This window comes from Arvicanthis niloticus, chromosome 25, assembly GCF_011762505.2.
Source record: "Arvicanthis niloticus isolate mArvNil1 chromosome 25, mArvNil1.pat.X, whole genome shotgun sequence".
Classification (NCBI taxonomy): Eukaryota; Metazoa; Chordata; class Mammalia; order Rodentia; family Muridae; genus Arvicanthis; species Arvicanthis niloticus.
The window spans coordinates 22660099-22804277 of NC_133433.1; the positions used below are offsets into that span (position 1 = coordinate 22660099).

The 144179-nt window shown below is 40.8% G+C and overlaps 1 protein-coding gene, 1 long non-coding RNA gene and 1 pseudogene across 4 annotated transcripts; 1 reads left to right on the top strand and 2 right to left on the bottom strand.

The window, feature by feature from the left end:
- Positions 1–3204: 3204 nt before the first annotated feature.
- Positions 3205–65396, bottom strand: Rab2a (RAB2A, member RAS oncogene family). 2 transcript variants are annotated; one of them, XM_076924232.1, is made up of 8 exons: positions 65011–65396; positions 45370–45441; positions 33688–33755; positions 30048–30130; positions 29524–29616; positions 26183–26294; positions 6524–6592; positions 3205–4502 (listed from the first exon to the last, which is right to left on the bottom strand). In XM_076924232.1, exons 1-8 carry the CDS (start codon positions 65054–65056, stop codon positions 4407–4409), a joined length of 639 nt encoding a protein of 212 aa, XP_076780347.1. In that variant the 5' UTR covers positions 65057–65396; the 3' UTR covers positions 3205–4406. The 2 variants fall into 2 exon arrangements, with proteins under 2 accessions (XP_076780347.1, XP_076780348.1); XM_076924233.1 differs by lacking the exon at positions 65011–65396 and adding an exon at positions 53558–53661.
- A 25745-nt stretch (positions 65397–91141) lies between these two features.
- Positions 91142–91688, top strand: LOC143438343 (large ribosomal subunit protein eL21 pseudogene; annotated as a pseudogene).
- Positions 91689–101893: 10205 nt separating this feature from the next.
- Positions 101894–112259, bottom strand: LOC143438558 (uncharacterized). 2 transcript variants are annotated; one of them, XR_013107313.1, is made up of 5 exons: positions 112165–112259; positions 108370–108500; positions 108127–108185; positions 107594–107767; positions 101894–102750 (listed from the first exon to the last, which is right to left on the bottom strand). It is a non-coding gene; the product is annotated as an uncharacterized LOC143438558 (long non-coding RNA). The 2 variants fall into 2 exon arrangements; XR_013107312.1 differs by having other exon boundaries at positions 108127–108261.
- Between the last annotated feature and the right edge of the window lie 31920 nt (positions 112260–144179).

Here is a 144179-nt window from a genome sequence, read left to right on the forward strand (position 1 = left end):
AAAAGGCAGCTCTAGAATTGCCAGCTCATAACCCCTTTGTAAAGAGTTGCTGCTGTTCTCCATAACCTTGCATGTTGGGTTTACGTCCCTAGCCTTTCAGTATGCTATTTAATGTTCTCTTGGAAAGTAGCTAGGTTCAAATGTTTTTCACTTTGCATTTCTGGTGTTAAAAGTTGGTTTTAGATACGTTTAGGGTATAAGAAACATGACCACACTTGGAGTCTCACTATAGAAAAATGTGAACTGAGATCAGTGCTATTTCCTCTCATCTCCTCTGCCCAGAACCCAACTCTGACTCTGCACTCCACAATCCATTCTGTAGGGAGCCAGCCTCCACTTTATCGAGCTTTTTGGCACAGAGGAGTGGGTACACTTGTATTTCCTTGGATTGCCTCACAGTTAAGGATGGCTTCTCACTTAACACTACATGCCCGAAGTCACACTGGCTCCTAGAGACCAAGAGCTCCAGCTGTGTGGGGCTCTACTGTGAGAGTGCACCTTGCTCATTACATTATAGGTAATTTCCATTACTTGCTGCTATTCCCAGTGCCGTGTGCATGTGAGCTTCTGTATTGCTAGCACCAACGAGGTGGGTCTCAGAAGAGATCTGGATTGCTAAGACAACAGCAATAGAAGGTAGCTTTATTACACTGCTGTGATTCTCTCCAGAATGTCAAAATTTGTTCAGTTCCATGGGACAAACTGGCAACTTGACTTCCCTTGAAATTTTTAGGTTAAAAAAAAAAAAGGCTGAAAGTATATTATTTGTGTGTGCATACACAAATGTGAGGGGACAAGTTGTGGGAATGAATTCTCTTCTTCTACCATGTGCCCCCCGGGGACTGAACTTAAAGTGGCAGGCATTGGTGGTTGGTGCCTTTACAAGAGGAACCACTTTACTGGTTCTCTACCTGAATTTTAAAATAAAAACTCAATCATGTGTACACAAGGTATCTGATGTTAGTAGGGTAAAAATGTTGGGGAAGAAAATCACCATATCCACCAACTCATTTTATGCTTTAAAAACATTTTCTCTTTTGGGTCCCAGGGATGAAACTCAGGCCTCACATTTGGTAGCCATGTCTGTACAGTGGAGCTACATTTCTAGGCTCCATCTTCGGATTTAATTTTTTAAAAGAAGATTTATATGTATGAGTGTATTGTTGACATGTATTTGTTTTAAAAGATTTATTCGTATACAGTGTCTGCCTGCATGTATGCCTGCAGGCTAGAGGAGGGCATCAGATCTCATTACAGATGGTTGTGAGCCACCATGTGGTTGCTGGGAATTGAACTCAGGACCTCTGGAAGAGCAGCCAGTGCTCTTAACCTGAGTCATCTCCCCAGCCCTGTTGGCATGTATTTTTTTGTGCACCAACACGTGCTGACAGAGGTCAAAAGAGAGTATCAGATTCCCTGGAAATGAAGTTACAGTGGTAACTAGGGACCATATGGGTGCTGGAAATTGAACCCAGGTCCTTTGCAGAGCAGTAAATGCTCTTAACTGGTAAGCCATCTCTCCCATCCTCTATGGTTCTTTTAAAAAATAAACTTAATTTCCTTTCTGAGTTATCTTTTCATTGCTCTTATTTTTCTATCAAATTTTTGGTCTTCTGCCCTTTAAGAGCAGTCCTGACTACAAAGCTAATGAATACTAAAATGTATGCCAGCATTTCAAATAGCGTCCTACCGTAACTTCAACGAGTAGGCAATGTTATCTACTACACTGCAGCAGCAGAACCATGCTGGGCTGGCTCTATTAATAATCACATCTAAAATGTAGTCTGTGTGTCCATCCCACACGGTACCATTTACCCAACTCCCAGTTTTATTTTTTTTACAACTTTTGTGTGAGAGATGATGATGAGTACATGCAACCCACAGTCCGTGTGTAGAGAGCAGACAACTTTCGGGGGAGGAGGGTTCTTTCTCTCCACCTCGCTGAGGCAGTACCACTGTGTATCACATGCTAGATGGCCCATAAACTCGCAGGCAATTCTCTGGAACTGAACGCATGGCAAGTGATTGTATCCAGAGTCATCTTGCCGACTCTGCTTTTATGTCAACTGGTTATTTTAGAATATCCTTAGAGATAAACTGAAAACTCCAGTTGAGTGTGGTTGCACACAGCTGTGATTCTAGCTAGCCAGGAGGCAGATTACGAATTCACAGCCAGTCTGAGATACACAGTGTGAGGTTTCAAACGACACAGTGGAAGCACAACACATCCAGTTCCGTTCCCATGCACCGCTTGGCTGTCTAAAGAGCACAGCTACTGCATGCTACTCCTTCATCCATTTGTCTTCAAGTTGGAAGACAAATGGCAGCAAGGTCTCCACTGAAGGCTGCAATTTTAGAGAGCTACATGTTGACCACTGGAGTTGTATTTGTATCCATGACCGATTGTTATTAAAATACGACCACATATGCTACAAAACTTGATCCAAGATCAATAAAAGTCAGCATTACAGTATGATTGAACCGGGTACCGATACTGTATTATCTGTAACAGGACAAAAATGAGCAATGATTGGGAAACACGGAGAGCTCGTCTGTTGAGCTACACAGTGCTCCTGCCATCTATTCCTTAGCTCTGAGTTCTGCAGAAAAAAAAATGGCAGTGAATGGCTCTGCTGCCGTGGCACAGCTGTCCTTAGGCTGTCTGTGGTGGAGATTAGAATACATGCCATAATGGTTCTCGTTTTGGCCATCACTTCTCTTGCACTTGATTCGGGAAAGAAGAGAATGGATGCAAAAAAGTATTCCAAGTTGTGACAGTTACTAAAGTTGTTACATACTCAAGGTCCCACCATCTCTGGGAATAGAGCAGAGCTCAGGCTGTCTGGACTTCTGCTATGCAGCAGCAATGGAAAGCAGCACTGTCCGTGACAGTGAGTGGGGAAGAGCAAGTAAGAGATGCTCAGACCGCTAGGGCAGTGACAGGGCTGTGGCAGGGTCATGGATCTCCAGGAGAAGGCAGCAGGCAGTGGGAGTGCAGGGTCTCACTCAGCTCACACGCTCTTGGCACACACGCTCCTCTGTGCAAGGTGAACAGCAAGGAGGAGTCCACTAGTGAGTCCTTCCACACTTTCACAAGGGCGCATGTTGAGTATTCTGACTCTTTGGGACAGCATGCTGGGACACATGTAAGAGGTGTTAATGTACTTGCAAAATATATTTAAAATGTGCTCATCATGAAAAGGACACTTTTATATATAGGATTTTATTTTGCACTGCTGTAACAATTTCATTCTAGACCAAGGGAGAAAAAGAGAGGATAAAACCACCACAGTGAGTAAACAACTAAAACTTTTCTACTTTGAACAGGATTTTCCATCTGGTAGATTTATTTTCATATCCCCCCCCCAAAACAGACAGTAAGCTTACCATACTTAAAGATTATAGATAGGTCGCCACTGAAAGAAAAAATTTTACACACTGTACATCAAGGTTGACAAACTGCCCTGCATGAAAATAGACTTAGAAACTGTGAATAAAAGGGAACATTATTGTGTCTAAGGGAAGATTAAGTGGCATGGCGTGCCCCCTCCATGTGGTCCTCGCTCTTGGGAGTTGCTTAGTGTTGGAATTTCTGTTTCTGCCCTTCCACTCATTACATTGTGTTTTACCCAACAGCACTCATTAAGGCAAACAAATCCTTTTGTAAAGCGGTCTCAAGAAATTGTGGACAAATAGCAAACTTTTGGCATTAAAACAGGTTAACACATACACAGCCTTTAGTAATACACAGGAAGCGTATTTTTCTTGGACTAGTGACAAGAAAAGATGAACATGCTCGTTAACGATGTCAAAAAGTTTAAAAGTCAGTGTCCAAGCAATTCCTAACAATGCTTCTGTAGCTTCAAGCTCCGAACAGTGGTAGAATTTATGCAAATGCATTATAGTTCAAGCTTGGCAAATCACACCCAAGCAGGTTATTAAACTATATATACAGAAAGCAAATGATAAATACAGAATTTAAAGAGTTCTGTTTTTCCTTATATCCTTGAAAGTTGACAAACCTTTTGAGGACAGTCCTATAATATTAAACATTTAGGTAACCACAGGTGTTGGTAAACCTAACTACACAAACTGATTTAAAATGCTCACCATGACTTTGTAGTGTTTAATACAATTCAGCTCGTAGTTAAGGGCACAAGACAACATTTAACAAAAATAATCACATCAATTGACCTAGAAATCAAATGCAAATAGATATGAATACAATCTCCAAAATCTGTCTTTTTAAGTGAACATTAACCATTTATTCAAAGTTATACAAGAATCTGAAGGATTAAAGTCTCCTGTGACATAAAGCCATTTCAATAGTTTCATGTCTCAGCCGAGCATGAGGAAAGAGGGTGACAGAGTGCGTGGCTCCACTGGGCAGCTAGCCGGTAACAGACTCAACAGCAGCCCCCCCCTGCCTGCTGTCCGCCTTGGCTGCCTCCATGAGATGCATTGGTAGCAGCGTGTTGAGGGCCAATTTTAATGCCGTTTGCCTGAAGCAGAAGAGAACAGGACTGTAAGTAAAAGCAGACCCACCCAGGCAGCAGACTAGTAAATTATTATTATTTTTTTTAAATGCACGTAATTCTTAGTGATTTAATTTTGCCAAACAACTCTAAAAGATATTTTAAGTAGATTTTTGAAACGAGGTAGTTTCTTCTTTTAAAAACAACACAGAGAAAATGTTTTGGGAAAACAGTTTGTCATGGAACTGGTCAGCAGAAATCAGATAATGCTGCTTGTCAGAGCTTCATAGTGAAGACAGTACTTGTAACAATTAGTCCATGGAATGATTATTGAAGAGTGAAACTATCCAAAGCCTTCACTGCCCTGACAGGATGGAAAATGCTTCTGTTAGACAGCATTTCTGTTCCATGTTGAATCAGCTGTGCTGGCTGAGGGCATGAGTGTTCTGTGTCATCAATAATTTCTGTGATCCCCAAAGACGTGGCAGGTTGCCAAGAACCCACACACAGAGTGGTTCTTTCATTCGTCAAATTCACACTTGTGTCTTAACCCTCACTCCCTCAAGTGGATTTTACCTAAAAATACAACACTTTGAGAAAAGTAATACAGTAGCTCCAGAAATTAAGCTCTTAAGGAAACTTTGCGTCACAGTAAATCTCAGATTTATGGTGCTTGGCAGTTACTCTGCAACAGTAGTAGCCTTGGGGCTTCTGGCACTGGCTCACTATTGACAGTGGCTGATGTGGCTTCTTTTCGCTCTTTTGACTCGTCTTTAATAAAAAGCATGCCCTATGGCTCATTGGTTCTGCCCCCTCTGGGCTGGTAGCAACTTCTTGAGGAATCAAGGAGTCAGCCTTGGCATCAGGCCAAATAAATAGCATGGCCTGTTGGCTTCTGACAGCACATTACAATCAAAGCTGCAGAAGGCACAGTAAAGCAGTTAGCTACTATATGAAACCAGACAGAAACAGCACACGCACCCTTTAAACAGAGGGCCAATTACCGTTCAATTTATAGGGTATTAGTCTCTGAATGGTGTCACCTTTAAATTAACTCAAGAAGTATTGCCATGTAAGTCTAAAGGTAAGATTTAAAGCCATGCTATTCCAAATTTAAAAAAAAAAAAAAAAAAAAGTACTTTTTGGAAACCGATTGCAAACTGCTGAGAGCCTCATGCAAGTACTGGCCAAGAGCATCTCTTAGGTGTCGTCTTCAATACAGAGTAACAGAGATGCTTATGGGAAAGTAAAGAACATATTCCATGTACTTAAACATTTTGAAATAAGGAGAAACACAGAGAGGGGGATTTAGGTCAAAATGACAGCTAGTGGACATTCACAATCATCTAAAATGCCACACTTTGTCCCAATCATGTTGACTAAACTGGGCTTAAAATAACACTAGAGAAAGCTATGCCAACTGTTAATCTTGTATGTTTATATGTATGTATGTATGTATGTATGTATGTATGTATGTTTGTATGTATGTATGTATGTATGTATGTATGTATGTATGTGGTCTGCTGAAAAATTTGTTTTGTTCTAATGACACTCATTTCCAAATTCGGAATTGCCTTCCTTCTCTCATACCAAAAGAGACCATGCTGCAAGAGTCCACAGGTCATGCACTTATTTTGGGGATATTATTCCCCAAAGAATAAGTACATGTGGATAAATGCAGGTCTTCTTTGCAACTGAGAGAATTTACATTATTTTTCATTGTTTGCAATGAATAGACAGGGCCTTTTATTTTAACCCAATTCATAACGTGATCCTCTACTAGAACAGGAGCACTTAACTGAAGTACTCCACACAGGCAACAGAAGCACCAACCTACTATACTCCACATGTCAGATAACATTAAGAACCTACCTATTGTACTACATGTACCAGGCTTTCAGATAGATGATTGTTAACTAATGTGGCAATGGGTGATCAATTGAACCATTTTAGGAATAAAAAATAAATAAAAAAAATTATGACTCCAAATTCTAAGTAGATATCAATTCAAAATTAGTGGTTAGTGAACAATATTTGCATATACACACCTCATTATTAATGTCAAAGACCCCTTCTTGGATTTTTTCATAAATTTCTTTTGCTGTGTTAATAAATGCCTGAAATATAAAGTAGAAAAATTGGCTTATATTATTTCAAGATCACAACAGTAAAGGAACATACACAAGCTCTACAGGACCGAAGAGATGGCTCAACAGTTAAAGAGAGGTTACTGCTCCTCCAAAGGACTTGAGTTTGATTTCCAACACTCATACTGGGTGGTTCACAATGACCTGTAACTCCAGCTCTAGGGAATCTAACGGCTTCCTCTGGCCTCTGTGGGCACTACCCTCTAACCATGATCCTGATGAAGAACTCCTGAGAGTTAGATAAGACGGCTCAGACTGAGGGTAAAAGTACTTGCTATAAAAGCCTGATGATCTGAGATTGATCCCCAAAGGGAGAACTGACTCCAGAAAGTACCCTCCATACATGTGCCAAGGCATGAATGTGCCTGCGCACGTGCGCACACACACAAACACACAAATGCATAAAAATGTTCTTGACAATATCGTTAACACTTGGTACGTGAAACTTAATTTTTTGTATATCTTAATGGCAAAACCTTGATTATCTCGATAGATGCATAAAGAACACTGATGAAATTCAATGACTTTTCATCATGAAAACATCCAATCAAGTAGGACTGGAATGGAAAGCTTGAGTGGTAAGTATCTAAAGCAGCAGTGCTCAGCCTTTCTGATGCTTCAGCGACCCTTTAATACAGCTCCTCAGGTTGTGATGTTACTCACTGCTACTTCATAACTGGAATGTCGCTACTGTTATGAACTGTAAATATCTTATATGCATCTCTGTTGTACAACCCACAAAGGGGTTGAGACCCAAAGGTTGAGAACTGCTGATCTAGGACAAGGCACACCTGATGGCATCCTCACTGGTGAGGACCAAAAGGTTTTCCTCTAAGCTGAGAAAGCAAAGATGCATGACAAACTTCATTTGAACCACAAACACTGTTTTTTCATAATGGCCGAAATACAAAACAATGTGAAGTTTTGCCCACTAGTGAGTGAAAACTGGAAGGTGGGCTACTGATGGAACATTCAGCCATTTAAAGGATGAAGGTTTGGGCTTCATCCTTTATACTGTGGTTGACCCCTGAAAAACACGCATAAAATATGACACATAAAATTCAACCCCACTTTTATCACCAAGGAGGGGGAAAAAATGTCGTAATGAAATGTGTGCAGGAGAACCCATGTCATCTAGGCACTTTTCACATGCCAACATGTTTGTACTAGCTGATATTAGAGAACAATGTTCCACATGGGACTGCTTTTGTCATAGTTAATATGTAGTCTGAAAGACAGAGTACCAGTCAGGTTAGGAGATGGCTCAGCAGGTCAAAGTGTTTATCATGAAATCCTAAAGACTCAAATTCAATCCTGGGAACACATTCCAAAAACCAGATATAGTGGCCCAGGTCTAGCAATGGCAGCATTCCTACAGTGGGGCAGAAGGGAGAGGCATCAACTGGGACTGATGTGAGCAGCACAAGTGGCAGAAAGTGCAATGCATGTACACATAACCTGGGTGTTCTCTCTCTCACATAATTCTCTCAATCTTTAAAACAAAGAATGAGAACCAGGGTTCGGACGACACAGGGATAGCACACACGTTCTGCCCTCTGCTACACAGTGCACTAGTCCTCTGCAGAGAATCGGGATGAGTGTGAGAAAGTACTCTCAAACTAAGCCTTGTAAATTATTCACAAGTATCCTAAGTTTATGTGAACTACTGAAGGTATTTTATGTGACTATTATTAGTGCTACAGACAGTACACAAACTCTGATAGTGTCTAAACTTTCAGATTTGAGAGAAATAGAGTATTAACCAGTATGATGAGGAAAGACATCTTCAAGTAGTATCTTATGAAAGTTCACAGATCTAATGTGTTCACCAGCACAGAGCTAATGGAAATTTTAAGAAGTAAAGGCTCACAGAGAGGTAGGAACCCTACCTCTCCTCTTTTAGACACTGGAAACATTTGACTGCTGAAGTTGCTATCATAGCTTTTGCTTCCAATTAACAGGACTGTTACATTTTCACCTTTCAAGGCCTTACGGCTCCCCAGAGTAATCAATTTAGGCAGCTCAATTACTACACCAAGCACACCCAGTCAGCAAAGGAGATCCGAACGACTGTGGCAGGGACACAGAGGTGTGAATATGTATAAATTTTAAGTGGCCGATCGAATCATCACAAAGGGTCATAAGAATCTGCCGCAAAATAATGAGAAGAATGAATCACTGATGGTTCACAAGGCACTTAGGACGCAAGCATGGTTTTCATGTGTGTGTTGGCATTAAAGTGAAGGGGACTTAGCCAACTAAGAACTAATTCACATTCTTCAAAACTGAGGTTATCCCTTTTTTTTGTTGTTGTTTTGAGACAGGGTTTCTCTGTGTAGCCCTGGCTGTCCTGGAACTCACTCTGTAGACCAGGCTGGCCTCGAACTCAGAAATCCGCCTGCCTCTGCCTCCCAAGTGCTGGGATTAAGGCATGCACCACTACCGCCTAGCGAGGTTATCCTTATAAATAAGTAAAAATTTAACTTTATTACTAACAACAAGTCAATTATAATAATGGCTTCAGAAACCTGGCTAACTGAATTAAAAGACATAGACTTCGTGAGGCTGCAACTCTTCCTGTAGGACCAGCACATGTGTTCATGCTAACACAATCCAGAAAGACTTCAAGGTCCTGTATTTGGAGAGTGCCTTGTGTAAGAGTGCTAACATTGCTGGACTTCACAGAACCAAACAGCTCTAACCCTAATCTAGTACAGAAAGACTCATTCAGTTAAACTGTTGTTCTGCTAACTGGTTGAGATAAAACCTGGCACCAAAAGGCTATGCTATGTAAAAATTTCCAAGTTACTATACTAATTTTATTCCCTAAACAGTATTTACTACTTTATTACACACTTTTAAAAGCACAGTTGTAACACATTTGAGATGTATTTTATATCTTGGAGGCATGAAATTAATTTTCTTTGAATTGAAATATATAAATGGTTATAAATTTTTTCATTATAATTTTGTCTCTCAATGGAGTAGTTGACTAATGCCACCTCTAATTCTGTAATTCTCTGATTAAACACTGAAGACAATAAATTGCTTCTACCTGAGAGCAATATAGAAAATACTATATCTTTTAGATACTTCAAAATTAACGTTTACTCTATTAGGTGACTAATGACTGATTTTAATGATTCCTTAGAATGTAAAATTCAGCATGTCAAATGCAGACACCAGCATACCTATTTTAAACTGTAGAACTATTGGCTAGAATGGCAGATTCTCTAAATACAATGAATACTGAACCAACATTATTAAGGCTCACTGGTGGTCAAACCTCTAAGTTAGTACTGGGATCACACACAAATTCTTTCAAGATTTAAAAATTTCATTAATGAGAAATATCTAAGGATATAATAATAAACTGTCTGGGATTAAAAATAATAATTTACTGGACATGGTTCAAAGGTTAAGAGCACTTGGTACCTGCAAGGCAGTGGTGGCACACGCCTTTAATCCCAGCACTTGGGAGGCAGAGGCAGGCGGATTTCTGAGTTCAAGACCAGCCTGGTCTAAAGAGTGAGTTCCAGGACAGCCAGGACTACACAGAGAAACCCTGTCTCGAAAAACCAAAAACCAAAACAAAACAAAAAACCCACTTGGTACCCTTGCAGGGAACCCAAGTTTAATTCCCAGTACCCAAATGGCAGCTCATAACTGTCTTTAATTCCTGATTCCAGGGGATCCAATCTCTTCTTCTGACCTCCACAGGTATCAGAAGCACACATGGTGAGTATCCATACATAAATGTAGAACACTTATATACATAAAATAAGAATAAATAGATCTTTAAGGAATGCTAATTTCACTCTTCATTTCTTATCAATCTTCATAGATATCTTCCAAGTGCAGGTTTATATTGTCAATTTGACAAAATTTAGGATTACTTAGGAGATGAGCCTCTGAGCGTACCAGTTAGGGATTGTCTAGATTAGGTTGACTGAGATGGGAAGGCCCATCATCAGCCGGGCAGCACTATTTTATGGACCACTGTTCTGAACAGAATAGGAGAAAAGGGCATTACATATAGCCCAGGTCTGGTGAGTATCAACATTTATCTTTCTGCCTCCTCACTGTGAGCACAATGTGCCAGGTGCCTCAAGCTTCTGTCATCTAACATCCTTACTATAATGCATTCTTAAACTGTGAACCCAGATAAACCCTTCCTCTCTTAAGTTACTTTTGTTAGGTATTTGTTTCCTAGCAGCATGTAAAGTAGCTAATGCAGTTTTTGGTTTTGTTTTGTGAAATAGGGTCTCACTATGCAACCCCAGCTGGCTTCATACCCTTGCCTCAGCTCCCTGGGATTACAAGCATATGCCATAGTACCTGGCTGAAATGTTGGTTTTAGTTTATGTAGATCTCCTTGAGAGAATATTCTCTTATGACTTTACTAAGAGGAAGGGGGGCAAGAAACAAGGCAAACTTGATATTACCACAGGGGAAAATATTTTTGAGAAACTGATGTCAAATTAGTTCATCCTAAGTACTGTAAAACAATGTCCAGGCAGACACGTTTCCGAGGCATAGATAACTCCCTTTTGGCCAGCGCGTGGTAATGCTCTGCTCTGTGCACTGCTGTCTTAGCACTGAAATCCTGCATCAGTCTGCACTTCGGCACCACTCTTCCCCCTTTACCATCCTTTGATTTGCTGCAACCAGTCCTTTACATTCATTTTCTTCATTAGTTATTAATTTTCTTGCCTTCTACTTCAAGCACTAATTTTTCAACCCTAGGCAGCAGTTATCTGAATGGTACTGGTACATGTCAAAATCTCAAGGACCTGTATAGCCAGCCCAAGTTAACTATATATAACCACAAAACATTACAGAAGCAGGCTGTGGGTGTAGCACAGTTAGGAGAGAGCATACCCAGCATATACATGGCCCTGGCTTTGGTCCTCAGCACCATATAAAGCAGATATGCCTGCAATCCCAGCATATGGGTGGTGGAGGCGAGGGGATCAAAATTGAAGGCCATCTTTGGCCTTATAGTTGGCTTGAGGCCACCCTGGACTATATGAGACCCTGTCTACAAACAGACAAAACCAACCAACTAATTTACCACCACCACCAGACAAATGGGGTATAATTCAAGAACATGCTCAGGTACTTTATATCTGGATGCTATGGCATGGATCACAGACAAGCGCACCTAGTAAGTGCTGAGTTGAACAAGAGAGGGCACAGTTTTCACAGTTGCTGAACTAAAACCAGTTTGATGGGAGAATCTAAGCACAAGAGTACACATTTTAGGCCAGGACAGAGAACAAGGCTTTCTGCATTAACTGATAGAAGGTGAGAGCTGAGCGGCACTGGGTCCTAACATACAACATGACACACTGAGTGTGCACTGGAGAGATGCGGAGCGGGGATGATGGAGCACACTTTTTTTATTATGGCTTTACAGCTGTTAAGCCAAAACACGGACAGCTTCAGCAGACTAGCGTTATTTCCTTACGTAGCATACTGCCACCTGGTGGCAAGATAGACATGACATCTGTTAAGTCTGACTTCAAAGCAACTCTCCAAGTATCTTGAACAATTTTACTTAAAGATATTAAACACATGCTAGAGAACAAGATGTTGTGCAATACAAATGACTTTGTAGTGTGCTAGAAAACATGACGTAGCCAAAAATCTTTAATTTTCTTCTCAAATGCTGAAAACTACATGTATCAATTTGTGCCAAAATAACCAATAATTTATGAAGTGCTTATTATTGGCACTTAACTACACTAAGTATTTTATATAGCTTACATTATTTCTTGAAAGAAATTCAAATTATATTTAGAGAAATGGAAAATTTAAATTCCTTTCAAGAAAGCTTATAGGTATGGGATGATGTTACACCTCGGAAACTCTCACACCTGTTGCAGGGGAACAAGATTCTTCTGGTTCCAATGCTAACACCATCTCTTTACCAGTGTGTGACCGGAGATGCAGGAGAAAGGGTGCAGGTGTGTAAGTCAGCAAACCCTGCAGATACTGCAGAGTAATAAACATGGCCAATGCTCATCAGACAATTAAAATATCTTGATTAAAAAAACATTAAAAAGAGAAGTAACTACAAGTCATGCACAGTGTGAGCACTAAAGAGTAATATATACTGAGACAAAACAAGTATACATTGATGGGAAGCTCTATGGAAACACTAAACAAATTTTAGTATTAGGGACCTTAAGTAAAGACCTTGTTCAAATTCTGTAACTTTATTTGGACCTTATGGACTTTAGTGCAAGAGGCCTCAGATCACAGTGGCTTTTCAAACCCAATCTCAAGACAGTGTTGCTGGTGGGGCTACTCTTTGGGATGAGGTAAAGGAAGGCCAGTCGATCTGCCTTAGCTTCTTCAGCTTCCTGCTTAACTAGGAGAGGCCTTGCTGCCTCTGCTAGCTCTATCAACGGAGGGGCAGGATGAAATGTAAATTAAATGAAAGAAGTCAGGTTGTGTGCGGAATGAAAGATATCATGTGAAATTCTAAAGTTGTATAAAAGTCTGGGTAGTTGGTGTTTATATATATATGCATGCTTGTAAATAAATAAATGTCTACTTCAGGTGAATGTGATACACATGAATGCTACCTTGGTTAGCAAAGTGTATACAACATTGAAGAGTCAAAAGTAGGACCATCAGCCAGGCAGTGGTGGCACACGCCTTTAATGCCAGCACTTGGGAGGCAGAGGCAGGCGGATTTCTGAGTTCGAGGCCAACCTGGTCTACAGAGTGAGTTCCAGGACAGCCAGGACTACACAGAGAAACCCTGTGTCTAAAAAACAAAAACAAAAACAAAAAAAAAAAAAAAAAAAAAGATCATGAACCATCTGGGCTGGAGAGATGGCTTAGCAGTTAAGAGCACTGACTACTCTTTCAGAGGTCCTGAGTTCAATTCCCAGCAACCACATGGTTGCTCACAACCATCTGTAATGGGAACTGATGCCCTCTTCTGGTGTGTCTGAGGACAGCTACAGTGCACCCATATACATAAAATAAATAATTCTTTAAGAAACAAAAAAGGTAGGACCATCTTTGAAGTTTCCAAGACTGGTGGCCAAACCAGAGGTAGTGAAGCTGAGTCCGCATTGCCCTAATATGGTGGGAGAGTGGTAGACAGTAAGCTTTCCCTCCAGGGATAGATGATCCAAGTCTGGCAAGATGCTCCGATTTTGCTTGTGAAATCCTCTTCTAGGACTTTAACCCAGACCGAATGTAGAGGACAAGAAAGCCTCTAGCTTACAATCACATTCCAGCTGTCTAAAGTACTTTTTAGTACCTACAGCCATCATGAGGGAGCACAGCCTCTCTCATAGTGTAAGCAAGGGGCTTGAAGTAGTCCTCTTCCTAGTTAGTGCCATCTTCTCAAATCATGCTGTTCTCAACATTCGGCCTTGGCTGTCAAATTACGGAATCTGATGCTCAGACTGTGGGGACCACAACATAGTTTTAAAGAAACTGAAGAACAACAATCATTTTTCACATTTTGGAAGCTCTCAGACAACAGTGGAAGACTGAAAAATGAAGACAGGAAGTCTTATTAGGAAGCAATTAGGGTCAACAAAGCAACAGGAAGGCCACACAGATGAATGAGATGAGTGACTGAAGGGGTAAACAGACACATGGAAGAAAAGTGGAGGCCAGACTAGTGCAACAAAGGACTCCGGTTCAGTGAAGAGAGGTTATGCCTATGGGTCTGAAGAACATTCACAAAGAGCTCTCTAGGGGAGTGGAACTTGGATTTAAGGGGCACCTCCACTCAAGTCTTGAGAGGTTTGAAGAGGCATAAAGAGGTGGTAACATCAAGCTAAGGAAGCTATTTGTAAGAGTAGTCAAAGGTATTCAAGAGGCTGTTTATAGTAGGAATGGGAACCCATTTCTTAGCCATGGCAATCATAAAGATAGGATGAACTTACCAATGGGGAAAGCATTCAGATGAGAAACTCATTAAGAAAAAGGTCTAGGGAAACTTTCATTGGAGACTGGAAAAGAACACATCCAGTACTGGAGAGCAAGGTTCAGACAGCTGAACCTTGATTATATAATTACATGCTCTAGCCAGGAGCGAATAAAAAAAGGAAGAGATGAAGATCACGAGAGGGTTTGAAACCATGTGCTTTAGAAGGGTGGGGAGTGCCCTGTCAGCCTTTCCTGTGTGGTAATTGAAGTGCAACCTGAATTGCAGCAGGAGTCTGGAGCAGTGTACACGGTATCACTGGAGAAGCACTCATCTAAGACAACCCATTTTTTAAAAAGCATGTGAAATATACAGATCAGGAGAAATACTATTTGTGCTTCCTGCCACATGTCAAGTCAGAGAGGAAAAAACCTTGAGATACTGGGCTGTGCTAATGGATGAGTAATTTCCCCCCAAATACGGGGGATGGATCCTTAGAAAATTAGAAGTTAAATAAAACAGCAATTTTCTCCGAGACAAGGTTTTTACTCTGTGCCTAGGCTAGCCCCAACATAAAGCAAGCCTCCTGCCCTCAGCCTTCTGAGTGCTAATATCACAGGCATGAGCCACCATACCAGCTTTTTCAGGAGATTTCTCTACAGTGGCTTCTCAAATATCAATACACTACTGTAATTTCTGGTTCTTAAAGAGGAAGCACATCTAATTTCTCCTATATTTGTTTGCCCTTGGAATCCCAAGCAAAGAGATCATCATAGGCATTCCCGACTGTGCAGCAGTATAAAAGGAAGGACAAGAACCTGCAACACCTTGCTCTGAGTCCTCTGTGAACAGTGAAGGTTACACACACTCTGAATCTACCTGCAGTATTAGTGTAAGCATGTACAGTACTTGGACCTTATATTTAAAAAGACTAGTGACATTTACCAAAATCATCAACAGTGACTTATTAGGGGAAACAGAACAAGAATATTCTTGTTGAAACTGGTTGTCTTATGTTTCTTCTGTTGTGATAAATGCCATGACCAAAAGCAACTTGGGAAAGACAAGGATTTATTTCTTCTTACACTTTCAGATATCAAGTAGTCCATCACTGTGAGGAAGTCAGGCAGGAACTTGGAAGGAGGATCTGAAGCAGACTACAGAGGAGTGCTGCTTACTGACTTTCTCCCCATGGATTGCTCAGCTTGCTATCTTCTACAACTCAAGCACACAAGCCCAGGGGTAGCATAGTCCCCTGTGGGCCACTTGCATCAATCATTAATCAAGAAAATCGACAAGAAAATTTACCTACATGCAATCTGAGAGATATTCTCAACTGAGGTTCATCTTTTCAGATAACTTTAACTTGTGTCAAGTTGACAGAAAACCAACCAGGACACTGGTCCATATATTACACTGCCATTTAGGGAAATGAAGTGTGATAGAGGGGTGCTTCTACCACACTTATGGGTGTGTTTCTTCAGTTCAGTCACCAATACAACCTGGATAGAATCTATTTAATAAAGGCAATGCACTTTCATGATCATCTGCTATGTAAAAATTAAAATGTATCATTTGGAAATAAATACACAAAATTAATAGACTGCTAACAAAGACATGTTTATAATGGAAAAGGCTTTCCATGTTTGTGTAATTAATGTATATATGTACAAATTTTGTGTTAATCTTAATATGTGATTCCTTTACTTTTTTTGTTCATATCCTAGATATTTCTGAGAAAGTCTTACCTTCATAAGTAATACCTAATTTAGGCACTGGGGTCTCACTTTGTTTTCATTTTCTTTATAAAGTAACTTCAAGTATTTGTATTGATTTTTTTTTGGTACTGTTTTAAATTTAAGATCCTTGTTCAAGAAAGATGGCCTCAATTTTGGTAAGAGCAAAACAGTTGGCTCATCAGAGGTTATTACTAAAGAAAACACATAAGAGTAGAGAGGTGCTGAAGAATGATGCTGGTGGTTCCTGCACCAGAAAGGATGAGTGTAGTAGGGCCGGGAAAGTCAAGCTGGAGTCATGATCACCATCAAGCTAGAATACTGAGGTTCCTCACTGTAGCAGTCTTGTCAGAAGCAGCCCACTGACCAGAAGGGATATTGTCTTTACTTCTTCTTTCAGGCAGTAAGTGAAATAAAGCATTTTTAATATAAAAATTACAGTACTGACCCATACCTGCTATTCACTCAGAAGAGTTGCTGCTAATTCAGCTCTTGGAGTTTGTGTTCTATATTATTCTAACTCAGTAGTTGTCAACCAGGACTAATGACAGACACTATGAACCAGACAATGGTCCTCTGCCATTTTTCCCTAATCCTATTTTGTCCCTAAATACATCTTTTATGAATGAAATCATTAAGCTGACTAACAGTAAATAGTAAATGTATAGACTATATAAGCTTATTTCCAGCTAATGCTGAAACAACAGTGATGTTATGTTTTAAATATTCTAATCCCTTCAAGGGAAATATAACTCACATCTCTTGGTTTCTACTTGTATTACAAAAACTACATCTTTGTTAAAATATATAAAAGGAAACAACAGGCCCATTTCTAAAGACCAACAACATTCCACTGTGACTTAGCCAATGCAGAATCATGTAGCTTTAATTTTCTAAGAGGAACTCATAATCAGATGGTCCATTAATCAGAAAATAGGCACATTTATGAATCACGTATCTTTTATCATAATTATCTTTAAATACACCATACATGTTAAGAGATGATTCATATGTGAGATATTTACTCATTTGGCTGTTTATACAGCTGGGACTTTGAGCACAGGCTTTCAAACAGATAGGACAATGTTCTCACTATGAGATATACCCTGACCTTGAATGGTTTTACTCTTCTAGCAACACACAAGACTGCTTAGAAACTGCAGTATGGATCTACCAAAATGAGCTAATGCATAAATGTGTTTGGCTTTAAAATGGCTTTTACTTAATGATACAATTAATTGTGCTTAAAAATCTTACACATATGGTATTGGGGCTGGACAGATGGCTCAGCAGTTAAGACCACTTATTTTTGTAGAGGACCTGGATTTGGTTCTAAGCACTCACAGGGCAGCTCAAACCATCTCCAGCACCAGGCACACATGTGGAGAACATACATATATGCAGGCAAAATATCACACATAAAATTGTAAAAATCTAAAAAAAAAAAAAAAACCTGCCATGTAGACAATGAATAAACAGTTGATTGTTTTTTTTTTGTTGTCTTTTTTTTTTTTTTTTATGAATTTTGGTCTAACATCTTCGATTACTTTGGAGACAGTCTCTATCTGTCTGTCTGTCTGTCTGTCTGTCTGTCTGTCTGTCTATCTATCTATCTATGCAATTATATGAAGTAATACAGCCACCCAATATGGCTTTTCCTTAGTTTTCCCAAGGGTGATTTCCTAGAAAACTACAGTACACTGTTACAAACAAAATACCAAAAATAAAGTAAAACAAAATAAAGATTATTAATTATTGTAGCATGCTGTGCTGGTTGGAATGGCCCAATAGGCTCATATATTTGAATGCTTAGTCACGGGAGTGGAAATCTTTGGTAGGATTAGGAGATGTGGCCTTCCTGGAAGAAGTGTGTCACTGGGGGTTTGAGGTTTCAAAAGCCCATACCAGGCTTAGAGTTGCTCTCTTCCTGCAGCCTGTGGATCAGACCTCTCAGGAAGTAGACCTCTCAGGTACTTCTCCAGCACCATGTCTGCCTACATGCCTGCCACGCTCCCCGCCATGATGATAATGGTCCAAGTCTCTGAAACTGTAAGCAAACTTCCAATCAAATGCTTTCTTTTATGAGTTTCCTTGGTCATAGTATCTCTTCAGAGCAACAGAACAGTGACTAAGATAGACTCTTAAGTGTCTTTTTATAGTCTTAACACTTCCTCCCATGTAACACCCTCCTGGGTCCTGGCAGTGATTCATCTGTTCTGTGGACTCTAAGTTTATCACCTCAAGAAAAGGAGGCAGAAGGAATCACACAGTGAACAAGGCTTGGTGTCTGACTTCAGTGAGCTCAGATACCTGAAACTTCATTCAGTATTTCCATGTAACAACAGTTTTTCCCATTTTATTATTTAGTAAGGAAGTTTCCTTAGACCTAAAAGGTGCTAGGTTATTTCTAGCTTGGGACTATTATGAATAAAGCTGTTATGAATATCAGTCTATAGTTTGCAGTACAGAAATTCCTTTGTCTTAAGCCCATGGGTATAATTGCTATGTTGTCTGGTAGCTCCATTTTAGTGTAGATTGCTGAGGTGTTTTCTAGAGAGGCTGTTACTCAGGCCTACCATCCATGTGTGTGAGAGATCATGGGCGCACTCCCCACCAGCATGTGGTGTAGCTGTTCCCTTTTATCTGGGCTACTTTGATAGATAGGTATGTAGTGTTATCTCCTTGAGGTCTTATTTGAGACAAGGTCTCACTAGGGAGCACTGGCAGGCCTGGAAGTGCGATGTAGACCAGTCTCAAGTAGGGGTCTGACTGCCTCTGCCTTCCTTCTGAGTGCTAGGATTAAGGCAAGCACCAGTACCACATGGCTGAGTTTTTGGTTTTAAAGTCTAAATTTTAGTCTTTTATTAGATCTGGGCTTAAAGAGTGTTTTCTCTTGGTTTGGCATGTAGAGCTCTAGCGCTCTCTCTCTCTCTCTCTCTCTCTCTCTCTCTCTCTCTCTCTCTCACTCACTCACTCACAAGAATGCTTCACAGAGCACAAGTTCTAAAAGGTCAATTTATTAATTTTTCCTTTTAAGAGTTATTCCTTTGGAGGCAAGTATGCCTATGCCCCAAGTGTCCTGCTTTTTTACCTGCTAAGAGAAAAAAACAGTTGAACATTTTCTACTTGCTTTCACAAACCATTAGAGTTTATCTTCTTGTATAACATTGAGACTCCTGGGGTTTGTCTTCTACTGCAGTACACTCTATTATTAGGTGGTCTCTTCACTGGCGTGCCCTGTGCCTTGTTAGGTCAGCTGCATCTCTGAAAAGGTTCCTAAGTTACTTATTACTCTGCTGTCTCCATAGCTAGCCTTCATGAGCTTCGGTCTTAGTGGTCACAGCTATGTGAAACCTGAAACCAAGTAGTGAGACTCACCCTGTTCTTCCTTCCAGGTTGTTTTAGTTACTGTAGTCCGTTTGCATCTCTGTGTGTATTTTATATTATTACTTTCTACATTTACTAAAACTGGAATTTGTTTTGATAGAAATATTGTTAAACCTTTATGTCAATCTGTAAAGTAAGTGAACTGTTTTAGTCAGTGTTCTATTGCTGCGAAGAGAAACCAAGACCATTGCAAATCTCTCTCGTTTTTTTGTTTTGTTTTTTTTTTTTTTTGAGGCAAGATTTCTCTATGTATCCTTGGTTGTCCTGGAACTTGCTCTGTAGACCAGGCTGGCCTCCAACTCAAGAGAGCTCCACTGGGCCTTTTGTAGGCTTCTGAAATCTCAAAGCCCATGCCTCAGTGACAAGCCCACACCTACTCCAACAAGACAGCACCTCCTAATAATACATTCCCTATGAACCTATGGGGGCCATTTTCATTCAAAATACCACAGTCACCATTAAGAAGCTGAACATTCCAAACAAGGAACACCCTATGTGTCTCCATCTACTTCAACCTTTCCTTCTTTCATTAGTTTTAGTAGTTTTCACCATATGTTTTACATGCACATATACAAACAATCACACATACTTAGTTTTGTGTGTTTGGTAATATACAGTATCGCTACACTTGAGTGTGGAAACCAGAGGTCAACACTGGTTGTCATCCTTAGTTGCTTTTCCACCTCAGTTTTAAAGTTTTTCGGAGACCTATGTAGTAGACCTGGTTGTCCTTACCCTTGTTATGTAGACCAGTCTGGCTTGAAACTGAGATCCTCCTGCCTCTGCCTCCTAAATAGTGGGTAAAGGTGTCTGTCACCATGCCTAGCTCTACCATATTCTTTTGAGACAGCATCTCTCAGTGAACTTGGTACTTACTGATTTGACTAGACTGGGATCTGACAGGTTTTTTTTTTTTTTTTTGCATTTCTCAAGCCCCAACATTGGTATACAGGCATGTGTGATGTGTCTGACTTTTTCTGTGGGTGTAGTACTTCCAACTCAGGTTCTTTTGTTTGCAAGTCAAGCACTTTACCCACTGAGCCATATCTCTAGCCCACTATAAAGGTTTTTAGATTTACATCTAAGCATTTTATTTTTGTGGTTATAGATAATACTGAAATGTGTTCATGTTTCTACTGTTACAATTTAACAGAAATATAATTGATTTTTGTGTTTATCACGTGTCTACCAACCTTGCTGAATTACCCTTAATGATTCTAGACTTTTACCTTGTAAATTCCTGGAGATTTTCCTACCAATATAACTATGTTACTCACAAAAACAGTTTTAATTTTTCTGTACTAAGCTGTACACTTTCCTTCCTTCCTTCCTAGTGATACGGATGTGCATGCTAGCTAGACCATCCATCAACATATTCGATAATAATTATGACCAGACACAGACATCTTTTCCTTGCTCCTGAAGAAACGGACAAGGCATTCAGCTTATCATCAATTTTAGTTGTGGTTTGTGTGAGTGTGCATCAATTTCGATGACCAGGTTATAGTGATTCAATTTTGGATACTGAGCAAGCACTGGTTACTTTGGAGAAATTCATTTGGTCATGATGTGTGTGTGTGTGTGTGTGTGTGTGTGTGTATTTATTTATTTATTATATTATATTTACACAAATATATGTATGCATACTGAAAATTTTCATGCTAGGACTTTGTTACCCAGATTGATTGTGATCCTCCTGCTTCACTCAGTTCCCCAAGTAGCTGGGATTACAGGAATGAATCAGCATGCCCAGTATTACTGCTTTCTTGTAATTTAAATATTTTTAGACTTATGATTTATATAGTGTTTCTTGTGCATCTCTGTAACATCTTTCAAGTGCAGCACAGGTATTGTATTATACATACATAAGTAACCACCATCTACTAGTGCACTTGTTTTTATCAAACTGAGTGAAGTCTGGAGACTTTCCTTCCCATGATGTTCCTTTGTTGTCTTTGGTCCCTTTGCCTACACTGGTAACTACATTGTGCAAGGTCACTTCAACCATCAGACATACTTTGTAACACTCAACAGTGTACTATATTCATGTTTACTTTTATTACGTTTTTCTTTCATTTTTTAAATCATTTCATTTCCTATAGACATTCTTCTATGGTAGAGTTGCAGTTGACAAATTTATTTATCTGACAATGCCTTGATTCTTCCTTCATTCCTGAGAGACTTTGTTGTAGGTACAAGAGTCTAGGTTAATAATTGTTTGCTTTCAGCTCTTGAAAAATGTGTCATTTTCTTCTGGTTTCCATGGTTTCTTGTGAAAATTTCTTATGTGTTTTCCCTGTATGTATGTATGTGCACCACATGTGTACAATACTCATGGAGGCCAGATAAGGGCATGGGGGAACCCCTGGAACTGGAGCTACAGATACTTGTGAGCTGCCACATAAATGCTGGAAACTGAACTTCAGTCCTCTGCAAGAGCAGCAAGTGCCCTTGACCACAGAGCCATCTCCAGCCTGTCTTATGATTTTTGATGAGAAAGCTGTCACCTGAATTGCTGTGTCCACACTCCAATCCAACTAGGGTATTACTTTAAGTTTTCTTTTTCTTTCATTTGCAGAAATTTGACCACACAGAGTTGCTTTTTTTTTTTTTTTTTTTTTTTTTTTCTCTCTCTTTTTTTTTTTGCTACGGATTTATCTGGTATTATTCTGTTTGAGTTGGCTTGGCTTGAATCTGTACATACCTTCCCCCTGATCCTCATAATCGGTCATTTTTTGTTTGCTTGCTTTAAATATTTAATAAACATATTCTTTCCCTTCATCTTCTAGGACTAATAATACGTAACTACCTTTGTTATAATCCCACAAGTCTATTTGGTACTATTCATTCTTCCTCCCAGGCCGTTTTTTCCCTGCAGTTCAGAATCTGCTTTAGAATTTACTTTTTTGGGATGCTAGGGATCAAACTCAGGGTTTAATGTATACTGTGAGAATGCTATACCACTAAGCCACATCCCTAGTCTATCACTGTAGTTTAAACTGCATAGTTTCTATTGGTGGTTTTTTTTTTTTTTTTTTTTTTTGGTTTTCGAGGCAGGGTTTCTCTGTGTAGCCCTGGCTGTCCTCGAACTCAGAAATGCGCCTGCCTCTGCCTCCCAAGTGCTGGGATTAAAGGCATGCGCCACCACTACCTGGCTTGTTTTAAAAGTTAAGAAAAAGATTTTATGTTATGTATAGATGCTTTGCCTACTTATATGCATGTACATGTACATACACTGTCTACAAAGGCCAGAAGAAGGCAGCACATTCCCCAGTACTGTTAACCATCTGCCATGTAGGTGCTGGGAACTGAATTCAGGTCTTCTGGAGGAGCAGCCAGTACTTGTAAACCCTAAGCCATCTCTCCAGCTCCAGCTTCTATTGTATTATCATTCCATTAGCTATTTCTTTTCTCAGTCACATATCAGATTTACCAATTTCAATTATTATAGTTTTAAGTTCTAAAAATTATTTTTATAATTTTTGGTAGTCATGTTTCAGGTTTATTTATATAATCAGCACAGGATTACAGGTATAGGCCAACACGCCCAGCCTCTCTTACTCATTCAGTGTGGCTCTTCCTGGTGTAGGTATGCCTGGAATCTTCCACCTGATGCTAGGAATTTTGAGGACAAAGTTGGAAGACTCTGGATTGCATTTAGGCCTCTGTTCTGTGGCTTCCTCTGTCAATGGTGCTACCATTTCTCTACTGGTAATACTGGGAAATAGTCTAGTAGTGTATATGGTCCTTCTTTTTTCTGTAATGTCTGGGTACAGTGAATTTTTGCCCCACCCCACCCCCAAGATCTACTTATTTATGTATTTTATGTATATGGGTGTTTTGTCTGCATGTACATCTGTACACCAGAAGAGGCATCAGATCCCATGGGACTATAGTTATAGATGGTTGTGGGCTGCCTTGTGGGTGCTAGAAACTGAACTCAAAACCTCTGAAAGAGCAGCCAGTGTTTTGAACCATTGAGCCATCTCTCTAGCCCCTGCTTGTCTGTTTGTTTTTTGAAGTAGAGACTCACTGTGTAGCCAGACTAGGCAGAATCTCACTAAGAGCTTCTGTCCCTCCCTCTCCCTCTCTTTCTTGGTGGTACTGGGGATCTAGCCCGGGTCTCGTGTAAGTCAGATAAGTACTTTATCACACCCCAGCCTAGAAGAGCACCCTGAGAGTTCTCCAGGGGCTGCTGTATCTAGAGAACCCTTCCCAATACTTTGGGCTTTTTCTTAGTTGTATGTGGCAGCAGGAAAAGTTAATCTAGCCTATCTTCTCAGTAGCAGAAGTTAGCTACCAAGTCAGAGTCAAACTTACGGCAATTCTACTTGAATCCACTTGAGTCAGCCTCCTGAGCGCTGGGATTTTGGTTATTAATCTCTATGTCCCTCTTGATTCCACCCGTTTTTACGTTACAGTAATAGTCGTCCATCTTAAAATACTTCATCATAATATATTTAGTTTTTGAGAGGCAAATTAGTTTTTATCATTACATAAAGTGCTATTTTTTTATCAGGCAAATTCCAGCTCAGATGAAATGTAAACACTCAGTCTCTCTATATAGATGTATAGTATAGGAATATAGCATTTCCTTCAAATAATCAAAAGGACAACAGCGACTTACTGCTTACAAATAAACACTGTATTTGTTAAGAAAAAAAGCACGCAAAGGCATTGGAGGCAGACTTAGAAGTCTAAAGTTTTTTTCCCTGAATTGACTTTATTAATCAGCTACGCCTTAGATGTCTTGAACCCCTCCCTCACCAAAGACTGGCCTTATGATTTTAAGTACAACACCTCCAACATAGGAGAAGCTCTCTGAAACAGATAGTTTCCCCTGTGTGTGTGTGTGTGTGTGTGTGTGTGTTATGTGTACATTTCTCCTTGAAGACAGACAAAAGTGTGGAAGAGATTTCTCACTTGGTGTTCTATGTGAAGAGAAATGTATGTTCAAGCTGTTATTACTTCTCGTAACAAGCACTAGGTAGTGCCTGTATAAAATTCGTTTAGAATCTTCACAGGGTTCCTCATCAAGCATCGTCTATCTTACCAAGGAAGACTTCTTCATTGAATAAACCAGTGTCACAGAATTACTACAGTTCATTTTTGCATTCAAGGGTTGTGATGGTTTGTATATGCTTAGCCCAGGGATTGGCACTGTTAGGAGTTGTGGCCTTGCTGGAGTGGTGTGGCCTGATAGGAGTAGGAATGGGCTTTAAGACCCTAGTCCTACATTCATCCTAAAGCCAGGTTCAGAACTAAATGTTTTAGTTAGGATAGATGACAGAGGTGCTGGTTAGTCAACAAAAGGATGGACGGGGTATTAGGACTATCTTGCACCTCACTGGTACAAATTGGCATAATTATGCTCTAATTGTATTTTGAGAGAAAAGTTTAATTTTAACAGGAAGGGTGGTGTGTAGGATGAGCTAAGGTAGAAGGAGTACTGAGAGGAAGAAAAGGAGTAAGAAGAGGAGAAGAAGAAGGAGAGGAGAAGCTAGGTGATGAAAGAGAGAAAGAGGGGGGAGACAGGGAGGCAGATATTCATGTATCTCCACCAGTCAAAGATAGTTGTTATATCTAGGTTGGTCAGTGGGTTACACCTCTGATTGAACAATTCCAAACTTATAACGCTTATGATTAACATTATTTTTTAAAAATGTATAAATGCAAAAAGGAAAAGGGGGCATGGGATAGGGGTTTTCTAAGGGGGGGGGAATGGGGAAAGGGGATGCCATCTGAAGTGTAAATAAAATATCTAATAAAAAAAAAAAAAAAGACCCTAGTCCTAGTCTTTTCCTGTTTGCCTTGGGAATGAGATGCAGAACTCTTAGCTCCTCCCCCATGCTTCTGCCTTGATGATAATGAACCTAACCTCTGAACCTGTAATCCAGCCCCAATTAAATGTTGTTCTTTATAAGAGTTGCCTTGGTCATGGTGTCTCTTTATAGCAGTAGAACTTTAACTAAACAAGAGTTAATTAGAAAACTTGTATTTAATAATGAAATACTATGTCTAATGTGCTATGCTAACTGATGTACAGGGCCCTTTCCTCAGCTATACTTAAAACAATAAGCCCTTCTAGCCACTGTTTTCTAGGGCCTCTTTCAGTCATTTTTATAAGCTGTTCTTATCCATGAGGAAGAAATTCAGCATTACTTAAAGTAAACTGCTTTCTTGGCCTCATTTCCTCTTTTGATAAAATACAAAATATAGGAATTCTAATCTTCTAGTGTAGTGTAAATAATATAGCATAAAAATATACCCAGAAAACTAATAGTTCAGGATGATTAGACCAACAAAAATGAGATAATATCATTTTCACCCACTAAAGACAGCAGGATTCTCATATATACTGACACATGCAGGCCACAGGGCTTCAGAAGACAATGCAAAAAGTCAGATAGCAACTGTTTTACTTTAATATTCAACAACTACTAGAAACTTAAGCTTACAAAAAAAGACCAGTAAATACAAAGTTAAGGTCTATGGAATATACCTATACGCCAATGCATGAGGCCCTCATTAACTTACCTCCTCTACATTAGAAGCAGTCTTGGCAGAAGTTTCCATGAAGATAAGTCCGTGCTCTCGTGCAAAAGCTTCACCTTCTTCCTTTTTCACTTCTCTCCTAGATTCTAAGTCACTGAGCACAGAAGAGAAAGAGTTGTGTTAGTAAATAACACAGTACAAATAGAGGAATCAGTCAGTAGAAAATGCACCATGGAACTCAACATTACACAGACCATTTTTCAACAGCTTCATACACAATAATTAGCTGCATTATTCAGGGTGTTACAAAGGTCAACATATGTGAAATACATCGCCTACTTTCAAGTGACTAGAATTCCAGCAGAAACATATTATTCCAACTCTGAGTTCCAGAATGGTAAGATGCTTATAGCAGTAGCGGGAAGGCAACTTGTTATGTATGGTACCCCATCTTCAAACAGAGTAGGTTACCAAAGCAGAAAGTTACTTGGCTAAAGATAACAGCTGAAAAGGAGAACCCATCACCTCATCCACTGTCCACAGTGCCTGAGTTTCTAAAAATGAGATAAAAACATCTGCCATCCAACTCCCCAAAGTTACAGGAAACTTTGTAAAATCCAAAGTGTTAAAAAAAAGTAAATTAGATTATTTATCTTGGTTTAATCCTCAGTTTCTTCTTAAAGCAAAACCAGTAGTAGATGGGCAGGGACAAACAGAAGTCTGAGCCTGGGTGGTCTCCTTGCAGTTTTTCTCATATAGAATTGGATTAGTGCAGGAAAGAGTTTCTTTAAGCATGCTCTAGTATAAAAGCGCAAAACCTTTACTATTAGTGTTTATGAAAATGTATTGACATAAGTTGGCTAGTTGGTCTGTTTGTCTTTCACTCACTGTAATTATTCTGAATATATATCAATAGTTCGTTCATTCCTTTTTATTGTTGAATAACATTCCTATTTTTGCTTCCTGGCCATCTCAAAGTGACTAGTTCTTTTGTCAAGAGCTTTTGACACAGTGCCCTGCATTGTCATACATCCAAAGTGACAGTAGCTAGCAATCTAATGAAACCTTTTCTCACTTGATTTTCAGATAGGTATTTTTCTCATAACACAAAACTGACCAAAGTACCACTGTGGTTATAGAAGCCTTATAAACCTTGCTGGGAATAGTGGCATATACATATAGTTTCAGCATGGGGGAATAGGCAGAGGCTTGCTGCAGGTTCAAGAACAGCATGTGGTCTACAGAGGAAGTTCTAGGCCAACTGTAGAGACTGTGCAAACACAAAACAAAAACAACCAACCAGAACCTGTCCTCCCCATTCAGAAACACACAACGAATATTTCAAAATCTGTATTAGTAAAAGCAGTAGATCTTCCAATTTTGTTCCTCTAAGTTGCTATGATTAGACTAAGACTACAGTTTTCACATAAAAAATACATTTTAAAATCAATTACGACTAACCCCCTAAAAGACACAGTGAAAAACTAACTATCTTAAAAGCACTTAGTTTTCATAAGCTAGATGTGGTGGCTCATGCTTATATTCCCAGCATTTGGGGGTAAGGGAGAAGGACAGGAGGCACCCTTGGCTACAGAGTGAATCTGAAGTCAGCCCGAGATACATGACACACAGTCTTAAGACTCATGAATGTGGCATAATTGCTATTCAGTTTATTCACAACGTTCTCTTCTTTTAGTACCAGAGGGATCTGTAGTAATAGCACATGTTCTGATTCTGATAATGTGATCACAATCTATTTTACTAATTTTCTCAAAGAATACTTTCTATTTCTACAGTCAGGCATGGTGGTTCACACCTGTAATCTCAGCACTGAGAAGGTTAAGACAGGAGGACTGTCAGCTTCAGGCCTCAGGCACACACAGACACACTGTTCTCAGTCTCCCAAAACAAACCCAGTAGCTTCTGATGTGACTGTTTTCCTTTCTCTTTGCTTATACTGGTGCTTGCTTTTAAAACAGGGTCTCACTGTGTAGCCTGAAGAGGTATGGGCCTGTAATCCTACCTGCTTCAGCCTTGTGTGGGCTGGGCCTCCATACTTACCCATCTTTTTAGTTCGATAAAAAGATGTAATTCCCCCTAATATAGTCATTCAATGTTATAATTTCCCACTACTGTTACCACATTTCATAATTTTTCAAAGATTGTAGAGACAGAAGTTTATTTGTAAAAATTGATAATAACATAATAGTTTCTACTAATAGCAATGCAGGAGGTGTGCACTACAATTATCAGCCCATGAATACCCTTTAGTATTCATCTGTCTGTAAATTCATTTGGCATTCCTTATATGAATGTGTGGTATTCTGTGTTTGGACTGGCCAGATATGTAACTGATTTCTTCACTAATTAATGAGATAAAAACTTGAACATGCTTGTTATTAAATTAATTACCATTTTACTTTTCTAAATATATTATCTGCCCACAGTATATATTTTATAACCCTGAAGTACAAATGAATTCTACTTCTACCACTTAAAAATACTATTTGGTGGCCACTCCAGCCAGGAAAGCAGGTAGGCTAAATACAGATTTTCCTCTTTCCTCGTTCCCTCCAAATCCAGTCATCCAGTCTCATCCCCAGCTCTGCAGCAGAGCACATGCTGAGGTACCCCCATCACACAGATCTTCTACTCTTGATTTCTCCAGCCCCCAGCTCCTGCAGGCACTTCCTGGGAACTCACAGGCCAGTCAGCAGGGAAGCAGAAAAGCTAAGTGCTCGCATCTTGAGCTCTCCCCTCAGCTCCTCTAATCTAATTCCTGAGTCACATCCAGTCCTCTGTAGCAGACCACCTGCTTCAGCCTCTCCACTGCTTTATGCCAGCCTCTGACTCCAGGAGACACTCCCTAGGAATCCCAAGTCCATCCCAGCATGAGAAGCAGATAGGCTAACCTCTCCCCCATCCCTCAAAATCCAATCGCCAGCTCCTTAACAGTCCACCTGAAGTGGCATGTCCTCACTCTGCTCCCATTCCCAAGGAACTAAGCAAATCCTGGCAGAAGGCTGTTTTCCTCCCTCCTGTAGACTCCCTCAGCCCTCTACTAGCCCATCCCCATTCCTAAGTGTCACTTCCCAATACCTAGAAACACATTCTACCCGGAATCTACAGTGGTCACGCTTAGAAAGATCTTAAAATTTCCTACCAAGCAACATACAGCCACCACTCTCCTAAGAATCAGAAGGCAACAAAAACCAAGGAACAAAACACCCAATAACAGTAAGATCTAAAGAAATACTCAGAATTTAAATAAAACTTTAAACTTAAGAAGCCAGTAACTTTCATGCAGACAGAAAAAGTAGTCACAAACAGTAACCACATCACTCACTATTAATGCAAGTCAAGCTCTAAGTTACTTCTTTTACCTTTTATTTCCAATAAGCATGATGACCATATTGGAATTGGAATGCTGACGGGCATCTTCTAACCAGGTTGTCAAGTGGTTGAACGTGTCTCTCCTAAACACAAATGGTATGTGATTTATGTGATTGCAGTTTTCAATATTTCTCCTCATAGTACACAATAAATAAGCCATCTACATTCTGCAAACATTAACCACGTTAACCATAGCCACTCATACTATGAGAACCGCATTTAAAGCACAGTATTTGGGTTTAGTGCTCACTGATTATATTTCAGTTAGAATAAATACAACTGTTAGCACAGTTTAGAAATTTTCAATGACTATATAATAGCATCAAATTGGTCAATCTGGGGTGCTTATTTAAATAAGAAAGAATTAAGCTGCAGATTTTGAGAAAACACTTAAATTTGATTCAAGACACAGTTTTAAAAGTGAGTAGCTAAAGCATAAAGGCTTTATTGCTAGTAACCACACTTATTTAGAAATAGTCTCCTTGAACTGAGATGAAAACTAACATAGACTTACCTTGTAATATCATACACTAGTAAAGCCCCCGCTGCACCTCTGTAATATGACCTTGTAATAGAACGAAAGGACTCCTGCCCTGCCTGAGAAGAAACAAAAGGTTGCAAAGTTTCCTTTAAAGTGGTATCCTTTTTACATTTCCATGTTACATGTTAATATATTACATATTAAACACAAAGGAAAGGCAGTCATAAATAGAGGAGAAAACTTCACTAGTCTTAGGAAAAAATCATATAACAGCACTATTGCTCCAATCACAGGACGCACAGGCGGCAATTCCCACTCCCCTCCCACTCCCAAACAAGACCCCTAACCCTTCTTGGCAATCCCTGACAACCCAATTTACTGAATGGCTTCACAATACATGAATCATTATTAGAACACAGAATGGACTCCTAGCAACTAAGCCCTGAAGACAAATTTGAAAGGAAGCAAATAACCCAGAGCCTCACATTTGAATTCAATAACCCACTCCCTGGGGCAGCTGTTGACACTAGAATAAATAAAGCCCATTGTAAATAAATGATGAATGACATCTTTACGCCCACCATCTGCTGGTGGAAAGGTTGTCAGTAGGCCAAGGATGCAGATTTTATCAGTTATACCATAAACTGCAGTGGGCTTTCAACAGCCAACACATGGAATTCTTTGAGCAATCATTTTATTATGAAAAACGGAAAAAGGTTCTGAATTGAATTTATATAATTTTTCTTCACACAATCAATTTCCTCTGCATCTGATATATAATGCTTGTCAAAAGGCAACCGGATGTAAATGTCATCTTTACATCCTGTGAAACAGGCACCAGAGATTAAGTCCAGTTCAATAATTTTTCTATTTCAAAGTATTAACATTCTGCTAAGCAAGGCTGAGGAAGGCTATAACTATAGAAGTAATTTTTGTACTTAAAATACATGAACTTGAAAGATATTTAGGTTTTTATGTTCTGAGTCTTGAATTTCTGGTGCAAATCTAAAGTCTATCTTGTTCTGGTTTGTTCCAATATCTTCTCTTGTTGACCCTTCAAGAATATTTCCTGCCTTGAATGTCACTCTCAGTGCCTAGAACTGGGACTGGTACTCAGATGGCACTCAAGAGAAAGCATGCTGAAGCAAACTGTATAATCAAGTGTCTTAGCCACATGCATAAAATGGTCAGTATCCCACTGCATACAAGGAGGTAAAGTGGGGAATCCCTAAAACTCACTGGTCAGCCTAGTACAAGAGCTCCAAACTCTGACACAAACAAGAGAAAACCAAGGTGGACCATGATCAAGGAAAATACCTGACACTGACTTCTGGCATCCCCAAATACCAACATGCACACCAATGCATGCAGGTATCACAGGCAGTGTTAAGACATTTTAGGCTCACAGGAGAAACACTTATAAGATAGATACATACTGAGTGTGGTGGGGCACCCCTTTAATCCCAGCACTTAGGAGGCACAGGCAGGAAGATCTCTGAGTTCAAGGCCAGTCTGGTCTACAGAGCTAGTTCCAGGACAGCCAGGGCCACACAGAGAAACCCTGTCTCAAAACAAATCACAACTAGCCAACCAAACAAACTAACAACCAAACAAATGAAAAGCCACAAACAGCCGGGCAGTGGTGTTGCACGCCTTTAATCCCAAAGCACTTGGGAGGCAGAGGTAGGCGCATTTCTGAGTTCAAGGCCAGCCTGGTCTACAGAGTGAGATCCAGGACAGCCAGGGCTATACAGAGAAACCCTGTCTGAAAAAAACAAAAACAAATAAAAAAACCCCACAAACAAACAAAACAGGTAACCCAGCTTTCCACTGAAAAGTGGTCAGAAGGCATAAGAATGCAGTTCAATGGAGAACTCCAAGACAGAGCAGCAGATTCAGTGTTTACCATCTGAAATACAACTGTGGCCAACATGGGAAGAACAGAAAATCTATATCCTGGAAACATCCTCAGCAACTGGCTTGGTCTCAGCAATGCAGTCTGAGAGTGGGTACTTCCTTTGAATTTCTCAATAGCTTCTGCACTGTCAAGTGAGAAGGTAAAACTGACTGACTGGAGGAAAGGAGAACAGGGCTATATGGTTGATTACATTCCCTGTATGACAAGGCTCATGTCAACCTGTGATCCTCAACTATCTACTTGCAGGAAATTGAACTGACATTGTATACTTTAACCAAACACATATGGGCTTGATGTAAAGGGAGACTAGGGACTCCAGTATCTTGTGTTAAGCAGACACTAGAGATTTTCAAAACCATAACACTCTGCCAATCTTTTTCCTATGAAAATATAGCTGATTATTTTTGCTTTGGAAAAGTAGAGTTAATTTTCATAAATACCATATTGTTTATTTTCATTTAAAACATCTTTTTGTTTTGTTTTTGTTTTTTCGAGACAGGGTTTCTCTGTGTAGCCCTGGCTGTTCTGAAACTCACTCTGTAGATCAGGCTGGCCTTGAACTCAGAAATCCACCTGCCTCTGCCTCCCAAGTGCTGGGATTTAAAGGCATGTACCACCACTGCCCGGCCCATTTAAAACATCTTAGCAATATTATTTTAAAATGAATTAGGAGTCTGAAGATATAGCTTAGTGCTTAACACTTATCACTTGCCAAATATACATAAAGCCTTGTGTTAGATTCATACCCCAGTACCAGAAATGAACACAAGAAACCCAAGTATCTAATGTCCCAATTTTAAATTTTAATATAGTACTATTTATACTAATAACTCATAAAAGCTAAAGCTTTTCATGGGTCCTTTTTAGGCGGTTTGAAAACTGCTGCTTTATGGTATTCACTGTAACTTCTATGCATCTAAAAAAATTCATTCAAACAATTTTTAAAAATGAAAAATATGTTACTGAGTATATTGTAAGAAGGTTCACAAAGGTAGGCAGTAATTAGAATAATGTTTACAAATTCAAATCATTTTCTTATTCTGGGTTTGTATTAGAAAACAACATTTAAAACCATATAGATTACATGTAGCATTGGTTCATCAAATGGGAAGTGATGGAAATAGGATATTAAGTTAAGAGGCTCCCAGTGATCAGGACTGAATCAAACTTAAACTAGTAAGGATCAATAAATAATAATAATTAATAATAATAATAAAATATATAATACATAAATAATAGTAGTATTTTTATTTTTACATTACACTCTTTTAAAAAATATAGACTTGGTGATTATTTTTCTTAAAAATACAATATTGAGGGGCTGGACACATGGTTCCACGGTTGAGAGCACTTGCTGTTCTTATAGATGACCCTGGGTTTAGTTCCCAGCACCCACATGACGGTTCACAAAACCATCTGTAACTCTAGTTCTAGGCATCCAATGGGCCCCTGCACATGTGTAGCATACATATATACTCATGCAAACACATACATACATAAAAATAAGCAAACATTTAAAAACTATACATATATACAGTTCCTCGAGTGTTTCAATTTAGATCACAAGGCCTAAGGATTCACACAGATTTGTCTACCAGTACTCAGTTCCTGCAGGCACATTTACCTGCTGAAATCACTAAACATCAAGAAAAATCTTTTCTAGCTCATTTCATATCAGGGCTGTAGAAATTTGGTGTCTAACATATTTAACCTTAACCAAGTATGCAAAGGCACTCTTATGAATGCTACACTTACTGTATCCCAGATCTGGAGTTTTATCTGTTTCCCATCAATCGTTATCATTCGAGCACCAAACTCTACACCTGAATAAAACAGAAAACAATCTGTTAAAAGAACCAAGTGAAATATTTCACACTTGACTATTAAAACACAGAATGCTTGTTTTGGAGATATGTGATAAACACAGTTGCTAACCTTGGAAAATATATGAGCTAAGTCATAGGTACTCTGGAAGTTATCACTGAAACCAAATCATTATCATCTAGATTCTAAATATTCAAGATTCTAGAGAATGTTTTTCTACTCAAATGTTTTACATCCAGCTCTGTAATCCTGGCACTTGCGAAGCTAAAGCAAGAGGGATTCCTGTGAGTTTTAGGTTATCTAGACCACACAGCAAAACCACATGTTAAAAAACAATGACAGGGCTGGGCATGTTGGTGCATGCCTTTAATCATCCATGGGAGGCTCTGCAGGTAGATTTTTCTGACCAAAGTTAGCTTGGCCTACAAAGTGAGTTCTAGAATAGCTAAGGCTATACATAAAGACCCTGTCTCAAAAATAGAAAAGAAAACAAAAATCACAATTACAGTTAGTCATGGTAATGTTTGTAAAGCCAATATTGAGAGGTTGGAGAATCAGGAGTTCAAGGCCATCCTCAGTTACATAGTGAGAATGGAACCAGCCTGCATTAGATGAGATCCTCTTCCAAAAAGCAAAGCAAACAAGAAAATATTAGCACCTTACAGTCCTTTTAGTTGTGATCAGGAGATGAGCTAGAAAGATAACTTGTATCCTAAAATATATAGCTTGCTATGGTTTTCACTTGATGTTTTAATACTTTAATTCTATTCTTGGGATGCATATAGTCAATACCTAGAAACTAATAGTTATGCTCATGATTTTCAGGCTCAGAAATATTGGAACTCCAGAGAAGAGAGACATGGGAGTCGTGAGGTACTAGAATGAAAAATGTAAAACTAAAAATTATGCTTTCACATCTGCTCATCTACACACACGTGTTATTCATAGCATACATACTTTTAAAAAATATCTCTTCTGGCTAGAGACACATATAAAACCACCACCCAACAGCATAAAAACTCTTTAAAGAAGTCAATAGATGCCAACATTTTTTATTTATTTATCTATGTATGCATATGTGTTTGTGTGTGTATGTGTGGATCTCACACAGTGCATGGAGAGGACCAGAGAAAACTTCAAGAAGACACCTCTTTCACTACGAGTCCTTGGGATTAAACTTGGGTTGCTAGGCTTGACAGCAAGAGCCCTCCCTCAATCACAGAAACATTTTATAGGCCTACAAAATATTCATAATAATCATTTAAAAATTTAAAAATTGACAAGATAACCACTTTTTGTTATTTTGACTGAAAAAATTGGAAAACGGCAAGTTGAATAAAAGCCAGGTTGAAAAGAAAAGGGTTCTTTAAAACCTATGATTCTTTCACTTGGAAAGTGGAGACAAGAAGATCAAGAGTTCAAGGCCATCCTCAGCTACACACTGAATTTAAGACCACACTGAGCTATACAAGAACTTGTCTCAGAAAAACCAACACCACTTACAAATAAGGGAAATGGGAGAGACAGGGATGGGGAGGGGGAGACAGACAGAGACACCAAGGATAGAAAATGTGGATAATTTTTTGTGAGAAATTTGTTAAAATGAAAGCAAGAAAAATGGTCATAAAAAATTATCACTGAAACAGAAAAGTTAATGATGCCTGGAGAGAAAAAGAACCGCTAAGGTGGGCAGGCATCTGTGGGCATGATGTTAGGATCTGCAGAGTCCCTCCACAACAGCAGGGAGTTAGCAGTTCTGAGCACAGGCTTCTTAAGGTGGAGCTGCTGGGAACTTGTGAAAAACTTTTTTGACTTGCCCCCCCCCGCCTTTTTTTTTAAGACTCCATTGTTTATTCCCTGTTATCAACAGTTCATCAAAATATCATAGAAGTTCCTCCGGCTGCATGTAGTTGGTGTATTCTAAAAGAATCTGAAAGATTCCTTGTTAGAAGCTAGAATAGACTCTGTATAGTATGAAGTTCAATTGTGAGTCTTTTCAAGTCAAATGAATGCTACACTGAAAATAGAGACTCTCTACTGGTGTGACCAACAGTTGAATATATTGTATGCATGGTATGCACTGTTTAATGCTTTAATGAAGAGTAAGACTTTTTGGTTAAATTCTCATACTTCAGACTCCATTTGGACAGTCTGCTCAGACATGGAAAAGGGATCATTTATTTTTTGTGTAAAAGTTCAGAGTGGCTAACTCAAGGGTGGTGAGGTGTTCTTTGAGAGAATTCAATTGCACTCTTCCTTAAGTTCCAAAAAGCAAACAGGAGGAGGGGAGTGGGTTTTTAGGGAGGGGAAATGGGGAAAGAGGATAGCATCTGAAATGTAAATAAATAAAATATCTAATTAAAAAAAAAAGAAAAAAAGAGAAAGGAGCTAGCTTGAAAGAGTGGGGACTTGATTTGCTTAAGTAAGCATGCTAATCGCTATTCTATTTTTGTTTGTTCTGTTACGTGTTATTTCTTTAATGTAGAAAACACAGGTGTCTAGGCTCTACCCTGGACCACAACTTCATTATGCATGAATATGACAACTTCATATGAATGAATATGAATATATATTTTAGGGCCTTTCACAAATGGACACTTCCTTATGGAACTCAGGAGGAACTGGTCAATTTCTATACTTCTAAAATATCTTGAATTCTTATTTAACTCTAACAATAAATATTTAAACAACAACAACCAAAAGTTAGAACAAGGCTTGTAAGCACACTGTGCTCAGAGTAAGGCTACTACTGCAACTAAGATAAATGTAACAAACTCTGGCTGTCATCTCTTTAGATGTATTAAGGCACTAATTCAGAGGGTTCCACACAGTTTTAAGTAGACTTGTGACAACTGTACTATGACTACACATGTGCCTTACATGGATGGCAGATCCCAAGAAAAATCTTCTGCTGTAAAACTGTCTTCAGATCTGAAGAGATGTGTGCCTGAACACACATGCACAAGGACTCATGTTTGCAATTCCAGAGATCATGTATATCAGACAGAAATAGAATTTCTTTTTTTCAATAACAGCTAAAATACTAATATACTCAAAATCAGTCATGGAGCAAAGAATAAAATACTGAAGGGTTCTTACTCCTAAATGGTCTCTTAATGTCACTAAATGCTGCAAACAGCTCAGTGACCATCATGAAACTTATTACAGATAGTCTATAAGGGGAGACACTGTAGATGCTTACATTGAACTTGGATTGTTACATTTATGAACTCAAAGTGGTAGTGAGAGCCACAAACAAGACCTACTCAAGCAGAAACGACACAGTTGAGCTTATAAATACTGTTCTTCCTCGGGTTTATACTACTTTTTATGTTTTTTTTTTTTTTTTTTTTTCTGCTTTCTTTCATCCTTAGTATCAACCATGGCCTGCTTAACCACTCTTTATCCCTATCAAAATATTCCCTTTCTCTCATATAATCATTTTCTAATGTCATAGATGACTTGCCCATTTTTTTTTTTTTTTTTTTCTGAATGAAATACAAACCAAGGTAATCAATGAGAGTGAAAATAGAGAAAATATTGCATGGTTAAATATAAGAAAATATGGTACAATTTTACAAACAAATGAAAATAAGGTACAACTATCAGGCAATACAGAAAGTTCCCTTGAGTTGGAATCTAAGAAATAAAAAATGAGACTTGTTTGCATGTTTTTCTCCAGCCATGTCTAATGGGACACGTGTAAAAAAGAATACAGAAACAGAGGGGATAGGGAGGGAAGGAGGAGGGAAGAGAAAGAAGTGCATGCAGAAATGGTAATGATTATACTGAGCCTGGTAAACAGGAAGTGAGCAGATGAGTGTCACGATGGTGTGACCAATGGGTTACAGTTGGCACTGGAATCTAGAGGAACGGACTTAGAAAATGAGAGAAATGTATGAAACTGAAATTATTGAGTGGTTCTAAGTATGAGCAAGGTTCTGGCTGTGATTTGGATACTGGGCCACTGACATACAATATCCAGGTCACATGCAGCAGAGAAAAAGAAGGACGGAGAGCAGCAGACCTGACAAAGTCTGTAATCAGTATCTAACTCATGTTTAAATTTCTATATCACATCCATGACGATGGTCCAGGCTGGCCTCTAGATTTTTTAATGCAATTCAATCCACGAAACTATTTATAAACAGCTGTTTTGGTTTATCTTAACAACTCCTAGAAACAAAGGACAAACAACATATGAGACTATTCCTTAACTGTGAAGGCCATTTTGGTTGTCAATTTAACAACTTCTGGAATCAACTAAAATCCCCAAATGGCTGGTCACACCTTGCTGACCTTGGAAGGAAGGAAGGAAACCTTGCTCTTTCCTTCTTGCTCTTGCCCTCACTAACAAGTCCATTTCTTCACTGGCAGTAGAGCCTACTTCTTTTAGATTCCAGCACAGTCTTAAGACCAGCTAAGACATCTAGCCTTGTGAACTGAAAAACTATTGGACTCTTGGACCTGCCATCCAAAGCGACCCATTTGTTGGGTTAGCTGAACCACAGCCTGTAAGTCATTACTATATATATATATATATATATATATATATGTATGTATATATATGGATAAGTTGTTACTCTAGAGAACACTAACCTAATCTTTAATATTTAACGAAAGATTTATTTGTGTGTGAATGTGCCTGAGAGTGTATTTAGAATATGTGCAGGTATGCATGCCTGTGTGGGCCATGGAAGTCCAAAGAGGGTGTCTGTGGGTACCGAGATAGAACTCTGGTCCTTATGATTGTGCAGCATGCACTCTTAACTATGGAAACACCTCTCAAGCCCTCTGCTATTTAACACTCTCTTGGTCACTCTCTCTGTTAGTGTTTTATTGCTGTGAAGAGACAGCCTGACCAAGGCATCTCTTGTAAGAGAAAACATTTAACTGGGGGCTTGCTTAATTTAGAAGGTTAGTCCATTATCATCATGGTGGGAAGCAGACAGGCATGGCACTGGACAGTAACTGAGAACATTACATCCTGATCCACAGGCAATCAGCAGGGAGAGAAAGACTGGGCCTGCCATGAGCTTTTGAAACCTCCAAGTTCATCCCCAGACCCACTCTAACAAGGGCACACCCCCTAGTCCTTACAATCATTCTCAAACAGTTGTATTCCCCAGTGACTAAGCATTCAAATATGTGAGCCTATGGGAGACATTCTCATTCAAACCACTATAGTCATGGCCCAAACTTAAATAAGTCACTATCCATGGGGCAAACCCTTCTATGCAACAGCATGAAGACACTTGGCAAATATTCCAACCCACTGAATGCAGTTTCCCTGAACAAAGCACGTAAAAGCTGATATGACCATATCTATCCTCCATAAGGTTTATGTTAGCTTTTTAGGAAAAACAATCATGACCATAAAGTTTATTTATTTATTTATTGGATATTTTATTTATATTTCAGATGCCATCCCCTTTCCCCATTTCCCCTCCCTAGAAAACCCCTATCCCATTCCCCCTTCTCCCTTTTGCTTTTATACATGTTTTATACATTTTTTAAATGTTAATCAAAGGCTTTATAAGTTTGGTAATGCTCAATAGCAAAATGCCCATACTATCAGAAGTGCAACCCAATACCCAACCTAGATATATCAACTATCTTTGATTGGCGGAGACCTGTGAACATCCACCTCCATTACCCCCATCTCTCCCTCTCCCTGTCTCTCTTGTCACCTAGCTTGTCCTCTCCTCCTCCTCCTCCTTGTCACCTAGCTCCCCCTCTCCTCCTCCTCCTACCTTACCTCCTCCTACATATCACCCGTCCTGTTAAAATTTCCCCATCTGGATCTCCTTAGTGCTACCTACCCTGTCTCTGACTGGAGCTGTCTTTCCTATTATCTTGGTTGTATCAGAACTGTGTGGGGTGGGTGTTACTACTGGGGTTAGAGCTGGGGACCAAGGTCTGCTCAGTGCTCAGGCCCAGACCAGGAGGAACCAGTGCTCCAGGCCAGGAGTGACTTCCTGGGTCCTAATGGGTCCCAGTTACCCTCTTGTTTGGGGCCGGTGTTGTTTTCTCCTTACCTAAGATACTTCTCTGGTTAGAGCTCCTTGGAGGCCCACTTCCTCTGGGTTCTGTGTGACCATAAAGTTTTAAAGCATGACTTATTCATTCACTACCTAAATTGGTTCTGGATATCACACAAAAACTCACTTATTTTGGCTGTTTTCCAGCATTTCTGTGTCTTTTTGAATAAAAATACTTACAATAATAGATACACAATTTCATTTACTATAACTGGGAGCTACAGTCTGGGATACGAACAGTTTAGAAATAAGCAGCAGTGGCAAGACAATTCCATACTGAGAAGAGAAGCTCTGAGGAATAAAAAGTACTGGGCATTCAGTGGAGAGCAAACAGCTAAGCCTCAACAGGGCACACTGTCTCCATGGGTTAGAGAAAAGGAAGAGAAAAAGTTGAGAAAGCAAACTAACAGAAACCATAAGCTCAGGAGAAGGAGTTTATAAAGAGTATAGAACTGACTGTAATAGAACTAAGTAAAAAAAATATGATAGCTAGTGTGGTGGTTTGAATGCTCATAATTTGAATGTCTGGTTTTAAGATGATGGAACTATTTTGAGAAGGATTGGGTGTGGCTTTGTTGGAGGAGGTGTCACTAGGGATGAACTTTGAGGGTTTAAAAGCTACTCCAGGTCTAGTCTCTCTCTCCCCACAACTTGAATACCAGGATGTAAATGCTTAGCTACTTATCCAATGCCATGTCTTCCTGTCTGCCACCATGCTCCCCATAATGATGGTCACTGATTCATCCTCTGACACTCTAAGCAAGTCCTCAATTAAATGCTTTCTTTTGTTGTTTTGTTTGTTTTTAGGGGTTTCACTACATAGTTCTGGTCTACTTGCCACCTGCTGGGATTAAAGGTGTTTGCCACTAAACCCAGCTAAATATTTTATAAGTTGCTTTGGTCAAGGTGTCTCTTCACAGCAATAAAAAAGTAATTAAGATAACCAGCTAACATTTAAGGGTTAGGGAATTATGATGGTAATTATGTAACTAAGCATCTAAATTCTACTGCCAGGACAGTTGGTATGAGCAAGCTGACCCTGGGCCTATAATCTGAGCTGACCACATCTGTAGCTCCCAGTTAATAAGAATGTCTGTACAATACTTTTCCAAAGAACTTGGATTTATATTTACAAAAACCTTTAGTGTGTAGTAACTATTTCTTGTCATAAAGATAGGAACAAAACAAAACAAAACAAAAAACCCAAAACCAAAAATAACAGCAACAAAAAAACACCACCACCACCACCACCACCACCAAAAAAAAAAAAAAAAAATTCAAACAAACAAACCAAACTCCACTGGGAACAGGCAAGGAAAAATAAGCAGGCATACGGGGAATGTCCCATCTCCTTACAAGCTTATGCTCCTCTTCTGGCCAGACTCAGGCTCTCCTTTCCTCAGTTTTTATGGGACACAAAGAAATAGTTAAAACAAAGTCTTGATCTGCTTAATCTGTTAGGTAGATTTTGTTACTTAAGAGGCAATATAAAAATATCCAGTGCCAACAACTCTACTTCCCTAAAGTTGTTGATAAGAGAGGTGCCAGAGCCTTAAAACAGTACAAGCTATTGCCACTGTTCTAGGGACTAGATACTTTGGTCATAGGACATGAATCAAGTCATGCTGGAACTGACCTGGAAATTTCCTTCCCAGTGGTTAGCTTTCACAGTACCAAAAGGTGCTACAGAGGCTATAGGGCAGACAAGTTATCAAAATCTTACCCAGCTGTGATTACTGTGAACTATAAACATTGACTGGCTTGCCAAGATATGTCCATTGGTGCAATAGTGCCATGAATATCATGTAGATAAGTAATTGCTTTTTGAAGAAACTCAAGGCAGGTTCTGTAAACCTAGCTAAGAACACATGACAAAGGAGGTCTTAGGCTGCAAAGGAGAATCTACTATTATTTAACTACATGGACATAATATCAAACTATCTTCTAAATACTTACATTTATACCTATAGAATAGTGTATCTTTCAGCTATTCCTTAACAGAGAAGCTTCTTTGTGCTGTGCACAGGGTTAATACAGAGAATCATGACTGGTCAAAGTACAGAGAATAAATGACTATAGAGTCTCTGACCTTAAGTGAGACATCTATATCACACCTACCTCCAAGCCTTAGGGAACACAGTGTAAGGGGTCTGGAAAAGACTGCACTACAGCACAGTGTTGGAAAGAGAATCTTCTGGACATAAGACAGCTGAGAGACTCATGAACTTACTGCAGCTGTGCTCACTTATACATCTCATCAAATTTCATCATGAAAGAAGGAAGGGATCAGGAGGCCCTGCTCCTCCCTGAAGGACAGTTAATGGTGGCTGGAGGCACTTTCTTCAGTTTTATCACTAGTAAGTTGCCAACGCTCCAGCAAATAACTCCTCACTCATGATTATGCAGGCAACCTTATTTTAACGTTAAAAAAAAAAAAAAGGTTTTAAAGTAAGAGAGGGGCTTGCTGAGAAAGGTTTCAGGGAGAAGAGGAATTAACAGGGTTATGGGCAACAGGGGCTAAAATTAATCATATACACATATATACATACATGCACATACATACCTATATGCAAACATGTATATATACAGTTATATAAAATTGCCAAGGAAAAAGAAACACATTCTAAAAAAAATGAAAAAAAAATTGTGACAATCAGATGTGAAGAAAGAAGGTATACCAACCACGGTCTTAGTCAGAAAGGCAGAAACCACACTTAAATACTTAAATGCCTAGTATACAGAATTTGTTATAACACAGAAAGAGGCAAGAGACTCAAAGAAGAGATGGGGACTCAGGTCAGAGATGAGCCACAGCAGGAAACTGCTGTTGTTTCCTGCCCAGAGGACACAGGGAGAGACTGGGGTGAGAGCTCAGGAGCCATACTAGCAGTGGCTGGTCAGAAAAGGGCAGGGGCTGAAGTAATGGAGACCATAAGTCAATCCAGGCAAAGAGTGAAGTAGAAAAAGATCTCTGACGTCTCTTTTTTTAGCCTCCGATTTTCCAGTGTCTGCCATCAACCAACAACCTAGAGTGAAGCCAGCTGTCAGCTGTGTGAATTTCAAACAACCTTCTTTAGTCTCACTTCACAAGTACAGTGTATGCCATTTTCTGATGGGTTCAGGTCTATTTACTCTACTGGGTACACTGCAGCAATTTAGATATTTAGGCATATGAGTCAGTGAAAAGGAAGAATGAGTTTTAGAAATACTCTATATTGAAAATAACTGTTTGGCTAGTCATTTTAGGACATACTCTCTCCTACAACTAACTACCAAGATTTCAAATCCATTGAGGAAAGAAACAGTTTTTTAAAAAACAAGCCATGGCAGTCAAGGTACACATGGCTTGAACCTGAAAATGGACTCCCAGACAGAATTATTAAATTAACAGGGTGGCAAGCCAAGGATGGGTAAGATTCTGCACAGAAACTTAACAACTTAAGACAGAAGTGCATTGCTTTTGATAATGCATATTCCATGATGGGTAAGGAAGGCATTCTTGTCAGAACAACCTAAGACAGGCTCTGTCTTGTTAATGAAATGAAAAGGGGGAGAGGTGGAGAGCCTTTGGGGCTGCTTGGCAAGAATCTGACATGGGCCAAGGACAAGGAAATGGGCTTCAGGCAGGAATCTGACATCAGGCTAGAACAAAGAAGTAATTTCAGGCAGGAATCTAAATATTAGGCTAGAACAAAGATGTAATTTCAGACAGGAATCTAAATTTTAGGCTAGAACAAGGAAGTAGGCTTCAGACATGAAAATGACTTTGGGCTAGGACAGGAAGTTAGCTCAGATATTTTGCTCATTCTGATAAGCCCTTAAAAATAGTCATCATTGGAGTGTTCACAGAATTTTGTTTATTGCCTTGCTTGTTCTTTGACTATTTGTGTTTACTGTCATGCTTGTTCCTTGACTATTTGCATCTATTGTATTGTTAATCCCTCGTTAATACTTGCATGTAATTAAAATGGTATAAAAGCAAAAAGGAGGGGGGATGGGATGAAGGTTCTAGGGAGGGGAAATGGGAAAAGGGGATGACATCTGAAATGTAAATAAATAAAATATCCAATTTAAAAAAAAAAACCTATGGAACTAGATTTAAACAGTATTACCAATTCCACCCATCATCATTTTAATAGACTAGAAATTATACAAATAAGTGGATTATAGATATTCCTGTTGATACAGTCTTTTTGTTGTGATGGTTTGAATGAGAATAGCCTTCATAGGCTCACATCTGAATAATTGGTCCCTAGTCGGTGTAACTGTTTAGGAAGGATTAGGAAGTATGTATGGCTTTAAGGTTTCAAAAGGCTTGTGTCACTCCTAGTGTACTCACTGCCTCTTGCTTGGGATTCAAGAAATAAGCTTTCTGCTGTTCTTGCTATCATGCCTTTACTCCACTATCCAACCAAATACTTTCTTTTATAAGTTTCCTTGGTCATGATATTTTATCACAACAATAGAAAAAGCAACTAATTCATCTTTTTAAAAAGTATCTTTTATTCTTTGACAATTTCCTATATGTAAACTGCTAGCATTTCCTTGAGGCTCTGCCCAACAATTAGATAGCAACAGCCGGGTATGTGCCTTTTATCAATATAAAAGGACTGTTTGGCCTCCCTACCCTCCCCCAACCTTTCCTCTCTCCATCTGTTCTCTTTCTTCCCTTGTATCCCCTGCTGGCCTTTTCTCCTCTTTCTCTCTTCTTCTCTCTTTCTATCCTTCTCTGTCCCTTTCTTTTCTCTGCCTCTACTCCTCCAGACCCCCTTTCCTGGTCCCAAATAAACTTCCTTTTATACTAGGCCTGTTGTATGGCTGTTACTTCAGGGGGATGACTCAGCATGGGCCCACTAAGGCCCCCATTCCCGTGGCCTCATATCATGCTTTAGAAAAATAACATAAACAATGTATATTGATCATACACACCCCCAATTCTTTGTCCCACTGCCAAATGCATCCCCTTTCCAGATGCATGTCCTCTCCATTCTTTAACCTCTGAGACCAATTAGTTTAGTGCTGCCTATTGGAATACTGACATCTTGTTTGCTAGATCCTGTGTAAGTCACCAGAGCTGCAGTGAGTTCATGAGTAAAAGGGTTATGTTGCGTCCAGGAGATACTGCTTCCAGCAGTCTTCTCCATCTTCTAATTCTTTTTTCCATACTACCTCTTTTATGTAAACAAGGGGCTTGGGGATGAATGTTTGATATGGAGTGGTATTGTTATCTTCACTGTACACATAGAAAGGTGAATGGGAAGTGGTGAAACAGTTTGCCCACTTACTCATAGACTTGTTTTAATTTCCAGTAAGCACCCACTGTGGTGCAGTTTTGTCTCTTAAAAATATAATTCATAATTAAATAGAATTGAAATCTTATTGTCTTTCATATTCTAATCCTGTATGAAAAATTAGTTAACATTTATTTTTACTGTATACTTATTTCTAAAAGCAATAGAGACTAAATTCTGCACAACAAATAATCTAGTTTCAATGCTTGTTCAATGGACTGCCTAGTATACTATACATAAGCTATTCAAACATTTAATGTTTTTTGTTTCAGAAAACTTACCAATTGTGAGGTCATGCACTGGCTGAAACCTCTTGTCTGTAAACTGTAGCAATAAGCACGATTTACCAACACCTGGAAATTAAAGCATGAATAAACAATCAGGAAAAAAAATCCACAGAAATTAGGACTGACCTTAGAAAAGTAGCTGCAAGAGCTTTTGCTGCTGTGAACAACCATCATTATTTGCACTTCTCAATTTCTTAAAATAACAGTTTGCCCTTCCTTACTCATTAGCTTTCCATGCAGAGGAGGCATGGCAGCTGAAGTTCTAGGACAGCAACTAGGTCTTAGCAGTCCTCACCACAGCATCCCCCAGGAAAGCTGGATAAGACATGCGCTGTCCTCTGTGTCATTTATAAAATGCATTTAAGAATGCGTGTTTATCAGAGTTTGGCAAATTAAAGCAGTTAACACATAACCCACTTAGAACACAGAGTAACTTTAGAACTCATTTATTATCTAATTTAACTAAAAAGTCTAAATCCAACAGATTTTTACCAAATGTTTCACATCTTTATGCCAAGCCTACTCTGCATTTGTGCTGCCTGAGTCCCTTCAATCCTAGAGCGCTGTCCCGTTTCTTCCCAGGTAGGGCCTAGCCTTTCCTGTAGGTCCTGAGAGCTAGCCAATCCCTTCTATCTCCACGGTTATGCTTCTCTGTATTGAACCCTTTTCTTTAGTGGACAAATCTCCAAGAATCTCACAGTCAAAACATACCCACATCTCTCAAGGGAGGTTAACTGAGTCTTGTTCAGCAAACTCACAGTTGCCACACAGAGTAGTTAGTAAGCTAAACCTGAACATTAGTTTTAAGATGGCTTCAGAAAAAGGAGAAAGCCCAAAGCAGCGGTATTTTGAGGCTGTGGAAACAACAGATGTGTTTACAAGGCAAAGACTCTGCTTTCTTCAGCAAACAGTTAACTACCACTACCTCCTACCTCTCCCTGAGCTCTGTGAGGCTGACACCTCCATTCATGAAGGCCTTTCTTCCATTAGCTGGATGTGATCTTTAATGGACTTTTGGGGAAAAGACCTGAAATTTAGTCATCTTTTCTTCTTCCAAAACATCTGATATAGACAATACTATTCGTGCTGCCTATGTGTATGTATGTCAAAGTGTGTGCCATGATGGTGGTCAAAGGACAACTTGTAGCAATTGGTTTTCTGCTTCCACCACAAGGGCTCAGAGCTCAGAGCTCAAAGTCAGGTTAGCAGGCTTCCTGGCAGGTATTTCCCCACTGCTCCATCTTGGCAAGCTGATACTACTACTCTTTAAGGCCTTGAGTTAGGTATCGTGACTTCTCTGTTTAGCACAAATGATGCATGCGATAGTGCGGCAACCATCAAGTCGGCTTCTCTTTTTTTCCTGTCCCAGTTTATGTAGCATAGGCTGTCCTTAAACTCAAAGTGAAGCAATCCTCCTACCTGAGCCTTTTATTTTTTTATTTAACTTGGGGTTCAAGTCATTGATCGTTCCCTTTGTAGGACATAGTATTGTGAGAAGCGAGTACCTAAAGACCATGTCTGTAGCAAACACAAACATCGAGGCACATAAAAATTCGGATTTCCAAAGCCCCACCCTAGAGAATCTGTAGGTCAGTCTTAAGGCTTGAAGTTTTATCTACTTAGTCCTCAAGAGATTTTGGGCAAGGAGTCCTTTGCAAGAAACACGGATTCCTAAGAATCCAATGAATCATTTTAGGACTTCTAGTAATTTCAAGAGTCTTAAAAATTGGTGATGATCCTATTTTTCACAAGCCAAAAACAACTTACATTCAAAATATGAAGGGGGAAAAAAAGTCAAGGGTATGGAATGTGCCAGCACCTCTGCTAGCACAGAACAGCGTTATACAATGGTCCTACAGGAGAAGAGGAAGAAAGGAAGGGGTGGGGGTGGGAAACAAAACTCCAGTAAAAAGACAACCTAGCCTAGGCTTAAGCTTGTTTAATTTTGGTTTTCTAAGAGAGTGTCTTGCTATGTAGCCTAGGCTGTCCTTGAATTTATACCAATCTTTCAGCCTCAGTCTCCTGAGAATCTGGGATTTGAACTCTAAATGTTAAATTAATACAATTTACACAGATCCTATAGTAGAAATGCAAATCTAACTTAAACATTAGTTTATTGCTTTTTAGAAACACTCTTACTATATATAACTTCATTATAATTAATATTCATTAGTCTTTTAACTTAACTTTAATTAAAATCTTTTTTAGTTTTAACTCATAAATCTTGAACAAGAAAAGTTATAAAAATTCAGCTCAATTTTCCTGTCAATGAGAAAAAAAGATCCTATCAGGGCTGTGATTTGTGTGGCATTCCCTAACATGCACAAAGCCCTGGATAATACTAACATACATGTACATGCATGAACACACACACTTATGTAAAAGTAAAAAGAAAACTAAACAGATGAAGAGAAAACAGTGTTCCTCCTTCAAAATATCACAGGTTCAAATAACAAAATTTAAAAGTATACAGAAAATTCAAAAACTTAATACAAGCATTAAAGATTCTTCAAAATGAATATAGAAATATAGAAAATAGAAAAATTTCTACCCAAATTTATCTGGCCCAGTCAAAAGTTTTAAAGGTATATTTTTAAAATCTTTTTAAAAAAATGTTTATGTTGTGTCTCTAAAATCCAGCTTTTCATACCATTCAGCTTCTGGCTAAGGAAAGTGACTTCAGAACTGTTTGCATGCTGTTGGCAGGCTCCAATATTGTTCCCTTCCAGAAAAACAATCTTCGTTTTATTTTATTTTTTATTTATTCACTTTAGATCCAGTTTACTGCACCCTTCCTAGTCACCTCATCCCACAATCCTTCCTGCAACCCCCACCCCCTGGCACTTCAAGTCTCTATCTGGCTAGGCTCTTCCTCTCCCACTGAGGTCAGACAAAGCAGCATAGCTAGAACAACATATTCTATATACAGACAACAGCTTTTGACTACATGAAGGTCAAGCTGCACATCTGCTACATATGTGTGGGGAGTCCTAGGTTCAGCCTGTGTATGTTCTTTGGTTGGTGATTCAGACTCTGAGGTTTTCTGTGTCTTTCCATTGTCCCAACTGCACACTACTTTGGTGGCTGACGACACCAAGCTGAGCAGATATGGTCCCTGAAGACACATGACAAAGTTTCAACCCATAATCTCACTTGGAAAGAGGGCATTGCAGATGTGTCTAAGAATTTCAAGATAAACTAATCTGGAACTGAGATGTGGACTAAATCTAAAGGCAGGTTGTACCCTTCCCCCCACCATGAGCAGGCCTGAGAGACCTTGTTTACCACAACAAGGTCAAGTGATAGGATCTAGGTGGAGTTACCCACCTTGGCTGCCCAGAACACAGAAGCAGAACTGCCCCTGGGCTTGCCTTGAGACATCTCCGGCCATGACCTGGAACGGACTATGGATTATCCCACCCATCTGAAACCAGGAGGGGTTGTGGGTTGGGTCTTCCCTTTAAATTGAGAGCTGAACATTAAAGCTTTGAGCCTTGATCAGAGAACTTTGTCTTGGCTTCATCTCTTCTCACCCTCCGTCCCCTTTCATTCCCAGACCCCCTTTCAGGTGAACCCAGTTGACTTGTGGCCACGGCGGCTACAGCAGGTGGCCTCATAATGGAAAATGTGGGATGCAGATACATAGTAGAGTATTAGTAAAGATTAAGGTTAGGGAGATGATGGAACTGGAAAGGATCATGTTAGACAAAATAAAGCAGACTCGGAAAGACAAGCTTTACTTTTTTTCTGGTATGCCCTACCTATGGGGGAAAGAAAGAAAGGAAGGAAGGAATTATGAGAGAAGAGGGAGAAAGAGGAGAAAAACAAGGTAATTGAGGGTAAATATGATCAATGTATGTTCTATACATGCATGAAAATGCAACAAAATCTAATGTTTTGCACATTTCTCTGTGTTAATAAAAAGGACAAGACATGGTGAAACACATCAGTAATACCAGCACTAGAGGTAAGAGGCAAAAGGATCATAATTTTAAGGATCATAATTTTAAGTTCATTCTTGGCTACAGAGTTTGAAGCCAGCCTAGGCTATAAGAGGCCTTGTCTTAACAAACAAATCTTCAAACTGTACAATACACCACAAAGAACAAACAAGAATGACACAAGGTTAAAGAAACAAAGACACAGGAAAGAAAGCCAGGAAGACAGCCATGCTGCTATAAACAAAACAAAAAAAACAACAAATAACCAATAACCTAAACACCCTGAAAATGCAATAACCTCCCAAAAAGAAAGATGAAAACTATTTACTTAATGTTCACCTGCTATGTTCTAAGTACTACTACTTGGTCACAGAAATAAAGAAATTAATACCATGTTACCAAAAAAAAAAAAAACAAAACAAAAAAAACACAGTTTGAAAAATGTAAGACACTCCCTTGCAAAATAGAAAGTATTAAAACCAAGTACACTGAGAAAGTTGAAAGACTGCTAAAGAATCAATTAAAAAAAAAACTATGCTGATGATGCCTGTAATCCCAGCACATGGGAGGCTGAAGCAGGGGAATTGTGAGTTTTAGGTCAGCCTGGGTTACATAGTATTAGGCAAATTTGGGCTTCAGAGCCAAGAACCTATACCTCAAAAAAAAAAAAAAAGGAAAAAGAAAAATTGTTTTTTGGATGGTGGGGATATAAGATGCCATAAAGAACTCCCCCCTGCCATGCATATCATCTATCTTCTGTTAGGGTGACAGAACATGGGATTACTTCTAAGATGCAATCAAGGAAATGAGCAAAGCAGGTAGCTTCAAATGCATGTCTATGTGCCCCTCTGCCAGTAACCTTTATGTAGTTTGCCTTTGTACATTAAAATTGTTTTTACTTTTGAAATAGGATTCAACCAATAAATAAACCAACCAATAAATTAAATCAACCAATAAATGTGAGAGATGACTAATATTTACTGGACTAATTTGAATCCTGAACAGCACTGACAAGAAAGACTGCTTTAGGTTTTCAAGCCCCGTTTGCTCATATTACAGTGATCACACTACTGACATAATGACATCTACTGAAGCGCATGAAGAGGACACAAAGTGGCAGCATGCTGGTACTTTTCCCTTTCCTAGAACCTAAAAACAAGCCTGACAGTTTACCCATTCAGTCCAACTTTATCAACCAGTTAGAAAACCGTACTTTCGCTATCTGAATGAAATCTAGCTTTCTTCCTCAGGTGCAGTAAACACTGACTCTTTGGTCATTTGAAAATTACTCCACAGGTCAACAGGCTCAGAAAGCAGATGCTCAGTGAGCGCTGAGTTACTGTGTTTGCATAAGAGAACGCAGAGACTACTCATTTCTCTATGACAAATCTAGTCTATACTTCCAAGAAAAATAACTACTTTTTCAACTTTTTTTAAAAAAATGTGTATGAGTACATTGTAGCTGACTTCAGACATACCAGGAGAGCCCATCAGATTCCATTACAGATGGTTGTGAGCCACCATGTGGTTGCTGGGAATTGAACTCAGGACCTCTAGAAGAGCAGTCTGCTGAGCCATCTCTCCAGCCTCTCAACTTTTTCTTAAAAATGGGACATTTTTCAAACAGGAAAGTAATCTAGGGAATAAACTGTTGACTGTGCTACATTAGAATCCCATGTCTGCCATGATCTATCCTGAATTTACATGTGATTTTCCTTTGAAAAGGTAAACCTGCAGGAGTACACTAGGATGGTAGTCAACTGATTCCCTGCTAGTGAGATCAGAGGCTGCAGCAGGGCACGGCCCAGCTCTGGACAGCAACAGCACTTGTGCCTCTCTATGGCCAACTGCCCCAGCACTGCCTCAGCTGCCTCTGGAGTTCCTGCAGGACCCAACCCATCTAAGCTCCTCAGTAAACTGCTACGGGCTGACCTGAGCCTCACCCCCTCCAATGACACCTAGGTGTCAGATCTTCCTTTATGCTCTGCCTAGCTGTAAAGGTAGAGGCTCTTTTCCCCCAGTTTTATTTCTTTCTATATTTTTATTAAGGCTGAGTCCAATGTAGCCCAGGCTGGTCTCAAATTTGGTATGTGGATGAGAATGACTTTAAACATTTGATCTCCTGCCTCTATCTCCTACATGCTGAGATAACAGATGTTCAGACATGTTAGTCAGTCTTTACATGGTGCTGGGGATTAAACCCAAGGCTTTGTGCACACTAGGCAGATTTACTGGAGCCACACCCTCAGTTCTTTTATTGTGTTCCTTAATTGTTTTCTCTACTCCTTAGCCAGTCTTCCCCCATCTTGACTCTAATTTCATTACAATTAAGGATTGCTTATTTTGCTCCTGCTTTGTTCAAATTTTGGGTGATTCCTGACAGCCAGGTAAACTCTGACTGATATACCTGGCATAATTAAAAACATCCTCCATAAGCCAAATTTAATTGGTGAATTTGGAAGATCTAGAATATAGGTTAAGTATAGAAAAGCTTAGTTTAAGTGTAATACAATTACACATACAAAGCTAGATATAATTTAATTCAAAAATCAGAAAATAGGACTAAAAAGGATGGCTCAGTTGTCAAGAGCATTTATTGCTCTTGCAGAGGACCCAGGTTTAGTTCCCAGCACACACACAGCAGCTCATAGCTGTAACTCAAATTCCAGAGGCTCCAATACCTCTTCTGACCTTCACAGTCCTCTAGCAATGAATGTGGTACAGACAATATACTTAAGCACACACATCTACATCTATATAAAAACAAATGAATTAAAAATGGGAAACAAAAGCATTTAGTACTTTTCTTAGGGAGTAACTTATGCATTAATCTAATAGCAAGTAATGCAAATAAACATTTTCAAAATAATACTATGCCTGTTCCTTTCTTCCTCCCAACTCATTCTACTTTCCCCACTGGTTTGCTTCAATCAAAGTACACCCTAGTTCGCAACATATAATGTCTGCTGCTGGAACCAGAGAGTCATCCACGATAACTGTGGTGGTTTAAATAGGAATAGCCCCCAGAGACTCATGTGTTTGAATATGTTTGGTCCACAGGGAATGGCACTATTAGGAGGTGTGGCCTTGTTGGAGGAAGTGTCACAGTAGGAGCAGGCTTTGAGGTCTCATGTGCTCAAGCTACACCTAATGTGGCACAGTCTCCTCCTGTTGCCTACAGATCAAGATATAGAACTCTCAGCTCCATTTCTAGCACCATGGCTGCCAGAATACTCTTCATGCTTCTTGCTCTGATGATAATGGACTAAACTTTGAAACTATAAGCAAGCCCCAATTAAATTTTAATTAAGCAAGCCCCAATTAAATTTCTTTATAAGAGTTGCTATGGTCATAGTGTCTCTTCACAGAAATAAAACCCTAAGATAATACCTTAAAGATTTTTTTTTTATTATTTTAAATTATGTGTTTGCTGTGTATCTGTGTGCATGTGCTTAAAGATGCCAGAGGTATCAGATACTCCTGGGGCTGGAGTTACAGGAAGCTGTGAGCCACCTGACGTGGGTGCTGGGAATTACACTTGGGTCATCTGGAAGAGCAGCATGTGCTCTAACTAGTGAACTATCTCTCCATCCCCAGGTCTTAAATTCTAAGTATAACTAGCTAGGTCATGAGCTCAACCTAGTAAGTCATAGCCAACACAAAATGAACTAGAACAAAACACAGAATGTTAAACCTGACTGTACAAGGTTAGGGTGAGTACTACTTATACACATTTCTGAGCCTTAGGTTATTATGTAAAATGTAGCATTAGCATACTCTATGCTTTGTCTAAAAGACACCTTGGAGGGACTGGGGGATGGCTCGATGGGTAAAGTACTTGTAATGCAAGCAGGAAAATCTGAGTTCAATCCCCAACACACATGTAAAAAGGCCAAATATGGTGGTATGTTCTTGTAGACACAGCATTGGAGAGGCAGACAGGAGGATCTCTGGAGCTGGCTCACTGGCCTGGCAGTCTAGTCTAATCAATGAGTCCCAGGTTAGTGAGAGATCCTTTTTGAAAGGATTCAAAACAAGAGAAGCTCCTGAGGAAGGACACCCAAAATTATCCTCTGACCTCTATACACACACACCATCACAAACCACAATGGAAATAATTGTGTAGTATCTAATCCAACTGACTTGTATTGAAAGATCTCATCCATACTACTTTTGCCATGGTTCATGATAAAATGAATCTATCATGAGAAATCTAAAAAACTTTTTTTTTTGTTGTTTACCTGAAACATAGCTGGGCAGCAAAGTGGCACATACTTGTGAGCCCAGTACCTTGGAGGACAAGGTGGCAAAATTGCCAGTTTGAAGTCTGCCAGGTTACACAGTAAAACCCTGTCTCAAAAAATAAAATGGAAAAAAAGTGAGGCCAACTGTACTCTACTATAGACCTATTAAATAAAAGCTTCCAGAGCTGGGAAATAAAGCAAAAGAAACAACACAAAAATAGACCCAGTGCTGCATTCTTGTAACTTTAGAGTACAAGGGACTTGGGTAGAAGGATCACTGAGGGCCTATGGTCAGCCTGGACTACACAGCAAGACACTGTCTCAAAATTAAGTAGCTTAGAAAAAAACCATTCTTTCATAATGCTATGGAAAGAAGGTAGATTATTATTACTATGGAATAAAGTCCACTATACATGACCTATAAGAAGTATGTTAGGATATAAATGTTTTGTCACAAAATTAAAAGCTGTAAGCAAACTATTTCATGTCATTTACAGATTAAGCTAAGAACAAAGGAGCAACAGTAACAAAAACAAATTACTAAATTAGGAAAATATAGACTAGTTAACTAATCCATATAATTAATGATAGCTTGTTAAATTTAAGACCATGAAATATACAGGAAGTTCAGATTAAACACCCTCAGACTTATGAAGGTCTTCTGGAAACAACTATAAAAATTCAAATGCAGGCGGGCGGTGGTGGCGCACGCCTTTAACCCCAGCTCTTGGGAGGCAGAGGCAGGCGGATGTCTGAGTTCGAGGCTGGCCTGGTCTACAGAGTGAGTTCCAGGACAGCCTGGGCTATACAGAGAAACCCTGTCTCGAAAAACCAAAAAAAAAAAAAAAAAAAAAAAAAAAAAAATTCAAATGCAGATAACAGCTGATCCAGAAATCCAGCTTTTGACACAAATGCACAAATTACCTATAACAACACTGAAGACAAAAGGTAAAGTGGCTAGGTGTGCTGACACACATCTGTAATCTCAGTGCTCTGGAGGCTGAGCATCTCTGATCTCCTTGGAAGCTAAGATGGAAAACTGACAGAGACTGAGCCAATCAGATACTGCGGCTCAGAACTTGGAATCTTGAGAGGGTGCTACAATACCAAGGGTCATTGGGAGAACAGTCCACAGTTGCCACAACAGAGCCCAGCAGAGTCACTGGTGTGAGCCTACTATCTTCTTAAGCAGGCTGTATGGTACCATCTGGCTGTGTCCTATTTTCCTTGATCATGCCCATTTTGAAACTTGATTCTACCATCTTCCTCCAAATTCTGTGAACTAGCCAAGGTTTTTGCTAAAATCTTGTTTAAGTAGAGCTGGTTTCTATTAGACAACACAGAAGTAGACTCAGAATCAGAAACAAATTTAATTATGATTTAACTATGCAGAAAAATTTTTAAAACTAAGATTTATACATGTATTACAAAGGACATCCCAACAAAGTACAATAGTAATTACTGCACAATTCCATTGATGAAATTAGGATACAAGGGTCAGACATACAATTATTTGTTTTAACTTATAACTGGTAAGTCATTCTGTTATTTTATTCTAGCAACTGAAGTAAAATTTTAAGCAGAAGTGATTAGGGCCATGCACACTTTTACTTCCCCCTTTGAGACTGAGGGAGTTTTATTTTATCCAAATAGATGTGATAGCTCTACCAACAGGTTCATTTTTACAAAACAGGTATGTATAACTACAAACTTCCTTCTTTCAAAAAGGGGTTCAAAAATGAGAAACCCTTCTTCATGTGGTGTCTTACGGTTTCTATTGCTCTAATAACGCCATACACAGACGTAACTAGAGGAGGAAAAGGTTTATTTCATGTTCTCAGCTGCAGTCACCCAATCTACTTACGGTGTTCTCATCTTGTCCAGGGAAGTAAGGGCTGGAACACAAGGTAGGAACCTGGAGACAGGAACCTATGTAGAGGCCATGGGGGAGTGCTGCTTGCTAAAAAAAAGCTTTGCTCCCTCATGGCTTGCTCTGTTTGCTTTCTTATAGTACCCAGTATCACCAGCCAAAAGTGGCACCACATAAAATGGGCTGGGCTCTCCCACATCAAACATTAAGAAAACGCACTCTAAACTTCCTGATAAACCAATCTTATGGAGACTTTTTTTTTTTTTTCAGCTGAAAATCCTGCTCCCCAAATGATTTTAGCTTGTGTTAACTTGATATAAAACTAGCCAGCACATCATAAAAGCAAGCACAGAGGAAGTCCAGGTAGAGGGTGACTACTGCCCTACCATTTGTTTCCAAAGACTGGTAAAAACTGGAATGTCTTTCTCTGATAGATTTTCCAATCTTGGTAGTTCAGGAAGATATCTGAGACAGAAAAGAACCTTTTCAAGTTTATTAAATATAAAGGACATCAAGATCAAAATAGCTACTATTTTGTGATCATCATATTGAAATCAGCAAACTAGTTTTTTTAAATAAATAGGCAAAACCTACCCTACTAATTTAAATTTAGGAAGCTCAATGAAGGGAACAATTAACTTTAATACTATTATTAGTAAGCCACTTTGTGGTTTATAAAGCCCCTGTACATAGTTTTATATCAAGCTCAAAAAACAAAAACAAAAGCCCAGTGAAGTATGTAAGTCTGGCATTACATACGATGCAGAGATCTGAGCTTAACCAAGGTCATACAGTGGAGACACCACACCAATCAAAATCTTCTAATTATAAATACTGACTCTTGAAAAGTGTCCAAGAGTGTGGTGTAGGCCAAAATAACCAGAGGGACTTGTGATACCATTTGACTTCTAGGTGCATAGCAGTTATTGCTAAAAATGGACAAATGCTTGTCTTCAACAAAGTTTATTTAATAAATAGTAGTTAATTCATTTTGAGATAAGGCCTTGATATAGTCAGGCTTGCCTGGAACTTACTATACACCCTAAACTGGCTTCTAACTCAGAACCTTCCTAACTTCAGAGTCAGCGTCTTAGATGCTGGAATCATAGGCATATGTCAGCATACCAAGCATGAACATACTACTTACACTAGCATACCAGCAGTAAATAAGAAAGAGAGACACTTTACTGACACTTGAATTCAAACACTGCTATGAAGTTAGAAGAAATGGGGCTTGAACAGACACTTAGCAGACATTGTATCAATTTTACAAACAGAAAACTCAGAAATTTATATTTTAATCCCACAGAGCAATTGCCTTTATAATGGTCTATAATGTACAGGTGACATAACATATCTTGGGAAATGTGATATTCATATTATTGCTTCCTGTGTGAGTACTATAAAAGCTGTATGTTTATTATTATCTATGTCCTGATCCTTGTCTATCTAACAATGGTACCTAATAACAGAAATAAATTCAAATTCAATGATTATATACAAAACATTTCATTTTTTAAACTATAGACTCAAAAATAAATTTTAAAATATTGTAATGGATTACATAAAAAAAATTATAGGAATCCATATCCATAACTTATCAAAATGTAGAGAACAACTGACCATGAAGTACTCAGTCCCAACTGACATATCTACAACATAATCCCTACACCTAATGCTCAGGGAACATCAAGGAAGGGAGTAGAAAGACTGGCAAGAACCAGAGGACCAAGAACTTAATTTCCTGGTATGGTGATAATATGTGCAAGGTGGGGGTGGGGGGCAGATAGATAGCAGAGACAGAGATCCCTGGAACTTTCTGGCTAACCAGTCTAGCCAATCTGATGAGCTCCAGCTTCATCAAGACACTGTGTCAAAAAGACAAAAACACTCTCTCCCAAGAAAAACCTACATGGAGAGAAATGAAGACACCCAATGTTAACTTCTGACTTAGACATGCATATGCCCACGAATCTACACACATGTACCCATACAAATAAATGAGCACATACATTGAAAAAATCACTAATGGAGTTGGAGATGGATGGATGGACTGATGGAGAGATTGGATGAATGAACAAAAAGATTGTTAATCATCTTAATATAAGGAAACTTATATTACAAAAACCATTTAGATACAAAAAAAGGAAAAAAATGCTAAGTACAAGAAAACACAAGAGAGGCTAGAACACTAAAGACAAGCCATAGCAAACTACTTAAAAAGTACCACATGGTCACAGAGAAGGTAAGCAGAAATGTCCTGGGGGCTGGAGAAAGAAGTCAATAAATTATATCAGGACACATAGAGGGCAAAAAAATAAACTTGTTTGGTTTTTTAATCTGTATTATTTGGACACTAGGCAGCATGGTCAAATCTGGGTTGGTTTTTAAAACAAATGTGAGATAATTACAGAAACATTCAAGGAAGACAGAAATTCATAGTCATACATTGTGGTGGTCTGAATGAGAATGGCACCCATAAGCTTGTCCCTTTGAATACTTGGCATCTAGCTGGTGAACTGTTTGGGAAGATTTAGGAGGTATGGCCTTGTTCTTGTAGGAAGAAGTGCATCACAGGGGTAGGCTCTGAGGTTACAAAAGAAAGACATTCTCAGTGCTCTTTCTATGTCCGCTCATGATTGTGCTTCTGTGGCCTTTGCTCTGTCATCATGAACTCTTTAACACTAACTCTCTTAGAACGTAAGGCCAATTATACATTTTTTTTTGTTCTTTAAAAATTGGTTTTTTAAGACAAGATTTCTCTGTGTAGCCCTAGAAGTCTGTAGACCAGGCTGGCCTTGACCTCACAGAGATTTACCTGCCTTGGCCTCCTGAGTGCTAGAATTAGGGGCATGCGCTATCACTCCTGGTTTGTATGAGTGCATGTACTATTTCTTTACATAAAGGGACTAAAGCTCTATGCAGCACCAAATGGCAACTCAACAAACCAAGAGATTAACAAGTCCACAAAAGACAATTTGATAAGGAGCTTAGGGGAAGCAAAAGAATCTTTACAAGACAGGGGAAACTGTTGATTCTGGAGTCAGAAAGGCCAGAGTCTAAAATCCAACTTAGTTATGAGCAGTGTTGTATTGACAGCTTCTTAACCCCCAACTAAAAACAAAGTCTCTGAATGGATACCAATGTTCAGATACAGTGAGTTACACGAGCAGAGAGACTGCCCTATACAATGTTTTAGCAGCTAGATGTGATAAATGACTGTAAGTTTAGCACTTGAGAGACTGAAGGATACAGAACTGCTGCGAGCTCAAGACCAGCAGTGACTACATAATGAGACCTAGAAAGTAACAACCAACCAACAAAGGCAAAAACAAAACTCAAGACTCGAGAAGGAAAGGTTAGTTTGGTTATCTAGGTGGATCCAATGTAATTGCATGCATCTTTAAAAGTGGAAATGCCTAGACTAACCAGAGATGGGAGACACAAGATTTAGAAAGGCAGGACATGGCCCGGGCATGGTGATGCATAGCTTTAATCCCTGATCAGGAGATAGAGGCAGGTAGATCTCTGTGAGTTTGAGGCCAGCCTGGTCTATAAAGCCAAGTTCCAGGATAGCCAGAGCTGTTACATAGAGAAACTCTGTCTTAAAAAACAAATCAACAAACAAAAACCAAAAAAACAGCGTTCCCCAAACCAAACCAACAAACAACAAAGAAAGACAGGACACAAGAAAAAAAATGTGGACAACTGTCTGTTACTACCTTTGAAGATAGAGTAAAACAACCAGTGCATGCACTCTCTATCAGATGTTTATGGATATGGAAAGTTGGGAAAAGCCCTCAAATGATAGCCATCAAAGAAACAGGGATAGGAGCCCTGTAGCTACAGATATTGGACAACCTGTATGAGAAAGGATTTTTACAGAAATCCTTGCTAAAGGCTTGACTTTTGCCAAGACAGTTCAGACATCATCCATCTGAACTGTTGAATGCTAAGATAAATGTGTTTTGTTTGAGCTGCTAATTTTCTTGTAGCTTGTTACAGTAACAGAAATTTAATATATCCTATATTTCCCATTTACACAAAACTCACCTATCTCTGTGCCCTTTACAATTTCTAGAAATGAAGAATAATTTGGTAAATGCCACACTGTGTGCCCAGCAAAACCTATATATCAAACACTTATCACTAGTGACAGCACTGCCTGTACCAGGCACCATCCTGCCTTCAAGGAGCTGGCTGCAATAACACAGCCGTCAATATTAATCTTCCCTTTCTCTCCCAATGTGGTCACAAAGTCAGTATTAGCTATACCTGAGGATGAGAGTATTTAAGATAATTGTGAGAAACCTAACTTTATCATAGCTATAAAAAGCAAAATTGAGAGGGCCTAGCATGGTGATGCACCCCTTTAATTCCAACACTTGGGAAGCAGAGGTAGGTAATCTCTATGAGTTTGAGGGTAGCTTTGAAATATAACAGCAAGTCCCAGATTATCCAGAATGTATAGTGAGGTAAAGGTAAAACTGAGGTAGGTGGGGATAGATGCCAAATGGGAGTGAAGCAGGCCACCAGCAAAGAACAACCCAAGGTCTTTGTTTCACAATTACTAAAAATCTTTCTAAGCAACATAGTTTACCTTTCTTCATCTGTAAAATAGAAACCAAATTAATATGTTGAAAGATTAAAAGATAACAGACCCAATGGTACAAGCCAGTAATTCCAGCATTCAGGAGACAGAGGCAGGAAGATCTGAAGTTGAAGCCAACCTATGTTACAAACAGGAGACCTTAACTAACTAACTAACTAACTAACTAACTAAATAAATAAATAAATGGGCTAAACAAACTGATACATGACTTATAATTCCAGTACTTGAAAGTCTAAGCAAGAAGATCATTTCAGTGCTATCCTTCTCCACACCAAGAAACTGAGGCCTGCCCATGCTATATAAAAATCTGTCTATAAAAACAAACAACAAAACCAAAAGAGGGCAACACCCCCCAAAACAAACAAACAAACAAACAAAAATAAGGACTAGATAAGTCTGTAATCCTAGCACTGAAGAACCTGGAGCAGAAGAATCATTTCAGAAATGAGATCCCATCTCAATAAATAAATAAATAAATAAATAAATAAATAAAAGTGAATAAAAGAATCCCCCAAACCATGGGGTAGACAACAGGGCATTGATATTATGTAGAAACTATAAAAAGCCTTAAGAATTCTTTATGGGAATCTACCACCCAGACAGTGCTGAAAGCTGATGTAATAGAAAAGTCCATACAAACCAAGTCTTAGTATTCTTTAGGGAATACTTAAAAAAAGAAAAGTCTGCAAAGCAGAAAAGTACATCAGTAAGAAAAGTGTCAATTTAGAAACACTAGCATGAAGGACCACCACTGACCAAGAGAGGCATGCTACAGTACTACTACTGCAAACAAAAGTTTTTAAGAATAAAAAAAAATATCATCTCAAGAGATGAAAAGACTCAAGTGCTCTGAATAAAAAAAAAAAAGCAAGAGGTAGAAGAAGGTGACTGACTCCCTGGGTGTGGCAGCCCAGGGTATCCAGCATCTTTTACTTATAAGCAAAGAACAGCTAAAATGTGGAGTATTTTAAAGCTCGTAAATAAGGAAAGTGGATGAAATCAAGTGGGAAGATTTATTAGAAGACTGCTAAGTTAGAGATGAGATGAAGCAGGATCTATGTGGCTCTGTCTTCTGCAGTACAGGAAACACACAGCCTCTAAGCCTGAGGATGAGCAGTGAAGTGAAATGGCACAAGCTTTGCGGGTGGCAGTAGGTAGCAGCCCATGAGATTTACTCAAGGAGTGACTACTGTTCATTGAAACCTTCCCCACACTCCCAAACATGAAATACTGCTGACAGCAACTACAGAAACCTGGCTGGGCCATGCACACAAGAAACAACATGGACACTAGTATTACCATATTAAAACTTAAGAAAGAAAAGGCACGTATAACTTACATTTCTGTAACTTGCTTTTTATACCCATTTGCCTCCTAATCCAACACTCAAACCATACCATTCCACTAACAGTTCAATTTCTAGTGAATTTAACACAGAGACAACTCTGTGGAATCATGACACTTTACTGCTAGGTGGCTCTTCCTCTTTGCAGGAAGACCTCAGTTTCCTTTCCTGTTCACTAAAGAAAAGTCTCCACCTACTTCATCCCAGAAGGGCAACTCTGTCAAATCCCCCAAGGTTTACATGTGAACCAGTGCACCAAAATAATTTTCACCAAATAAATAAGATCTTGCATTGGGGTGCATGACCTGTAATTTTGCTCTGCATTTGTCTGACCTATGGGATAGCTGTCAAATCTTGATATCAAAGCAGGAGTGTGAAGACAAATAAGGAACTCTTGGAAGGAGTTTCTCAGAGTGAGAGCTTATTTATAAATGTATTAGTATTTTGAAACTCTTTTTCTTCCCTGTAAGGTTTCTTAATTTGGGACTTTGAGAGATTGCCCAATGGTTAAGGGCACTTGCTGCCCTTTCAGAGATCATGGGTTCAGTTCCCAACAGCCATACATCTCAGCTCACAACTCCAGTTCCAGGTTATCTGATATGACACCCTCTTCTGGCTTCTACAGACATCAGGCATGTACACAGCATAAACACACACACAGACACAGACACACAGACACACAGACACACACACACACACACACACACACACACACACACCAACATACAGGCACACATGCTATATGCAGACACTTAACACATACACATAAAATTTTAAAAATTTAAAACTTCACAATTTCAACAGTTCAAATAATGAAATCTTGGACAAAGAGGGCTGCATTTGTGATTAGTTCTCAAATATCTAACCTAGGTCATCTAATCTGTGCTTATTATTTAATTTCAGCTCAAATGTCACCTCCTCAGTAAGAACCTCCCCTCAAGGCACACAAACTTTTTCACACAATAGTGAGAAGAAAAGCCTTCCTAATAAAAAAGATCATTTAAAATGCTGGTGGAGTGGGGGAGAAGAGTGGAGGAACAAAGAATGGGGCGGGGAGGACAAGACCACTGCAATCCAACAGGGAAGGAAGAGAGCTGGTCAGGAAAGGCAGTTTTACCACAATCTAGGCAAAAGGAAAAGGGGCATTTTAACTGCGAGTAAACACAACTGGCTTGTGCATTTGTGTAACTAATGAGGGACAGGAGAACTGATGATAAGGTTAAAAACTCACAGAAATGTTAGGTTCCTGAAATATGCTTTTTCTGTTAATAATTATGTGCTTATATTACTAGGCTAGGCTTGCTCAAAGCAAAAACACTTTCCAGTTTATAAATCACACTATACCTGCTAGTATACGCTCTATGATATAAAATGGTAGAAATTTTCAAGCAAAAGCACTAAGGAAAAAGGTAGCACAACTGGGGTTAAAAATTGAAATTATTAATGTATATAGTAGTAGAAATACAGTCCATTTGGCTCCTGATTAATTAATTAACTATATGAGATCTACTTTTGACTAGGTTCATCCTAAAGCACAGATCCAAACAGAACACCTTTTCTTTTCTCAAGAAGTACAAAAGCAAATGCAGATGCCTACACAAATACCTATAAAATAAGTCTGGAATAAACATCAGGAAAATGATATAAATTGAGAACTATAATCCAGAAAATAAGCAGTCACTTCTAACCAAGGTACCAGCAGAATACTGGCATATATGAGGTCAAGATATGTTGACTCTGCAGGCATCATGGAAGACCTGGGCAAGGCTTTAATTAAAAGACTAACAACATTTCTTAGGGAAAGATAATTGCAGAAGGCAGGCCAAACAGAGGGAGGAAGAGGAGGGACCAAGGAAAGCCTCAGAAACCAGACACTGGGCCTCATAGGCAACAGCAAGGTGATAAAGTAGGAAAGAATGCTAGAAGAACAGGAGGTTTGAGGACCAAATTAAAAAGGCTAAGGCACATGTAAGTAAGAGGCTGCCTCTTGACAAAATAGTTCAGAATAAACTCATGTTAGACTATACTAGTTAAACTGGAGTGCTACTCTACAGACCTGTGTCAAGCAGTTAAATGCCAGAACTAGGTCAGATCAGAATGCCAAGAAAGGAGTGCCTTCCCTTCAATCGCACTGGGACTGTTTTTGGATGGGGACAATTTCCTGAGACCAGAGGAAGAATATTTGTCCTCCCATTATTCCCTGCACATTAGTTAATCCACAAGTAGATCCCCAATAAAAACAAGATACCCTGCAAATTATCAACCTAAATTTTGCTGCTGCTGAGACAACTAAGTGGTCAGTTATTCCTGTTTCACAAACCCAGGCATACTGTACTTAATCTGACATCTCCAATTTTACTTTTTTTGTAACTCGGTGCTTTTATTTTAGATACCACTTTTCCAGTTTACAAAAATATGGCTTTACCCAGCTGCACAGAAAACCATCCAGTTTCCTTACATCCTTTCCTTACATACACACACCTTGCTGAAAAACTGTATTTACAGCAGAAGTTTTTATTGGGCAGCAATCATCATACTTGCAGAGTTACTTATAGACCCTGCTACATCATGGAGCAACCTCAAGGTGCTTCTACATTTACAAAGTTGTGTAAGGGGTCCAGGTTGTGCAACAGTCACCACTGAAATCAGACTCTGGTGTATTAATAGTTTTAACACCTAAACAAGCTTTACGTTTATTATTAGATTAGAAATGAGGCCCACATCTCAGGTATTCAAAGTATTTCATGAACAGCTTGCTTACTTGCATGAGAAACTTATTAGGATGCTATTTTTTAAGTGGGAACTGTTTTTTTTTTTTTCTTTTTGCTACAAATGTACACGAGGTCACCTGAAAATTAGCAGTTGTGATCCTGGACTTGACACAACTGAAAAAAAGAAAAAAGAAAAAAAATCAGTAGTCAGTGAGCATCCCCACAGTATGCTCACACCCAGAGAGCACTGACCTGCCTTGCATTACTATCAAATCAAATAACCCCAGCATACACGTGGCAAAAGTCGCCAGAGCTCTACTGTGCTTTAATGACCCCCGAAAAGAATTGCCCTGCCATCGAGTCATGTGATCTGACTTATTCGGACTTGGAGGTTGAGGCTGTTTCAGAACAAGATTTTTTTTTTTTTTCCTTAAAAAAAATTTTTTTTTTTTTTTCCCTCAACAGGCTGTCCCACTTCAGAGTGCTCCTTGCCAGGGCCTAGACGGAAGCGTGCAGGTCGGGGAGGTGGGACCAGGGAGAAAAATCCGGACTGGGGCCTGTCACGCTCTAATTCGCTCGGCTTCCCTCTCCCTCCCCGGGCGGCGGAGACAGTCGAGGCGGGGGACCCCGGGGACGGCCGTCCTGCTGTCATACTCTCCGGGAGTGGCAAACGGCTGCCGCGGGCCCGGCTGCAGCGGGCCCCGGCGGAGCAGGGAAGGCCCAGCCAGGCCGCGGCCGCTCGCAGCGCCCACGTCACCAGTGCCAGCACTGCGGAAATGGAGCGGCGGCCAGGGGACCGAGGGAGGATGGGAGGAAGGGAGGCGCCGCGCCGCCCGACCCGCGCCTACCGGCGCCGCCGCCGTTTGCCCCGCCTGCCCGCCCAGGTCCCCCACAGTGTGCCGCCGGCCTAACCTGTGTCGCCGATGATGATGTACTTGAAGAGATAGGCGTACGCCATGGCCGCGGCCGCTCCGTGCCAGGCTCACGGCTCCTCCTCCCGCTGTGCGCCTCCTCCGCGCCCTCACCGGCGCCGCTCGGCCGCGAACCCGGGCCCCGCCCGCCGTCGGCCGCCGTCAGAGCCAGCAGCAAAGGGCCGAGGGGCAGCGGGACGAACTGACAGCGCCGAGCGCGGATCTCAGCGGCCCAGCCCTTCGGAACAATAACAGCCGCGGCGCCTCCGCCCCGCCTCCGCGCCGACCCGGAAGTGCTGCCGCCGTCGGCGCCGCCGGAGGAGAGGGGAGGAGCCGCGGCCGCGCCCTCCGGTCGGAGTCCCGCCTACTCCGGAGCCCCGCCCACCAGGCCGGGTGTCGGGGAGTCGCGAGGAGAGAGAGAGAGCCAGCTAGGTTCAGTCACCTTCCTTTGTGTGTGTGACTCGCTGTGTGTGTCTGTGTCTGTGTGTCTCAGGCTCTAGTAATCGTGGTATGTCCCTATAATGGAATACTATGCTGTTATGCTGCTCCTAAAATATGTAAAACAAAAAAATCTGTATAAATATTGAAATAAATATATATTTGCATGCCGTTTATCAGACCAGGATTCTAAGTGCTATGTTGTGTTCATGTGTAATGTGTAATGTGTACAATATATGGCTTAATCATGTTCTGTGTCTGTATTTGTACAAAAAACTGAAATAAATGAAGAAGCAACATGAAAGGAAATACTGGTATTAAGTTACATGATGGAATTGGTAAAACATGTATGTGTGTGTGTGGGCAATTTGAAGGTACTTTTGTCTTTGAATATATTCTGTATATATTGCCAGTGGTACCAGCTAGAGGCAGACCCAGTTCTTTAAAAACCCAGGTCTTGAAGAAGGTGGAGGACAGAGTTTAACTATCTGAACAGTTTTCTAGAGAGATTATGTCTGAACCAGTTATGAGAAAGTGTGTATCAAAAGGACAAAGGTTACTACATATCAGCCATGCATTTATAATCTCACCACTTGGGAGATAGGTAGAGGCAGGAGGATCAGAGTTCTAGATCATTCTTTAAACACTGAGGGGTCAAGCGTGAGACCCTGTCTCAAAAAAGTGTGTCCCAAAAATGAGCAGATAAAAGCACTTGCCACGAAAGCCTGTCTTGAGTTCATTCTCTGGAAACCACAATGGAAGGAGAAAACCACACACACACACACACACACACACACACAGAGAGAGAGAGAGAGAGAGAGAGAGAGAGAGAGAGAGAGAGAGACAGAGAGAGAAAGAGAGAGAGAGAGAGAGAGAGAGAGAGAGAGAGAGAGAGAGAGAGGAGATAAAGCAGAATGATGTTCATGGATCTGTTCAGGGGATTTAAGAGTTGTGTAAAGGAAGCTAATTTAATGCTTCAAACCCTCTTCTGTTGGCAATGGAAAGAAACGTTGGAGGAGGAATGAGTGGGCTTTCGTGGCCAGCCTCCTGCTGACTGTCATTCCTTTCCTTTGGGAGTCTGCCATTCTGTGATTATAGTTGATGGCATCACGCTAGGATGACTGAAGTTGGTTGCTACTTCATTTGCATAACTGACAAGCAGGAGCTCACTAGGTTTTTCTTCCTTATTTGGGAGGAGGTTTGCTAAAGGCTCAGGAATTTGATGTAAAAAGTAACTGTAAAGCTCAGGTCCACCTATCTTTAGGGCCTTCCCCAGGTGCTTCAGGTTTGAGGCTGTTTTGCCCTTCCTACCTAGGTGGCTCCATCCAAGTCATCTTTTCTGGGTGTCTGCTCAGAAACTCAGGTCCTTATTCTCAGAGTGTGGTCTTTATCATCTCAGCCCCCGAAGGACAACTCTCTAGAATGTCTGGAGGAGCCTAGCCTCCTTTGGAATCAAAAACATTCCCTAGAGCAGACAGCTAGCCAGAGAAGTTGACTGTGTCAGGCCATGCAGGGCCTTGTGTGCCAAGAAACACACATATAGAACTTTATACAGGAGACACAAAGGAAGTTACAAAGGGGGGACAATTAGGTATGTAGAAAAAAAAACTCCACAGAAATGGATACACAGTGCTAAAGGCAATGTGGTATAAAGATCTTAGTAAACCTGGCTTCTGGTCTTGGCTCTGTCCTGATTGGATGATTGTGACAAATTATTTTTGCCCCCCAGTGCATGGATCTGTACAAGGCTGAAGTTGGTCATTTAGGAAGGCTACTTTACATTGGAATTTGCTTGGCTGAATGTCTGTCCAATCTCCAGATGTAAACGTACCAGTTAAGGTAGTAATCTTTTCCTCCATGCAGAAACTAGGGCCACAGGTGTCCCAGGTACAATGTTCATGCACAGGGCTGTTCTTTTTTAGTGCACAGAGATTGTAGAGGCCAGCTGCAGCATAGCAGTGAGAGTGGCGACTGCATTTTCTTTGTTTCTGAGATTTTTTGCTAGATTATTGTGTACATCCAAGAGCGTGGGCATGTATGTGCTATGGCACTCTACTTGCTCAGCATACAACTTCTGGGAATTGGATTCTCCTGAAACCACGTGGGTCACAGGCAGATCTTGCAGAACAAGGAGTGCAGCTGAATTAGTAAGTTACAGATTCACGGAGAAATCCTTCCTCAAACAAAAACAAAAACAAGGTACAGAGCTAGTGAGGAAGATAGCCACTGTTGATCTCTGGCTCCTGACTCAGGTGCGCATGCGCTGGAACACACATGCACATGCGTACACACAAAACGCAAACTGAAAGGTAAGAAAAGATGTATAGAAGAAAAAAATTTAAATATTGTTAACATTATAAAAAATAAAGCTTAATGTTATTGCTCAGTATTGCAGTACTTGCCGGGTATGATTAAAGCCCTGACGTTCCATCCCAAGCACAGTAAGAATTTTAGATTTATGTTATGTTTATTTATAGGTATGTATGTGTCTATGTGAATATATATCATGTGTTTGAGGGAGAGTAAGGAGCTGAAGTTTCAGACGGTTGTGAGCTTCCTGATGCGGGACATGAAAACCAAACTTGAGTCCTCTGGAAAACCAGTAAGATTTCCTAACTGCTGAGCCTCAAGTGTTTTAAAATAAAGATATAAAACTTTTAAGTGCTACATACTTTCTAAAAATCTAATGACTGCATGAGTTCATGTTTAAAGTCAATTCTGGAGCTGCTCATTGTATACCCATCTGTAATTCCAGCAAACAGAAGACTGAGGAGGAAACGTGGATTAGAGACCAGTCTGGGCTACACAGCAAGACCCCAGTCTCAAAAAGGGAGAGGCATTCTTTCTTCAATTTTTTTTTTTCTGCCACTTATAATATTTTGTTTTATTTTTTCTAATCATATACATTGTTTTAAATTTTCTTGTAATGGGGATATAAATAAATGTCATCTATGACATTTTATTTAGCCTATAAAACTCAATTGTATTTTTCAATAAAAATTCCATAGACTAAATATGAGCAGACTTTCTGGGATTTTCCATTGAATTTGATTTTCAGGACTTTTATTCTCTTAGGAATGAGTTCCAGCCGCCCCATCTCTCAGTCTTACATCATGTCTGGTGGCTTGAAGGTGAAAATAGGAATTTAAATATTATTATGGTTATGTATGGGTTTTTTTTTTTTTTTTTTTTTTTTTGGTTTTTTTCGAGACAGGGTTTCTCTGTGTAGCCCTGGCTGTCCTGGAACTCACTTTGTAGACCAGGCTGGCCTCGAACTCAGAAATCCACCTGCCTCTGCCTCCCAAGTGCTGGGATTAAAGGCGTGAGCCACCACCGCCCGGCGGTTATGTATGTTTTTAAATAACTCCTTGTTCAAGTTCTCTTTAATATTTAAAAGTATAATACTGCATTAGAATTTTGTATTTAGTGTCCCAACCCAAAATTTCTGCTTCAATTTTCTCTGATTTTGAATACCCTCAGGATTCTGAGAAAGGAGGAAGGAATGCAGACTAGGAAAAAATATGAAAGACTATATTTTTTTCTTCTTAACCAGTCTCCTGAAATGCTATAAAAATAATAAACATATTTTTATTTCTACAATTTTATGGGAGGATTCTTTCTGACGACTATGACCCAGAAATACTCAAGAGCCATGTGAAATGGCTTCTTTCAGCCATTTCTAAGTAACCTGTAGAAATGATTTTCTAGCAAATACTTAATAAGCTCAGCACCAATTCTGGAGGAAGAATAAGCTTCAAAATAACTGTGTCTGTTGACAAGCTTGGGTACATGTTCTTAAAAACTACATCAGAGTTCCAACATGAAACTCTATAAACTATCCAGAGAGGATCACATGCACAGCAACCAATATTCAGCATTGAAGCCAGCCTTATGTCCCTACATTTCTTTCCACTTTTCTCAAAGAACTGTAGGTGTGAAATGAGCCCACCAAGGATCCTTCCTTGGAAGTCATCAGGGTCTCACTGCACTGAGCATGAGGTTACAGAAGAGGGGCTGTGTTATCTTAGAGGCCTGCACTTTCTCCTGAGAAATGAGAGTGGGTTGTGCAGATGGAGCATCTTCAGGCTGTTAGTTTCTACAATGGCTGCCTTACCTAGTCCTCCAAGTGCATCAACCCCTTCATTCTGCTTTGCTGTTTTGCTCATTTGTCTTTTCCATGATAGTGGGGGGCAACATTCTTAGTATTCTCTGATTCATTTCTTATCATAGTTACTATTCTGCTGCTGTGAAGAGACACCATGACCAAAGCAACTTATTCAAGAAATAATTTACTAGGGGCTTGATTTCAGTTTTTAAGGATTTAGTTCATGACCATCATGGAAGAGAGCATGGCAGCAGGCAGGCAGTTATGGGACCAGAGCAGTAACTGAGAGATTATATCTTGAGATAGTAATCACAAGGCAAAGGAAGAGAGCTCTCCTGGTCTTTTTATTTTGCCCAAAAAGCCTGCTCCCAGTGACACATTTCCTCCAACAAGGCCATACCTCCTAACCCTTCCCAAACCATTCTGTCCACTGGGTACCAAGTATTCAACCATAGGAGCCTAAGAGGACCATTCTCATCCAAACCACCACACTCCTCTTCTCATGACCCATTGAAACCACTTTTCTGTCTACTACTCCATTCTGCTCATCCTTCAAAATATATACAAACATATATTTGGTTGGTTGGTTTTGTTTTGCCCTGCTGGGGTTTGAACTGGGGATTGAACCTGTGGCTGCCTGTGGCCATGGACCAACTAGGTTCACCTGAAAGGGGGACTGGAAATGAAAAAAAGGACGGAAGGTGAGAGAAAAATGAAGCCAAGACAAAGTTCTCTGAGCTTGAACTTTAATTGTTTAGCTCTTCAATTTAAAGGGAAAGCCCCATCAAACCCCTTGTTTCAGCCGGAGATGGGTGGGGAAACCCATCCTTTGTCACAGCCAGAGATGTCTCAAGGCAAGCTCAGTGAGCAGTCTATTCTTCTAAGTTCCTGTAGCAGGCTGTGCATGCAGCCAAGATGGGTAATTCTACCTGGATCCTATTATTTGGTCTATTGTGGTAAACAAGGTCTTTCAGGCCTGCTCAAGGCTTGAGGGAGGGCACAATTCCCCCTTTTTTGTTTTTTAAAGATGAGCAGTGCCAGCAGCTGGACAGGGCACAAGATTTCATCTCGTCTAGGGTAAAGAGTGGCTGGGCAACTGTGTCTGGCTTAGGTTGACATCTTATTGCAACTTATTACCTGTCATGGAGAACATACAAAGCATTATTGATGTATGCCTCTGTCTTAGGTCTATAGGAGCTCAAGAACACTCTTACCCATCTTTGACTACTGGCCATCTTCGGCACACTCTTTCCCATACAGACCAAAACCACATTCAGACCAAAGGACCTGTGAGTATGCACTCAATGCAATTCTTCATATCGACGGATAACTGCTATGGGGAATAGCTGAGCTTGCTGAGAACAATCATGTGTGAAGGCAACTGTTTGTTTGAGATACAAGGTTCAAAGGTTAAAAGCAACAGGATTATCCAAGCAGTGTAGAAAATAAGGTTGAAAGTGGGAATGTTCCAGTATCTAATCCAGCTATTGGTTGGCAGGGATCAGACACAAGGTCTGACCACCAGGTATATAGTGGGTGGCTTTAAGTAATGATAAAAACCACTTACTCTCCAGTAAGAGTAGAGAATATGCCATGTTAAATCAGCTGGCTAAGGATTTTGAGCCATCTTTATCATTAGAATCATAATTATTAGGCTCAAGATCTGTGTCCACTTGAGGGACCAGTCTTTCAGGCAGCCATCAGGCTCCATATTCTTTTTGTGAAAAAATACAGAGTGAGCCATGACTCCAAATTAAAACAGGGTCAGGACCATTCCATGTATTAGTTAAGGGGTCTCTCCATTTGACCCTGGCAAATGAGCTGGAAGTGATTCCAGTGGCGATCTGCTGCAGACAGACATTTAGCATCAGTTTGCAAAAAAATTTTAAACAGATAAGACAAAAGCAAGGTGTACTTTTGGTAACCTTGGAGGGTATAATTCTCCCTCTTTAGTTTTTAAAAGTCAATTTTTTAGAGTCCCTTGCAAAACCAGGGCAGAAGCACCAGTAGCTGCTCCTCCCACAATCAAAGATTTATAAAGGTATTATTTTAAAGTTCTACAATATCTATTTCACAATTCCTTGTCCTTGAGGATAATAAGGAATCCCAGTAATATGAGTAATATTGTCAACAAAACATCTCAAATGTTTGACTGCAATAGTCAGTTCCATTGTCTATAATATGATATGGAACACCAAGCATAAAAAAAATAATGTAGGCAATAACTAATTATATTTTTAGTTGCTTCTCTTGTTAAAGCAGTTGCAACTAGAAAACCTAAAAAGGTGTCAAGTCACATGTACATATTTTAATTCTCCAAAATCAAGAATAAGTAACATTCATTTGCCATAGTTGATTACATATAAGTCCTCAAGTATTAACACCATTATGAAAAAATTGAGGACACTGAGAACAAATGTTTGCAATTTGACTTGCATACTTTCTAAAAATGCCAAATTATTGTCTCAAGCTATTACTATTTTGATGATGTAAAGAATAAGATTGTATGGCCAATTGTTTCTGTAATGCCTATAATCTGCCTGGTATACAAATCTGCTGTGGCATTGCCCTGGGGTCCAGGCAATCCACTATGAGCTCTTAAAATGTCTTATAAAGTTAAGGAACAGTACGTGTTTCTTAAATTACCTGTATTTGTATAAATAACTATAAAATTTGAGAATTAGCAATATCTAAAAACAGGAACAATTTTAAGCAATTATAAATCATGAGTATACAAATTGAAAGCTTCATTTTAAACAGTGGCTATAGCACATAATTCAATTATTTGTGCTGAAGCAGGGCAAAACTCAAGAAAATGAACATGTGATCTAATTACATATACTGCCTTCCCAATAGATGAGTTTTCTGTAAATACAGTAAACATCTTTTCTATGGGCTGCATGCATAGTAAATTTATAGGAAATATAAAAGCATGCATAGAGGAAAATTGTAACAACTTGTCTTTTGGATAATGATTATCAAATTTGCCTAAAGAGTTTGCCATATAATAGGCCAAGTATTATTATTTTCCAATAACCAATTTAATTGCTGTTTGGAATAAGGAATAAACATTTCATCCAAAATACTTTCAGGATTCTATCTTACAATTCTGTATTAACACAGCAACAATTTCATAATAGGATGTTCAAACTTTACTTGCAGATGAAGAAAGATGAATCCACATTAATGGTTTCTTTTGCAAAAGGGCTGCTGTGAGCACATGAGTAGCAATAACTCAAACAGCCAACAATTAATCATAGTCTATATAATGTATCTGTTGATAACTAAAAGCTTAGTCTACTTTCTGCAAAGCTATTCCTCCTTTATTAGTTAACTGTCGAGGGGAATTAGGATTTGCATCCCCCTTGAGAATATCACACAGAGGTTCAAGTTCTCCTATGGTAAGCTTAAGATGAGGTTTTAGCTAATTAATATCTCCTTAACAACTTTTGAAAATCATTAAAAGTAAACCATTTTTTTTTTTCATGTACACCTGCAAGCCAGAAGATGGCACTAGATCCCATCACAGATGGTTGTGAGCCATCATGTGGTTGCTGGAAATTCAACTCTTATATTTTTGGTTGTGAGTCTAGCCTTTAATGGCTGAGCCATCTCTACAGCCCCAACAATCCATTCTTATTGGAATTTTCTGTGCCACAATCTGCCTAGGATATAACTGAGGTCCCAAATATTGAAAAGATATTGCCTTTGAATCTTTTCTGGAGCAACAAGCACTCCAAAATTTTTAAAGCTCATTATATGAAAGCAAAGATCTCTCTTCAGAGAGATCAGCTAATAAAATATCATACAATGAGTAATATACACTGAAAGATTCAAACACTTAACTTCTTGTATTAAAGCAACAAGGTTTTTTTAATATAATGTAAGGCTATTAACCATTCCTTGAGGCAAACCTTTCTAATGATATCGCTTCATGGACTCTCAAAAATTACAAGCAAATACACTGAATGCAAATGCCCACATTTACCAGGATGTAAAGGAATGGCATAAAAACAATCTTCTAAATCTATAATAATTCTATATGTATTTACTGGAATGGCAGCTGGAGTAGGCAAGTCAGGCTGTAATGCCCCACTAGTTTCATAAATCTTAAGTTTGAACTTTTTTTTTGGATTAATTAAATAACCAATCACTTGTAGCTGAATGAGAGTATCAGATAATAGCCAAGTTGAAGGCCAATCTTGTCCTCTCCTACTCTTAGAGCAACTCTTTTGTTAGCAGACACAGCTATAATGCCATGGAGGGAAACAGGCATAATTTTAATTTCTCCAGCATAATCATTATAATTCCTGGCCCGTAAGCTGTCTGTTGTAAATGTCTTTGGGTCTGAGGATGACCCCTCCCTAGCAAGAAACAAGTAAGACAATAAACAAATTCTGAAAAACACCTTTCTAGGGGCTAGTAGTGATGACTAAGACAAAAGGAATATCTGTCACCCAAGCTTCTGCTGAGCCCAGTCTGTGCATTGCCTTAATTCAAATGTAAATGTTCTTAACCTGGGCCTATTTCCTGAGGTCTGGCCCAAAGATTGTTCTTCCTGCAGGCCTGTACTGTACCACAGCTGTTAAAATACTTTTATTCAACTCTACCTGCTCTATCCTCTTCTCTATAAACATGGGTGAGTCAAAAAAAAAATCCCAAGCTCATGATTGAACTGCCAGCTGCAGCCAATGAAATACTGGCAGTTTAACTATATTTTTAAGTTTCTTTTGCAATATTAGAGTGTAACTATAATTTTGGGAAACAAAACCAATTTTTAACAATGTAAACAATCCATTTTTTTTCTAAAATCAACACCAAGTACATTACTTTTATGTTGCAAGGTTTGCCTGCCAGTTCTTATATATGAATGCATGATAGTGCAGCTTTTAATATCTCATTAAAGAGACATTGTTTTTAAATTGTTTTATATATCTGGTTTCTGAATAACTCCAAGCTTGAATTACCAGTTTTAAGCCAACTTTCTGCTACCAAAGTTGCAAATTTTTAGTCATACCCAATAACTTATAGGCCAATAATCTATAACCAAGACATGCAGAACATATTTATACCATTAAAACCAGGTGTAGGGTAACTTATCAGCTTCTGCTGTGCACATTAAGACTGCCTTTAAAACAAAGTTAAACTAAACCAAGGGGTAGATACCTAGCAGTTTTAACCATTTTTCTTTTGAACATGGAACATAGAACAGCAATCACTCAACCAACGAAACAAAAACAGACAATTGACACACATGGACAGATTGGCAGGCCAAGGATAGACAATAGACAAAGCAGAACTAAGGATTTCTCCAGTAGAAGCCACAGAGAAAAGCGGGACATCTCCTGGTTTTCTCCTGTTCCTAAGAGAGTTCTGAAATAGCCTTTTCCTTCCTTTTTGCTGACACAGCCCAGAGAGAGGACAACTGCTTTTCTGAAACTCTTTCTCTCTCTCATATTCAAGATCTAATTCTCCATCTCTTTCTTTAGGGGGTGAAGCAATGGCTATTGATAGTTACTCCTCAGTGCCCTACTTTCCTAATTTCCCAATTCCTTCTAACCCTGCTCCTCTCGCCTGAGTCAGCTCTTAAGCTTGCACAAATGCCTGTTTAGAATTCTCCTGTCCCATGTTTCGCTGTCACCCCCTAGGTGAAGTCTGCGTTGGTCAACACCTATTCAGCCTAGACCGTATCCCCTTAAACACACTTCCTGCAAATACAGCCTCCAAAAAATAACTAGTGCTAGCAACAAATGCTATTCATTGCTTACCAAGTGTGGGATACTCTTCTTCTTCCATTTTCCGTGGAGCGCCCCCTAAGACAGCATTTCTCAGACAGCATTTCTTGCTGTTTTCAGGCCCCTAGTTTAGGCTGGCACCTGTAGCCTCCTGCGGCCATGGACCAACTAGTTCAGCTCTTCAATTTAAAGGGAAAGTCCCACTGAACCCCCTGTTTCAGCTGGAGATGTGTGGGGGAACCATCCTTAGTCACAGCCGGAGATGTCTCAAGGCAAGTTTAGCGGGCAGTCTATTGTTCTAAGTTCCTGTAGCAGGCTGTGTGTGCAGCCAAAATGGGTAACTCTACCTGGGTCCTATTATTTGGACTATTGTGGTAAACAAGGTCTTTCAGACCTGCTCAAGGCTGTGGGGAGGGCACATGAACCCAAGGCTTTGTACATATAAATAAGCAAGGGCTCTACCACTGAGCTACAACCCCAGGTTCCAAAATCAGAAATAGCAAATTTGTATCCTTAGTCAGTGTGTACAAAACTTTCTTTCATGTGTAAGCTAGAAATTCTAGGGAATGATCTAAGTGCATAGGTCAGAGGAACAATTAAATGAGATTACTGGAATAACAGTAATCTCATTTTCATAAGACAGCACTTCATAAATATTTGAAATAATAATTAGTAAAAACTTAAAAAGCAAGTTAAAACCCAGAGTAGTATTAGCTCTTTCCCCCCACCCACTGCAACTCTGAAAGAAGCTTCCAAGAGATGGTCCACTGTTGGATTCTGGGAGACATGAGATGAAGTCTGTTTTCCTCCCAATGACTAATTGACCTTGAAAAACTCCTCTTCAAATATTCCATCTGTTCAGCACAGAGAGTCTAGCTGCTCACATACTAGAAATATTGCAGATAGACAGACTCTAAAAAAGTGCATTGCTAGCCGGGTGGTGGTGGCACACGCCTTTAATCCCAGCACTTGGGAGGCAGAGGCAGGCGGATTTCTGAGTTCGAGGCCAGCCTGGTCTACAGAGTGAGTTCCAGGACAGCCAGGGCTATACAGAGAAACCCTGTCTCGAAAAAAAACAAAACAAAACAAAACAAAAAAAAAAGTGCATTGCTGGTAGGAGAAAACAAACATACATACTACATTTCACATGCATGATTCTTTACAGTGTACCTGACTATATTAAGAGACCCAGTTCTTCCAGGGATCTCAGCTGAGGTAGGAGACTCAATTTTCAAAATGGCTTACATAGTCAAGTGTTGAGGCCCACACTCTGTCTCAACGCTTTGTGACTAAGTGTTCTGGTCAAGAGAGAGAGAGTGGGGCTGGAGGGGCAAACGACTCGAAGAATGGAGACAAGACAGGGTGTGTGGTCAGGTCTTAATTCTCGTCCTGTCTCCTCTAGTCTCTTTCCGTCTCTTTTATTGAAAGGAAAATCTGGGATATATCATGGCAGGGAGCATGCAGCAAGCAGACAGGCATGGTGCTGGAGAAGTACCTGAGAGCTTTACATCCTTCCATAGGCAGCAGTCAGAGTGAGAGAAACTGAGCTTGGTGAGAACCTTTGAACCTCAGAGTTCACCCCTAGCGACAAGTCTCCTCCAATAAGACCACACTTCCTACTCCTCAAATAGTTCACCAACTGGGGAGGAAGCATGCAATTATATGCCTATGGGATGCACTCTCATTCAAAACATTACAACCTCCTTTTCCCTCTCCTTTTTCTTTTCATGTAATCCATACTGGCATTGAAATCACATTTGTAGCCTAGGTTAGCCCTGAGCTTTGGTCCTTACATCTACTTTGTAAATGCTGGGATGGCAGGCCTTCTCCAACAATGTTCAACTCAGCTGTTTACTTTGACAATGGCATTTCCATGGTAGAAAGTCTAGGAAGCTTACTGCCTTGAACTGGTTTACTTGACCTCTCACCTTATCCATCCTGGCCACACCCCATTTTGTTTTGGCCTCTGAAAACACTTGTACTTTTGGCTCAATGGTTTTACCCAATACTGAATAGTTGATGGGTGAAAAAGTCTCCTGAATTGAGTTCAGTAATTAATACAAATTATTTATTGTTTATTTGCCATTCTAGGGTTGAAAACCAGGGCTTCTTTGTTCATGTAAATACCACATCATTGAGATATGCCCCAAGACTGTCTATATCAATTGCAAAAATTATCTGATAGCTCCATTTTTTTTTAGGTCTTGAGAGACAGAGAAGCTCTGAAGGATAGTCATTTCAGAAATCTTAGCAAATTTAAATTACCATCAACTTCTGGCATGGGCTCCAGTCTGGATCTTTAGTTTTATAGTCCATAAAGGATGCCATTTTGTTAATTACTGACTATATGACTTAGCCACACAATGCAGCCCATTTGTGCCTTAGTTTCTTTTATTTATTTATTTTTTGGTTGGTTTATTTTCAATTTTTTATTGGGTATTTTATTTACTTACAGTGAAGATGTCATCCCCTTTCCTCATTTCCCCTCCCTAGAACCCCCTATCCTATACCCCCTCTTCCTTTATGCTTTTATACCATTTTGATTACATGCATGTAGTAAAGTAAGGTCAGTTCTAGGTTGAGGAACTAGCAATACAATAGATGCAAATAGTCGAGGAACAAGCAATACAATAAACACAAGTAGTCAAAGAAAAAGCAAGACATTAAACTCTGTTATGTGAACACTCCCGAGATGATCACTGTTTCTAAAGGCTTATCAGGATGACCAAAGTATCTGAGCCTACTTCCCTATCCTAGCTCAAGGTCATTTTCATGTCTGAAGCCTACTTCCTTATTCTAGTCTAAAATTTAGAATCCTGCCTGAAATTACTTCTTTGTTCTGTCCTAATATTTAGATTCCTGCCTGAGATTACTTCTTTGTTGTAGCCTATAATTTAGACTCCTACCTGAAATTACTTCTTTGTTCTAGTCTAATGTCAGATTTCTACTTGAAGCCCCAAATAGGAGAAGCAGTGTTTCAAAATTGGACTGTGGAGGTAGGTGTGGTGGTGCAAGCAGATAATGACATTGTACATCATGCTAGGGCAGGAGGATGGAGAGGTCAAGGGTAATAGCCTGCGCTATCTGGCAAGGTGTTTCTCAAAGCAAGTAACTAGATTGAGAAACAATATAAGGTACTTTCTCTTTAAAATTTAAAAAAGATGTATTTATTTTGTATATGAGTATTTTGTCTGTGTGTATGTATGTTTACCACGTGTACCTCAGGCCCAGGGAGGTCAGAAAAAGGCACTGGATTCCCTGCAACTGGAGTTACTATAGATGGTGTGAATCATAATGTGGGAGTTAGGAAATGATGCTGAGTCTTCTGAAAGAGCAATAAATGCCCTTAACTTCTAAGCTATCTCTTCAGCCAGACTTTCTTTAATTAGGCAGTGGGATTTGGTGTAGATTAGTGGTAGAGCATATGCTAAGCATTCTCGAGGCTCTGGGTTCAAATCACCAGAAAGGAACATTAAGCAATATCTTATTTATTTGCTTCATGGTCTGTTTTTTTTTCTTTTTCTTTCTTCTTTCCTTTCTTTCCCCTTCCTTTCCTCCTTCTCCCCCTTCTTCCCCTGTTATAGTGCGTTTTCTGTATGCTGTGCTTTTCCTCTTGGCCCCAAGTTCCTAGAATAATGACTCTGAGACTCAAATATATTTACAAATACCTAGGCCATATAGCTAGGCATGTTTTTCGACTAGCTCATAACTAATAACTCATTTATCTATTCTATGTAAGCCACATGGCCAGATACCTCTGCTCAGGTTTCATGCATCTCATTCTTAGGGTCCTCTTGTGCTTGACTCTATCCCAGAATTTCTTTCTCTGTACCAGAACACCCACCTCTCTATTTCCTGCCTAAGTTAATAGGATAACAGAATTTTTATTAATAGGTGATGCTTCCACACAGACAAGGGATTCTCTCTACATTCTCCATTCCTCTCTTTCTCTCCCTCCCATCCTGTTTCAAGTAGTCTTAGGCTGGCCTTGAACTCCTGATCCTCTTGCTTCAATCACCTGAGTGCTAGGGTTGTTTTTTTTTTTTTTTTCCTTTGTAACAACAGACAGTGTAGCAACCTGGTAAAACGTCTGGTTGCCTTATCAGAGCAACTGATGTGCAAAATAAAACATGAGGAATCCAATGCAGATTATATTGAAATTACCAAAACTTCCTGGATGCAACTTTTATCAGTGCAATGTATGTGTTGCTTCTTAGAATTCTTATCCTTCTCTCTTCTTGACCTTCTAGGGATCCACCCCAGGGCCTTGCACTAGGCAAGTGCTGTACTACTGAGCTATACCCACTCTCAAGGGAGGATTTTAAAGATAAAAACGAGGAAACATACACCAGATATTTTGAAACAATAATCTTTGATCATGTGATCAGTAACAAGGATGGTATTGATTGGAGGTTGAACAGTTGCTGGGCAGATGTGTTTTTTTTTTTTTTCAGAATTCCTTTTCCTACAAGGTTTCTGTGGCCTTTATACAAGCCTGTGGCTTTTGTTTGTTTGTTGATGTTGTTTTATAGTCTTGTGAGTCACTACAAACAACCTGGGTAAGCAGCTTTACTGTATAACCATTGGGCTTCACCTCTTTTGTTGTTTTGCTTTGGCTTTTGTGTGTGTGTGTGTGTGTGTTTGAGGTGAGTTTTATGTTGTCCAAACTTGTCTCAAACTTAGTATCTGACGCTGACCTTGAATTCCATCCACACAGCCTTCCTTTGGGATTATAGGTAGGGGTCACACATCCGGCTTTAACATTACATAAGTGACTCTGATGACTTCCAAATTAACTTCTAAAGTTAACCTTTAGTTAGTGCTAAAGAAAGATTACATTACCCATCCCCATCTCTGTGGCCCATACACTCTGACTAGGCAGAATCATTAGTAAAGGACAAAGTTCTACTAATGGGTCGGCTAAAAAATACCAATTGGCTTTATTTTTGATTCCAGAACTGGGTAACATGTTATTCCACATTACATGCAGTAAGCCTTCTAGCGAGGAAGCAGGAAGGGGTGGGTTTACAGGGCTTGATCTGGGCATGGTGGTCCAAACTCGTAATCCCAGCACTTGGGAGGTAGTGGCAGGAGAGCCAGAGATCAAAGCCATCCTTAGCTACAAAACAGACTAGTAAAAACAGTAGCCTATTCCTGCCAAAGCCAAGAGCCCATTTTAGCTATTTCTTTACAGAGATTAAAAAAGAAAAAAGAAAAGCATCTGGCTATTATTTCAGGTTACTTTTTGTATCAGGATTTCAGTAGTGAGAGCTTCCTTATAACTAGTGCAGAAACTGGGTTGTTTAGGAGACTTGGCTGTTCTTTCTCTAATCAGGATATCTCAGCAATTCAGATAAGCAACTTAGTTTCAAGTTGGTTCTGTGCTTGGTTAGGAGGAGGGACTCCATTTTGATTTTTAGCTTGTTCTGTTGAGGATCAAGGGCCACCTGTTATACTTTATATTTAGCCTCACACAAGACGTGGTAGAATTTTGTTTTTTGATGATGCATGTCAGTCTGGCACTTACTATGCAGCCCAGGCCATAGTGAGATGACAGAAAAGAGCATTAGATCCCCTAGAACTGGAGTTACAGGCTTTGTGAGCTGCCTCGTGGGTGCTGGGAGTTGAACCCAGGTCTTTAGGAAGAGAAGCTGTGCTTTTAAAGGACTGAGCCATCTCTCCAGCCTTGAAAAAAAAAAAAAAAGATTTTGGAAGAGGAGCTGGTTAATACATTTAGTAGAGAGAAGACGGGGCCACCGTGATGGCCAAAATTTAGACAGATTTATCATTTAGAGATAACTGTTAAAACACTGCTTTCTTTTCATTTCATTAGCAAGCTCAGGGGTGGGGATGATATGCTGGTGTTGAAGAATGGATTGGAAGGGCTGCAGACATGAGAAGCATGTCACTCTGACGGAAGTCAGCTGTAGAGAACGGCAGGGAATGTCTTAGAGAAAGGCACGTCAGTGTTAGCCTGAGGGAGGGTGGTCTATGCTGGCAAGAGGATTGGCTAAAAGGAGGGACTGCCAGAGGCAGGACCAAGATGGCGTGTATGAATAGGAGTCCACCTAGACTAGAAGGGAATGTCTTCTGTGGAGAAAAGGAAGTAAGGCAGAAGGCCCATAGGCTCATGTGTGTGTGTGTGTGTGTGTGTGTGCGCGCGCGCGTGCGTGCGTGCGTGCGTGCGTGCGTGCGTGCGCGCACACCCCCCTCCCAACCACCAGCAAATCAAAAAAGAAAAACCAATGTCTTAGTTCATTTTCTCTGAACAAAAGCTACCCAAGGGAGAAAAGGCTTGTTTTACTTCCCATCTCAGGCTGCAGTCCACCATTATCTAGGAGTCACAGTAGCAGGAACGTGAGCCTGCTGGTCACACCACATCTCCAGTTTAGAGGTTGAGTACAGAGGATGTCTTTCATTCCATTTAGTCAAGGCCAGGCCTATAAAGCAGTGCTGCTCCCATTGAGGGCGGCCCTTCCCATCTCCTTAGCCCAATTAAAAAAGTACCTCACAGGCATGCCTATAGGCCAACCTAATCTAGTCAGTCCTACACTGAGGGACTTTTATCAGTTGATTCTAGCAAGTTGATAGTAACTATCAAAGCAAACAAAGACACACATAAATTCTCAAAACAACTAAAAGTGAAATTTTGAACAAAAAGTTTAGAAAGTTATGAGATTTTGAAAGTATAAACCTTTTTATTTATAGATCCCAGGCTGGGGCAGCCTGAGCTGGGAAGAGAGGGAGACTGGGGAAGCGCGGGTATAGCTAGGTGTTTGTAATCTCAGCACTCAGAAGGCAGAGGCAGGAAAACAGTTTGAGGCTAGCCTACTACCAGGACTCAAAACAAACAAACAAACAAACAAACAAACAACCACCAACAAAAACTCACAAAATGCAAAAGGGGCTAGAGAGGTGGTGCGTTAGTTAAGAGCATTGGTTGCTCTTTCAGAGGAGCAGGTTTGGTTCCCAGCATTCGTATCAGGTCACTCTTAAACATCTGTAACACGAGTTCCAGGGGATTTGACACTCTGCTCTGGACTCTGCAGGCACTGCATGCATATGGTACACATACAGGCAAACAAAGCACACACACATATACATAAGTAAAGATGAATTTAAAGAAGTTTTCAAGCAAAAGCAAGCAAAGCAGACACAAATCTTATGGAGTCACACTGTGACTAGGAGTGGTTGCTATATCACTATGTCGTGTGTGTGTGTGTGTGTGTGTGTGTGTGTGTGTGTGTGTGGTGTGTTTTGGCAGCTGGGTGGAGCACATGAGAGAAGCTTTAAACAGAAATCCCTGACTACTCTCTGCACTGTGATGCTGGTGACTAACATGAGCGTGATCTCTAGGCAGAAAGACTTTAGGGCTTGAGCCGCACACACCCCTTACTTTTTTGAAGCAATCTCATAGCACAGCCTAGCATCCAACTAGCAATGTAGCAAAGAATGACCTTGAACTGACCCTTGTTCCATGTGTCACGCCTGGTTTTAAGTGGTTTTGGGGACTGAGCCTAGGAATTCATGCATGCTAGGCAAGTGACTTATCAACTGAGCTACATCCCCAGGGCAGGCTTAAGGGCCATAAAAGGAAAGGAATCAGGTAAGATTTTACCTTGTTAACAATTGAAGGGGAGGGGGAGAGGGGGGAAGAAGTGTGGGAGGGGAAGACAAGGAGGAGGGCAGTGAGCCAGAGTGGAAAGCAAATAAGTAAAAAGTAAATAAATGGGGCTGGAGAGATGGCTCAGTGGTTAAGAGCACCAGCTGCTCTTCCAGAGGTCCTGAGTTCAGTTCCCAGCAACCACACGGTGGCTCACAATAATCTGTAATGGGATTTGATTCCCCTCCCTCTTCTGGTATGTTTAAAGACAGCAACAGTGTACTCACATAAAATAAATAAATCTTTTTTTAAAAAAAAGTAAATAAATTAAAAAAAAATCAAAAGTCAACTCTGGGAATCTACCATCTGCTTTCATTGCTTTAATAGTAACGGTAAATTGCTGGGTCTTCTACTTAAATATTTCCCGGGAATTGGTAAGTGATAGCTGCATCTGAGCTGCTTTTCTGAGGGGCTCTTCTTGCTTCTAATATTTCATTTGCAGGTTGGTGATGACCTCTCAGAGGAATTGTGTGTTTCTCACCACATATAACCCCCCCAAGGCTGAGGAGCTGTTTCTTTCAGGCATACTCTTCCAGAGCTCTCAGCTTCCTGCAGAGACTCCCCCAGCACACTTTCCCCGTACATCTCATTGGTCCAAACTTCTTGTTTACCCTGAACCGTTTTTGTTTTTTTTTTTTTTCCTTTCTGATGGTTGACTTACACCCTGGGATTCAGGCATCCGAAGGCAAACCGCTGGTCTGCAGGAGTGACTGGGTGCCTGGGGCTGGTGGAATGATTACAGCCAAGTGCAGAGAGGCTAAATATATCAAGTCTGCGGAGGGAAGAACTGACCAGCCTCAAATGTCAATTGAACCCGTTGCTAAGAGACACTCTGTAGATAAGTCCCATTCTAGAAGGTAGCCTGCTGGCTGCATGGGAGAATCTGAACATAGAGGGAAGAACAGAAGAAGCCTTCAGGGAAGGCAGCCAGCAGCAGCTACCAGAGATTTCAGATTTTGGAAGGAGGGAACCTGGAGTTTAAATCTCGGTTCTGCTTTTTTTTTTTTTTTTTTTTTTTTTTCCGTGTGATCTTGGGGGAAGTTAACAAAGCTTGAAAGTCTTATTTCTTGACTAATAATGGAGTAACGTACCCGCTGATGAGATTGGTTACCAAGACGATAAGTGGATAAGGAACTGTAAAAGACCCAGGTCTGTAGAAGGGGCTGAGGGCCTGTTGTTTCATTTCTTTCTGCCCTTAAGGAGATTCAGTTAGGTTGAGTGACTTTATGCAATGTAGAGTGATCAGTATTTTGCCATTTACAACAAATGTTTTTTTGAGATGTTAACATCTTCTAATGAGGCCATGAGCCATCATTTAAACCATTAGATCAGGAACATTACAGATGGTCTGAGCACAATGAGTTCATGGCACAGATGGCTCACAACAGCAAGTCTATCTTAGGAAGCAAAAATAGACATAGCAGTTTTAACTCCGGCTTTCCATTCCTCCTTAAATATACTATTACTATAGGAAATAAATGCATATGTGCATGTACTTCTATGTTTGCCTTTCTATATGTTTCATTTAGGCCATATGACTTTTGGATTCCTGTGGAAGGCTTCTTACCTCTCCAGACAAGCAGCGCCTCCAATGTTCCTCAGGCTTGTGCCCTCATAGTCTCCAGTCTGTGTTATTCGTTGGTGCTTTATACCACTCGAAATATCATTTCTTATGGTGCTCATGGTTGGTCATGTGGTTCTTGTCTTTTGGTGTTAGCTGCTGTGCTGAATTAGCTAGATTATAAGACTGGTAAATGGGGTTGGTTCCCTACTGGGAGCCCTGGGGTTGTTGGCCATTGCTGTCAGGTTATTCTTCACAGGGACTGGTTGTTGGGCTTCCCCACAGCATGAAAGCTGATGCTAAAAATGGCATTCCAAAAGTCCAAACACACAAACTCTTCAGATTTCTGCTTACATTTGTTTGTAGTATATGATCGGTAAGAGTTGGCTATATGGCCAAATTCTCTGTTTGAGTTGCCAAAAGGCAAAATGCTAGGAAGCTGATCACAACTTCAAATCTTCCTTCCTTCCTTTGTCCTTTTCAGTCTCTCTCTCTTTTCTTCATTCCCCCTCCCTTCCTCACTTCTTCTCTCCCTTTCCCCCTTCCTCCCTTCTTTGTTCACTGTAGAATAGAATCTTATCCTGGCTAGTTTTATGTCAATTTGACACAGGCTAGGAGTTATCTGAATGAAGGGAACCTTGTTTGAGAAAATGCCTCCGTTAAGATCAATCTGTACGCAAGCTTGTAGGGCATTTTTTAAATTGGTGGTTGAGCCAATAGGGGGAAAGCCAAGCCTATTTTGAGTGGTTTAATCCCTGGGCTGGTGGTCCTGGGTCTAAAAAAAAAACAAGGTTGAGCAAGCCATGGGGAACAAATCAATAAACAGCACCCTTCATGGCTTCTGCATCAACTCCTGCCTCCACGTTCTTGGCCTGTTTGAGCTCCAGTCCTGACGTTCTTTGATGATGAACAGTATAGTGAAAGTGTAAGCCACCAATGAACATAAAATAAAAGTAAAGTAAAAACATATATATAATTTATTTTTATTTATACCTATATTTTAACACACACACACACACACACACACACACACACACACACACACACACATACACACACACACACAGAGAGAGAGAGAGAGAGGCTGAAAAGATGGCTCAGCAGTCAAGAGTACTGGCTGTTCTTCCAGAAGACCCTGGTTCAATTCCCACACCCACGTGACAGTTTAGGGCTGTCTATGATTTTAAGCCAGGGCTTCTGACACCCTCACACAGGAAGACATGCAGGCACAATAATCAATAAGCATAAAATACAAATAAATTATATATATATGCATATATATATATATAAATAAATCATATACATATGAAAGTGTAAATCAAATAAGTCCTTTCCTCCTCATCTTGTTTTCATCATGGTGTTTCACCTCAGCAATAGTAACCCTAACTAGAACAAACTTCAAATGCATCCTGCAGACTTTGAAGGTGTCCACATGGCTGAGAAATCCGTAAGAGGTGCCACTCTTCACTGTGTGTGATAGGGATTAATCCAAAACTACTCTGGCCAGAATTAGCTGACACCTACTTCTTCACTATTTTGGGAAAGCTGCAGGTGTGAGGACACTGGGGTGTTTCATTGTCACCCGGAGATGCCCATGTGCCCCTGGATTTTGGTGCACTTTCACTGCAGAGAGAGGAATCAGAGGTAGGAATCAATCGTGTGGTTATTGATATAACCAGTCATCAGTTTCATAATGAAACCACAGTAATGTGCTGAAAGGGTACTGTTCCGTGTTCTCTGGATTTCAGTTGCTCTAAGCATGTTTGTTTTGTTTTCTTTTAAAAATTGTAGTAAGTGTATGTACATGTATGTGGGCACACATGTCTTGGTGGTGCAAGTGTGGAGGTCAGAGGACAACTTGTAGGAGTTGGTTCTTTCCTTCCACCATGTGATTTCTGAGCTTAAACTTGGGTCAGGCTTGGCAACAAGTGTCTTTATTTACTGTGCCATCTCATTGGTTTTACAGAGTGGAGGAGGGAAGAGGGGAGAGCTAGAGAGAGCAAGAGCGAGAGTGAGAGTCTGGCTGAGTAACACAAGTTGACCTTGAATCTCTCTTCCCCAGTCTTCCTGTGGGTTTATAATTAAACATCTTATGTAGCTATGAACATTCCTTATAATAAAATGCTACTGCAAATACCCTGCTCTAGCAAATGATCAGATCTGAGGAGGTTATGGAGCCTCTGTATTTACTAAGTCAGTAAGAAGTGAGGATGTCCTGGGGAATCCTGACTATTTAAAGTGAGGGCTGTCTTGTAGAGGACTTGGTCCTTAACTTTTAAGGTCTCTCTGTCTGCTCTGCACAGTTCGTGTCACAAATGAATTATACACCCAGCTGATGTACTTTAATTGGAGTAGAAATGAAATGGAGTATAAATTCACCATCCAAATATGACTGTTTAAAATAGTTTGAAAATAAGTTGAAAATCAGCTGAATGTGGTTGTTTGAGCTGCCTAGTTGGGTCCCTCAAATTATGACCTCATGTGTGGATCAGAGCAGAGCTCTTCTGTATGAGAACTGCTTTGCTGGGTTGGTTCATAGTCGTTTGTTGTGTGCTGAGGGAAGAGCTTGCTCTTTGCCTGCCTCTTCGCACTGTGAGGACTCAGGAACAAGACACTCGTGAGGTGCAAACATTGGCTGTTAGAGTGTTGAGAAATACATTTCTGTTCTTTCTCATTTGCCGGTTCTGTGATATCCACTTATAGTCACACAAGATGGGCTAAGACAGATGGGCTCTTCCTTTCCCTGCTACGAATATGCCTCCTGCATTTGCCTTTCCTTATTCATTCCCATGGCGTCAGTCACCACTATAAAGCTGGCATCCCCTAACTCTGTAAGGTTGCTCTACCCTTCTGACTCACAAAGCCAAGGACCCTTCACAACGCCCGTGGGAGGTGGACAGACAGGCTTTGTGCTTCTTTCAGGCTGCCCCTCGCCATGCTCAGAGTTGTAAATTCTGTAGTAAAGTTGATTAGTTCTTCTTTATGTCGACGTCCTGGGAGGCTCCTGTTTCCCCCCCACCCCACCCCCAACTGGTATCAACATGTCACAGATCGAAAAAGGATCCAAAATTATGGAAAAGCAGATGGGCTACAGGAGCAAGCTGCACACAGACACTTAAACATTTACCATGACCTTTGCTGTTAGTGATTTCTAGGCCATTCAGATATCACGTTCTTTATCATAATGGTTAATTCTGGTCTGATCAGATCCTCTCACACAGTGTACTTACATGACATTTGAGAATAAAATCAAGCTAACAGTTGCTGATGCAGACTGAAAAACATACATTGATTACAAAGACCTGCCGACATGAAAAACAAAAAAAGAAATACAGTATGAAGACTGTTTAAATAAATCCACCTCTGTTTTATTTAAACTGGAGTCAGGTGGTGTTGGTAGGAGGATTTATGTATTAGGAAGAATGAATGTGCTTTCTTTTCTGTAATTGGTTTGTATAGAGGGCTAATCTAGGAATGACCCACCGTATAGTGTCTAAGTTCATATACCTTGATGTGGCTCTCTCAGTCTGATGCCAAGGTCACGTAGGTTCTGTAGTCAGTGCTCCTGAGATGTGAAGAACCCTAGGGAGCTAAAGTTAGCCCTGGAGAGAGTTGGGGCAGTGTAAAGACTGTGTCAAAGTGGTCCCGACAGGCTGGGAGAACACTGGGAGGTAAGGGAGGGGTGGGAGAACATTCCAGAGGGCCAGGAAGGAGCAGAGGTTTGGAGCAGGGGTGTCCAGGAAGTGGTTGCAATGAGTAAGCCCAGAATGCATGGGTGAGTGCCAAGGAAAAGTGAGCAAAAACATGGAGTGGGATCACCAGGCTTTGAGAGCATCAACTTGGATGAAAAGGGGCCCTGTTTACCCAGCCCAGTGCAGCCCTAGCGCTGTTCTGAAGGAGTGCTGTGTCAGCATGTGCACACTGGGCCATGGGCCTCACTTTTTCTTAAAGGAAAAAGCTCTAAAACCACAAACAGACCCTGCCCTGTCCTTGATTCATCCTCCTTCTAGTACCTTTTAAAGTAGCTGAGCCCCAAAGAACACATTCAGAGCTGGTCTTCCTATCACAGTTAACCTGACCTCAAAACTTCTTCATAGACATGCTCAGAGTCTTGTATCTTAGCCCTGATCCGATGAGGATGACAGTCCACCTATCGTATATTCTGCCTCATGCATGCTTTTTATACTCTTAAGTGTTGGCTTTTTCTCTTGTTATTTCCTTCCTGTTATAGTTGTTGTTTTATAGTGTAAAGAACAAATTCCAGGCCTTGTGGATGCTAGGGCCTGAGCTACATTCTCAGTTCTGGGATATATGCTTTAAATATCCTGCCCTTGGGCTGGAGTATAAATATCAACCATCACAAATTATACTGGACGCACTATAAATGTTTGTTTTTCCTTCTACTTCTTGTATTCTGTTTTTATCTGTGCATTTTCTCCTTCTCTTTCTTTCTGTGTGTGTGTGTGTGTGTGTGTGTGTGTGTGTGTGTGTGTGTGGTGCTGTGACTCAAACTCAGGGCTTCGTGTACACTAGGATCTGGGCTGTATTCTGAGTGATTGACAATGCCCTTTAAAAACCCTCAGTTTGGGGCTAAAAGCATAGCTCAGAAGTAGAGGTTGTGCTCACCACGCCTAAAGCCCTGTATTTAATCTCTAGCATCCAAACAAAAAGAAACACAAAACAAAGAACTTTCAACTCTGTCACTATCAATCAAAATCCACTTTAAACTTTTATAAGATAGATGCTTATTAAAACAAATGTATCTGGGTGTGGTGGCACACACCTACAATTTTAGCACTTGAGAAGTGCTCGGAGAAATACGAAACATTTACATGATGACTTCAATGTTGGCCTGACATATCTGAGATCCTGTCTTAAAATGAACAAACAAACAAAATGGAAAAAGAATTAGAAAATACAAATGATTAAGAAGTATAATGTTGGGCTGGAGAGATGGCTCGGTGGTTAAGAGCACTGACTGCTCTTCCGGAGGTCATGAGTTCAAATCCCAGCAACCACATGGTGGCTCACAACCATCTGTAATGAGATCTGATGCCCTCTTATGGGGTGTCTGAAGACAGCAACAGTGTACTTACATATAATAAATAAATAGTTTTAAAAAAAAAGAAGTATAATGTTAGAATTCACTGTCTTATTTACTTTTCTATTACTATTTCTGTTACTAAGAAAAGATATGAAGGAACTTAATAAAAGAAAGCATATAATTGGGGGCATCAGGCAGGCATAGCACTGGAACAAAACAGTTCCACCATCCAGGAACTAAGAATGCAAACGTATGAGCCTCTTGAGGACCATTTTAATTCAAACCGTCATGCTCACCCGTCACCTAATACTTCAAAAATTATTTAGCTGACATGTTGGTGTATGCTTTTTCATTCCTGTGTTAATTCCTGTGTTCAGTTCCTATCTCTTTGCATAAAAGGCTTGATTTGTGTGCTGGCTAGTTTTCCATCAAAGTAAAATGACTTACATTAAAGTCATCTGAGAGGAGGGGACCTCAATTGAGAAAATGTTTTCATAGGATCAGGCTGCAGGCAAGTCCATAGAACATTTTCTTAATTAGTGATTAGTATGGGAGAGTGAAGTCACTGTTGATGGAACTACCTCTTGGCTGGTAGAACTGGGTTCTGTAAGAAAGCAGGCTGAGCAGGCCAATAAACAGTGCTCCTGCATGGCCTCCATATCAGCTCCTGTCTCCAGGTTTCTGCCCTGACTCCCTGCAAAGCAAACAGTGCTATGGAAGTGTATGCCAGATAAATTCTTTCCTCCCCAATGTCTCTTAAAGCAGGGAAGTACACTTCTGTATTTGTCTGTCAGGGTGTTTCTGGGTTGCTGACGTATGAGAGACAGCATCTGTAGGTTAAGGACCTGCCCTGTTCAGGGGGCAATGCCACCCACTGATAAACTGCAGGCCCAGGTGGAATGAATAGTAGCAGCGGGAAGCCAGATGTGCTCTCTGAGTGAGCACATCTGGAACTGTCATGACTGCCTTTGGATGCTTTGGATGCCTTTCAACACATCACATACCACTCCCTCATGAGGGAACTTCCTCGATTTCCTCAATGGCTTGAAGCTTAATCATCAGTCCTCTTGTTCTGAGGCTTTCTGCCTTTTGGAATGTGGGACTACCAGGATTTCTGGCTCTCTATTTATCACAGGGTCAAAGGTCAAATGGTGAGTCAGTGAGATACATGTTCATATATGTGTGTACATGTACCTGTATGCACTCAGATATGTACCTCATTATTGGCTTTGTTCCTGTAGAGAGAGCTGGATAGTATAGCCACTGTTTCATGCCATTCAATATTTTCCTACAGCTTCAATTTCATTCATTGAGATGAAGGCTCACGTTGCAGCCCAGGCTGGCCTGGAACTACTGAGGCCAGGCTAGCCTCAAAGTCCTAGCACCTCTGTTATATCTCAGCCTCCTGTCATATATAGTATGTGTGTCCAATCAGCAATGTTGTTGGGTGTATTGATAGCTCAGTTTTACTTATCACAGTGTAGTATTCCTTTGTGTGGACATGCCATACATTATTTATTCATTAACATAACAGTTGAGTTGTTTCCAGTGTGAGGAGATTATAAATAAAGTGACTATAAATATTTATGCACAGGCTTTTGTACCAACCTACTTTTCATAAGAAGTTGTTAGGCGGCAGCCAACTGACGAACACAAAGGGAAAGAGGAGAGGCACTCGGTATATGTTCTCTAGGCCTTTTAGGAAACATGGAGTTGTTTTTTTTTTTTTGGCCACATACATGCGAATCTACAAGAAGGGTGACATTGTAGACATCAAGGGAATGGGTACTGTTCAAAAAAGAATGCCCCATAAGTGTTACCACGGCAAAACCGGCAGAGTCTACAATGTCACCCAGCATGCCGTGGGCATCACTGTAAACAAGCAAGTTAAGGGGAAGATTCTGGTCAAGAGCGTCAGTGTGTGGACTGAGCACCATCGAGCACTCGAAGAGCAGAGGCAGCTTCCTGAAGTGGGGGAAGGAGAACGATCAGAAGAAAAAGGAAGCCAAAGAGAAGGGCACCTGGGTTCAGCTGAAGCGCCAGCCTGCACCACCCAGAGAAGCACACTTTGTGGGGATGAACGGGAAAGAGCCCGAGCTGCTGGAGCCCGTTCCGTACCAATTCATGGCCTAGTGTACAAAAGAGAAATAAAGGACCCGACTTCAGAGGTTTTTTTTTGTGTGTGTGTTTGTTTTTTTTTTTAAGTTGTTAACTGTTTTTTTCCAAAGCATGCTAATATTTTGCATCCCCTCCAATAATGTAGAATAGCTTAATTTGCTCTACATTTCCATCAGTTTTTAAAAAAAGATTAAAATTACTAGCCAAGAGTACTTGCCTTTAATCCTGACATTTGGGAGAAGAGGCAGGTTTGTGTCTATGAGTTCAAGGCCAGCCTTGTCTACACAATGAGTTCCAGGACAACCGAGGCTACACAGAGAAACCTTGTTCCATAACAACAAAAGAAGAAGAAGGAGGAGGAGGAGGAGGAGGAGGAGGAGGAGGAGGAGGAGGAGGAGGAGGAGGAGGAGGAAAAGAGGAAGAAGAAGAAAAAGAAGAAGAAGAAAAGAAAAGAAAGAAAAGAAAAGAAAAGAAGAAAGAAATAAAAAGATTTACCTGGTTAGGGAATTCCTCAAGGTCCCAAGCAATACAGGTCACTGCTGTTGGTTGCCCACCAGAACTACATGCTAATACCCTATTGGTAGGGATACCACATGCCTTAGGTGTAGAATACAGAACCAAGCTGGGATTGAGCTGGAAGCTTCCTTTCTGCTGGCTATCTTTGACAGTGCTAGAAGCGGCTGTACAGGCTTCTGGGGGAGAACTGTCATCAACAATCTGATTCAGCTGTTGCTTCTGCATGCCAGACTACCCACCTTCCAGGAAAAATGTGCCCACTGGTACAACAGTTGCATGACTATTATTTATGGGAATAACCAACTGCTTTTGCATTGAATTTGAGGCCCGCTCCACAGGCATGAACTCACATCTGGTACTATAAACCCAGTAAAAGGCCAGTGGTTGAATGCTATAAACATTAATTGGGATGCTACTGCTGTTATTTGGACATAATAAGCCATCAAATTGCCTTCTAAATATTTATGTTTGCACGCACAGGATAGCACTGTCAGCAGTGGTTGGAGAAGCTTTTGGTACTGAGTGGCAGTTACTGCACAGAGACTTGCTGGTCAGTGCCCAGAATAAGTGGCTATGGGATGCTCAGCTCTAGATGGGATGCCTGGGGGAGCACCCTGGCAGAGGGAGGAGTGTTGGGGAATGCTACTTTTTTTGTTGTGATGTAGCCATTACACTCTTGAATTCTCAGAAGCTATGATTACCTAAGACCTGCACAAGATTGGGCCCGTCACTCTTCAGTTGTAGACTCACAATGGCCAGTCCCTTCCTGAAGACTTACAGACAGTTAAAGGTTGCTAGCAAGAAGGGCTTCATAAGGACCTATAGGCAGTTGATGGCTACTGGAGAAGGAAGGGATGTAGCCACTGATAAGTTGTACACATTCCTGTATATAACCCTAATTAAACTTACTTGGTCACCAAAACATTACATTAAATTTAAAAAAGACATAAAAATTCTTGCCATGCAAGCATGAAGACCTGGGTTTGATCTTTTGACACGCATGCCAAAAGCTAGGCATTCTGTTTTCAGCACTCTTGTAAAAAGCAAGGGGTGGGAATATGCACTTGTAACACCAGGGCCAGGGCTAGGGCCAGGGAGAGAGAGAGAGAGAGAGAGAGAGAGAGAGAGAGAGAGAGAGAGAGAGAGAGAGAGAGAGAGAGAGAGAGAGAGAGAGAGAGACAGAGAGAGACAGAGACAGAGACAGAGAGAGAGAGAGAGAGAGAGAGAGAGAGAGAGAGAGAGAGAGAGAGACCTGGGGCTTGCTGGCCTACCTACTTAGTGAGTCCCAGGTCCTAGTACGAGACCTTCTCTCTCTCTAAAAACTAATATAGACTAAGAGACCTTCTCTCTCTCCAAAAACTAATGTGGACAGCTCATGAAAAACAATGCCAACAGCTGACCTCTGGCTTGCACACATGCTGTCATGTATGTGTAGCCTCATACATGCAAACATGCACAATAACACACACTTGCACACATAAACATAGATGTAAAAATACATTATATACATGTATAACATATCAATATAAAACAAATTATTACATACATTTAATATATATTAATCAAAGCACAAAAGGTTAGCCTCTGGTAAGTGGACGTGGCATCTCATGGTGCTTTTATTTGTGTCTCCCTATGCCAGCTGTGTCTTTTCTGTCATGAGGTGCTTGATTTTTCTTGGCAGACTGTGGTAGTGGCATTTGCTGTGTTTACTTTTTATTTATTCTTAGTTCAAATTATTAATCTATTTGAGAATTTCATACGTGTATACAATGCATTTTGACTATACTAACCTTATCTTTCCCCTGCAATCTCTCAAAGACACTCCCACATCTCCCTCTGTCTTACTTTGGGTTTCTATTGCTGTGAAGAGACTCCAAGACCATGACAACTCCTAATAAGAAAAACGTTTAATTTTGCAGGTTTACAGTTCAGAGATCTAGTCCATTATCACCATGGTGGGAAGCATGGCAGCACACAGGCAGACTTGGTAATGGCAGAAGTAGCTGAGAGCATCTGTATCTGTATCCACGGACAGCGGGAAGGGACAGCCACACTGATCGTGCCTTGGGCATCTGAGACCTTAAAGCCCACCCACACAGTGACACACTTTCTCAAACAAGGACACACCTCCTAATAGTCTCACTCCCTGTGGGCTTTGGGGGCCGTTTTCCTTCAAACCACTACAGCCTCCCAACTTTATATCTTCTCCCCGCTACCCTCTCATACCCTTAGTAACTCATTGACCCAACTAGTGCTGCCTGTATGCACATGCGTATAGAACCAGCCATGAGAGCGTGAGTACCTATGAGAAGTCACACTCCTGAAGAAAACTGCCTCTTCCTTCTCCTGCAGCTACGCCAATAGCTATCAGTTAGGGCATCCCTCCATCCATATTGAGTACCCGTCTTAATACAATTTGTTTGTGTTTTTTTTAAATAAATATTTTATTTATTTATTTATTTTACATATATGAGTACATTGTAGTTGTCTTCAGGCAAGCCAGAAGAGGGCATTAGATCTAATTGCAGATGGTTGTGAGCCACCATGTGGTTGCTGGGAATTGAACTCAGGACCTCTGGAAGAGTAGTCAGTACTCTTAACCACTGAGCCATCTCTCCAGCCCCCTTGTGTTTGTTTTTTAAGACAGGGTTTCTCTGTGTGACTACACTGGCTGTCCTGAAGCTCACTTAGACCAGGCTGGTTTTGAACTCATAGAGGTACTCCTGCCTTTGCCTCCCGAGTGCTGAGATTAAGGGCATGTGCCACCACTATCTGGCAATATTGAATAAATTAAAATATAGACTTTTATCATACCATTTGATCAAAATATGATACATAGACTTTGGAAAGAGTTGGAGTTTGTGCAGTCATTACGATGTATACTCTTTTGGGGGAATTCTCTTTAAGAACAGACTATAAAATTATTTATATGACCTGGAAGGGCCCCTCCCAGTATATTGAAAGAATCCATGTAAATGAGAGACCTGAAGCTTAGCCTTCCTCAGCTTGATGGAAAATTTCCCAGGATAGAACATAAGTGGTAACCTATGATTGTACATTTGTTTTAGCTTTTAATTTTTTTGAGATGGAGTCAAGCTGACCTAAAACTCACTATCACCCAGTGTAGTCCCACACTTACAGTCGTCTTCCTGCCTCAGCCTTGCAAGTGCTGGCATCAGAGCCATGAGCCACCACACACTGAATAAGACAAGGTCTTGCCATCTATGGCACAAACTTCTACCTCAGCCTCTCATATTTTGCGTTTCCTAGGATGTGCCACTTCACTTAAGTTGTTTCTTTTTCTTATTTATTTTAGATCTTGTTTTGTTTTATCCACTAAAACACATATTCAGGTGAACAGCTTTTAACTAAATCTTGTCATATGTATGTATGTATGCATGTATGTATGTATGTACATATGTATGTTATGCATGCATGTATGTGTGTATGTATGTTCTCACTTTCTTGGGGTAACCTTCTAGAAGTCGGCTTAGTTGGTCAAATGGTATGACCATGTCAAAAACATTTATCACCATATTGCTTATACTTCTGGCAGGACATAGGTATCCTTTCCTCCAGTCTGTCACCTTGCTTTTGCTTTATGATTTTTTTCCATTTGACTTCCATCAAGTCAGAGCTTGAGGTTCCCCTATCCTGTTGGGGGCCGACTTTTAGCAGAAAGCGGCTATCAGCTTTGCAGCCATCTTGAGCCATATACCCTGACATGTGACTTGGATTACAATAGCCTACAACAGCTGAGCACACTCCGATAATCTTGGTTTAGATACCTTGAGATTAAAGGTGTGTGACTTAAGAGTGTAATTTAGAGATAAGATTTAGAGACAAGACCTAAGGGCATGATTAAAGGTGTAACTTAGAGGCGTGGCTTAGAAGTAAGACATATAAAAGGCAGAGGCAGACAGACACATCAGACATTAGGTAGAAGACACTTGGCTCTAGACAGAACCAGACATTAGACGGACCAGACACATCAGACATTAGGGAGACACAGAAGAGAGAGGAGACACTTCAGAGAATACAACTTGGAACTAGGAATTAGGTTAGAGAGAACAACTTGGAGTTAGTTATTAGACATTAGGCACTTGGCACTTGGAATAAGAAACTTGGAACTTGGAGGGACTAGGAACTAGGCACTAGGAACTCAAGACTTAGGACTTAGACTGAAGAATAAACGGGATTGAATTACACTCTGTCTGGTCTGCATTCTTTGAGTCCGTCCTCACTCTCGCTCTTGCTGAACCCCCGACCCGCGGACTGGAGCGGCAGCTTGGACCGGGATATAGTGGCCGCCAAATGCGGGGCAGCCCGGGCCTCAACATTTTGCTCGGGCCGCAACATTTTAGGCCACCCAAAATGAGGCTCCAGCTTGGGCCTCAACACTATCCAACCCCCACTCATTCTCCCCCCCCCACCCCCAAACTGCCTGGCACATTACTAAGGACCTGCTCTTGTATACTGAGTGTATTCTTTATCATCCTCTCCCTAAATATTCATCACTCACTTGTCTTTTAAAAGACATTAATTTTATTTTATGTGAGGAGTGTTTGTCTGCTTGTGTGTATGTGCACCATGTGTGTGCCTAGTGTTTGTGGAGGCCAGAAGAGGACTGTACAACTGTGGTAACACAAATAGATGTCTGTGAGCTGCAATGTACCAAATCTGGAATCTCTTAACTGCTGAGCCATCCATCTAGTTCCTTGCTTGTCCTTAAAGTCACCTCTGGTACCGAGCCTTTTCTGAAATTCCCAGAGAGAACCAATGTTTTCCCATATGCTTTGCCCCCAGCATCTGAAACACCACATTGTGCTTTATTTATGTTGAAATAAAGGGCGCAATTCTTTATTTTTTTTTATTTTTATTTTTTTGTTTTTTGAGACAGGGTTTCTCTGTGTCCTGGCTGTCCTGGCACTCACTCTGTAGACCAGGCTGGCCTCGAACTCAGAAATCTGCCTGCCTCTGCCTCCCAAGTGCTGGGATTAAAGGCGTGCGCCACCACCGCCCGGTGGCGCAATTCTTTATAAGATTGGAAATAATTTTTCCAGAGCATAGAGTCTGTTATAGAATGTAGATGCACATTTGTGCAGGTTCAATAAGTAAATGAGTTAATTACAGTGGAAAGATAATTGTTTAGAAATTCAGTTACCTATGGTTTGTTCTCTCCCAGTCTCTCACTTATTAATTTAACTCCAGTGAGTCACCTGTACTCTTGTAGTACAGGTGGCCTTGGGACTCACTGGAGACAGTGTCAAAAGTTCCAGCAACTAATGACAGAATTGGCAGGCAGGGTGTGTTGTGGCTGTCCTCAGTCCTGTCAAAGATTTCTTCTTGTCAGTATTAAATTTAGGACATTAGTTCATGCTGTGTTGATATTAAAAGCTTTGCATATCCCTGAGAGGCTGAAAGTGCTCATGCTTTGTCAGCTGTACAGAGTCCCCCCAAATCTAGGAGTATGGAAGAGAAACCAGTGTAGAGAGAAGTCAGGGAGTGTCCAGCAAGGGCTAGATCTGACCTTAGCTTCTGGTGACTGGTACAGGTCCAAGAAACTTTGATTTCCTTATACCTGGGACATTTTCTTTTGTATACATGCCCTACCCCAGTCCCTCACCCATACCCCTCCTACAGGAGTCCTGCTTATGAGGGTGATGCCTAGGATTGATAGATAACAAGAAACCCTGATGGTTCTTGGGTTTCTGAATCTATGCTAGGCTTACTTAGGGCAGACCTTTCGTTTAACACAAAATTTCAGACTCAGTTTACTTTAACTCTTCTTCTCTCCTCCTCTTCTCCTCTCCCATTTCCCTTCGTCTTCCCTTCTGTCATGGCTATTCTTGGTTGTCAACTTGACTATATCTGGATTAACCAAAACTCAAGTGGCTGGGTATATCTGTGAAAGACTTTTTCTTAATTAAATCATTTGAAATGGGAAGACTCACTTTTAATCTGGATCATTTGAGCTGGGAAGACTGTCTCCATTAGGGTTTTATTGCTGTAAAGAGACACCATGACCAAGGCAACTCTTATAATGACAGTTAATTGGGGCTGGCTTACTTCCTCCTATAAGGCCACAACTCCTAATAATGCCACTTCTTGTGTGCCAAACATATTTAAGCCACCACAAAGACCTAACTCTAACCTTCTACTGACACCCAATGTAGAGGAGATGGAAGAAGAAGGACGCTTGCTCTCTTTGCCTGCTTGCTCTTTCTTGCTAGCAAGTTCATTCCTTCACTGGCATTAGACTTTTTATTTATTTATTCATTTATTTATTTATTTATTTATTTATTTATTTATTTATTTATTTATTTATTTATTTTTGGCTTCTGGCATATACTGAAGACCAGCTGAGACATTCAGCTCTCTTGTACTGAGCAACTACTAGATTCTTGGATTTTCCATTGGTGGACAGCCATTGTTGTACATGCTGAACCACAGCCTGTAAGACATTCTAACAAATCGTATGTATGTATGTATGTATGTATGTATGTATGAATGTATGTATGTATGTATGCGTGTATATCTATCTATCTCTATTTATCATCTGTCTGTCTATCTATAGATATGTAATCTATATCTACTGATCATCTATCTATGTATCTATCTATCTATCTATCTATCTATCTATCTATTTATCTATCTATATCACTGACAAAACTCCTTCCCTTCCCCTTATGTTCCCTTACCCTTCTTCCTCCTTCCCCTTTCCTCCCACTAAGCCTAGCTGCTGGGAGTCTGGAGAAAGGAAGACCTCCACCCCCAGGGTTTGTTACTAGTAATTGGCAAGCTCAGTGAGAGAGATAGAGTGTGGTTGAAGAAGACACCCAACCTTGAACCTCTCGCCTCCATAAGCATATGTGCACACACATACCTACCCGCACACACAAACATGTGTGCTCTCACACACAAAAATGAAGTAAAATGTAAAGCCCAGAAGGACTGTATATTTGTAGCAGAACACACACACAGCACAAACCAGGCTCTAGATTCAATCCCTGGCCTGCAATCCAAGAGCCCTTGGCAATCAGTAAATCAAACCTACGTAGTTTGAAAAGCAATAGTACATTCTAGACATTGGTGGAGCTGCAGGTTCACAGGCCTGTGACTCACCTATCACCTCTGATGTTCAGTCTGTGCCCTAACACTGTCCCATCCACAGGTTAATGCCTGGGCCCCCGTCTTTGGAATTATTCACTATGGATCTTCAGGTCTCATCACCGATCAAGCACAGCTCCCAATATATTCAGTTTGTGTTGTTGTCCTTCACCCTGTCCTACGGTTTATTTCCTTTGAGGTCTGCTTACTTTTGCTATTTTCTTATGCTCAGTGATCTTTCCTTGCAAGCCTGTGGAAATCATGAGTCATGACCAACCTGGAAAGCGAGAGCCAACATTCTCAGTTTTATCCTGGTCTGTCCATTCCAATACTGAGCAAGGGGAAGCACCGTCTCACCTTCACCCTGTCCTGCCAAGGTGCCTGACTTTCCTATTGAAACCAGAAGGTGAGTTACGGGTACCAGGCCAGTGTGGAAAAGATTAAGCTCCTCCTCTGTCGAAACATCCTGTTAATCAGCAGAGACAAGCTGCCAGCAAGACAAGGCTCTACCCATAATCCCTTAGGGCCTGCTATTACTTCAGCCTCAGGAATCATAAATACCTCCAAATTGTAGACACTCTCAGCTTGTTTTTAATCTCCTCGGAATCTGCCCTGGGTCTTGACAAATGCCATCCATGACTGACTCAGAATCCCCACAGGAGACAGCTGCAGAGCCTGCTTTCAGGTAGAGCCCCAGCTGGCAGTTTGAGCTCTGGTGGAAAAAGGTCCTTAGTCATCATTGTGATTTATCTGGGAGTTGGTGGCTCATGCCTCTCACCCCTGCAGTGGGGATGCTGAGGCGGGATAGTGAGTTCCAGGCCAGCTTGGACTACATAGGGAGTTCCAGGCCAGCTTGGGCTATGTAGTGAATTCTAAGCTAGCTTGGGCTACACAGTGAATTCTAAGCCAGCTTGGGCTACATAGAGAGTTCTGGACCATTGGGATACAATGTGAGAAGGTGTCTCAAAACAAAATCATCCCTCCCTCCCCCAAACTCTTGTAATTTCAATGAATCATTTTACTGCATGAGGAAAATATTATACATTTATTGTTTAAAGGGCTGGACCCTCTATATTTGGGAAGCCTGGGAGAAAGCCTTGTTACCCCAACATTACCTATGTTCTCCAATGCTAGTCTCTGCTGTGTGGTCCAAGTCTTCATAAGTAATGAGAGATGTATACTGCAACCCCACTGTGGATACTGTCAGTATCTTTAGACTGGTTTCAGGGAAGGACACTCATCTTTCCCAAGATCACACTCCCATCTCAGAGTGGTTCTCCAGAGCTCTGCCATGACAGTGGTAGGTGTCAGCTGGGACACCGAAGACAGCAGAGCACCTCATATTCTCTAGTCTCATCCTGATTCCTTCTCACTATGTAGCATAACACCCTTCTCATAGAGATAAGGACCCAGATGACCTAACCCATATCAGCCACAGCACCAAGCTGTACACTCCATACGTGAGGAAGCACCACCGAGTGGAGACAAGTAAATTCTTGATTTCAGGATATCAAGGTACAAAAAAAAAAAAAAAAAAAGTACAAAGTGTGTTAGTAAGCTTTCTATTGCTGTGACAAAATACTTGGGAAAATCAGCCTAAAGAAGGTAAGATTTCTCTTGGCTCAAGACTTCCATCCATAGTCACCAGTTTTTTTTTGGTTTTTTTGTTTGTTTCTTTGTTTTTTGTTTGTTTGTTTGTTTGTTTTTAAGCCCTGATACAGAGCACTATGGGGCAAAGATACAGAAGTGTAAAGTTGAGTACATGGTTGTTGAGACCCGCACTAGTCCCTGTTCGGGCGACAAAAATGTTATGGCCTAGGCTGGCCCACTTTGGGCGGTCTAAAATGTTGAGGCCCTCTCCACTCCACCCTTGGCGGCCACGGTTTCCCAGCCCAAGCTGCCGCTCCGGTCTTCGGGTCAGGGTTCAGCAAAAGAGAGAGTGAGGACGGACTCGAAGAATGGAGACCAGACAGAGTGTGATTCAATCCCATTTATTCTTCAGTCTCTCTTCCTAGTCCAAGTCCCAAGTCTAGCTGTACTCTCTAAAGAGTCTCCCTAAAGAGTATATCTCTCTGTCATCTGTCCCTACCTTTTATATGTCTCACTTCTAAGCCATTCCTTTTGGTCACACCTTTAATCATGCCCTTAGGTCTTGCCTCTAAATCTGATCTCTACACTTCTAAGTCACACTCTTAAGTTACACACCTTTAATCTCACACACCCAAGGTATCTAAACCAAGATTATCAGAGTGTGCTCAGTTGTTGTAGGCTATTGTAATCCAAGTCTCATGTCAGGGTATATGGCTCAAGATGGCTGCAAAGATGATAGCTGCTTTCTGCTAAAAGTCGGCCCCCAACAGGTCCCCCCTTTACATTTTTTTTTTTTTTTCCAAAAGGGAAGGCTGGGAAAACTTAGAGAAACCGTGCCTGTCCTAGGTTGGAACAAAGGACCCCAGCCTCCCTTTCCCATCATTGGATACTCAACAGCCATTGGTTGAGCTTCTGTCTTAGGATGGTGAGGCCTCCCTCCTCCTCCTCCTCCTCCTCCTCCTCCTCCTCCTCCTCCTCCTTCTTCTTCTTCTTTTTTGTTGTTTTGTTTTTTTTTGTTTTTCAAGACAGGGTTTCTCTGTGTAGCCCTGGCTGTCCTGGAACTCACTCTGTAGACCAGGCTAGCCTCGAACTCAGAAATCCACCTGCCTCTGCCTCCCAAGTGCTGGGATTAAAGGTGTGCGCCACCACTGCCCGGCAAGGCCTCCCTTCTTTTAGGAGCAAGGGTCTCGGTATGCTCTCTTACCCGTCTTTGACTATCCGGCTTATCGCGTAAGTTAGGGGATATATCTCATCAGTCTTGATGACAGAGGTTTTACAGTCCCCTACTTCCAGCCTGTAATAATGGACCTGTTTGGGTTTCATTTGAATAGCGTATATCTGTTGTCATACAAAAGCCGTCAGTCAGTTGAACCGAATCAACCCAAGAGACAAGAGACTTAACAATGCCTGAACAGTCAGTATGACAGCAACACTCTTTTTTAAGGGCAACACATAACTCCCTCTATCAGAGGAGTAAAAAGTGTAAGCTTTTTCTATTCTGTTTATAAATGTCTTATATCAGATTCTAAATCTATAGAAATACAAAACTGATCATAGCTTAGATCTAAAGAAAACAAGTAAGGAAATCCCTGTTCCTGCTCTAGTCAATCTCAAGCCCAAAAAAACAACTATAGTAACTGTGGTAGTGGGTTTTCTCCTGGGTCTAAACAATCTAAATTCCCACTAAGTCTAAAACAGTCTAGTTCCCCACTAAATCATAAGTCAGGGAATCAAGAGTCCAATAAAGCCACCCCGGAGATTCAGGTGGTGATGTCTCCTTCAGCACTGATAACCTCTCAGGTCAGGTTTACTCATTGATCTGTTCCAGTTTGAAGGCAATTGTGAAGCATCTTCATGTTTCCTGTGAAGAAAAAATATGCTTCTCAGGGGGTTTCTCCTCCCTGGTTTTGTTATTGTTGTCTATTTGTTCAATCAGTCTCTCTGGCAGCCATCGTGCAGCATCTGCAGTTTGGGAATATATGCAAACAGAACCTCTTCCCCAGATAAGTACTGGATCTGGCCCATTCCAGGTTCCAGTTAATGGGTCTTTCCAGAGGACTGTTGCAAAATTCTTTTCGGTATCAGGATGCCAGAATCTATCTGCTGCATATTTTCCTTCAGAATCCAAAGTTAAAAAATTTAAAATAAAGAGTGCATGATGAAGGATATTTCTGGGGGATCCCTTGGTAGGGTACCATTCCCCCTTTTTAATTTTTTCAAATTGACATTTAATGGTTTGATGTGCCCTTTCTACCATACCTTGGCCCCGTGGATTATATGGAATACCCGTTTTATGTAGTATTCCCAATTTTTCACAAAATTGGTGGAAACTGTAGCTTGTATAACCTGGACCATTGTCAGTTTTTATCTGTTTAGGCACACCCAATACAGCAATTGTAGCAAGCATATGAGCGATCACATGCTTGCCTGCTTCTCCAGTTTGTAATGTTGCATAAATGAAACCACTGTACGTATCTCCACATACATGTATATATTTTTGCTTGCCAAATTCATTATAATGAGTAACATCCATTTGCTAGATACTGTTTGGTATCAGTCCCTTTGGATTTACACCCAAATGAGGAACTGGTAAAAGTTTAACACATGATTGACATTGTTTGACAATTTGTCTAGCTTGTTCTCTGGTAATTTTAAACATAACTCTTAAGGTTTTAGAATTAAGGTGATGTAACTCATGAGCCTTTATGGGCTGATACAAATTAGATTGCTGATCTGATAAAGTCACTTCAGTGGGTAAGGCCTTAGATCCCATTTCTGGAGTTAATACTATGTGGGTGGCAGAACTGAGGTCTAGTCCTGCGTTTCCTGGTGTTGCTCGACTAAGTTCAGAAAGGGATTGGTGTTTGCTGGTAGGACACTGACTGCTCCTTAAGCCTGTTTTGGCTTGCGTCAGTTCGGGACCTGGAGCTGGCCCCTGTTCCCATTTCCCTGATTATGGGAAAGGGTGTTACCTTGTGCATCTTGTTTAGATCTACAATCACTAGCCCAATGCCTTCCACATTTGCAATGTGGGCAGAGCCCAGGCTGTTTTCTGGGCTGTCTCTGGCTTAACTCATTTTCTACCTTGCAATCTCTTGCAAAGTGTCCAGGCTTACCACATTTAAAACATGCCTTTCTGTCTTTACTTGCCAAAAAATCTCTTACTGATTGTCCTTGCATGGCAGCTGCCATAGCTAAGCCCTGTTGGTAAGAAGGACCTATGTCAGAACAGAGTCTGATATACCCTGTAAGGTCTGTCTTTTTCCTATAAGGTCTAATGGTAATTTTAAACATAACTTTTAAAGTTTCAGAATTAAAAAAAAAGAACCGTGGCATCGTAGCCAATGATAGGTTGACACGTGTGGCTTTATCTTTATCTAGAATCTATTCCCTTCTGGTGACAGAACCCATGTGTTCTTCACCTAAACTGCCCTTACTGTGCATGTGTCTGGGTGGAATATATTCATTCCAGAATCTTATGATAGGCTTATAGCTAGCTAACAAAAACATTATATTCATTTTCTCTGACTATCACTGTTCTTTGGCAGTGAAGAGTGAACATGACCAAGGCAACTCTAATAAAAGAAAACATTTAATTGAGAGCTTGCTTACAGCTAAGAGCAGTGGTCCTCTACCTTCCTTTAATATGGTTCCTCATGTGACGGTGACTTCCAATTATAAAATTATTTTCATTGCTACTTCATAACAGTAATTTTCTACTGTTAAGAATTATAATATAGATATATGTGTTTTCTGATCATCCTAGGCAGCCCCTGTGAAAAGGTTGTTTGACCCCCAAAGCATTGTAATCCACAGGTTGAGAACTGCTGGTTTAGAGATTGGTCCTTGATTATCATGGAGGTAAGCAGACAGGCATGGTGCTTGAGCCATAGCCGAGAGCTTTACGTCCTGATTCGCACTAGCAGGCAGAGATGGAGGGGGATGGACAGAGACTGGGCCTGGTGTGGGTTTTAAAACTTCAAAGCTCATACTAGTGATGCATGTGCTCCCTCAAAGCCACACCTACTCCAAAAATGACACACCTTTTAATCCTTTTCAAGCCGTTCCACTAACCAGGCACCAAGCATTCAGAGGTTCGAGCCTTTGGGGGCCAGGCTCATTCACACCACCACACTGATCACAATGATGGACTTAGGGGATGGGCTTATAAGCCAAGTAGGCCTGATGTGACTCTTACCCAAGATTTTGCTTTGGGCTGTGAGGAAGACAAAAACCACGAACATTCTCACTTTGTTATAGAAAGTGAGCTTGAAGCTGCTGAGCCAGTGGAGAAAAGCCTGCTTGAGTGGAGAAAAGAGCTAAGCTAAGGAGAAGGGAGACACCCAGTGCCACCGGCATGGTTACAGCCCCTGAAGCTAGCTGGGCTGGTAGTTTCTCACATGTATGAAATTGTTATCATTTCCTTAAGCCAATGTTGAGTTTGCTAACACTTGTTTTTAAATGAATATCTATTTATTTAAAGATTTATTTATTTATTTTACAGATTCAAGTGCTCCATCTTTATGGTCACCATAAGAGGGCAGCAGATTCCATTACAGATGGTTGTGAGCTACCATGTGTTTGCTGTGAATTGAACTCAGGACCTCTGGAAGAGCATCCAGTGCTCCTATCCAGACCCATGAAATTTTATTTTTGACACAGACTCTTGTCATATATCTCAAGCTTGCCTAGAATACTTAATCTTCCTATCTCAGCCTCTTGAGTGACGGGATTGTAGGTACATGCTGACACCCTCAGGTTAATCAATGGATGGTTAGTTACCATTTATTGAGTAGTTACTATGTGCTGAGCATTGTTCTTGGTGCTCTGGGTACATTCATTCATTTAATCTTGTGAAAGAGGAGCCATAGTAACCTTTGCTTTTGAACCATAAAAATCTTAGTTTTTCTTAAGAGATTTATTTATTTAATGTATATGGGTGCTTTGACTACGTATCTGTCTGCATAAAGAAAAGGGCATTCAGTCCTGTTACATTGTGAGCTGTCATGTGTGTGCTGGGAATTAAACTCAGACCGTTAGAAGAATACCTAGTACTCTTAATCACTGAACCATCTCTCCACCCTATCAGTCACAGAATCTTAAGGCTGTGTAAGTGTCCCGGGGGTGTGGGATTAGTTAATACTAATTCTGAAATTCAAATCCAAACCACTGTACTTTAGGAGCGAACACTTAAACAATAAACCCTTAAAATCTTTTTTAAAAAAACCTGGTAAAATTCTAAAGTGTTCAATTTTATTTCTTAGGCTGTTAGAGCTTGAGGGAGTTAGCAAAGTGACAAGCATCATCATCCTAGCTCGTGGGAGGTAAAAGCAGGAGGATGAGAGGCATTCAAAGTCAGCCTTGGGCACCCGACACTCTGTCTCAGACAAACAAGTAAAACCAGGGGAGAGAAAAAACAAAACAAAACAAAACAAAACAAAACAAAACAAAACAAAACAGAAAGCAAAGACTTTGTGAACAGATAATAAAACAAACCAACCACAAAACACAAACCACAGTTTGTAGGCTTCTCAGAACAGTGGGTGGGAATCGTGTCACATACTGAAACTCTATGCAGTAATCACTCTTCCCTGTGGTATTAGGGATCAAAACCAGAGCCTTGCACATGCGTGAGTGCTGCCTTCCCACACCCTTAGTTACCCATCCTGCTTTACAGTCCTGCATGGCCGAGCAAGGGACCGAGAGCAGGGAGTGGGCCTCCACAAGTGTTGACAGTTGTGGCTGTAAGGCTTGTTTGTATGATAATGTACCTGTTTACGTGCTCCTCCTTTAAGGAGTGTCCTCTCTCTGTTAAGGTTAATGACTCCTTGATACTCAGTCCTGGAGATCTCTGGAGAGTTAACACAACTCTTTTAGAATTTTTTTTTTTTTTTTTTTTTCTAGAGAGCTTGTGGTTTGACTGCCAGCGAATTTCCCTAATAAAGCCTCTGCTGATTGAAAAAAAAAAAAGAATTTTTTTTTTTCTAACAGGATTTCTGATTTTGGTTGGAAAAATCCATGGGGAGTGAACACAATCTCTTTTAGAATTTTTTTTTTTTTTTTTCTAGAAAATCCAAAAGTTTTTTTCTAGTAGCTTTTCTGACTTTGGATGGAAACTTCATGAAGTACCCAGAGAGCTTTAAGAATTTTTTTCCATCATGAGAGAACTGTCTCTAGCAGAGAGCTGTCTCAAGCAGAGAGCTGTCTCAAGCAGAGAGCTGTCTCAAGCAGAGAGCTGTCTCAAGCAGAGAGCTGTCTCAAGCAGAAAGCTGTCTCAAGCAGAGAGCTGTCTCTAGCGACTACAGAGCCGAGAGCTATCTAGCGAGAGCAGCAATCTCTGGAGCAGTCTCAAGCAGACTACAGACTATCAGCTTGTACCCACGATTTAACGTTGAGTTGTTCTTTTGGCTGCTCCCAAACACCCCTTCTTCAGAACCCCTCTCCAAGCAGAGGTTGGTCCTCAGCAGATGGTGACTTAGTCTTCTTGTCCCTCTTCTCTGAGATGTGCCCCGTGTCAGTTGTCTCATGTTCTCACCCCTATTCCTTTGTCTGTGGTGAGTCTTGCCTCAGAAGACTATTGCCAGAGTTTAGATACTATAAATTATTTATAACCGTGTTCTATTTTTGCTTTGTAATGCTCTAACTAAACACTGATAAAAATCAACTGGAGAAGGAAAAAGTTAATTTGGCCGGTCACAACCTACCATCAAGTGAAGTTGGGGTGGAACTCAAGGCAGGAACCTAGATGCAGGAAGCACAGCATATATTGTGAAAAAATATGGCTCTTTGGCTTTCTCCCCAATGGCTTGCTCAGCCTGCTTGTTTGCTTGCTTGCTTCTTTTTTCTTCTTCTTTTCTTTTCTAAAGTGAGTAATTTATCTGAAATTTAAAAATGGACAAAGGAAAATGAGAATGCCACAAACACTAAAATCCTACACTATTTAAATATTTTTTCTTTATTTAAAATAGATTTTTATACTATATCCTGATATATTCATATTATATCATTATATCTCATATAATATATCCCCCCTGTGCCACCCACCCACCTCTACACCTCTCAGTTCCTCCCTACCTTACCTCCCACTCAGATTTACCCTCTTTCTACTTCTTGTTTGAAAGCACTCAGACTGCTTTCTTACACACTCCTGGACCACCTGCCCAGGGATGGCACTGCCCACTGTGGACTGGGCTCTGCCTCATCATTAATCAAGAAAATGCCCCATGGGTTTACTTACAGGCCAATCTGATAGAGGAGTTTCCTCATTTGAGGTTTTCTGTTTCCAGATGACTCTACCTGTGTCAAGTTGAGACACAAACCTTACCAGTATAAATTGTATTTCTATTTTCCCAAGAAGCACACTTTAGCCTCTCTGCTGTGCAACAAGACAGAAGAATGAACATGTAGCTTTCATCATGACACTGTGAACATCTTTTCCAGATGTTGGAAGAAGCTGCATAAAATCAATCTCTTTAGTTACCTGTGCTTAACTATGACTGGAGTAGATGGCAGAAACCACTTCCTGGAGGGAAGACTGGATTGTCTCACAGTTTCAAGAGCTCTCAGTCCATCATAGCAGGAAACTGTGGCAGAGCCCCTTTGTTGTGGCATCTGGAACACAAGACAGGAGTTCTTCAAGGCATAGTAGACAAGGAAGCAGAGAGCTAGCTGGAACCAGGGAGCACCCTATAACCTTTAACCCCTTCCTTGGCTGTTCTAGTGACCTATTTCTTTCAGCTAGGCCCCAACTAAAGGTTCCACAATCTTCTGAAATAGCCGTGCTAGCCACCTGGGGAATAAGTATTCAAAATATGAGTGAGGTGGGGTAGAGGTGTTGTTTTCTCATTAATTTATTTGAACTCCAAAATCTAACCTTATGGCTTCAATGTGACCCTCTGTATTCCTGTTACCCAATTCATTGGCAACTTGGGGATTATGATGCTTTGATTTGGTGTTGACTAGCCCAGTCTCCATCCCTCACTAGGAGAATGACCTACACTCAGATACTGAAACCCAGAAGGATGATTGGAAATGCTGTCATTGCAAAAGAGAAATTGATGCCTGGCAGGCCTCAAACAGCAATGCTTGATACAGTCCTCAGAGCAAAATTAGCAGTCCAACCATGTCTTCTTCCAAATTTGTTGATATTTCATGCAGTTCAAAATATAATGGCTGCTTAATTTGTTTGCAAAGGGGAGTAAGAATAAAAACATAGGGAAAAAGTTAAGTATAAAGTTACTCAGAAATCCAAAAGAGCTGAGTGGAGAATTTCCTTCTGATACTCATGGGAACTGAGGAAAAGAAAAGAAAGACACCTTCTGCTGACAGAGTCCCTGAGGGGATGTAATTCAGTTGGTTGAGAGCTTGAATCCCAGGGCTTGATTTCCAGCATGTAGTGACATATATTCCTTCAATCCTGGCTCTTGGGAGGTAGATCAAAAGCCCAAGGTTATCCTCACATTCATAGAGAGTTTGGAGTCAGCTTGAGCTGGGGGGAGGAGTGTAGGGAGAGAGAGAGTGGGAGAAAAAGAGAGTGAGTGCATATGTGTATGTGTATGAGAGAGAGAAAGAGAGAGACAGAGAGACAGAGAATGAGAGACAGAGAAAGAGAGACAGAGAAAGACAGAAAGAGTTAATTAGATACAAATGGTGGAGTTGCTTGGAGAATATATTCTAGCACTGAAACTTGGGGGCAAAAACCCCACTCCCTCATTTCAGCCTACAATAAAGCTGAACAATGAGTGCCTTGGGTTGGGGTTCTTAAAATTGGAGTCATTGATTTCCTGCACAGATGACTCAGTTAGGGTGAGTTTTCAGAAGAAGGCCTTAAGGAATGGAGAGAAGTGGGTCAGGCTAGAGGAAGAATCTTAGCAAAGATGTTCTCTACTCGGTGTGGTCCTACAGGTTCTAGAGTTGGAGATATAATGACTGTCCTGCCTTGAGGTGAGAGGGGAGGAGTCTGACCTTTAGTATCTTTGTTTACCAGCATGGGGCATAGCATATTTTCTAGGCATCTCCAGATGATAAAAATCTGGCCAATCCAGAGCAATTTTCTTACTGCAAGCTTTGAGCAATTGTCCACTGACAGGCGCAGCAGACATAGACATATGGGCAGAAAGATGGGTTCAGTAGCCTGAAGAGCTGTGGAGAGGATCTCAACAATATCTTTTAAGGAGAGAAACATCTATGATCCAGGAAATAGCTCCAGAATTCTCATTAACAGAGCTTATTGTGCCTCATTCGAGAGCCACCAAAGCCCACCAACGAGCTGACTCTCATGTGATCACACTAGGGTCTCTTCATTCAAGCTCAAGCTTGGGCCACACCCCCATCTTTGATGTAGCAGGACAGGAGGGTGAAGCCTTGAGCTTTTAGCTAGACAAGGTTTTATAGGAAATGGCAAGCAAGCAAGGGGGTTTCTAGCCTGGCACACATGACCAAGCCAGCTCAGTACGTCAACAGACTGTCTCAAGGGAGGGAATGAGAATTGATAGGAAAAAAGACAATTAAACAACATTATATGATAACTCCAGCCATGGCTGAGGCTGAAGCAGGTTTATTTATTTTTTTTTCCAGTCTGCATTTATACGATTCCAAGTACATGCAAAGAATATGGTCAGTCCTAAGGCATAAACAAAGTAGTTAAGGAACAAACAAAGAATAAACAAAGGTCCTATGATTACTGTATTCAGCGTCCTTAACAAGACCCATCAAGATTCAAAGATCTTAATGATCTCAGCAGTCATTTCCCATGTGTCCTGTTACCTTGTTTTCTGAGATAAGGTCGCTTGATGTCCTGGAACTTGGCAACTAGTCTAGGCTGTCTGGCCATGAAGACCAGGATTCTGCCTGTTTTTGTCTCTTCAGTCCTGAGGTTACAAGTGTGTGCAAAGACTGCAAAGATCACCAAAATAAATTCCTCAGTTCTATTCATCTTGAACCTACTTCCCAGTCAGTGTCAAATTCCTGCCAAATTTCTAGAAGTGGTCCCAAGAGCTCTCCACATACACATCTGACTGGGGGGCTATGAATGGAATTTTGTTGCCCTTTAATAGAATTGGTTGGTGCTGGGAGTGAAATCATAAACTTAACTTCTGCTTTCTTTCTGATTGGTGGTTGTTAGGAAGTGAAGTGCCAGGGGCAGGCTTGTTAGAGAAAGTTAGAGAGGCTTGTTTGGGAGTAACCTGGAAACTGGTGCTAGATGCTTGTTGGGGAGTAATCACTGAATCACCAACCAAAGAATATACATGGAGGATCTCATGGCTCCAATTGCATATGTAGCAGGGGATGGCCTTTTCTGGCATCAATGAGATGGGAGGCCCTTGGTACTGTGAAGGCTTGATGCCCCCGTGTAGGGGAATGTTAGGGGAGTGGGTGGGTGGAGCACCCTCATAGAAGCAGTGGGGAGGAGGGGTGGAATATGGGGTTTTCGAAGGGGAAACTGGGAAGGGGGATAACATTTGAAATGTAAATAAATAAAACAACCAATAAAAAACCAAGAGATAAAGAATATTTACATTTGGGCTAATACAAAGCTCAAGGTAAACTCAAGGCAGAGGAATGTGTGTCATTCTTTTTATCTTGGTCATCCCGATAAACCCCTAGAAACAGTGATCTCGGGACTTTGTTTATTGCCTTGTTTTGTACCTTGACTATTTGTGTTTATTGCCTTGTTTGTTCCTTGACCTAAAACTGACCTTATTATTTGCATGTACTTAAAATGGTATAAAAGTGAACTGGGAAATAATAAACCTGCTTCAGCCTCAGCACTGGCTGGAGTCCTATTATAGTGTTGTCTAATTGTCTTTTTCTTTTTAATCCTTGCTTCTTCCCTGGAGAACCCGTTGACTGACTGAGCTGGCTTGGTCACCCATAGAGTCAAGTGTTGGGCTGAGAGATGCTAAACCATTTGAGAGTGTCGAGCCCACCTCATCCAGCAAGGAAGACACAACTCCGGAGCTCTTCCTCAAGCAGTTTATTCAGGGACTTTGTGTCTTCTTCTGACCCCCAGGGAAAGCCCGTCCGCAGGCTAAATACTCCTGGAGCAACCTACCCCAGCAAGCTATGTGGCGGCAGCAGATAGGCACACGTAAGGGGAAGCAGCACAGATCACCAACCTTGTCCATATTGTTGCGGTAAATCTCCTGCCCATAGGGAGTTCATAGAATAAAAGACACAAATCAATAAATACCAAATGAATGCTGCATGCCTAGATTGGGCAGATTTACCATTAAACTACACTATTCCCTGGCTATGAGAGCTCTTAACAACTTACAGTTTCCTAGGTCAAGGTCCTCTTCGTCCTCTCTCCTTCCACCAACCGCCAACTCCTCTGCTTCCACCAACTCCCAACCCTCTGCTTCCACCAACTGCCAACTCCCCTCACTCCAACTGCTCTCCTCCTCTTATCCCCTTTCCCTGCCTCTGGTTCCTTCCACTCCTCTTCCACTGCCCAATCACTGGCTGTAGCCTTTATTTAACAAATTTGATTGGACAGAAGGTTTACAAGATTCACTCCTCCTTCGCAGCCCCTCCCAGGAGTGGAATTACCATGACAACAAGCGGCTAGGGCTATCCACCACACATATTAGGACTTGTTTTTCTTAAAGAGCTCTCTCCATCAGGCAGGCGGGGGCGGGAGCCAGCGCCATCTTTACAGCGAGGCACATCGCAGCTCTCTACATGAGAGAGATGTGAATTGGTCTGTAAGAGTGAACAGACAGACGAATGGAAGTACGGTAACTCAAGTGTGCTGCATCAAGCGCTGCATTAAGCATTTGGACCAGGCTGAGGTAAAGTCTGTGGGACAATTGAGAGTACCTGCCTGTTGGTCCCTTGACATTGGTGCTGAATAGTTAGGAACAGGTTGGTGGGACTGCCATTATTGTCTCCGTGGTGCTGTTAGGCTCTTGGTTATGGGGGTCTCTGTGAGGCTGTTGAGCTGTTTATGCCCATAAGTTCTCATGACCTAGTCTCTCTGGTATGGTTTTAAGATGACCAGGAGTTCGTGTATTCCCAGTCTACTTTATAGATTCACAGGTTGCGCCTTTTTACTCGCACGATGGGCACATTGTTTTCCAGGGTGTGTTTCATGGTTCCTGTTGGACAGGTATCTACATGCACAGGAAGATGTAAAGTCATCATGTCTTTATATTTGCTTTCAAAATGAAGCCAACTGATGCTTATAAAATGGACTTACCCAGGTCAGGGCACAGCTAGAAAGCTACTGTTTGCACAATCTAGAGAAACTTAGAGCAGGACATAGCTTGGTCTTTAGAGTAGCCAAGACTGGCCTGGAACATACAGGGATCCTCCGACATTACACCACCACCCCACACAGTGCCAAGATTACAGGCATGTGGTGCAACCAACCCCTTGTATTGTGCATTTGAATTAGAATAGAAAGAATATTTAAGGGGACATGGGAAGGGGAGAAACTCGTTCACCTTGATATCTAGGTTGTATTTCCTGTTGGCTAAGAGTCAAGAATCTCTCTGTTGGTCTAATTATGCTATGCTGTGTGCACCTAGGAAGTCATCTATTTAAGAATATTTTCCAATTTTATGGAACATAGGTTTTTAAAGTACGTACTTATGATTTTCTGACTTTCTGGTTACTGTTAAAAAGCCCCCCCCCTTTGTTTCTAATTTTATTAATTTGGGTCTTCTTGCTCTCTGAGTTAACTGGTTTAAGTGTTTGTCTGTCTTGTTTCTTTTCAAAGAACCAGGTCTGGTTTTAGTGCTCCAGATGTGACCTTGGACTTTGTATTGAATGACATCATTCCTACATTTAGAGCAAATACTTTTCAGTTTTTCTCCATTCAAATACTATGTTGGATATAAGTACATCCTTATTTAGGGTGAGGTATGTTCCTCCTCTCTCTGACTTCCTCAGGGCTTGTATCATCAGGTGATTATGTCATCTAGTTTTGGTACCAGAGCATACTGGCTTCATAAAGTGAATTTGGTAGTCTGCTTTCTTTTTTACTCTGAGAGTTAGTTGGAGGAGGAAGGCTGGCATTACCTTTTCCTGAAGGCTTTGACAGAGTCTTGCAGCAAATCTGTTCAGTTCTAGGATTGTGTGTGTGTGTGTGTGTGTGTGTGTGTGTGTGTGTAGGTTTGGGAGAGATTTTATTATTATTTTCATCTCATTTCTGGTTTCATGTCCTTGAATTAATTTCAGAGGTTCCCATAGTCCAGGAACTCACCCATTGCTGCCTTCTTTCCTGTTGTTTCAGAATGTGTTTTCAAAGGTATTTCCTAGAAATCCTTTGGGTTTCACTAAAATCTGTTGCCACTTTCATTTTTTTTAACCTCAAATTTGCAAATTTGATAATTTTCTCACTTTCTTTTTGTTGGTCTAGGGATTTGTTTATTTTTTCAAAGACTCAAGTCTTTGCTTTATTGATTCTTTGTATTGTTCTGTAGTCTCCATTTTATACATTCAACCCTAATTTTATCTTTGTTTTTTCTTGTTGTTCCCTGGTTTTGGACTTGATGCATTCTTTTTTTTTTTTTTTTTGTTTGTTTTTGTTTGTTTGCTTGTTTTTAGGACTTTGAGGTTCATCATTAGGTTATTTATTTAAATGTGGATTTTAAGCATATGTACTTATACCCATGAACTTGTCTCTTAGAAGGTTCTTAGTTATACCCTAAAGTTTTTATAAATTTCTATTTTAATTCGATTCTAAGAATTTTTTTCCTTCCTGGTTTTTTCAATAACCCACTGGGTCATTCTAAAGTGTATTTTCAGTCTCTAATTATTTGTGCAGTTTCTATACTTTCTCTTGCTATCAACCTCTGTTTTATTCCACTATGATTTGATAAAAAAATACATTATTTTGACTCTTTTGTATTTGTTAATACTTGCATTGTAGTCCAGCATGTCATTTATTTTAGAGGCAGTTTCTTGTCCCTATCAAAGAACGTGTCTTTTGTATCAGTTGAATGAATATCCTGTGGTTGTCTGTTAAAATTCATTTGACATCTGCTATAGTTTTTAACTTTGAAGTTTCATCTTTTTTAATTTGGATGTCATATCTAAACATGAGAATTGAATATTGAAGTCATCCATTGTTACTGTGTCATGATCTATCTGATTTTTTTTTTGTAGCCATTAGTGTTTATTTTATCAGATTGGGAGCCCCACCATTTTGTACATAAGTACTTACAAGTGTATTTCTTTTGCCACACTCCCCCACCCCCGTGGATATAGTCATGTGTGTATGTGCATATGTGTGTGCCTATAGTATATGTACATATGTGTACAGATGCACTTACTTGTTGGTGAAAGGTGGTCTGGTTTTATTCTGATGTGCTTTTCTTTGTATGTTTTATTATTGTTCCTTTCAAACTATATTTTTGATATATTGATTCTAGTATTTTATGTTAGTTATGTGTATGGGTGTTTTCCTACATGTATGTCTGTGTACTACATACAAACCTAGTGCCTGCAGAAGCCAGAAGAGAGTATCAGATTCCATGGAGCTGGAGTTGCAGATGGTTGTGAGCCAGGATGTGAGTACTGGGAATTGAACCTAGGTTCTGGAAGAGCATAGTGTTAGAATGCCCCATATAAGTTACCAGAGGAGAAAAGTAATGTGCACACTGATACATGGGTTGTTATAGGATTGACCAAACACTTTTTTGGGCTTCAAGGTCCATTACAATAGTCCTGTACCTGACACATTCAGTTGGGTCAAGAACCCGAGACTAGAGTACTAGAGAAAAATCAAGTACTATTCTGCTAAATAGTCACAGCAATAAAATGATTCTTAGGGACACAGTGCTACAGGCACAGATCTTCTCACCACTCAGCACTCATTAGGGCAGCTACTTCTTGGAGTAGGCGGCAAAGGGGAAAGAGACACTATTTGCCGACATACAGAGAATAAGAGATTTTTGGGGTACTCAGTCCTAAATGGGACGTCTGTGTCACACCTCTTTCCTCAAGAGTCAGGATCTATACAGAAGAGGAGGAAAGATTGTAAAGGCCAGAGATGGTGGCTGATTTCAGGAAAGACAGATGCACACAGGAACTCACAGCATTTGTACAAGACAGTGTGTACAAGATACACACACTCTCAAGCCACAGGAAGTCCCGCCTCTGCCTGAGGAATTATTGACATTTGATTGTTCCTGGGTAAAGGAAAGTCAGTTTTTTCCAATAGTCTGACACCTACTATGTTGGTCATACTCCAGGGCAGGTCTCATACATGGGGGTACTCAGCCAGCACAAACTAGACTCTATGAGTTTGAGAGAGAGAGAGAGAGAGAGAGAGAGAGAGAGAGAGAGAGAGAGAGAGAGAGAGAAAGCATGAGAGGAGAGATGCAGGAAGGATATGGGACAAGTTGGGTAAGGGGAATGAATTTGATAAAAAATACAGTGTATTAGATTCTCAAAGAATTAATAGAAGCATAAAATAATAAAAATTTAAACTAAGATAAAAATGATAAATTATTTCTCTGCCACTGGGTGAAATGAGCCTATTCAAGCCAGATTAGATCATATTAAATACAGGTTTTTGGGTAACCTGCTCTCTGGCAAGTTCATTGGCCCCAGGGAAGGAAGCCAGGGAAGGCACCATGGGAAGGGAGGGAGAGGAGAGGGGGAAGAGAAAGAAAGAAAGAGTACATGCAGAGAGAAAGAGGCAGAGTGAGGGGGAAGGGAAAGAGAGGGAGAGGGAGAGGGAGAGGGAGAGGGAGAGGGAGAGGGAGAGGGAGAGGGAGAGGGAGAGGGAGAGGGAGAGGGAGAGGGAGAGGGAGAGGGAGAGGGAGAGGGAGAGGGAGAGGGAGAGGGAGAGGGAGAGGGAGAGGGAGAGGGAGAGGGAGAGGGAGAGGGAGAGGGAGAAAGATCAAAATGTCTGGCTTACATAGAGAAGAGGCTCTGGGAGAAGAGCCCAGGTCCTGGGCTGGAAAGTTCTCAGTGGGGGCAGTGTGTGCCAGACAGGGACTGAGGGATGCTGGAAGAACCTGGAGGCCAGATCTGCTTTGGTGTGTAAGATATGAACCTCAGTCTTTTGTCCAGGGGTCTGAAACCAAACAAAAAAATGCACAAAAAAATTAGCTAAACATGTAGAAGAATAAAAAATTATAATTAAAAAGATAACAACACACAAAAAAAAACCATAATAAAGGAAGAGAGAAGAGGTTAAAAAAGTATTCGTGTGCTTTCTTTCTGGGCCCTCAAAACTTGGGGACAGCTAATTCTATGCAGCGGAGTGGGTGTGAGCTGAACTTCATCCTGTTTGAGTGTACATTGGACAACTGTCCTTTGTACACTACAGCTATCTCCACTGTAGAGCCAGGGGCCTGGGCTGGCCTCACTTAGCTTTGCAGTTTGTGAGTGGGCGGGTTCTGGGTCTCCTCAGATCATACTTCATGCAGTGCCTACTGTACTATTGGCAGCTGTGTTAAGAATGTGGAAAGTAATTACAACACTAAGATCTATACAGGAGAACTGCCTTAAAGATGTCTTAACCATTAATCACTTTGCTAGAAGGAGACACTTCAGAGTTCTCAGACTCTTCAGTGAATGGCAGGTAGGTGTCGCCTTGCCAGATGTTGATCCACTGGCTGACTGTGGGAAAAAAACACCCTGGCGGGGGGAGTCCGGTGTCGGGGTCCTGGGTGGGCTTCCCACATCGCCGGCAAAGGGTCCCACATTGATGCAGCCGCTGCAGGCAGGCTTCCTGTCTTGTTATTTCTTGTTTTCAGGCCCCAGAGTAACTCACTTTAAAACAACATGATTCTTTTAAAGAGAATGTCTGCCTGCTGTCCTCAGAGTCACACATAGAGTGACAATTCAGAGACCTCTACACTTTTGACCTTTCTAGCAAGGACCCACAAAATCCACATCCGTAGCTGAGGCTCAAGAATGCTGTGGGCTCCCCTGAAGGCAGGACTGTTCTCACCAGGGCCACTTGGCTTTCTTTTAGAGTGGGACTTCTGTGCTTCCCTTCCACCTCCCCCCACCCCCACCAGTCAAGTGGCTGGAGCTCCAGTTGGCTCTGTTTTTCTGTGAATTGCTTGTCTTTTCTGGGCACTTTTCAATGGTTCTATCAGCATCTTTATGGATCTCCAAAGCTCTGTTTTGTTTGGAAGTTTGGAACAGTCTTTTTCATCCATATATGTATGTGTACGTGTGTGTGTTTGACCTGCACATGCATATGTGTACAGCACATGCTTGATTGGTGTCCAGTGAGGTCAGAAGAAGGTGTCAAATCCCCTGGAACTGGAATTGCAGACAATTCTTAGCTGCCATGTGGGTGCTAGAAATTGAAGCCAGGTCTGCTAGAAGAGCAGCTGGTGCTCTTAACGACTGAGCCATGTCTCCAGTCCCTTTCTTTGGGTTTATGTTTATATAGTGCTGAGGATCAAACCCAGGGCATTGTTCATACAAACCAAACACCCTGCTACCTTCCCAGCCCTGAGTCTATTCTTTCTTACCTCAACTGTCCATCTTAACCAGGTCTATAATCTTAGCACTTGGAGGCAAAGGCAGGCGTATCTCTGTGAGTCTGAAGCCAGCCTGGTCTACATAGGAAGGTTTCAGGCAAGGCTACTGTCTTAGTCAGTTTCTATTGCTGTGAAGAGACACCATGACTGAAGAAGCTATTATAAAGGGGCTGGCTTAGAGTTTCAGAGGTTTAGTACATTTTCATCATGGCAGGGAACATGGCAACACACAGGCAGACATGGTGCTGGAGAAGGAGTTGAGAGTCCTACATCTGGATCCACAGGCAGCAGAAATAGAGAGACCTAGAATGGGTTTTGGAAGCCCCAAACTCAACCTCAATGACATACTTCTTTCAAGGAGGTCACACCTCCTAATTCTTTCAGATATCGCTCCCTGGTGACCAATCATTCAAATATGAACCTACCGAGACTATTCAGGCCATCACTGCTACCTAGTGAAACCGAGTTTCAAAAACAAAACAAATCCAAAGAACCCCAAACAGGGGAATTTCAAGTTTTTGGGTTCTCATTTGCATAGCTGCTCTTCAACTTGGCTGTATCTTCAGAACTGAGATAAAGAGACATGGTAAGTCTATGCAGAAAGTTTCCTGGGATACTTAGGAAACATCAGGAAGCCCAGGAAGCCCAATGCCAAACAAATGGCAACCTTGGACAGGTAAGGTCTAGGCCAGAATGGGGAATCCCCTGAGTATCCCAGGATTTCTTTTTAAAGGGAATGAGAACAGGTTGGGTTTGCCAGCTTCCTTACAGGAGAACCCCCAAGTATATTGAATATTCCAAATTTTTCTTTTTGCTTCTTCTATTCTTTTCTTTTAGGCAGTGCAAGCACAAAAATCTTTGTATAAATTAAAAATCAAATCAAATCAGAACAAAACAAAAACCCAGTTTGTCCTAAATATCTAAGAGTACAGCTGGGTTTAATATAATCACGTTTTGTGTTCTTTTAATTTTTCATTTGCCTGTATTTATGATAATTATTGATTTCATGTGATTATCTGTCTAGCTGTTAGTCTGTGTGATTTGATAGTTTTGTTTCACATATGTACTTGTATGTGAGACTGTAATACAGAGGTGTTTGTCTCTCTGTAACTATATGGATTTTTTTTCCTCCGTAGGAAAATTGATTATTTAATTGTATTTATTTGATTTAATTGATTATCTAAATTTGCTATCTCATTCAAGTGCTAACTAAATTGCAGACATATGGGAGTTAATTATAAAACTGTCCTGGGACCATGAAAAATAAATTCCCCCAAAGAGATATCTTAAGGTACAACTGATTGACTTAAGAGTAAACACATGATATTAATTTATTTTATTCTGTCATACATTTGGATTTTTGATAGATTTATTTTGCTCTATTACTTTGCTTTATGAATAACATTTCAATTTAAAGGTTACATCCTCTTAGCTTATGAATATACATTTCTGTATGCCCCATATGTTTGGATATGTAGTCTGTGATATGCATATATGGTGAAGTTTTCCTCAAAGAGATTCTATTCAAATTGTCTTATGAGTAAATGAGTACTCAAGGGGGCTGGAGCGATGGCTTTGTCTTTATGATCACTGGCTGTTATTCCAGATGACCCAGGTTTGATTTCCAGCACCCACATGTTGGTTCACAGCTGTCTGCAACTCTAATTTCAGGGCATCTGATTGTGATTCTGGCATCCCCAGGCACTGCATTGGTGGTACACAGATATGCATGCAGGCAAAACACCCATACACATAAAATAATAAAAAAAAAATGTGAGCACTCCAATAAAAGTGGTCTAAAATTCCTTTTCATTTATGACGACACCTGTTCTGGGTTCTCATCCAAAGAGGATCCCTGATGTCCAGACACTCTCATATCCCCTCTTGATAAGACAGGCTGAGATGGTCCCTAACAGTTTCTCTGTCCCTGAGCAGTCTAAAGGAGATTCAGAAAACAGATACTTGACCATTATCAACCCTTAAGATTAAAGGGTCAAGAGTCACAAGGGGTGAAACTGAGGCAGCCTAGGAAGATAGGGTGACTTGGGTGGACACCTTGGGATGCAGCTTGTGTTTCCTGTTGCCTGAGAGTCAAGAGTCTTCAACTGATAAAGCAGAAGTTGCTTGCAAAGAGAATGCTCAATCTCCCTTTCCCTGGAGCTATCTCAGACAAGGATGTTCAAAACAACACAGTGTTTAAGTAAGCCCAGAACATTTATGGCTCTGAGTTTAACTGTGTTAGGACACCTCTCCCATCCCTAAACCCAAACAATACCCCCCAAAGGAATATATTATAGGTTTGTTTACCAAACGAAATTATTTAAGGTAAGGGGAACAGGTAAACTATCACATATATTTGCTGCTTAGTTTTTAAGCTTGAGCTAATTTTAAAAGTGTGTCTAATCTTTAAAGTTTGTTCTAAGTTATCTTTTGACCCATGTAATTACCACTCCCTGTGTGCACAGCAGACCACTGTCACACACACACACACACACACACACACCTCCACCTCCATTGTAAAGTCGCCTGATTCTGACTTTGAAGAAGTCTACATTGATTTCTTGGTGGTTATGGACTATCTTTTTCTTAAGCAAATATTCTCTAAATGCCCCCTGTGTAAGTCTAAAGTGTGATGTCTCTTGTCTCCTCTTTTTTTTCCCTACTTTGACTTATCCTCAGATTACTTTCTGGGGTGTGGTTTGGTAACCAATTTTACCAGAGTGTAGGTGTCCCATGGCCATAGTGGGCAGACTCCGAGGGATAGTTTTGGCAGAGCTCAGCCCCTGCCACCACTGAAGCAGTTACTTTGGGCCAATCACTAATCTAAGTGTCTTCTAAATGTGAGTAATCTAATCCTATAACAAGTCTGTGGTGAGTTTTGATAAGTTTCCATTTTTTTAAAAGAGGAAACTGAGGTGCAGAGTTCAAGTGCATAGCTCAGGGCACAGAGTAACCAGAGGCTTAGGCCACTTACACAGTCGAGTCACACTGTTTGACGATTAGTTAGAGGCAGGTGTGCTGGTGCAAGCCCGTAATCTCAGCATTTGGGAGGATGAGGCTGGAGGATTTTGAGTTAGAAGGTAGCTTGGGCTATACAGTAAATCTTCGACTTAAAATACCAACCAACTGACCTAAGAAGGTTGATTAGGAGTAAGGAGCAGAATCATGTAGAGATATTCACAGAGTCCGAGTCCAAAGGGAACAGTGCTAAATCCTGGTTAATGCCGCATCTTTAGTTCTGTGAGCTGGTTTTGGTTTTGTGTTTTGTTTTGTTTTTTTCCATCGATACTAGAAACAGCTCTCGGTTAAGGCAAGGTCTGAGAAGTCTTGTTCATTTTGACTAAAGTTCAATTAGGAGACTATGTTTTGTTTGAGTTTCAGAGTTTATGGAAATCAAATTAAAGCTGGGGATTACCTCTGCATACAGATGTCCATGGAGATGTGCAACTACCTCCCCATCGTTCCTAAGGACTTTTAGCTGTACTGCATGGTTGGAACCTTTGGGAAAGTCTTTAAGACTCAATTACTAGGTGGCTGGTGACCTTTACAACTTCAGAGAGAAGGTGTGTGCATCTTTTACAGAAACCTTGGCAACTTTGCCGGTATACTTGGTGAGTTCATGGGTTTTTCAATCAATGGGGCTTTGTAGCAACACAGGTGGTTCTGGCCACCTACACACGCATTCAAATAAGACAGAAAAAACAAGGCCAGTGAACATAGAAAGTGGGCACAGCAGTATAGGCAGTGTGTGCTCTCGATATTTGCATATTATTTTATTGGTTGGCTAGTCTATTTTCCTTCATTTTAATTTCCATCATTCTGCACGTGAGTCCTTTCCAGACATTCTTATTATAAATGGCTCTGTTCTGTCTGTCTGTATTACTTACTTTTTCTTGTTGTTATGACAACAAAATCAAAACAGGAAGGAAGGGTTTCGGCTCATAATTTGAGAGTTATCATGGCAAGGATGGTACGGCGTGATGTAGCTGGCTTCACTGTGTCCTCAGGAAGTGCAGAGAAATGGATGCTGGTCTTCCATTTGCTTTCTCCTTGTTTTCTTAACCTGAGATTTTAGCTACATTCAGGGTGAGGCTTCTTACCTTAATCAAGCCTCTAAGGAGGCACCTTCACAGACATGCAGAGGATTACCTCCTAGGAGATTCTAAGTCTAGACTAGCTGACTGTCTGAAGAGAAACATCACACTGCCTTAGCATGAGCTTCTGACACTGCTAGAAGTTAAAAGGTACAACCTGTTGATGCCAGCAGATTCAGCTCCTTTGGAGCACCCTTTTTCTTAGCTTAGAAGCACACAGAAAGGCAGACACACACAGATAGATGGATGATAGATAGATAGATAGATAGATAGATAGATAGATAGATAGATAGATACACATAGATAGATGTTAGGTAGATAGAGAATAATTTTCCTTTTTGTAGGAGGGCATTATGAGTATGGCTCTTATGGATTTATCCAAACCAGATTACTTTCCAAAGCACTTCCCTTGAGGTACCATGGCATTGGACTTTGAGTCTCAATGTAGAATTGAGGAAGGGAATTCCTGAGCTTTCCATTCACTCTCTTATTGGTATCTTTTGATGATAAATATGCAATTTTATTGAAATCCTATTGAGGTTTGAATATGAAATGTTCTCCACAGAAGTCCACGTTTGAACACTTGGTCCCCAGTTTGTGGCGCTGTTTGAAAAGGCTACAGAATCTTTAGGAGACAGGGTAGCTCCTGAAGGAAGCGGCTCACTAGGGAAGGGCCATAAGGCTTCTTCTCTCTTTCTTCGTTTCTTTCTTTGTCTCTTTGTTTCTTTGTTTGTTTCTTTCTTTTGCTCTCTCTCCTCTCTCTTTCCTCCCTTTCTCTCCTCTCTCCTCTACCCCCTCTCTGTCCTGAGACTCACTATGGAGCCATTATATCTTCAAATTTTTTTATTTTCCATTTCTTTTATACTACACTGTCACTTATTGACATGTATGTATTACAGTGTTTGATTTAGTTCCCATACACCTTTAATGTTCTTTTAAATTTAACTTGTTGTGTTCTAATTTCTGATGATGTCTTACCTCCATCCTTTCTCCTGGTTTTGAATGCACAGTGGTTTCTTCCTTTCAGATTTCCTATTTTGTATTTGTAGCACTCCCATTCAGTTTTTTTTTTTTTCATACTTCACATTTATCACTTAAAATTCTGTGTTAGAGTATGGGATGCTGACTTACTTCTGGCTGTGGCATGGCTGCTGCTTTCTTGAATTCACAAGATCTGTACAAGGTTGGGCCATTAGCACACTGTCAGAGAAGAGGGAAGGACTCATGGTGTTCCAGGTTTCCCTGAGGAGTTCTCCATAGCTGATGGTTGATGGAGGATACAGAGACATTTTATTTAGCTACTAGTAAGATGTACACATACCTGTAAGCAAACTGTTTCCCCAAGCTCCTGTAAGCAACCCTAATGAAGAACCCATTTGAGAACCATTTGGGATCTCTCTCTCTCTGTCTCTGTCTCTCTCTGTCTCTCTCTGTCTCTCTCTCTGTGTCTCTCTCACAAACACACACACACACACACACACACACACACACACACACACACACACACACACGTGTCTCCCTGTCCCCCCCCCCCCCCCAGGTTGGGAAGAGAAAGGGTATCAATTATCAGGAAAAGGAGGGTAACAAGAGAGAACAATATAATATGATGAATATAATCAATATACATATGTGCATGCATGAAAATGTCACAGGGAAACCTACTACTATGTATCATATATCCCAATAAAACATTTATAAAACAATTAAAAACATTAAAAATGTATGTTGTTTTGGGTTAGTGAAATGGCCTAGCAAATAAAGACGTTTCCTGCCCTGGTTGGTGACTTGACACTGAGCTTCCAAACCCACAGGATAGAAGGAAAAAAGTGACTCCTGCAAAATTTTTCTCTGACTTCCATGTGTGCACACGCGTGCCCCTGCCCCTTAACAAATTAAATCTTGCCACATTTCTGAGGAGTTCTTGCCTCAGCAGCTCCCTCTGCTGGCTGCCTTCCATATGCACGCAGGCTGGGACTGCAGCTTGGTCCCCTAGAAGCATGGGGTCTTTGCTCATGGAGGAATAGCCATCTTATCCTACAATTTAGTTATTTTATACTTAGCATAAATAAATAAATAAATAAATAAATAAATAAATAAATAAATAAATAAATAATAAATGTATGTTATTTATTTGTGGCTGTTTTCTGGTCTTAATGGGAATGGCATCCTTTTCCATCTTCATCTGTAATCTTTATCTGAGGCAGAACTTAAGGTTAGCAGAAATGTACTGTGCTGCTATTTTATATATACACACATATATGAAATATTATTTTTCATATGTCATATGCAATATGTGAATATATAAAAATATTTATATGGGCTATTATTTTATATAAAAAATATTAAAAAAATTCTTGTTTCTAAACTTAGCCTTTGGGCCAAGCCTGTCCTTGGATCTCTTACTTTCCGACTTTAGAGCACATAACACATCCACCTGAAAGCAGTTTTGCATACATGGATTGGTCTCTTAGACTCTATCAATCCTGAAAATACTGAATTTCATAGTTTAAAGGCCATAGTGCCTGATACAATCTCATATATCAATTACAGAAAACATTTCTGAGACACCCATAGGCATAAGAGCCTTTGAAAAGTCTTATTTGTGAGAAGTTTTAGGTCTAGTGTCTGTTGTACAATGAAAATGTGGACAGCTAGCAGTGCACAAATGGTGAAGTAGTGTACAGAACTCAATTGTGAGTTACATATGGAAGAACACGGTGTGAAGGGAGAGATATGCACACATCAGCCTAGGCCTCTGTGTAACCACAGCTGCACACATCAGCCTAGGCCTCTGTGTACATCAGCCTAGGCCTCTGTGTAACCAACCACACCTGCACACATCAGCCTAGGCCTCTGTGTAACCACAGCTGCACATGTCAGCCTAGACCTCTGTGTATCCACAGCTGCAAATGTCAGCCTAGGCCTCTGTGTAACCAACCACAGCTGCACACATCAGCCTAGGCCTCTGTGTAACCAACCACACCTGCACACATCAGCCTAGGCCTCTGTGTAACCAACCACAGCTGCACACATCAGCCTAGGCCTCTGTGTAACCACAGCTGCACACATCAGCCTAGGCCTCTGTGTAACCACAGCTGCACACGTCAGCCTAGACCTCTGTGTAACCACAGCTGCACACATCAGCCTAGGCCTCTGTGTATCCACAGCTGCACATGTCAGCCTAGGCCTCTGTGTATCCACAGCTGCACATGTCAGCCTAGGCCTCTGTGTATCCACAGCTGCACATGTCAGCCTAGGCCTCTGTGTAACCAACCACAGCTGCACACATCAGCCTAGGCCTCTGTGTAACCACAGCTGCACACATCAGCCTAGGCCTCTGTGTAACCAACCACGCCTGCACACATCAGCCTAGGCCTCTGTGTAGCCACAGCTGCACACGTCAGCCTAGGCCTCTGTGTAACCAACCACAGCTGCACACATCAGCCTAGGCTACACTTGCTCAAGAGCTTTGATACTCTCTAGTGGGGAAGGATGAGTCAGATTTTGACTCAGACCATGTTACCACATTTTAATTATGTTTTTGCTACTTGTATTTTAGATATATACATATATTCAAGTTGCTTTCAAATATTTCATTCATATCTAAATTGCAGGCTTACAATCCCAGAATTCAGGAGGCTGAGGCAGGAGAATTACAAATTTGAGGTTAGCCTTAGGTATATAATGACACTAGCTCAAACGATTTGTTTTTATTCACGCACGTAATCAGTGCATGAGCTCACGCTGCATCCCTGATACCTGCCACTCGCTTCAGAAACTGGGGTGGGTGTCTGGAGTGAAAGGACAGCAGAGTGGACCCTCTTCCTAATCTTACTGTATATGCCTGATTCCATAGTAACATTTTTCTTTTAAATTAAACCTTGTGGTTTCCCTATAATCCCACGTCTCACTTTAATGTGCTGTCTTCGTAGCCTGACTGGGAGCAAGTTAGATGCAGAGGCTTACGAAATGGACGCTCCTGCACTCTGACAGACCAGACCTAAAGCCCAAATCAGTCAGCCCAGTTGAAGTGCCAAGTCACCAAACTGAAACTAAGCTGTCATCTGACTGACCTTCTGAGAGGTCAGGAGAGAGGTCATGCTGAATGCCCATGAGCCTCTGCTTTTATCTTCATCCACAAAAGGCTACTGGCGTGGGGGAGGGGCAAGATGCTAACCAGAGCCATTGTCAATCTCCATACTCCCACCTTACAAGGAAAGGAAGTCGAAGTGCCAAATTCTCCTTTTGTTATGTTTCTGCTTTCCTCAGCTTGTGTCTGTCTCTGAAACCCACCTCCTCCTCCTCTCAGCTCATCAGAACATTTATTTTATAGGACAAAGTATTGCCTGCTTCTAGAATGCCAAATAACACCAATTAAGATCTGTGTGGTAAATTGCTGCGATTTTTGTCTTTTGACAGTAGCTATCCTATAATTTTCATCTGTGTAATCAGAGCCTAGAATGATTCATTAGTCTTGGACAGCTAAGAAATGTTTGTTGATCTTACTCAATGTCTGTTGTTATGATATGGGAGAGTCATGTATGTTAGCAAACCTGACATCTACAATAGTATATCATATCCTATGTATAGGGATACCTATGACACTCATGTACTTGTGTGGTGGGAGGTATCTGGTTGTGCAAGCCACTTCATGTGGCACCAGCACTGCAGTGAAATGCCACTGGATTATAGTTTACTGACGAAGACGATTCAGTTTACCATGCACTGACTGTGTATGAAGAAGCATTCAGCTAGAGCCACAGTCTTGGGCACATGGCAACCTTTCTGCCCACGGCCAATCATAGCAGCCGCTTGCTTTCCATCAATTAAATTTCCATTTAATTTTTGATCTTTTTTGTTACATTAAACACACCATTTTCTGTAACCATACCAACTTTGCTAAGCATAATAAACTTTGCCTTTTCCAAGCTTCCTGTTTATTTTCTTAACCTACGCTTCAGCAACATAATACTTTGGATGTAGTGGATATATCCAAGAAATGCCTGACCTTTGCCTACCTCTACTTGGATAAAATCCATGGGCTCTCTGAATATCCTGGATGATGAGCTGGGAAATTTGACTTTGGGTCTTAAGATTCACAATGAGGGCTTCTGTCCCTGGCATAGCACCTTTGTCCCTAGAGGCAAAAGATAGCCTGAGCAGTGGTCAGCCACACGGGGAGAATGAGTCTCTATACATACTAGCACCAGCGGCTCTGGTGGGCTTCCCTGGAGGTAAATATGCTGTGTGCTGTCACACACTGTGGCCAGGAGGAGATAATGGTTCTTTATGAGAGGACAGTTGAAGGTCAGTACCTGAACTCTTCTGGGCACTGTCCCACGGGTCTCTTGCCTTGGCTTTTATTCCTCACCCTTCACTTGTGATTAACTCCAGCCAATAATATCCCAGATTTAATGGGCTGAGTGAATGTGTTCATTTACCTTTAAGAAAAGAAGAGAGTGGGAAGGGGACACTTGGGATGAAGGGTTGGGAGGCTGACAAATTCGAGACAAGCCTGATCTACACATATAGAGACCATATCTCAGAAAGTGAGAGAGAGAGAGAGAAAGAGAGAGAGAGAGAAAGAGAGAGAGAGAGAGAGAGGAAATACTACCCTAGCATAAACACAGGAGTACTTTGTAAAAATTATTGTTCTTCTCTGAAGAGCGCTATATACCTGCTTTCTTTATTTCCTCCTTTCTTGTGTTAGCTACTTGTGAGGAGCAGCCTTGGTGGCCCCGTTCTGTTGCACACACTTTGTACGCAAGGATCACAAACGCTTTCTATTTTGTAACTCACCCATTGCGTTACTAAGCATATGTTTATTTAGTACCATTGAAAGTCAGGCATACTTTTGAGTCCTAGGTAGTCAGTGATGACCAAAAGGTGCAATGCCTGAGTTCCTGGCACTTAACAGTCCAGAGGGGAGTTCAGACAGGCACACAGCATGATATAGAAATCCAGGGAGTCATGGCCGACTTACAGGGACCTCAGTCATAACAGCGATGGCTGCCACTGTACAGTCTGGTCTTTCCTTTCTCTGGTGACTTCTCTTTTTCTGATTTGTCATCTCTTCCTTACTATCTACTCTTGTTCTTCTATATAGGGTCTCAGTGTCGCTTACTGTAGCAATGGACTCATGACAATTGCCCTGACTTCCCACATGTGTGATTCCAGACGCCAACATGGCATCTAGTTCCTCTCATTTCCCCTGCCCACTTCTAGACCCTTCTGTTTGGCACCCAGGATCAGCCTTTCCTTCCCTCTCACTATGCCCTTCCTGGTAAATCTTTGCTCTTGCACCTACAGTTCTGCACTGATGTTCTCACATCTGTGTCTTCCACAGAGGCGATTTTCCTGAACTGCAAGCATGAATTACCAGTTCCCTTCTGGGTGTATTTAATATGACTCAAGGGAGCAGCATGGCTCTCCCTCCACAGCAGCTCTGCCCTCCGGGTTTCTTACCTTGATGAATAAATAATGTCGCCATCCACTTAGACTCACAAGCTGGACACCTGCTGTCAGACTGCATGGCTCCCAGCTTATTATATCTCCCCATCCCGAGCGTGTTTTGTCTTTGTGATGCTTGAACCACTTTTTTATTCACTTGAAGGTCCAGAGTCTGATCTCTTTCTTATTTGTGGGGAGTTGTTCTGCCATGACATGTGGCAGCTTGGCCCTCTACTTTGGTAGCTGAGTGTTTACTTCCTCCATCAGTGGCAGCTGTGGTGGGTGGTTCATGCCTGTAATCCAAGCTACTTGGGAGACTGAGGCAGGAAGATACTGAGTTCAAGAATTGCCTGTGCTGCCTATTTGAACTCAAGTCCTGACTGGGCAACTTAGTGAGACCCTGTTTTACAACAGGGGTTGGGGTAGCAGTCAAAGAGGCCTGAATTCAAAAAAAAAAAAAGTAGAATTCATCTAGCATGTGTGAGGTCCTAGGTTTAATCTCAAGCAACACACACACACACACACACACACACACACACACTCACTGTTTAAAATTTTCTAGTAGGTTTCTGACACATGAAATGTTAACCTTAGTATCTATCGTGGCCCATCAGATCCTGCACAGTCAACTCCTTGCTAAGTGTCCCCACCCCTTAACGTATATCATTCTGCCCTTGTTCACCAGGCTCTTGCTCCCTTGGTTCTGCAGTTTGCCAACCACACTTCTGACCCAGACTCTGTATGCTGCCCCTTCCCACCAGCTTCCCCATGGTGTCTCACTTATCAGAACATTATTCGAATGTTCACTCCGTGGGGCAGCATTCAGTGGTACCCTCCTATGTTAAATAGTCACAGCCTAGGCCATTCTCTGAGTCTTCCTTCAAGGACTTCCTACTGTCTGATAGTCCATTATTGAATAGTTACATTGTGGCTTCTTTTCTATCCTGAAAATAGCATTTAAGCTCTACATGGCCAAGGGAGGCACCAGCAGCACCCCTAGGTCATCTGGCTGAGAGACCTATGTAAGAGCTTTCTAATCTCCCTTGAAGGGAAGATACCCTACAGCCCCTGAGAACCAGGGCTTAGAGGAAGCCATGTGGAAGCACAGGAGGATGTAACTATGTGCTTTTATTTTAGCCTGTTCAATTCTTTGTCATCAGATGCTGAAGGCCTTTGTATCAATCAGGAGAACACACTATACGTGTGTGTATGTGTGTGTGTGTGTGTGTACACGTATGTAATGCATGTGTGTATGTTAAGTTAGGAAGTTCCCGGAGAGCCACTGGTCCTTAGTCAACAATGAGACCTGGAAAACACTGGCTCTGCTATCAGGGAGGAAGCCAGGAGCAGCAGCAACAGAGCATATCAGCTCAGCAACAAGAGGGAAGGCTGGGTAGGCCAAAGGTTGTAGGGCAAATCTGACCAAGAAGAATGGGCCTGGAACAAATGTGAGGTGAGACATGTCCAAACCCAAATATCTCACCTTGGGCCCCAGATCTCACCTTGATGCTATCAGGAGTAAGGCTGGATCCCTCGATATTTTCTGCCTACATGTCCCTGAAGCAGGTAACCCCAGAACCCCTACCTCCATCTTGCTTGGTGAAGTCACTGTAGCCAAATTACAGGTTTAAACACCTGGGAGCCTTCTTTATGCAAATAAAGCATCCTCACAGCCCCAACCAATAATGTACACTCTCTCTGAAAATGTCTACCTGCCCTTAACGTTTATATGGTGCTTATCTACCCCAGAATAAAGAGAGCTGCTGTTTTACGACATATCACTGAAAAAACAAACCCTCTTGGAGAAGGCCTTCTCCCCCCTTTCCCCAGCACTCACCAGTAAGCTCACCAGTCTGGACAAGCTTCGTTCCTCTCATTCTGGCCCAACTGGCAATGGTGCCTGGAAATCCCAAAGGAGGAAGCAGAGCCAGGCCCACAAAGGGTAAGTAACCTTCTTTCTGCCATTGCTTCTTTTTTATCTGGACTGCTACCAGCGTTGGCTGGGGACAATGGGGCTGGGTCTTCCAGAATCAGGACATTTTCTCACCTGGAGACTTGCTACTCAGTTAGTTTTAATTGTGGCAAATTGAAATTAAAATCAACCTCAGCCTCTCTGAGAAGGGGCCATGGTTTGTCTGAGGGTTTGATCCCATTTAGAGAATATATATGTTCGTTTAGTACCTCCTGTAAGACTGCTAAGCCTTCACAGATTAGAACCTCGTTCACCTCTGACCATCATACGTCCTCAGCAGGTGCAGTAAGACATAGGAACTTCCAGTTTATAGTAACCTGTGTACCTGTGTACTTGCCTAGGCCAGCCTTGAGTCCAAGTGACACCAGCCATTCAGGATCTGTTTATCTCTACCACCTTCATTTAATAGGAGGAGAAACATCAATGTCATGTTCTTCATCTGCAGCTCACTGTGGGATAATTAAGTGGCCCTTGTCACCTAGTCTTTGCCGTTTTCTCGGTACAAATAAAGCCCAGTGCTCAGTCCTAAGCTGTGATTTTTAATGAAAAGGCTTTCCAGGTAGTGAAAGGGCTGGTCAGCGATGTCACTATTCAGTGGAGGTGATGGACAGACCTGTGGCCCTCCACTTGCTCCACCGGAGTGAGAGGACTTTTGATTTACAGCAATTGCCCAACTGTCAGCACCTGCTGTCATTTGCAACCAATTCTGCTGCTTTGTCTAGCGAGACCTTATGTAACCCACTCATTTACTGCCCGCCCTAATTAGTGACATCCCTGGCCCTGGAACTCCTTACCGTGAGGCTCCCTTCGTGCTTGGTGTCTTTCTTACTTTGGCACATCTTATTTGCTACCTGTGACCTTTGTCAGTCAATGGTTCTCAACCCTGGCCATTTGATACGTTCGTGTCACCCAGAAGGCAATTCCATCCCTCCTGTCTTTCATTTGCTTTTGAGACTTTTGCTATGTGGCCTGGGCTAGCCTTGACCTTGGGATTCTCTTTGCTCCACCTCCCCAATGGCTCAGTATAAACGTGTACCACCTGAGGGCTTTCCTGCCCATCACTTCTGCCCATCTTATGTAGGCACAGAGAGACCGCCAGGACTCTCACCCTTTCCGTGCCTGGTTAAGATGGGAACGGAACTTTGGTCTCTTTTTCTTTTCACTGACTTACACCCTACCTATTGCTGTGTGACTGGGGTGGGAAAATATAAGTTCTTGTCTATTAAGCCAGAAACAGGATTGCTGTCTTTCCACAGTAGTGATTTAAACTTGGAGGATTCTAGAACTCACTGAACGGTCCAAACGTGCTAAAATATAACACACAATAAAACCAGGTATAAAAGTAGAAGCGATAGAGCTCACTGGTGAAATGCCTTCAGTTCTGTGCACACGAACGTATTTGTGCAACCGTCTGGTGTGAGCAATCTGAAATCTGTTTACCACTGAGTTTTGGAGTCTGATAGAGAGTCACTCTCAGCTTTCAGCGTGATTATAATTTGACCGATTGGATTTGAAAGATGCTCTGTTAGCAAATCACCGGGCAGAAGGGTGTGTATATTTTCAAACTTCTTCACTGATGATAATGAAGCTCTCTCCGTATCTCTCCATGACACACAGTCCCCCCACCGGTGAGGACAGCCGCGTTGCAGCTCCCAGGTCATCTACTATTGAAGTTGTGTCTGAACTGAGAGGGTCCTCAGCAGATCCCTACCACTCCCAAAACCAACCGGGAAGCCGAGAAGGGAACTTCTGTGTCTTCTTTCGCTCTGTTCTGCATACATCTGTCACTTGGTGAATGCAGCTTGGTGTGGTGATAATGATTCAAGGAAAAAAAGAAGCATAAGAGTCCAAGTGAGGAAAAGAAAGACTCAGGTGTAGTGAGAAGCCAGCCACACAGCCAGCCTGGCCTTCTCCATAACAGAACAGAGCTCTTTCTCCCTCAGTGCAGTTGAACAAACCAATCCAAGCTGGGAAACCTCAGGGAAGGAGTGGCTGTCACCTCCCTAAGCAGCAGGGCCTATCTCCTCTTAACCTCTGTGACCCTCAAAACCCAGTAAATTCCTTCTTTTATCTATCTCAAATCCTTTCTATTACTCTGTAAGCCAATTTTTCTCTTGTACTGTATTCAATGGGAATTGAAAACAGCTGGTCACCATCTGCTGTAGATTAATTCTTCATGTACTTGAAGCCTATAATTAGGTCATTGCTCAGCCTTCTCTTCTCCTGGCGAAATAGCGCCTTTCCTTTAACCCTTCCCTGAAGGTTTTGTTTTCCAATTATTTAATTGTTCTTTGCAGTGTTGCCCAAAAGTCTGCACTCTCCACACACCTCCTGTCAAGGCATGGGTCATCGGGAAGGGTCAGGAGTGTTGAGAGTCACCATTGTCACTTTCCATGCGTCTTTGTCTGAGTTTATTTTCAGAGGGCCACTTATTTTTGAATTTATCATAACTTAATTTGTTTTGCTCCTAATTAAAATATAATACACCATTTCCCCTTACCTCTTCTCTTATGTTCTTCCCTCCCCATCTAAAATTTATTGCCCTCTTTTTCTTTGATTATTATTATTAATACATATGCATATGTATGTACATGAATAAATAAATACATGAATGCCGAGTCCCTTTACTGTTGCTTGTATGTATACATTTTTAGGGTTGAGCACTTGGTACTGAATAGCCAGTTAGGAGGCTTGCCCTCAGGGAAGACTACAATTGTTTGAAGGTCTCCATCTAGGTGTGGCACCCTGTGAAATTTCCCCAATTCACAATGGTATGCCTATTGATTTTTATCACTGTTCAGGTCTTAAGTAGGCAGCCATGTTGTCAAGATTTCACAAGTGCAGCGTCCTTATCACAGAGCGAAGTTTGTCAAACTTCCTTGTCTTTTGGCTCTTGCAATCTTTTTGCACAGTGCTCCCCTTCTTGGGTATGTTTCAGAGGGCTGCTTAGATAGGAGATAGTGGCCTTCAACTAAGCAGGCCTCCACTGTCTTGAAATTGGAGCAAAGCACTCAGTCTCTCCCATTTTTCTCCTCTCCTCACACGGGAGGAGCTGGAGCACAGCGTGGACGTTGCTTCGTGGTGTCTGTCAGCTGTTCAGTGCTGACCACTGAGGCATAATTCTTCTCTCAATTATGGATGTAGCACTGAAATCACACTTGAAAAGTAGGAAGATTTTTCTTTTGAAAAATTTTCACAAACATTAATTATACACTATGATGGATTTCATCATGACATTTTCACATATGCATGTAATTATTTTGATCATTTTTTTTAACCAATTATTACCCTTTCTTGCCCACCTCTCATTCTCTGTGGTCCTCTTATTCTTCCAAACCTGTGTCCAGTAGAGAGGTGCTTAACTTGACTGATCTCAGTAAACAAGTCTGGCTGAGAGAAGTGTTATTCCCATCAAAACTGTTTTGTTCGACTATTTATTTGCACATATGTGTCTGAGTGTGTGCAAGCACACGCCACAGTGCATACAGAGAGCTCCAAGGATGACTCAAGGGGGGTTGACTCTCTCCTTTCATCATGTGGGTTTTGGGGATTTAACTCAGGTAATTAGGCCTGGTGACAAGCGCCTTTACCCAACTGATCCATGTATCTTTGCCTACCAATTTCATCTTAATTCATTTTTTAAGACAAGGTTTTTCTTTGAATTTCATGTTGGCCATGGATTTAATATGTTCTTCCTGCCTCTGCCTCTCGAGTGCTGGAATTACAGGTATGTGTGATGATGCTTGGCTTCTTCTTCCTTTTAAGTCCTGAAAATATGTATGCTGGTATTTTTATGAAATCAGTACTTTTTGATGCTTTATGGTAGACTTAGTAGGCTAGCATGCTAGAAGGGATGGTGTTGGTCCATATCTCTTGCTTTCTACATGTGGGAATAAGCTATTGGCTAAGGACAGAGTGCGAAGATGCCACCTAGAAATGCACACCACCTCAGGATGCAGATGAGGCAGGTATCTCCTGAAGAATATATCCTAAACTGAAGGATGAACAGCCAGAATCTGAAAGCCAATTACAGCATTGCATTTGATATTGGATGTTTAGTGAAGGAATAACCACTCTTCGTGACGTCACATTAGGTAGTGTTGTCTTGGCAACATGGCAGGGAACTTACAGTCAAGAGAAACAAGAGCAGATGGGCAGGGTGCCATTTCATTGATAACATAGGGGACATTGAAATGTTTCCTGAAAGGAGCAACAAAAAAACACATCTATGTGACATACTGAGCAGCACAGTGACAGACGTTGAAATCTTGCAGACCTGGTTCTCTGAATATATTTCAAATCTACAAAATACATTTTAACTATAGCAATAGCAGAAGGCTCACAGATGTCTGAGAGACCTGAATTCTATAGACCTCATTTGCAAGCAGTTCTCTAGCAAATCACACACTGCACCAAATGCTTGAGGTGAGTGGGGAAAGTAGCATGGTGTAAGGATTTAGCGAGTTGAAGCCTACCAACACGACCAAATGGACCCTGGACCTCAACAGAACTGATCAGATTCAACAGCAGCATTGACATTTGTCAGAGGAAGAAGATAAATGTGATTTTGAAGGTTCATACATACCTGTAGTTGAATGTCAAAATTACATATTATATATAATTATATTATACTTTTAGGCAATGTATATATGATTGTTTACATACATTTATTTTTGAGATAGGGTCTTACTGTTTAGGCCTAGCAAGCCCGAAACTTGCTCTGTAGACCAGGCTGGCCTCAAATGCACAGAGATCCACCTACCTCTGCCTCCCAAGTACTGGGATTAAACGCATGCACCACAAACCCCAGCTAGGCAATGTTTTAAAACAGCTCAAATTTTAATTTTGTAGTGTAATTTTAAAAATGATTATTCAGTTCACTTTGACTTTTTCTTTTCTAGTCAGAGAAAAAGTAATGGAACCGACTCAAGGCTTTGAACATACCAGATAAGCACTCTACCTCTAAGCTGCAGCCGGCCTCAGACCACGCATGCGCTCTACCTCTACACCCCAGCCCGGCCTCAGACCACGCATGCGCTCTACCTCTACACCCCTGTCTCAGAACATTGGACTCAGGAAAGGCCAGTCCTTAATACTACAGTGTCTATATGTCATCATTCCTCAATTTCATGACAACCTATTCAAACCCCTCTCCACCCCTCTTTAGAAGGAATGGGTTTCTTAGGAATTTATTTCAAGGAAAGGACTGTCGTGAGAGGACTTCATTCACATGCACACCCAGTGGGGAAACTGACCAAAGCAGGAGTAAGCGAGTGAGGAATTCCTGGTCACTGTCCAGATGAGCTCAGCATTGGTTTGCTGCTAAGTATGGCAGAAAACTTGTGTGATCTCTATAAGCAAAGTTATAAACGCTTTGTGTATAGATCTGTGTTTCCTGCTAAATTGTTCTTTTTGCTCCTCAGGGTGGCAGAAATCTTGCGTGACCTCTATAACTGAAGGTATAAACATTGTGTGTAAAAATGTTTCCCGCTAAACTTTTAATGTTGGAATCATGCATTTAAAGATCTCATGTCCTTCAGTTGTTGGTGTACAGATTCGTTTTGATTAGGGGATCTCCCCTTTTAAATGTCTTCTTTTGCTTCACAGCCTCAAACTGTTGACTAGCTTCCAATGCAAGAAACGAGGGCTTCTGTCTGCCCTGCGTGGTTTTGGAAGCATCTGCTGTTTTCTCCTCATGGAGCTGGTTGAGAATCTCTGTGAACCATACTGTCACATACTTGTGTCACCAATGAACACTCTGGATGGATGGCTTCCTCTAGGCTCAACTTCCTGAGGAACAGCCAGTATACTGAACACTAGGTCTGAAGCCAGTAGTTGCTTGGAGGTCACTTAAGAGTTAGATTAAGTCCTGTGCTATACAGGAGCAAAGATGCCTATTCTGGCCACCAAGACCCACCCCTTTCCTCCACTGTCTGTCTGTAATTATACATTATATTTCATTTTCTTTGAGAAATCCTCCCCTTCTTCCTAGCTTTTTACCCTATTCCTACCCTCTGTGATTATTCTGATAGCATGCTTACCAAAGGCCTAAAAGCTAACGTCCACATAGAAGAGAATACATACCATATTTGACTTTTTGGGGTCTGCGTTATTTCACTCAGGATGATTTTTTTCTAGATCTATCCATTTCCTGTTAATTTCATTATTGTTTTTTAAGCGGCTGTGTGACATTCTATTGTATAAATGTACCACATTTTCATTATCCTTTCATTTGTTGATAGACATCTAGGCTGTTTCTGATTTCTGGCTATTATGAGTAGCAAGGAACATAGGTGAGCAAGTGTCAGCTGTGGTAGGATTTATCCCCAAGAGTGATATAACTTGATCCTGAGGTGGAGCCTATTCCCAGTTCATGAGGAACTACCATTCTGATTTCCGTAGTAGCTGTACAAGTTTCCACTCCCACTCACACTGGGTGAGTGTTCCTTTACCATCCCTGGCATCATGAGCTGTCATTTGTCTTATTGATGTTGACCATGCTGAGTAGTGTAAGATGAAATATCAAAGTAATTTTGATTTTCCTTGACGTCCAGTTTTTTATTATATATTTTTAGATATATTGGATGTGTAATTCGTAAAAATCTGTAGCCTGACATTTTGTTCCAGTGATGATTCCCTCTGCTATACAGAAATGTCTCAGTTTCATGAGGTCCTGTTTGTTTCTTAATTGTTGTTCTTAGTGCCTGTGTTATTGGTGTCCTGTTCAGAAAGTTCTTTCCTATGCCATTCTCTCTTTTTTCTTTGTCTTATATCAGTTTCAGGATACTTGGCCTTTTGTTCAGGTCCATTTGGAGTTGGTTTTTTTGTGCAGGGTGATAAATATTGACGTATTTGGACTCTTCTACATTCAGCCATTCAGTTTGATCAACACCATTTCTTAAAGGTGCTCCCCTAATGCCAGTGTTTATTTCTTTTCTTTTCTTTTCTTTTTTTTTTTTTGACAAAAAAAACAGGTGTGCATAGATGTGTAGAGTTATGTCTTGGGCTTAAATTTAATTTCATTGATTAATATGCTTGTTTTTATGCCAATACCATGTTGTTTTTATTACTGTAGCTCTATAGTATAATTTGAGATTAAGGATGGTCATACCTCCAGCAGTTATTATTATTCAGGATTGTTTTAGCTATCCTGGACCTTTGGCATTTTCCACATGAAACAAGAATTGTTCAATTTCTGTGAAGAACTGAATTGGGGTTTTGATGGGCCTTGCATTGAGTCTGTAGATAGCTTTGGGTAGGTTGGCTGTTTTCACAGTATTGATCCTACCGACCCATGAGCATAGAAGATTTTCCCGTCTTCTGGTATCTTCTTCAATTTCCTTTTTCAATGTCTTGTACTTTTTATTATACAAATCTTTCACTTGTTAGTTAGAGTTATTCCTAGATACCTTTTTGCTTGTTTGTTTTGAGGTGATTGTAAAGGTATTGTTTGCTCGATTCTTTCACAGTCTGTTTGCTATCTGTGTATAGAAAGGCTACTGATTTTTGTATCCACCTACTTTGCTGAAAGCGTTTATCAGTTATAGAAGTTTCTTGGTGGAGACTTTAGGGTTATTTATATTTCTGTATAGCAATCATATTGTCTGCAAATTAAGATGCTATGACTTCTTCCATTCCAATTTTTTGTCTCCTTGATTTCCTTCAGTTGTCTTATCACTTTAGCTAAGACTTTGGGTAGTATATTGAAAAGCTAAAGAGAGACTGGAAAGCCTTGTCATATTCCTGATTTTTAATGAAAGTGTTTTGAGTTTCTCTTCATTTAGATTGCTGTTGGTTATGGTGTGCTGTAAACTGCCTTTATTTTATTAAACTATGTCCTTTATGTCCCTAATCTCTCTGGAACTTTTGTCATGAAGGGATGTTGGATTTTGCCAAACGTCCTTTCTGCATCTAATAAGATGATCATGTGTTTTCTGTTTTTCACTTTGTTTATACAGTGAATAACACTTGCTGAGATTGTATAGGTTTGTATATGAGGTTTGAGCCACCCCTGTATTTCTGGATGAAGCCTACTTGATCATTGTGGATGATCTTTTTGATGTGCTCTTGAATTTGTTTGTAAGCATTTTATTGAGAATTTTTGTACAATATCATAAGGGATATTGGTCTGGAATTCTGTTTTTTTTTTTCATTGAGTCTTTGTGTGGTTTAGTTATCATGGTAATTGTGGCCTTGTAAAAAGAATTAGGCAATATTCCTTCCATTTCTGTTTTGCAGAATAATAATAATATAATAATATAATAATATAATAATAATAATAATAATAATAATAATAATAATAATAATAATAATAAAAGTATTAGTGTTAATTCTTTGAAATTCTGGTAGAATTTTTTTTCTGAATCTATCTTGCCCTGGGCTATTTTGGTTGGGGAGGGTGGCTTTAAATTGCTGCTTTCAATTTAACTGATCTTAATTTAGCTTTGAAAGGTGATATATACCAAGGACTTCATTCTTTTCTTCTGTGTTTTCTAGTTTAGTGGAGTAAATACAGGGTTTTTAAATCCGTCCTTGCTATTATTTTAATTTTCTCAGTGTGTTGTGATGATCCTGTTTCATCTCTAATTTCATTATTCTGTATCTTCACTCTCCATCTTTTAGTTAATTTGGCTAAGGGTTTATCAATCTTACTGATATTTTCAAAGAACCATCTCTTTGTTTCATTGATTCTTTGTAGATTTTTTGGTTTGTTTGTTTTGTTGTTTGTTTCTGTTTTATTGATCTCAGCTCTGAGTTTGATTAGTCTTGCTGTGGACTATTTTGGGGTATTCTTTCTTCTTCTTCTTTTTTTTTTAATTAGGGCTCACAGGTGTGCCAATGAGTTCTAATATGAGATCGCCCTGTTTTTTAAATATAGACCCTTAGTGTTATGAACTTGCCTCTTAGAACCACCTTTACTGTGTCCGATACGTTTGGGTATGCTGTGTTTTAATTTTCATTCAGTTCTAAAATAATTTTAATTTCATTCTTAACCTCTGTCCTGACATGACTTGTTCAGTTTCCTTGAGTTTGCCTACTTTCTCTTGTTGATATCCAGCTTTAATCCATGATAGTCAGATGGGATATAGGTGTTATTTCAACCTCCTTGTATCTGTTGACAATCGCTTTGTGTCCAAGTATGTGGTCAATTTTGGGGAAAGTTGAACTGCGGAGGAAACTGTTTGCTCTTCTGTGTGTGGGTGAAATGTTCTGCAAATACCTCTCAGGTCCATTTGGTTCATGATGTCAGTCAGCTCCAGCATTCCTCTTTTGCCTGGATGACCTGTCTATTGGTGAGAGCGGGGTACTGAACTCTCGCACTATTAGTGTTTGAGGGTAAATTTATGACTTAAGCTATAGTAGTATTTCTTTTATGAACTTGGTTGTCTTTTTATTTGATGAATAGACATTAACAATTGCCATGTCCCTCTTGGGGAATTTTTTTCTTTGATGAGTATGTATTGTCCTTCCTTATCTTTTCTGTTTACATTTGGTTTGAAGTCTGTTTTGTCAGATATTAAAGTGGCTACACTGGGTTTCTCTTTAGGTCCATTTTCTTGGGATCTCTTTTCCCATTCTTTTATCCTGAGGTGATGTCTATCCTTGATGTAAGGTGTATTTCTAGAATACATGAGAAGGATGGATCCTGCTTTCGATTCCAATCGATTCCTGCTTTCGATTTGCTTGTGCAGTTAACCTCTTCAGACTGAAAATTTAACTCTAGTGTCTTGTGTAGTGCTTAATTAGTATAGATAGATACTGATTAATTTTGGTTTTATTGGGAAATGTTTTTCTTTTTTCATCTACTATGATCGATAGTTTTGTTGGGTATAGTAGTCTAGGCTGGCATCTATGGTTTCTCAGAGTTTATAGAACATCTGTCCAAGTCCTTCTGGCTTTCTGAGTTTCCACTGAGAAGTGAGGTATTATTCCAATGGGTCTGGGTCTGCATTTATGTGTCACTTGTCCCCACCTCCCAAAGATTACTTCTTCCTCTATTCCTATTATCCATAGATTTGATCTTTTTATAATGTCCCAGGTTTCCTGGATGTTTTGTACCAGGGTCATTTTTAACATTTTCTTTGACTGAGCTATACATATAGTCTATCTTGCCTTCAATACCTGAGATCTTCTCTTTCATCTCTTGTATTCTGTTGGTGAGGCTTGCCTGTTGGTGGGGTTCCTGTTTGGGTTGTAAGTTTTTCATTTCCAGTTTTCTTTCAGCTTGGGTTTTCTTTAGTGGTTTTCTTGTACTTTCATGTCCTGAAATACATGTACTGCTTCTAGTACCTTATTCCATTGTTTGTTTCTCACAGACTTTATTAAGGTATTTACTCATATCCTCTGTAAGAGCTTTGAACATATTCATAATAGCTATTTTGAAGTTCTTGCCTCATGCTGTAGCTATGGTGCATTTCTCAGGACCCTCTGTAGGAGGGTTTCTGAGTTAAGATGGAACCATATCACCTTGCCTATTAATGATTGTGGTTTTGTGCTGGTGTTTAGGCATCTAAAGTTATGATGATTGAGGTGATTCTAAGTGTTGGTATCTGGGCAAGTTTTTGGGTGTATTTTGTTCCTTGGTTTCTTTTGACCTTTCTGTATCTTAGGAAAGTGGAGTAGCTGTGGGTTGCCTGGTAGAGAATGTTTCTGCAGGTCTGTCCGTGGCACAGCTATGTGATTCTCTCTGCTATGACTATCTTGTAAGCTCGATCAAGGCAGGCTACTTGCTGCTTGCTACACAAAGGTGCATAATTTGTGTTCCCTGGACTCAGATGTTCTTGAGATATGCTGTTTATTTAAACAAATTATGTCTTGGCAAAAATGTAGAAACATCAAGGATGGGATTTTTAATTTTTTTTTTTTAATTTTGACTAAGGGTATACTACAATAGTAATAATCTAATGGCTATCAGTAACACAGATGCTTCTTTATTTATGGTGGATTACATTCAGATAAACCATCATCAGTTATGACTACTATAAGCCAAGAGGGCATTTATTATATTGAGCCTACCAAACACTACAACTTAGTAGCACTGATCACTGTAGTATCAGTGATTCCCCTCTGCCTGGGCTGTGTGGCTTACTGGTAGTGGTAGCTGCCTGGCATTATGGCAGAAGGTCCTATTCACTGCTCAGCCTCTGGTCAAGATCAAGTGTAGAATGATCACCATTTAAAAGTGTGTGTGTGTGTGTGTGTGTGTGTGTGTGTGTGTGTGTGTGTATGTATGTATATTTGCAGATACAGGTATACAGGTCCGAGGGCAACCTCAAATATTCTTCAGGTGCTGTTCACCTTGCTTTTGGAGACAGGCTTGTTCCCTGATCCCTGCCAGTCAGTTATCTTTGGGATTGTACCAGTGCCTATATTCCAAGTGTACATCACCACATCTGGCTTTTCCCGTGGGTGCCAGGGATCAGAATCAGGTCCTTGTGCTTACACAGAAAACACTCATTGAGCCATCTCCCTGGCTCAGGAATATGTTCCTCTTCTTTCTGTTTTTAATGAGTTAATTATTTTTATTTTATGTGCATTGCTGTTTTGCCTTCATGTATGTCTGGGTGAGGGTGTCAGATCACTTGGATCTGGATTGCAGATGGTTGTCAGCTGCCATGTGGGTGCTGCGAATTGAACTCAGGTCCTCTGGAAGAGCAGCCAGTCCTCTTAATTGCTGAGATAGCTCTCCAGTTCCATCCCTGAATACTTTCTAATGAAGTGTTTTGTTGCTACTTCATGTCCATGTGTCCTTCAAGTATCTCTCCAACTGTAATTACATTCTAACTCTGAAAGTTATTTCAGAAGAACCAGAGTCTTTCATACAGTGTGGCCCTTCATTTTTAATTTGTTCGATTTCTTGATTCTTCAAATGTCATTATCTGCTGTTGGGTCTTTGATGATGACCAGAATGCAGTCCGAATTTTAGTGCACAGAGTTTTAAGTTGTTAAGAAATGGTGACATTTCAGAAGTATTGCAGAGGGACCCAGAAGAGACACTTTGTTGCCAGAGCTGCATAGAAAACGGAACGTGTTGCAAGGCTCCCACGCCCCAGCTTTGCCAGAGCAGCACAGTCTGCTGCCCTATGTACTGACTGTATTTGTAGCAGTTCAAACACCCCAGATCCTTTCCTGTAGCACAGAACTGGCCCGAGACAACCATTTGTTCCAGCTTTCTAGGTTGCACGCTGTTTTTACAATGCGGGACATTTGAAGTGAGTTGGCACATGCCACTCAATACTGTTATTTGCTTAAGAGATAGCACGCAGTCACAGTGAAGTCTTACCAAGGAAGCTGGCTCCGCCGATGCTCAAATGGCACAGAGGATGACATTTACTCTTAGGAGAATCTCCACTGTCCCAGATCAGGCACTCTGGCTCGGGGTTTTGGACATGTCAAACACTTGAGTATACTTAGTGCAAATCCAGTTCTTTGGAGCAGACTCCCATCAGCCATGGCATTGAGATTGATGTAGAAACCAAAGTAACTTACTTTGTGATGAAATCCTGTCAATTCTTTTGGCTGTAATTCTGGTTGTTAAAGCACGGAGTTTCTCCCAGCAGCTTTCTCAAGGAATTGAACATTGTCATCCAGAGTTTCCCCAGTGACTCTGACTCAGAGAAATGGAGTGAGTGGTCTGATAGAGATAGTCTCAGCATGTGTCCTTACCCGGGTCTATAGGCTCCTCCTTTCATCAGCGTGTGGAGAGGCACTGCAACTTTTGATGTCTTTAAGTTTACTCTGTCTGAGGTGGGCAGGAACTGTAAATTCAACCCTCTTCGTTCTGACTGGATCCAACAGTGTGGATCAGACTAGCTGCTTTCTTATTGCAGCCATGGTCTCTTCATGGCCTTCCTGAAGCAGCTCTCGGGCTCCTTAAATGGCATCTTAGGTGTTTTTGAAAACATTTCAACAACTTATAGGAGGGACCAGACAATTAGGCTCTTGGCTCAGATGTAGACTCAAAGGGTTTAACTCTTCAAGGTCTTAGGTATGTGTGGATTGTCCCTTCATGTCAGCTCTATGTGTATGCAGTCCAGAGAAAACTAGGTGTTGTGCTTTGATGTGAAATGTTCCCGTAGGCTTGCATGTTTGAGCACTTTCTCCCCTGCTCATGGTGCTGTTTGGGAAGGTTGTAGAACCTTTAGGAGGAAGTGGGTCACTAGGGCAGGCCTTAAGGATTTACAGCCCGGTCTCATTTCCTGTTTGTCCTCTGGTGTCCAAGAACCTTATGATGCAACATGACAAGCCCAGCTGTTGTCTCTGTTGGCATTCCCTTTTGACCATGCTGGAAAGTATATCCTTGGATCTATAAGCCCTA

Bases quoted from the DNA above. Each gene is read 5' to 3' on its own strand.
- Rab2a (XM_076924232.1), bottom strand. From the start codon at position 65,056: ATGGCGTACGCCTATCTCTTCAAGTACATCATCATCGGCGACACAG. The intron at 26,295-29,523 runs GTAAAAGAAGTA...TTCTGTGCTCAG, and splicing joins ATGCTTATTGGAAATAAAAG to TGACTTAGAATCTAGGAGAG. The intron at 4,503-6,523 runs GTGTGTATATGC...CTTCTGCTTCAG, and splicing joins TCTTTGACATTAATAATGAG to GCAAACGGCATTAAAATTGG.